Genomic DNA, 140,418 nt, shown 5'->3' on the forward strand with positions numbered 1-140,418 from the left:
TCATGTGTTCAAAAATTACCCGTAATACGAGGTAATCACTACGTGTTGTTACGATGATCGGTAATTTAAAAATCGGTGTGGGTAAAACTCAGTAATTTATTCCTCAGTAGTACTAATTTACACGACTAACTATACAGCGATTATGTACAGAATAATTCCGACTCGATTAGAATGGATTTGACTAGACCCAAATTCTCTCAACATTGACAGGGTTCAACTAACTTGTTTCTGATAGTGGTTTCTACTTAAATAATTTTGCGTTCCTCCTGATGATTCGCGAACGCCGCTTCGAGGTTTTTCTGGAGGCCGCCATCGAGACTACCGCCAACCCGCTCCATGCTTTTCTTTATGTGAACGCCGTCACCGATAATGAGGCACCTATCATCGCCGTACATAGTAAAAAGCCCTCGAGAAAACCATTTAGGCGTCGTACCAGTACAGTGTATGGGTTTATTACATAACAGTATTATTATGTATAATATAGGGACGATTTTAAGTATACAAGTGTCGCGTTTCAAACATATTTATTAACAACACTACCTAGATACAAAGATTTGAGGTAAATAATAGCCATCCTCAATATACTTATAGTAATTCTGGCAGTGGAAGTATTTCACACATATTTCTCTCTGTGGCTGAAAGGTCATCAAATTTATAGTAAAAATAGAAAATTACTACACAAAATAGTTACCTTCTACATATTGCTTAGTATATATATCTATTAAGTATATACAAGATTTTGTACTTGTCACATTTGAGCAAACAGTTCTACAGAATATACATTGAGAATTTTCAACTTTACCATAAAAACGACGTAATCTGTGCCGAAATGAGAGCGGATGGTGCTAACAAAAGAAAGAAATATGCATGAAAAATACAAAACAAAACATGTCGTACAAAATCGAGATATTTACAAAAATTCACTTCTGAGTACCTCATAAATTAATTCAGAACTTAATAGAAAAAAGCTAAATGCTAACTATATCTTATCAACAATATTAAACATGAAAGTTGATTTTACAAAATGTACAACGTCATCTGTATATAAAAATTTCTTAGAAAACTATTAGTAGAATACACTTTAAAATGTATCGTCAAAATTTCAAATATTTAACATGGATCGAGACAATGTTGGGAGGAAAATGCCACAACAGGTACACTGTTAGAAGTTACATCTGCCACTGAAATAGTTTAATCTTATTTTATGACACGTCATCAGATCAAAATCTAAGTACTCGATGACCAGATTATCTCATCAAATATCTTATGGCACATAGCTTTTGTCATGAATTTGGACAGTACCAAAGTGAGAATTTGTTCTATTTTGCACATATCAGTTATCACAGAACGTGTTGATGCTACCCTGATTCAAGCAAAATTTTAATGAGATAATCCGCGCTCTAAAAAGTCAGAAGAAAAACAACCAAAATTTCCAATAATGGTATTACAAAAATTTCGTTACATCAAGTAAACACCACATAATATCACTCTTTTGAAAAAATGAAAAACTCATTAAAATGTCACTCCAAAGACGCTAAAAACTAGAAAAAATAAACAACTACATTAGACAAGTTCTAAGTAAAATATGAAATCTTATAACAAAAAGTTTCACCACAAACCTCTGCCAATACTTTTAGCACAACTGTAGGACGACCACCGCGTTTTTGGCAAACCGTTTAAAATTACAAATATCACACTTGTACAAAAATCTTCAACAGTCTTTCGTTGTAGTGTTTAAACTTTTTGCCATAAAACTGACTGATCAGATTCTGCGCGAACTAAACTAAGCAAGGCACAAGTGAAACGAGCGATGCCCCAGATTTGCGGCTATACTTGAACGTTTCCTTGCTCTTTTTCGCGCTGTCGGACCGCCACGGCCGTCTCAACCAACAGATACAAACACTTGAACTTATCTTTGTCCTCCTCCTCGTTGGTACTGAGCGGATCCGTTTCCGTGTGGAGGGGGTTTATCTGGTGGGCCGGCATCACCTGCACCTTGGGAGTGGAGAGGGGGTGAGGGAGCTGCGGCAAGTGAGACAACTGGGGGTGGGAGGCGTTCCAATACTGGTTCGTTGTGATCTGGGCTTCCTCTGGAGGACTAAAACAAAAAATACATCTTTAATTTCCGCTTCACAGTTACCGTAACAAGTACCAACTAGCACACACTACTTTTTTTCTTCTAACTCTTTGAATTTTAACTACTTACAGTTAATTACAATTAATTATGCTTAGTTATATTTAATTACCAACAATCAATAACACATAACTTCAAATGATTGCTTTTTATTTTAATTATATACTCGCACATTAGGACTCGTCCTTACAGTCATTAAAATTTACCGAAATATGGCAAAACGCCACTTCCAATATCCTTACAAAAGCATTTGAAGACTTGTGCGACATATCTACTTGTCTGCAATGCAAAAATCTTCATGGAAACAGTTTTTATATAGCATTACAGGCTTTCGTTTTTTTTTTTTTATAAAAAATGAAAACGGAAAAACGTTGTTTACTTTTTAAGCCAAAACTATAACGTACATATTTTGGCTTGTAGATAGATAATATTATTGCTCATCCGGCTATTGAATTTATTTTTTCATTAAGCTGTCAATTTTGTAAATGTAGGCAACCAAACGTCTTCTTTCGTCAAGAACGAGTCAAGAAGGTGTCTGATTTACGATAGGGTTGGCCACTATTGAGAGATTGGACGGATTTAAAACCCTTGTTGAGAAAGTATGCAAATGAGGTGACTGAGTGTATTCTACCTGGAGGTTGTGGAATCGTAAAATTATGTAGGAATATTATATGAACCCAATATCAGAATAAAAAATAAAAAAATGGATTTTTTACAAAACTGCCTTCAACAGCTATAATAATTACTGCTGATCCCAAGTTAGCCAAACTTCAAAATCATCATCAATCACTGAAAAAGAAAAGAATAGAATAAACTTATCCAAAGGACATTATGAACATTAGATAAATATTTGGCACTTATCGTCCGTATGTATTGAATTACTTATATATCTTTACATTATAAGGTCCTCTAAATTTAAAAATATATAGACTCTTAGCTTACCAGGTAGGCAGAAACAACAGAAGCAGATGGAGTAATTAGTCATGATTCAATTGTTATAGAAATTAAGTGTGCTTTTTCCGCCCTGGAAACTTAATTAGATTTTTTTTTTAAAAGCCAAGCTCCCAGAAATTATTGATTCATGGTGGAATCCAAATCGGCAACTTCGTCTTATAATAAAAAAAAAAAAAGATTTATGATTTACATGATCATGTCATTTGAATTTTTATATTTTTCTATTTATTTTTATATTATTATACTTATTATTATATTCTATCTCAGTTTAAAATCTTCAAATATAAAAAAATGGTAAATTCTTCATCGGGATACCGTTCGATAAGAGTCCTGATTGTTTCATCTAGGTCTGTACGGCATTTTCCGTAGGTTAAAATGATTTCTGTTTTAAAAATTAAAGAAAACCGAACTATTTTCAATAACTTGTCAGATTTTGATAAAAATGTCAGGGGTGTACAAAACTGAACTCGCCTATGCAGGCAATTGTTTTGCACCCACAGCACTATTAGATTTAAAAACACAAATTAATTAATTTTTGCCTTTTTATTAACGTAATTCTTTTAAACAAAAACAGTGATTTAATTAATTTTTAGCACACAGGCGTTATTTTAGTTCACTAACATCATGTATTTTGAAAAATCTATGCATCATTTCCATAAATTTAATAGCAGAACCAGCGTTAGAAAACTCATAATTACTAGTTTTAAGTTTCCGCAGGTAAATTAAAATATTGGAAATCACTGGCGAGAATATTTGAACAGTCCTTAAAACATTCATCTTTTCGAATGTGTTAGGCTCAATGTGCTTTTTCGTTAAAAATTTTACTGGCTTTGTGATATATCTTTTTGAATGTTGTATATATTTTTAAGATAAATTGATGAAATTACCCTATTGTTATCAGCCATTTTACGGCTTAAAAATATATTCCGGCCATTTTTAATCGCACGACAATAATCAAACGACATAAAAAATTGCAATCCATCCACAACTGGATGAAGAATGCTTGTTTTTAAAGACCCATTTACAAAATGACGAAACAAGGCAACATTAGACTTGTGATTGTCCCTAATTAATCGAATAATGTTGAAACCGCAATTTGTGACCTCATGTAAAATGCACATTGTCATCTCATACAACTGTTTTCCAGATGTGCCTCTGCTGAAAAAATAGGCAACAGGAATAGTAAATTTTCTGCAAAAGCCGTGGATCACAAAGCATAGTAATTTATTTGCTATCTGGGTCCTTGTGCCAATGAAACTTTGATTGTCAGTGTTTTCTACCCCATAAAATTTGTCTTCTGATCTGCTATAGTACATTCGCTCTTTTATAGCTATCTCATCTACTATAAGAGCTACAAGACGTTCTTTTGGATCCTAATATTTGGCTGCCTCCACTGAAAGTCTCTATCGTATGAGCTGTGTAATACCAATGCTTGGGCAAGCTACATATTTTACAATGGTAGAACGGCAGGGAGCTCGAATAAAAAGCCGTCGACCCAGATCATAGCCCTTTGGTGAAGCAAAGCGCCAAGCAACCCAATATCTTAGTGTAGTTTCTCACCACCTAGGACGTTTTAAATTATAGTTTGCTATTTGTTCTAAAATAAATATAGCTGTGATGTCATTTTTGCTGGCATTCTTTTCAATTTGTTCAATTTTTTTCGATGTGTTTTCAAAGTGGTCCAAAAATTCTTGCAAATATTGTTTTTCAAGTTCAAGCGTAGCAACGTTTTTTTGCAAGTCTTTATTTTGTTTTCGTAATGCACTAATTTCAAAGTCTTGTACATCGACTTGAACTGCAACATTGTCTGAAATTAAATTACATACTCTAATACTTTATTATTTATTATATGTACATATAAGCAGAAAAGTACTATACCGATTTGTCCAATTGTTTTCTTAAAATTTGATTTTCTTTTTCATAAAATGAACACAATTTTTCTAGTTCAGAAATTTTGTCCGTCCAGCGGTGATGTTTGATCGTGCTATTATGAATTTGGTAAGAATAGTTAAGGGTGGTAGTTTTTACACTTTACAGGTTGGTTGTCGGGATTAGGTAATGGCATTGATTAAATACATATAGATAGACCCATGCTATTGTTTAGAGCGAACAGGCCAACGGCCGGCGAACAAGAGATGGCGCACCAACAGTCGGCCGTCAAACGCCGGCGAAAAGCTTGGACACCAATCGCGCGCGTAGATAACCCAAATCACAGCAACAATACATTTAATAAAGCTACCACTCGACAGAGGGCGACGAAAACAATGTGTAAAAATCTCTTAGTAACCATTTATACAATTTGCAACGTTGCCAGATGAGCCTAGCACAACTTTGCCGTTATTTCTAGTCGATTAGATTTTATTTCGTTTAAAAGTTTCTGGTGAATAAATGGAATTATTATAATGAATAAACAATACAAACAAATTATTACTTGTTATTTTAAATACTTGTTAGTGTTGATGAAAACATAAATGGTAATTAAAGTTATTCTAAATACGGTCCGGTCCGGTAGCTCAAATTTTACAGTACGAGTGATATGTTTCAGGACGAGTAGGTAGCCGAGTCTTTAATTTCGAAACGAGTACTGCGAAAAGAGTTACCGGACGTATGTTGTTATGTATTTTATTTCATACTGTCAACATACTTTTTTATTCGATAAAATTATTATTATTTTGAGAAAAAATCCAAATCGAGTCACTTTTTCTGACATCGTTAGCAACCGCTCTTTGGTAAATGTTTTAATTTGTTTATTCGTGCAAATCAGCATCATATGTTTAAACACATAGTACTTATAACACTTTACAGGACTTATTGTTTTGTATAATCCGACTCGATGGACGAATGTTTTGTGCAATCCGTCTCGAAGGACCAATGTTTGTGCAACTCGGCTCGTCCTACCAGTATTTTTTGTAATCTGGTTGATACGACAATGTGATACCGAATTGCACTTTGATATTGCTCCAAGGACCTTTGTTTTCTTGCGTGCGAGATAATAGACAGCGTTCGGTTTCGATGTTTAATACAGGACGGTTACAGAAGTACTAAATTTACATTTGTATTTACAATAACAGGTAAAGCAAAAGAGACCCAAAAGGGTCAGTGGCCGCTTCCGGAAATGGAAAACTTGTCCTTTTTGGTCACGGAGGTAGAAGAGTGTCTCTTCTACCTCCGTGTTTTTGGCTCAATTTTATCGGACTTGTCCGTTTTTTTGATTTTACCGGAATAGTTCGATCCAGTAAAACGTCAAACTTGACATAGTATGAAGTAAAATAAATAAATTTTATGATGTAAATACAATTAAGTGTATCGATAATTCGCTACTGAAAATTTATTGAAATATAATTTGTGTTAAAAAAAGATTTTTGTGGTTTTATGGTTTATTAAATGTAATTAAAATAAATAATATCAAGAACTTGTATTATATATCAAAAACATTCATTGTAAATAAGAAAATTATGTAAATAAACCATAAAACCATACAAAATTTTCCTGCGACCTCTATTCAAAATCCCAGTTTACCAATAGGAATTAAGGCACAAAGATGTTTCACTGAATTTAATACCGATTTTTCAAGAAAAGTATACTTATAAGCCTATAAGCGTCTAATGGATTAAAACAACAAATAATAATCACAATTTATTTGTTTTATGTGTTCATTACAATAATCCCATTTATTTACCAGAAACTTCTAAATGAAATAATATCTGGTTGACGAGAAATATCCGCAAATTTGTGTTAGGCTCGTCTGGCAACGTTTTCGGTAGGTAGGTATCAATGGAACTAAAAGATTTGGTAATTTTCTTGGAAGAGTTTGTTTCTTCAATGAAAATTTATGGTTTTTAATTCTTCGGCCGCTTGAAAGTCTCGCCATGTGAAAATAGATTATTTGATAACCTGTTTCGTAATAATTGTAAATACGAACAAAAGCATATTTGCATATTCTAAACAACTGGCCATATCGATTCCAAACTTGTACAGATATGTTTTTTATTGTTTCTGTTTTCAATGAAATAAATTTTATTTGCAAAATACTTAATGTCTAACGACATATCACGCATACATACTACCCCATTTACTATATTTTCAATCTGTGCATTTTTCGCTTCATTCGTAGGAGCCAAGTAAGAAGTATCAGTGAGACCGGCGGTCTTTCAAAAGCTCGTAAATGAAAAGATTTAGTAAAGTTTCCTAGAACAGTCTGTCTCTTCATAAAAAAATTTAGACATTTTTACTATGAAATATTGGTACAATACGCTATATTCCACTGTTTGTTTTCTTTGAGATACGACTAGTTCTTGTGCCGAAGTGAAACACCAAAAAGTGTAAAGTCCGGAAATCAGAGTGAATTTTAAAACACATAAAACGACTTCTTTATTTATTTAAATATTGTCCTGTAACGTCCTGTGACGTGGAATGGAGTTTCTTAATGTACAAAAGTATGTTAGATAATAACCGAAAAATTTTCTTGATTAAAACTAAAGGAAACACAATTATTACTTGGAATAAAAATAAAGAATATCAAGAACTTGTGCTATGTATTAAAAATATTTAATTTCAAATAAGTAAATTATGTTAATAAACCATAGAACCACAAAAATCTTTTTTTAACACAAATTATATTTCAATAAATTTTCAGTAGTGAATTATCGATATACTTAATTGTATTTACATCATAATAGTTATTTATTATATAAGCGGTTAAAGTGAATGTTTAATGAGCGGCCAGTTTAAGGCGAGAGCGGCGTATGCCGCGAGCGCCTTAAGACCACGAGTTACACATTCATTTTAACCGCGAGTGTAATACAAACTTTTATTCAATTTTGACAACCCCAAGTCCCAAATTGTGAAAAAATTGGTGATTCAAAGTTCACATTCGAGAAACGTCAGAATTGACAGCGACCAAATAAAAGTTTTATATGCGTAGAATTTAGGTTACAATATCAGGTGTGTGTGTGTAGTATGTGACTCTGGCGACGGTGTTTGTTTATTTTAAACAAACTAAAATTATCGAAAAATTGCAAAATCATGCAAGATTCCAACGGCAAAACTTGCTCCCAAAAAAGAGCAAATCAGAAAGTGTATCAAAAGTTCCTTAGATGGAAAGAGCAGCAAGACATTGGAGAAATTACAGAAATGGTAACCATGGTTTTAAAACAGCAAAATAAAAATTTTATTTCGCTAGCGGTTTAAAAATTTTATGGTGCTACCGGATAAACCAAAGCTTTAGTGGCCTACTGACGGCAAAATAAACGTTTGTTTACATGTCAAAATTGAATAAAATTTATTTATTTTACTTTATACTATGTCAAGTTTGACGTTTTACTGGATCGAACGATTCCGGTAAAATCAAAAAAACGGACAAGTCCGATAAAATTGAGCCAAAAAGGACAAGTGTTCCATTTCCGGAAGCGGCCACTGACCCTTTTGGGTCTCTTTTGCTTTACCTGTTATTGTAAATACAAATGTAAATTTAGTATTTTTGTAACCTCCTGTATTAAACATCGAAACCGAACGCTGTCTATTATCTCGCACGCAATAAAACAAAAGTCATTGGAGCAATATCAAAGTACAATTCGGTATCACTTTGTCGTATCAACCAGATTACAAAAAATACTGGTAGGACGAGCCGAGTTGCACAAACATTGGTCCTTCGAGACGGATTGCACAAAACATTCGTCCATCGAGTCGGATTATACAAAACAATAAGTCCTGTAAAGTGTTATAAGTACTATGTGTTTAAACATATGATGCTGATTTGCACGAATAAACAAATTAAAACATTTACCCGTCGTCTTCGTTGATTCACTATTAAAGTCTCTCCAATCCCTTAAATGTGACATGTGAGGGCGCATACGTCGGGAGGGAAAGGAATCTGTAATGTCAGCTAAATGTCTGTCATGGTCTGACTTTTTGACACAATTTGACATCATGTATTTCGGTTTTTACTTGAAAAAGAGGCAAAATTTCGGTACCGGTGCCAAAGTCACAACGCCATGTGCGTGGATGGTCTTCAAAGGGATATGCAGTAGGAAAATTTTTCTTTGAGGTGTTTACATTGTTACCGGAATGTGTCTCAGGAATTATGAAGCTGCATTCTGGATCACGTTTAGTGCTTGCTGGGTAGCTTGAAGAAGTAGGAACAGGTAGCGGTGACTTGGAACCATGGAGGAACAAAGTAGGAACAGAGCCGAGTTTATTAGTCTTTTATTTGAATAATAACAACTTCTCTCAAAAGTGTTTACCACAAGTGTATAAATTATTGGCAATATTATCACCTGAAATGGTTTTAATGACTATATATTCCCTTAGGTAAAAGATTCATGTTGGGGTACCTACTTGTAGCATTAAAAACCTTTTTACACCACAACCATTTGTTCACAGTGTTTGAAGGGAATCTGTACATTATTTTGTGATCTCTAGGATCCTTGATTACCCCACAAGCAGGCACAGAGCAATATTTTTTGGACATTTTGATAATATCAATTCAAGCACAAACTGTTTTGGCGCGTGGCAAAACGGACTAATTACAGGTTCCTGTAACTCCCGAAGGGGGTGACATCTTTTGATATTTTCCCTTTTGACAAGTCGGACGATTGTAACCAATTGGAGAGACTTTAATAGTGAATCAACGAAGACGACGCATTTACCAAAGAGCGGTTGCTAACGATGTCAGAAAAAGTGACTCGATTTGGATTTTTTCTCAAAATAATAATAATTTTATCGAATAAAAAAGTATGTTGACAGTATGAAATAAAATACATAACAACATACGTCCGGTAACTCTTTTCGCAGTACTCGTTTCGAAATTAAAGACTCGGCTACCTACTCGTCCTGAAACATATCACTCGTACTGTAAAATTTGAGCTACCGGACCGGACCGTATTTAGAATAACTTTAATTACCATTTATGTTTTCATCAACACTAACAAGTATTTAAAATAACAAGTAATAATTTGTTTGTATTGTTTATTCATTATAATAATTCCATTTATTCACCAGAAACTTTTAAACGAAATAAAATCTAATCGACTAGAAATAACGGCAAAGTTGTGCTAGGCTCATCTGGCAACGTTGCAAATTATATAAATGGTTACTAAGAGATTTTTACACATTGTTTTCGTCGCCCCCTGTCGAGTGGTAGCTTTATTAAATGTATTGTTGCTGTGATTTGGGTTATCTACGCGCGCGATTGGTGTCCAAGCTTTTCGCCGGCGTTTGACGGCCGACTGTTGGTGCGCCATCTCTTGTTCGCCGGCCGTTGGCCTGTTCGCTCCAAACAATAGCATGGGTCTATCTATATGTATTTAATCAATGGTAATGGTAATTCACATTGCTCTTGCAGGAGAGGATTTGGTTTTCAGAGGGTTTCAATATTTTGGGGAGTGAGATCTAAATACCAGTAAAATCTATTGAATAGTAATGTCTTTGCACATACTTACCTTTGTTAAACTGGGCAACTGCATGGCTTTTTAGCCTGCATCTACCCAAAGAATCGTAGAAAAAATCATTTTTAGTAAAATGAAGAATACAGACTTTTGCCCTCTCCAAAGCAGGTTCAAAGTTTTTTTTAAATGAAATTAACGTTCACTATTACGTTATATCAAGAATTTGATTTATTTTTTAATAGATAAAGAATGCAAACCTTCCAGATTTTCCCCAAGAGTGATACTTTTTATCCACACAGAAAACCTCTGCTTCTGCGTTGGGAACTCGTAGTAGCTAAAATTTGGATCACTGTTTAAAAAGGATGGTATACAACAATGCATTTTTAATCGTATTCTATTAGTTCAAAATTACGAAAATTTAATTACATATACAAACAAGTGCGTCAAATTCAAATTTGAACTATCATTCAAAGATAACTAGCGCCCTCAGAAGCAAAATGGCGTCGAAACTAACTACTGGATTATCTGTCAAAGGTGGCTATTCGGCAGGATTTATCAACCCAACTATCAGCGCAGGCGACGTATAAAATAGTCAAAAATAATCGAATCTTCATAGTGTGCTTTGGATAAAGTTATTCATCTGTTTTATTCGTTTTGAGTGATTCATTAGTTTTAGTTTTCATATTAATATTATTTATTTCAATTGCAGGATTTGAATATTTGTGTTAGAATAAGTTATTATTATACTTTGAAATAGTCTTTTGTTGAATAATTTTAGAATATTTTAGAATAAGTTATTGTCATAGAGTAGAATTCTTTATTGTTGAATGATTTTGTCCTATTATTGGAAAATATTTTCTGTTGGGCAAATAAACCATATTATTATTAAGACCCACCACTGACCCGGAAATGACCGGCATTCAGGCAAGACTTCTATCATTACGGGTACTAAGACCAAGTAATGATATGCATTGATTAGATTAACAGAACAACTTTCGAGATTCTAGAACTACAGCATACAAATTAGTCTGCTATTATTCTCTAATCTCACCCCATCCCCAAAAGTCTAGCGTAACTACCGACCATTTATCCGCGCATCACTTGGAAAGTGACCTACACTACTCTGCCCTACTGGTGCTAATCTAATCTGACTGACATGATCAGACTGTTCAAGAAACTTACGAACAATATGACATGTTCCTAACAAAACAGCTTTTTGAATTTTGACAATTATTGAATCATTCAAATTCAAAGACTTTAAATTCTCAACTAAGCTATTTGGAACTACACCTACATTAGAGATAACTAGGGGTAGAATTGAATTTTTTTTAAGATTCAACATGGATTTCATTTCTATCGATAATTGTAGATATTTTGAAATCTTGGTGTGGTATGTTTGAATAATGTTGTTTGTGTTAGGAATAGCAATGTCAATGAGAATGGCTTCGTTCGTGTGTTTTTTGATAAGTATGATGTCTGGTCTGTTAGTTGTAATGTTTAAGTCTGTAAGTATTGTGCGATCCCAGTATAATTTGTATTTGTTATTTTCAAGGAACGGAGATGGAATGTAAGTGTAATAGGGTGTCGTATCTTCGATTAAGTTCATAAGTGTTGCTAATTCTTTGTGGATGATTTTGGCGACGTTGTCGTGTCTAGCTTTGTAGTCAGTTTGTGCTAGGATGCTGCAGGAAGAGATTATGTGCTGGATCGTTTCAGGTTTTGCTTTGCAGAGGCGACAGCAGTCGTTTCTTATGTTCGGATCTTTGATGATGTATTTTCTGTAATTCTTGGTATTGATTACTTGGTCTTGAATAGCAAACACAAATCCTTCTGTTTCGGCATAAAGACTTGATTTTTTTAACCAAATCAATGACATCTTATTGACATGAGTTTCTTCTAAGTCTTTGTAGAATTTTCCATGTAGTTGTTTTTGTTTTAGTCCACTTATTATTTTGTCTATTGTGTGGGGGGTGTGGATTTCTTCGCTGTTCGACAGATTTAAGGGTGTGTGGTTCAAATCTGCTCTTGCGATGGTGCGAAACATTTCATTTTTTTCCGCTCGTTTCAAGAAATACTTCTTCAAATTTGAGATTTGTCTCTGATATAAGTTTTCTAGGTTCTGGAAACCCCTTCCTCCATTCTGTCTTGGTAATGAGAATCTTTCAATCGATGATTTTGGATGATGTCTTCTATACTGTGTGAAGATTTTCCTTGTTGCGATGTTTAAATTTTCAAGATTATTATTATTATTATTGATGATTTTGAAATTTGTCTAACTTATCTCAAATTTGGGAGCAGCAGTAATTATAGCTGTTGAAGTTAGGAAGTTTTGAAAAAAAAATCATAACTCCGTTCTTTGTTATTTTGAAATTGGATTAATATAATACTCCTACATAATTTTAGGATTCCACAACCTTCAGGTAGAACACATTATGGTCACTTCGTTTGCATACTTTCTCAACAAGGGTTTTATTAGGCCCGGTTTTACAAATGTCCGGTTCAACACGAGTTCAACTGAACTTGAGTTCAACTGAACTGAGGTTCAATTCATGCGTCCGTTTTACAAACACCGCTATCGTCCGGTTCAGCTGAGCCACAAATTTCCTTAGGTTGGTAGCGCGCACCCGAGAATCTGACAGTTGAGACCACGTTGGGTCTGTTTTGTTGTCATTATTTGTGTACGCCGATTCGAAGTTGTTTACATTATTATAAATTATTTGTGGTAAATTCTGCAAAGTAATTAGTTTTCTGCGTTTGTGGGGTACGTATATTTGTATATATAACATTTGCTCCTTAAAAGTAGATGATTATGATGGTTTTAACATTTCGTTTCAGATGAGTAATACACGTGCTCCGAATTTTACAAAATCCGAAGAAAACCTGCTCCTATCTTTAGTGAGCAAGTATAAAAATATTCTGGAGTGTAAATTGTCCAACACTGATGCAAATCAAAAAAAAAATCAGTGTTGGAAGAAAATTGAAGTAGAGTTCAATTCTTTATCTGGCCAGACCTTCCGGGACCACAAAGTTTTGAAAAAAAAGTACGATAACATTAAGAAGAGGACAACGAAAAAATTTGCTGACGAGAAAGCCTATGTCGGTGGTACTGGGGGAGGGTCACAACAAAGTATTGAGGTCACCGATGTTGATGTGGCTGTAAAAGAAATTCTCGGGGCCAGACTAATGGGGCATAGCAGCGAATTTGATGGCGATTCCGAAACAACCTGTAAGAAGTATTTTTATGAATAATATGTATTGTAAAATTAAAATGTTGATGCTTTTCAGTATTCCAAAGTAACGGCGGGATAAATGTTGGTTGTCTCATCACCACGCCTGCCCATTTGGAAGAACAATGTACATCAATGTATAATCTCTCTGATGACGAAAATGATGGTAAATACTTTTTATCCTTACATACACTTTATTCAGAAATCTTTTACTATTTTTTCTTTATTATTATTTATTTCAGATTGTTTTATGCCAAAAGATCAAACCGGAGCAATGTCGAGAGAAGTGCCTGTTATGGATAAAATAAGTTGTCCCAATAAAGAAAGTGGTAAACATTAATAATAATCAAATAATTCGTTTTGACTTGTACCTATGGTTATTTTTGTAGAAAATGGTCAAACGGGGAATTGGGCTAAATACACCCCCAAAATGTTGAAGCAAAAAAAATCTTCAGCACTCACTCCATATCATAGAGGTATTATATGTATATATATTTATATTAAAACATGTTTGCCACTTGTCTTAAAACTTTATTAATGTATTGTTTGTATAGGTAAAGGAAACCAGACAAGTTATAAGTTAGAGCAATGGGCCGCTGCCAAAGAACTTGTCGAACTAAGTCGAAAGGAATACATCCAAAAGGAGCAAGAGTTTAAATTAAAAGCCATGAGAGAGAAACATGAATTAGAAATGCAAATTATGAGAGACAAAGCTGCAGTTGAATTAGAAGTAATCAAGAAAGAACACCAAATGAAGATTGAAATATTAATTGCCCAAAAATTTAATATTTTAAATAATAAAACTTAAATAAATAATTACATTACATTTTATTATTTACTGCAACTAAAAACAAAATCAAAAAAATGCAAATTAGTAAAATATTCTCTGATGAACTGGTTCCGTACAAAATTGTTCTGATTATAATTGCCACTATATTCTCCAATGTTTTCAATTAGAACATCGTTCACAAAATTCACTGCTGCTTCTTCTTCTGCGTCCACTGGCGGTTATTTTTCATTTAAAATAATTGCAATGTTGTGTAAAACTGCTGTTGCCACAACCACTGCCTCTACTTTACACATTTTTAAACGAATTCCAAAAGCCAATGCTGGAAAGCGTCTTTTCCACACCCCAAAACATTAATTATTTGAGAAGCTGTTGCTTTACTAAGGCCCGGTTTTACAATGCAAGCTTAAGCGAGGTTCAAAGATAAGCCTTGGTTCAACTGCAGTTGTCCGTTTTACAATACATGGTTCAATGTTAAACCGCGCTCAAACGAAGGCTCAGCTGAGCGCTGATGTCAGGCTGGTTTAAGCTTCGCTCAACTGTCCATAACCTCAAATGTCTGTGCTTTATCGTTTTGGTGGTGTGACAGCATTATAATTGAAGATGGAAAATTTATTAGGAGTATTAACTGACGATGAAGACGTTTTAGAAATGATAAACATATTAGAACCGGCACATATGCGACGACCAAAAGTTTTTCAGTTGAGAGAAAATCACTTTGAAAAGTGAAATGCTGGGGAATTTTTGAAACGATTTCGTTTTTCCAAGACTGGCGTACGGTTTATTTTGCAACAAATACTGGAGCAAATTACATCGCGAACAGAAAGAAATCATGCAGTATCACTGGAGCAAATGCTACTTGTGACTTCACGTTTCCTTGCCACTGGATCTTTTCTGCAAGTTGCTGGTGACTTTATAGGGATTAGTAAAGCAACAGCTTCTCAAATAATTAATGTTTTGGGGTGTGGAAAAGACGCTTTCCAGCATTGGCTTTTGGAATTCGTTTAAAAATGTGTAAATTAGAGGCAGTGGTTGTGGCAACAGCAGTTTTACACAACATTGCAATTATTTTAAATGAAGAAGAACCGCCAGTGGACGCAGAAGAAGAAGCAGCAGTGAATTTTGTGAACGATGTTCTAATTGAAAACATTGGAGAATATAGTGGCAATTATAATCAGAACAATTTTGTGCGGAACCAGTTCATCAGAGAATATTTTACTCATTTGCTTTTTTTGATTTCGTTTTTAGTTGCAGTAAATAATAAAATGTAATGTAATTATTTATTTAAGTTTTATTATTTAAAATATTAAATTTTTGGGCAATTAATATTTCAATCTTCATTTGGTGTTCTGCTTTATTACTTCTAATTCAAGTGCAGCTTTGTCTCTCATAATTTGCATTTCTAGTTCATGTTTCTCTTTCATGGCTTTTAATTTAAACTCTTGCTCCTTTTGGATGTATTCCTTTCGACTTAGTTCGACAAGTTCTTTGGCAGCGGCACATTGCTCTAAATTATCACTTGTCTGGTTTCCTTTACCTATACAAACAATACATTAATAAAGTTTTAAGACAAGTGTCAAACATTTTTTAATATAAATATATATACATATAATACCTCTACGATATGGCGTGAGTGCTGAAAATTTTTTTTGCTTCAAGATTTTGGGGGAGTATTTAGCCCAATTCCCAGTTTGACCATTTTCTACAAAAATAACCATATTTGATTATTATTAATGTTTACCACTTTCTTTATTGGGACCACTTATTTTATCCATAACAGGCACTTCTCTCGAAATTGCTCCGGTTTGATCTTTTGGCATAAAACAATCTGAAATAAAGAAAAAATAGTAAAAAATTTCTGAATAAAGTGTATGTAAGGATAAAAAGTATTTACCATCATTTTCGTCATCAGACAGATTATACCGCTGTTACTTTGGAATGCTGAAAAGCATCAACATTTTAATTTTACAATACATATTATTCATAAAAATACTTATTACAGGTTGTTTCGGAATCGCCATCAAATTCGCTGCTATGCCCCATTGGTTTGGCCCCGAGAATTTCTTTTACAGCCACATCAACATCGGTGGCCTCAATACTTTGTTGTGACCCTCTCCCAGTACCACCGACATAGGCTTTCTCGTCAGCAAATTTTTTCGTTGTCCTCTTCTTAATGTTGTCGTACTTTTTGTTCAAAACTTTGTGATCCCGGAAGGTCTGGCCAGATAAAGAATTGAACTCTACTTCAATTTTCTTCCAACACTGATTTTTTTTTTTTTTGATTTGCATCAGTGTTGGACAATTTACACTCCAGAATATTTCTATACTTGCTTACTAAAGATAGGAGCAAGTTTTCTTCGGATTTTGTAAAATTCGGAGCACGTGTATTACTCATCTGAAACGAAATGTTAAAAACCATCATAATCATCTACTATTAACGAGCAAATGTTACATATACACATATACGTACCCCAGTAACGCAAAAAACTAATTACTTTGCAGAATTTGTCACAAATAATTTATAATAATGTGACATGATGACATAGATGACAACAACAACACACTTCCAACGTGCTCCCAACGTGGTCTCAACTGTCAGATTCTCGGGTGCGCGCTACCAACCTAAGGAAATTTGTGGTTCAGCTGAACCGGACGATAGCGGTGTTTGTAAAACGGACGCATGAATTGAACCTCAGTTCAGTTGAACTCAAGTTCAGTTGAACTCGTGTTGAACCGGACATTTGTAAAACCGGGCCTAATCCCTATAAAGTCACCAGCAACTTGCAGAAAAAATCCAGTGGCAAGGAAACGTAAAGTCACAAGGAGCATTTGCTCCGGTGATACTGCATGATTTCTTTCCGTTCGCGATGTAATTTGCTCCTGTATTTGTTGCAAAATAAACCGTATGCCAGTCTTGGAAAAACGAAATCGTTTCAAAAATTCCCCAGCATTTCACTTTTCAAAGTGATTTTCTCTCAACTGAAAAACTTTTGGTCGTCGCATACGTGCCGGTTCTAATATGTTTATCACTTCTAAAACGTCTTCATCGTCAGTTAAATACTCCTAATAAATTTTGCATCTTCAATTATAGTGCTGTCACACCACCCAAACGATAAAGCACAGACGTTTGAGGTTATGGACAGTTGAGCGAAGCTTAAACCACCCTGACATCAGCGCTCAGCTGAGCCTTCGTTTGAGCGCGGTTTAACATTGAACTATGTATTGTAAAACGGACAACTGCAGTTGAACCAAGGCTTATCTTTGAACCTCGCTTAAGCTTGCATTGTAAAACCGGGCCTTAAAGTTTGGCTACTGATATTTGACGGTGACTTCACTGCGGGTAATGCGCTTATGAGGTTTTATTGTTTAACCCCGCTGTAAATGTGTCCATCATGACTGTGTTTAACGAAGTTTACAAATTTTTCGAGTCCTCGCAAGTAAAAAAGTACAGTGGGTAGAATTGCAGTGGGCGCTTATCCTGCTAGTAAAAACCCTTAAGACGATTAGAGATTAGTGAAGTCACCTCCAAATACCAGTAGTCAAGCTACAAATCCGTCTAATCTCTCAATAGTGCGTAAATCATACACTTTCTTGACGAAAGAAGATGTTTGGTTGCCTACACTTACAAAAAAATGCCCTCTTTATGTTTAATCAACAATAACTAAAAAATGGATAGTTTAACGAAAAATAGATATTTATTTTATTAGGAGTTTAAATGATACTTTATGTGGCGAGTATGGACGATTAAACGCCGAGCGATAGCGAGGCGAATTAAGTCCATACGAGTCACATGAAGTCACTTAAACTCCGAATGAAATACAATATTTTATTTTCAAACGATTAATCTTCTTTTGAAATTATTATTTCCTATCTTCTTGCTTCATTAACGAATTGCCTTGGTTTCACTTACCATGGTTACTATGGTTGACAACCACTATGATTTTCACATATTTATACTCCGGCGGAGTATAAATAGTACTTATACGCCGCTCAAACACGGTGTCATAGAGATGACACTTAAACCCCGGTAAGAGCGTCATATAAGTGTCAGTTATATGACGTTTAAAAAATAAAACATTTATACTCCACCGGAGTATAAATATGTGAAAATCATAGTGGTCGTCAACCATAGTAACCATGGTAAGTGAAATCAAGGCAATTCCTTAATGAAGCAAGAAGATAGGAAATAATCATTTCAAAAGAAGATTAATCGTTTGAAAATAAAATATTGTATTTCATTCGGAGTTTAAGTGACTTCATGTGACTCGTATGGACTTAATTCGCCTCGCTATCGCTCGGCGTTTAATCGTCCATACTCGACACATAAAGTATCACTTAAACTCCTAATAAAATAAATATCTATTAATAGCCGGGTGAGCAACAATATTATCTACACTTTCAGATTTTTACAAGACAAAATACGTTATAGTTTTGGTTCAAAAAGTAAACAACGTTTTTCCGTTTTTATTTTTTATGAAAAAACGAAAGCCTCTAATGCAATATAAAAACTATTTCCATAAAGATTTTTGTATTGCGAACAAGTATCTACAGTATGTCCTCGGATTGAGTTCGCAAGAGGAAAAAAAACTGTATTTTCTATTTTACAAAAAAATGACATAGGAATAACATTTTTTGCTTAATTCAAAACGAATAAAATTATAGTTGCAGCCTTCAATATTCCTGGTCTGTACTCTTAAAATTAATTTTTTCTTTTTTAATTTCTTCGTTACTTTTAGTTTTTTTCGATTTTAAGGACACAGCCTGATAATATTAAAATTTTAATTGCAGATTTATTCGTTTTGAATTAAGCAAAAAATGTTATTCCTATCATTTTTTTGTAATAGAAAATACAGTTTTTTTCCTCTTGTGAACTCAATCCGGGGATATACTGTAGATATGTGCTACCGTAATGATATTGGAAGTGGCGTTTTACCGTATTTCGGCAGATTCTAATGACTGTAAGGAGGAGCCTACCGATATTTGTGGCTGTAGTAAACTGAATTTAACTACCCGTTTATTAGCTCTAATTAATATATCACACTTGATTACCAATTATTATTATTTCTTACACTTTTTGCTATTATATACAGCTACCTCAATTTTCCAATCCAGCTCTTAAAATTTTGCTTTCTCTTAAAATTTTGCTTTAATTTCAATTTTTTTTTTTTTTTACATTGAAAACATTATCAGAATGCCTTTAAAAAATTTAGCTTGTTTATAAACCCGAAAATTTTTAATTTAAATGGTCACGGAGGTTATTTGCGCCACTGGTTTTTACTTTACAGAAGTTATCAGAAAACAAAAATCGTAAACAATTTTTATAATTTTTCAAAGAAGCGAGGTTTGTTGGGTTACACTTCAGAGGCGAACAAAGTTCTGTCGAAATAACCTTAGCCCAATTTTTTTTATCATGAATTTGTTTCCTATGCTTACACGAAGCAGTTTTGCAGTAATTTTGACAAATCAGTCGAAATGAATGTTTATAAATGATTGCCACAAGCTTAGAGCATGCGTACTATTAACACATCGTTTCACAGTCGTAACGAAGTGGCAAAATTTCAACATATTCCACAGCCCATTTGATAAACGGAAATTTAACCACCACCCAGTATACAACGAACATTGCAATTTATGTGCTAACAGACTACAGAAGTAGTGGTTGCAAAAACTAAAATAACTGTCCTACAAATAAACGAACTTACCCCCTCTTCACCGGATAGGCCGATTCTTTCGAAACCCCATATCTAATAACAGTCTGCCATGGGTTGAACTTTTCTTCCTCGCTGGGACTTGAACTTTCATACTCGTTCGGACTGTCCTCTTCAGAGCGGTACATGAGATTCATGGAATCGTCGTAGTCATGATCTAAACGGATGCGTTTCCCTCCGACCGTTGCAATTTCTTCGTCCCACTGAGCACGGGCTTGATCTACACCCATCGTACCAGAGTTGGTCAGTTTTTTGCCTCTTCGAGAGATGGTGTAGTGGAGCGGATCGTGGCCCTCTCGTCTTATCATTTCCGGAAGAATTCGACGACGAGCGTTAATGAACCAATTGCACACTTGGAGAACCGTTAAGTTGGCTTCTTGGGAGAGAGTCATTTTTTCGGCATCGCTAGGATAAGCGTTGTACCTAGAATAAAAAAAGCAAAATTAATGTATTGAAGCATTCATGAATTCTGTTTTCTTTCAAGTGATTTTCCTGTTTTCGTTACTAGTTAGACAAAAACGGAGACTGGTAAAGAGTTCGTTACAAGTGTAAATTGTTTGCTAATTCCACATTGGATACTAAATTTAAAGATAATTGCGTTGAACATTTACTACTACACTTTGTGAAAAAAAAAGTACAAATATTTAAAGAAAGTCAAAAATAAACTTTGTCATGGCCACTGTAAACGAGGAAGTGTTCAAGATGTCACTGTCAACTTTCATGTGATAAATAAAATTAGTAAATAAACTAGATTTTTTAAAATTTTAGAACTGTGTTGAAAGGTTTGCTGTTTACTAATTTTCTTTTTAAGGAATCTGCTGGTCGTTCCAGGCAAATATTGGACACACTGGTTTTACATTATAGTCATCGCATACAGGTCGCAAGTCAGTAGTTTTTTGTATCCAACTGGGTTGCAAAATTTTGATAAGCTTTTTCTTATCTTTAACCCCCGACCCAAACAGAGGGGTGTTATAAGTTTCAAGTCTTAGTCTGTTTGTCTGTGGCATCGTAACTCCCAAACTGATGAATCGAGTTTGATGTTTTTTTTTGTTGTTGTTTTGCTTGAAAGCTGATTTAATCGGGATGGTTCTTAGCTATGTTCGATGATAACACAGTAGAACAGTATTTTTGTTACATATATTTTCTAAATATGGTCGGAAAGGTAATTTTGTGCTGAACAACTCTTAAAAGAGATAATATACCCATGTCGTCAAAAATATTCAAATTTTTATTATCGTCCGGTGAATAATTAGAAAAATGAAGTGAACTCTAATTTTACACAGAAAAACGCGCAAAAAGCACTAAAAAATTGTTCCACAGATTTAGGTCGACAGATATTTAATTACGTCTACAATTAGATAACCTGCCTAGAATATGTAGAAGGACCTAACTCTTTATAAAAGCCTCAGGTATTCGGGAAGAATGGATACTTGGGTCTTTCTCTTAAATCTTTCTTCGACTTTCTTGATTTCTCGATGAAAAGATTATCAGCAAAGAAATTTAAATGAGACATAATTTGTGAAACGTTTGTTTCCTAAAAATTCACTGATCACTAAGCTAATTGATTCCCAAGTAAATTTTTCCGTATCATTCAAATAGGCGTAGAACATTTGATCCTTCATTCGAATTTCAGGCCCAATGAAAATTCCTAAATACAGAAAACGTACATAATATGAAAACTGAAATTCACTGTAATATTTTAGTTTTTACCTTGGTTTATGTTAGCAGCAGAAAGCTTAGGAAATATTGTTTTCAGATGTTGAAATGCTTTCTCTCTTGTATTTCACTTGCATAAGAAGCACATATGCTTGGTATATCCAGATTGGAAGCCAGTTACTAAAGCTACAATTTTTAAATCGTCTATCAAATTGCACGCAAACTTTTTGTCGTTAATACAGTTTAACAAGTGTTGAATATTCTCATATGTTTCTGCAGTTTGTATGGAGTATGCAATCGGCAGTACTAGATATTTATTCCCATTATGCAATAGTACACCTTTAACTAGAACTATCTATGAACAATGTCCAAAAATTTTTTTTTGACGACATAGGGATAATGTCTTATTATATAGTTATTCAGCACAAAATAACCTTTCAGAATACTTGTAACAAGAAATTTGTCTAAAATTGTTCGACTGTGAATCAGTTCAGCCACTGCAGGATCATCAGCTCATAATTATAAGACAGTTGTAGGAATCTGCTCGGTGGAAATAGCGCGTCGATTGTTGCAGGGAATCTTAACCAATTTCCGACTTTAGGATTTTTTATTGTCGGAGAATTTTAAGCACAAATCAAACAGAATAAACTTGTCAATTTTCAAACTAATGTCTTACAGTTTATGTAGCAATTAAACACTTGGTAACCATTAAACAGCCCTAAAGAGACTCCACTCCACTTTTTATTCAATCTCTAAACAAAGTTGTCAATTTTAATATGTGAACGCGTTGACGACTTAACTAAGCAGCAGTCGTACCATCTGAAGCTATAAAAACGTAACCGAGTCGAAACAACCCCATGCGTTCAAAGCCTTTCAACTGTGAAATATTTCCGTTTAGAGCACTTCCGGTTCATATTTTATTCATAGCTTTTCCGCTTTTTAGTAATGCTTGAAACGCCGGATCGACTACTGTAAGATTTCAATGTTTTACAAAACAAATACGTTTAAAAAAATATATATTAGGGTAATAAGATGCGTCAAATTATCCGTTATACAGAGAAAGCAATAAAAAACACGATCAAAGACAATCATGGAATTTTAACGATTTGTCTTTGACAGAATTTTCGTCAATTTCTGGGTTTGGCTTGAAAATGCAACGATCAAAAACAAATCTTCAAAAATCCACGGCTGTCCTTGATTATGTCTTTTACTGTTCTTTTGGTAGTTCGTGTATAAAGATACAGATATGCGTTATATAATAAACATACTACACACTTACATAGTACCGTATGATTAAACCTCGTCTACTACGCCATTAAAGTTATTTTTAAAATAATGATGTTGACATTCCAGTTATTTGACCGTAAATGTCAAACTGGTTACCACAAACAAGGGAGGCGTTGGTATAACATAATTTTTTAGCATTAAATCTCAAAGGCTTCTAGATGACTTTTTTCTTGGTGATACCATATTCACAACGCCAACAAAAAATATAAATATCAGAAAAGTTTTGGTTACATGAGAGTATCAATATTTATTTTCTATAATCTTAAAACAGCAGGAACACTAATTTTTTTGTAGCAAAACTTTTTTTTATTGTATGTCAATTTCTCCACTAACAAGAAAAATATTTTCTAATAAATGGACCGTGAGATATCCATTATACTACAATTTCTTTGTGAACACAAAATTTACATTTATACAACAAAACTTCAAACAATTTACAAATCTGAAGCATTTTCTCTTTATTCCACGCAAATTAGCTTACGTGTTTACTTAAAAAACGGAATTTTGGTTGTGGTGTTTTCAGATTTTGTCACTGCAATTATATACCATTGTCTGTACTCTGATGAACTACTTTTTTTTTAAAAGTAGGTACCCGTAAATTGAATAGGAGTCTAAACACAGACTATTGCATATAAATATTAAAAAAAAAAATACAGAACCATTTGCTTGTCAAATCGTTTTTTTCTTCAGCGTGGTACACCTCAAGTTCTGACGATACTAGCTAATGTAATGTTTTTTTTTAAGGGAAGAAGGTTTCTAGAGTTTTAGCAGATCTAAATGATTGTAAAACAAGATTTAATCTCGTACTAACCGTCACAAACGACAAATTATCAGTTTAGTTGATTATCAATAAATTATCGCCTATCTAAAAATGTTTTGAGGAGAACAACAATTACTTTTTTCGCTTTACTAAAATTTAATTGAATACAATAGTTCTCTAATAACTTGACCAATCGAGAAACATAGTTTGCTATTTTGTTCAAAAAACATTGTACTTTTAGTATTTATACATTTGCTGCAAAAAAATAATTCATGTTGAGCGTGTATTTTGGGTTGCCTAATTAAGACATAAAGGCCGTGTTATCAGGTTATGTAACTTATTTGTAAACTTTATTATGTAAACAGGTGCTGTTAATCCTTAATAGCAATCCCACCTTGTTAGAAAATTGTAAAACACAAACCTCAAACACTTTTTTTTATATAAAATCTCTCCATATTCTACTGTATCACGAAGCCAGAAAATGCTTTAACAAATCAACGCTTACTACAATTTTTTGTATTTAATAACCCTATCTTAATCTACTCAAACAAGAACAAGCCTTTACCCACCTGTGCTCATATAGCCACCTCTTCAAAATCTTCACCGAATGCTTAGGCAAATTCCCCCTTCTCTTCCTTGTAGGCTCCACCGAAAGGTTGGTGAGATTGGCAATCTGCATAAGCTGATGGTGATCCTCCTGTTCCGAACCAGATTCATTCTCATCAGTGCTGCTGCTCGACTGAAATCTTTCACGATCTGCAACAAATTCCGTCATGGCTCAAAATGCGGAAAACCAAAAGGTCGCTACAAAAAAAAATCCCACAAAGTGCACTTTCGTCTCGGTGTGCAAATTTAAAACGTAAACAAAATAACAAGTGAACAAGCTGACAGTTGAATTTCCAAGTCAACTTTTGGCATTTGCCGCGCTAGGAACACGTTTCGGAATTGAGGCGAATTTGTGAATGTACTTACAACTTTCAGATAGCAATGTTTCAGTCATGGTTTTGTTCAAACTTTGATGCACTATTTGACGTCGAGTTTTATGCAAAAAGTGCAAAAATACACCGATATTTGTCAAGTTTTGAAACCAACATCCAAGCACGTTTGAGTGACAACTGAAATTGACAATTGACAGAAGCGAAACAAATGCTGTAAACAACAGGACGTAATCGGCTAGTGCGCAAGTTTTTTGTTATTTTGAAAAATCGCACATTGTTTTTTCGGTCGCGTTGACACGATGGTGTGACAAAAGCGGGTTTAATGACTATTGGGTGCTCAAAAAAACCGTCGAATGCACTCCCGCTGCCTTTAACGCTGAAATTTATTCGAAAGAAATAAACAAATCGCAACGTGACACTTGACATTTGGTGCCAACTTAGAATCGGTTGCTTGAAGAAATTAAACTTTCCGCCAAAATAGTCAATAAAAGCTATTTATAAATGACATTCGCAATCGTCTTCCTCCCAATTTTAAAAATAGCATCATTTTCGCCCATTTGATCCCCTTTGCCTCTGCTCGCGATTGTGCAATTCAACATTCTTGACTGATCGCGTTCTGGGTTTAGCGCCGCATGACAGAAATGGCTACCTCGTGGTCCCGAGAAATTATGCCGCTAATTAAAATTAACTAATTACCATATCACATCCGTGCCATTCGAAACAATGAAACTGTTTAAAATTAAACACTCAAAAAACACCACATTCATTCAGTAAAACATCGATTTTGCCTACTTACGGACTTTCATTTTCAAAGTTGACAGCACGTCAAATCAAAACATGAATTTACGTAACACTTCTATTTATCTTCTTCGCCTTTGCGGCTGACGAGTCTTTGAATATTTTCAATGCTGCGGCAAGTAAACACTTTTAGATGCCTGCCTGTGGTGCCTTTTTATGCAACCAAGTGACATTCAAAAATTAACACCGTAAATAAATGAATGACAGCGCTGGCAGGTGGTTTCACACAATTACACGTGCACTGGAATTGCGCATTTTCGCCAAAAACGGATTGTTTGGAGAAAAATGTGCGCAATTTATGCCGATTTACACAAAAATGTCACAATTTTGATGTCACGCGTGCTTCGAGATGACAGTTTATATGGCGGTCAAATTGATGGTTGTGTGACAGTCGCAGACAGCGGAGACGTTCGGCGGGAAATTTGAATAGGTACGAGGATGCGTTGAAAAATGAAAGGGAAACTAGTTTTTGTAGATCTATTAGCATTGATACAAGGTCTTGGCCTTCGTCGTCTGGGTCATTAAACTGAATTTTGTTTGTGTCGTAAACAAGATATTTCCCGTGATCGTGATCTTGGTCCGTCTATATTTTTTGGAAAGTTGCTTTTCGGCTTTCAGTAATCAGTACGTAACAAGATTTCATAATTTACGTTTCCAATGGACCAGTGGAAGTCTATCTGCATAAATACACTGCTCGAAGACTATTTGACCCGTGCATTTATGATTGCCGACCCAAGATTGTTATAAAATTTATTTGTTTTAATGTAAATACTTTATTTTTACTGACCTCGTCCAACTTATTTAATGTTATTTCACTTGTGAACTTTATAAACATTGGATTCAAGAACATAAAATAAAAACAAAGATCTGTAAGTCCACATAAATGGGTGATATACCGACCCATAGCACTGTACGTTAGGTTGCATACTCCAGGGTATAAATATGGCGCCTATTTTTAGATAGAAAAATATAGCACTACAATAATTCCAATTATTTTATTTACAAATCTATCATCTGCGCTTATTTTTTGTTTCAAAAATCTTCATATGAATCTCCACCTTTTAGGGTACCCAGCGTTCCAGTTTATCCTAATTTCTAGTGTTAATAATAAAACGGGAAATGAACTGCAGCACAGTCATATTAAAAAATGTAAGTTCATTGCTCTGTGTAATGACACACAGAAATTACAGTGTTGGTGGCATTTTAATTCAAGTTTCTTTCGTTCATTGAATATAGCAGATACATACACTAAAAAATTCATCTAAATCTACTTCATTTCTCTTAACACAAGTAGACGAGTTGACTTTGCCAGATAAGTTATTTTGACAGAACTTTCCTCGTCTCTGAAGTATCAAATATAAATAAATCATGCAATTTGGTTCTCCGAATTTTATTATTTTTTATGATAACCCCTATAAGTTAAAATAAAGACAATGTTTTTACCATTTCTACTGAAACACCACCTGTTGATTTTGATTAAAATTTAACAAATGGTAAGAGCTTTCGCTTATGAACGGTTTATAGTAAGAAAATTCTCTGAAAATGAACGTTGCCAAATTTACGATCATACAAGTGGTGTTTCAATAGAAATGGCAAAGACTGCTATGTGTGAATTGTTAAAACTATACAGGTAAAGAGTTTTTCACAATAACATTTGAAGATGACATTGTTAACTTTTAAACAAGGATCGTAACTTGAAAAGGTATAATAGTGTAATAATGGGTGTTCAATTGAAAAATCACTCAGAGTACGCGTTGGAACATCATTTGACACAAACGTCATGTCTGTTCTTATAACATCTAGCATATAACAGGTTATGTTTCTGCCAAATGGATGTTATAAGATAAGAACAGACATGCCATTTATGTCAAATGAAATTACAACGCCTTCTCTAATGAGTAGAGAGCGGATTTCTGTCGGGCTAGACAAGGCCAAACTCGGTACGGCTCGTACGGGATGGGAATTCATTGCAGTTACCGGCTGCACTTCGTTTATTTGAGATTAGAATAACGCTGCTTCGTTGCACTCTGCTGTTAATTCCAGTTCTCATTTAGTTAGCCGTTTGATTAATAAATCGTTAATTGTATTTATGGAATCAAGTGACAATTAAATTCAGTGATTACCTATCACCCGCTACTGAGTCCCGGCGATGCAGCGCGTCCCCACCTATAATCGTGACGTAGCCCGACAGAAATCCGCTGTCTACTAATGAGTGATTTTTCAATTGAACACCCATATTAGTAGCAACAGTTCTCTAGTTTATTCACAAAATTTCGGTAAAATCAAATTAGCCGTTTTTCATTTAACCAATAAAACAATCTGCTTCATTAATTAATTTTTTGAGTCAACCTGTGTAAGCAATTCTAAAAAATATGCATGCGTTGTTAAACCACAAAACTCATTAATAATATTTTGAATAATTTGGACACGACTTATCATGCAAAATTTTGAGATGGCGTCATCAAATTTTCAAGGAGATAGATAATTTTGATTAACAATTTACCATACACCTTATAACGGTTACAAGATTTGTAAAATGTTATATACTAAGATCACTTTAAATACCTACATACTAATAATATTTTACAACTTTGGTCAAAGAACCCAATCGGTAAAATTCTAAAACCATAAATTATACAGGTATGACCGCCAAACACTATCTGTTTGGGGCAACACAGGGCCGTATTTGTAACGAACGGAAATTCTGTAGGCACGCGACACGGCTTACAAGTTTACAAAGACCCTACTGCGACAAGCCGACTCGGCATTGTCAACCAAATAATCCTAGTTATGTCATAAAATTTTATTAGTATGCATTTAAAGTGATCGTACAATACAATTTTTTTCATCATAGAACACATGCGGTCAGAAACTAGAGATCTTCTTTTTGGTACTTTAGAGGCCACGAAATGTCGAAAAATTATGAAATTAACCGTTCGCCGGATAGACCTTACTACATTACGTCCTTAGTCTACGTTAAATTGTGATAGCAATTTATCATATTTATGATAACCTTAAAGCACGGTGGCTTAAAGTGTCTGGAAGGTTTCAGAGCACTTGCCTAAGATACATTTTAAAATTTTCTTGTAGTTTTGAATTTTTAAACATATCATTAATTTATACATAATTTAAATCGGATTGCACCGAGGCAACAAATCTTGAAATAAAAGTACTTTTTCTTGAAGAATAAATAAAAAATTAGTGAAAACTGATTTCTTCAGATAACTTGTGCAATTTGAGTTCACAAATTTTATGTTTATGATAACCCCCCCCCCCTACAAATGAAAATTTAAACAAGGACTGGCTGACTATTAAAGTATGGGCATAGTGCGGGTAAAGAAACACGTCACACTGACAATTACTCTATAAAATTCTGAGAGAATATGATGAAATTTTTGCAAAGAAAGGGTTTCTCTTTTGATTTGTACACTGTAACATTGTAAGTTAATCAAAATTATTGACTTAAAAGACTCTGGAGCTTGTCAAGTTCTGAGTCACATACACATTCTTCAAATCAATAATAAAAAAATGTCACTTACTTGCTTCATTGATTATTGGCAACTTTATTTTTGTTGTATTTTTTTGTACATTTATCCGTCCAGAGTACAACAAACTCCAACCCAGTAAAGTGCTTCTTCTACTTTTCCCAGTGGAATGGCCTTTGCTTTTCACAATTTTAACCAGATGCTTCAGTAGGACGTGGTTTTAAAGCACACCATATCCTGTTTGTGCCTGTGACTAATGTGATGGGTGAAATTGATACTAGCTCCTATTCACTAAAGAAACTTTTTAAAAATTGTATGTCACTCCTTAATGTTAAGCTGCTGCAGTTAATGATGTGACGTTCACTATACTTACTATACTTGTTTTTTTAGCGACGGTACAATGACGTTCATTTTTAAACAATTGGTGCTTTCTGACAATTATTGCCACAATTAATTGTAGTCAAATTAATTTGACTGAAAGTGGCAATTTGGACTACAAAAACAGTCACATCTGTGAAGGACTAGTCTTCAAATCAGTTTAAACTCACTCTTCGAACTTCCCTTTGTTCGCCGCTTGTCAAATATGTTGTTAACTATTGTAACTAAATTAAAAATCCGCTGGTGTGAAGCACTGAAGAAGATTGGAAGCATAAACTCGGTATCACCTTTGAAGTATTTTATTTCAAATATAAAGACGTTTATCAAAATAATTACAATTTCGGAACGTTCTTTCATGAAACGAAAACACAATATCGTTCAATGCAATAAAAAATAAATAAATATTCTTACAAGAACGAGTTACATGACCTAAACAGAAGAATTTAGTTGGACGTGATAAGATTGCACCTCCCTTACGTACGGCAGGATGGACAGGCATCTCTCGTCAGAAGGAACTGGTAGACAAAACGAAAAATATCATAAAACCTTTAGTTTTAAAATCCACTTTACATTAAAAAAAACCAATGGTTATAATAATTCCCTTACGTCTACAGGAAAAACAGATAGGAAACAGTTTGAATATAAATAAGAACATCCGTTTAACAATAGGGTCCAGAAAACAGACAATTTCATAACGTATATATAAAATACAACAAATAAAAACATCGTCGCCAACACTACTTCCTGTAATCGTTCTCCTGACAATCCCGCTTCAGGTGGCCGGGCTTGTGGCATAAGTAGCAAATTTTAGTGTTCTCCGGGCAGTTCCTCGAGATGTGTCCGGGCCGCTGGCAGTTGTGGCACGTTTCGTTCGCGATGCCGCCACCCTCCGGACAGCTACGGGCGATATGGCCCGGCTTTCTGCAGTTGTAGCAGGACGGCATGTCGGGACTTTGAAGGCAGTCTTTTGCGAAGTGGCCTTCGCCGTAGCAGCGGTAGCAGCGCGCGGAATCCTCCTTGCAGTCGCGAGCATAGTGCCCGGTCTTGTTGCACTTGTGGCACTTCTCCCTGTTCCTGTTGAAGGCGCGCCCTCCGTCGCGGCCCCCCGGCTGGGAACACTCGCGCGCGAAGTGACCTGGTTGGTTGCATTTGTAACATATACTCCCGGAACTCATTGCTGACTGAAAGAAGAAACACGATTTTACAAAAAGAACCTTAAAAAATAACACGCAATATTTTTCCTAGTGCGCGTCTGATGCGTATTCGTCAAACGAAGTGATTGGGTACAAGTTTCGGTGACTGGGGCATTGTTCAGGAATTAAGATATATATTTTGTATAATAATACATATTAGGTATATATATATACTGGCCTGTGTCCTATTAACGAATGGTTCAATTAAGTTGTTAGTCTCTAAACCTTTTATTGTCACAATTGGTAGCCATGTTAGACTTATTTTGTTTCGTTCTTTACAAATTATCTGTTATTCCGTATTTTTTTTTGTGATTTGTTGATGATTTAAAATTTTTCGTACCATCAACATTGTTAATTAGTTTTCTCTAATTTCAAAATGACTTAATATCATATCGCGCTTAGTGGTCTTTTAAGAATAATATGTTAAGAATCACGACAAATGTAAATTAATTCGTTTTCTAGGAAAGCTGCAATACTAAAATACTCTTGTAGCTTATAGGCTAAATAATTTGCTGCCAAAAAGTATCAGAACTCAATGACCTGGATGTTATTATAGATTCAGAACTTTGTTTTGATAAATATGTACATAAAATTATATGTGAAGTACTTTATAAAACAACAGACTAAGAATTTTTATAATTTACGTGCTATTCGTATGTTGTACTAACATTCATAAGAGCCACACTCGAATATGCAATTGTAATCTGGTCTATTATGGAATTAATGTAGAAACACCAGAGATGTCCAAAAGAAAATCGTTCACTATTTGATATTTAAATCTGGTATTTATTGCAAAGGTACATACTTTTATAACAAGGGTTATGTCTGATAAACTTAAGAATCATTATTTTAAAGGAAAAACTAAAAGTGAAATTCGATTTGGTTTTAAATTACTGAAAAATTAATTTAATTTTGGTCCAAACTTTAATGAAATCAATTATGAAATTCAATATTCGGTTGAAAATGTGGTCAACGCGATTAAGAAGATACCTTGCCATTTGATGTTTTTCGCACTTCTTAATAGGTTTCTTTACAATGTTAATAAACTGCAATAACGGGTGTTCAATTGAAAAATCACTCAAGAGTAGGCCTTGGAATTTCATTTGACACAAACGGCATGTCTAGTCTTATAACATCCATTTGGCAGAAACAGATCCTGTTATATGTTGTTGTATGTTATAAGACAGACATTTCGCTTGTGTCAAATGATATTCCCACGCCTACTCTGAGTGATTTTTCAATTGAACACCCGTTATAATTTTTGTGTTTAATTACATTTACGTTTAGTTAAATATTGTATCTTTTGTTTGACACTAAATATCATTATTATTACATAAATGCTGAAATTATCAGGAGCTCCCAAAATTGTCAGAACTACCAGAATTGCCAAATTCAAAAAATTTGTATGTTAAATTATCTTATTTTTAAACCTCACTTGATGTATTTTTCACAAATTTCGGAGTACTGACAAAAATGCACCTATTTTTAAAGCCACTATTTGCGAAGCTTTCGCTATTTCGAAAATAAAGCTATATACTAGTATTTCTGAGCTGAAGTCACCAACTCCCTTGAGAGGATGAAATAAATTTTGAAGTATTGTGAATACTAAATCAATGTTAAAGTCTTGCCAAAATTTCAAAGACAATTATGCAGATTCTTCAACAAATTGTTAAGATTTGATCGCTCCGACAGTACAGTAAATTAAAAAATGTACCAAGGAGAGGATTAATTAATTAAGATACAATGAAGCAAAACCGTCCAAATATTATTTTGGATGAGTAGCTGTTATTACGATAATAGCTATTTTTATTATTATTAAATATAGGCCGGTGCGACATTACTGGCATGAAGGTTGATAAAACATGATAGTAAGCAGTCGCCCGATTGACCATATTACAAATGACGTCATTAATTTTTTGGAAGATACTTAAATGAAGAATTTTTTTATCTTATTCAATTTCTAGACATTCGATTATCAAGAGATCTGCCACACAAACTGCTCAAAAACTACTAAAAATAGACATCAAAATCCAAATTTTTTTACAGTTGTCAAAAATTGACTGTCAAGCTGTTTTATTTTCAATGCATTTACAGATACGCCAAAAGGAGATGCAAATGATGTGTCTGTTTGAAGTTGCAGATTTTTTATAAAGGTTTCTTTATATCTAGGGAGCATGCAATTTTTTTTAATCAACCACTAAGACAATAAAAAATATTTATATTTAATAGCAAACACAACATGTAGTATGTTTTTAAATATCCTTAGAGGATCATATCAATGTTAATTCATAGCTCTTTGCTCAAATTTATTACCAATAGAACACCCCCGCTGGATAAAAATATTGTTTTGAACATAAGGAGTTTTTTTTTTCTAAGTTGTGTTTATCGAAAATCAAGTCGAAGCACAATTTTACTTTTTTATTATATTAATACTAACATAATAACGAAATGTTCAAGTGTGTTGTCACAAAAACACAGTATTATATATAAAAAGGTTCAAAATATTTGCAACGTAATGTTGTCGACTTTTAGAATTTGCTGTGATGAAGCAGCAATAAATAAATAAATGGGGGACTATTTTTAATAATATTTGTGTTAGTGTCGTCGATTTATACAAAGTGGTCATAAATAAAACAATGTCGTGAATCAAGTTGACTTTGAAACTTCATGAATTTTGCCGCCTCGTTGTGATGAATGATTATTAATGAAATGATTACTCATCGCTTGTTACCAAAGACTTCCAATATATTTGCCTGTTACAAATGTGAATCATAACCTAACTTTCTAAAGCGTGAAAATGTGTTTGTAGCAAGACAGGTTATTTTTAGACTAAGAAAATATTTGGTTTTGTGTTAAAATAACAAAAAAGAGTTCAACTCTTTGGCTTTAGATCTTTCTTGTTTTTCGCTACTTTTATATAGCAAGACCGTTCTAGAAAACTCCTTACTGTTCTCAAAACTAGCCAAGATTTTTTATATAGACTGATTTGTCTTAATAAACCAAGTGGTTCTAAAAGGGTTAATTTCTTTTCCAACTATCGCTACTGAAATGCATTCATTTTGTAAAATTCTGTGTCAATAATCGTAAAATAAAAGCATGACTTGAACACATTAATCTAGCATTTTAAGGCATTTTGTTTGACAAAATTTAATAAGCAATTTTAAAGTTTTTCTGACATGACGCAATTGATCTTCTGGACGCATTATGAAGTAAAATTTATTTAATCTATAATATAACTTTAAAGAATTCGGTTGTGCAATTTCATAGTAAAATGGTTGAATTTGATTTTTCAAAATTTTGTGGATAATTCGCATGTACCAATACATATAAAAAAAAAAAAAATGCATCAAGCCTGGTATCAAGAGATTAACACTCAAGCAGTCTTATAGTTTGTACTCTGACAAAATTTTTGAACACCTCTATATGAAAATTAAATTATAAACAAAGCGGACTCTGACGAAAGCACAACAAAATTTCTTGATGCTACGTTCTGTAGAGGCTAGTGTGTTATTAACATAGAAGCTCTCCCACCATCTCGGTAAAGCGTATACTTTTGTATCTTCAACACAAAAACACACGTATTAGAAGTCATTCGCCCAACGTTCATGATTTCCAAACTGGAACGAAATATGTACATCAAAAACTGACAAACCATGTATGTGTTGAACAAAATGTCAAAAACTATTTAATGTAAGTGCTGTGGGTGAATTGTTCATTTCAAACTTTGCATGTATGCTCCAAATACAAGTATTACGGATTACAGGTATTGTTTATGTGTATAATTTATTTTGAGTAACAACGATGACAGCGCGCGTTGACAGTTGTGATATTACGTCACAACAGTTACTAATAAAACATAGTAAAACGTAAGATGATGGATGATCGACATTCATTGGTTGCTTTAACAATACTTAATTACAATAACCAAATTTCGCAAGATAACCTTCAAGGTGAACATTTGTAATTTCAACCCACTGTGACATCATCTGGTTCTTTCGTTTGTAAAGCCCAAGAAATCTTGCTCGTATTTAAGTTTATATTTAAATTTATTTCTTGTAAGTTATAACAAATCAATTTTTAATAAAAAAAATTCGATAAAAAACAAAATTATAAAGTATTTTTTAGTCGGCAAAAAATGTCACAACTTGGGGAAATTTATAACATAAATATCGTCTTAAAAAAGTTATGTATGTGTGGGTTTTTACGGGAATTACAGAAGGACTATTCGTGCAATGGCGAGGCGAGAATTGAATAGCGTCATTTATTAATTTGACGTCATTCCGTACTCCGATAAATATCTCGTTTGATTATTTCCGAAAAAATCTGATTTATAAATCACCTTTACCACAGCAAGATTGCGTCAATTTATTCACACAGCAATCACGTCGTTCAAGGCACTGTATTTATTATTAGAGATATACACGACAAGGTTTGGACGTAAAAAAGCAACTGTACGTAACAAGAAAAATTAAATTAAATTAATTAATTAATTAAAAGATTGGTTGTGCATTTTTAACGGATCACTTAGTGAAATGCTCGCAGCTAGAAAGACTTTTTTCACTTAAAACGAATAAGTGTGCACAAGGCGCCCATCTAACAAAGTAATTTTATAAGAGCGCGAAATTTCAAGAAAGTTAAGTTAAAACTACAACTTCAAACGAAAACGCCCATCAAATTAATTGCGCGAAATGCCCCCGAGAGCTAGTATCGGACGAATTAATGCATAAACTAAAATTTGCAGTTGGGACTTCTAATTAATTTATTTTTCCTTACCATAAATTACCACAAGAGTATGGTCCAGTGGATCGATTCTAATACGTCAAGCTTCATCGGTTTTAAAGTTCGTGATGATTAAAAGCGTAAATAGTAGAGAAAAAATATGTATACGGTATTTATTACACGTTACCATAAGGTATGACAAACAATGGGCAATAATTCTTCGTTGTAACCATTTGTAATTTTTTAAAACAATAACTTTTAACTTTCTCCTTCACTCGCTTCAATTATTGTAACCGTAAATAAATCTACATCTTAATTAGAAAATTTTCATATTTTGTAAATAAATACAGATTTAATGATCTCTTTACGACGACTATTTACTATTGAATATGTTAATAGATTTTTATAATTCTGTTGTTGGTTAAACAGACATAGCAAACCCTGAAAACTATGGTTCTGTCACCAACTACTATTTGAATCGCAACCTTTTTAATCAGTTAAGTTAAACGCGGTCAATTTTATCAAAAAATACGATTCAGGTAATCCTCAGTTACATCATTTTTGTACAAAAATTTCAACACGGTTTTTATTATCTTTGCAACTCTTGGGTAATAATTTTAGAGATTTCGCAAAGATAAAGGGAACCAACGTACGCAATGCAAACACGATAAATCGGGTAAAGCACAAGCTGGTAACTACATTCCTAAAATAAATCCCAATAAAACTAACAACGTATTAATAAAAAATTGTCTGAGACAAATCTTCGGTTATATTAATTTTATTTCTAGCTAGCATTCGTTTCGCTTTCGTTGCTCTCTTAGATTCTCACGTTCTGCTCGCATCGTCAAATTTCAATCTTGTAGTACACACAAAAAATAAATTGAAACGGACATATCAATTTAAACACCATTCTTACTAAATCACAACGTTTTTATTATTTATCAGAGAGGATATCGTTCTTATCTCGGCAACTATTTGAAAAATTCAGAAAAACTTCTTATCTTCGGTAAAAATACTTATTAATTAAAACATCACATTTGTAACGAATTGTTTTGGAAAAATGCCTCTAGCAAATAATTTGGCTGCTAACCTTTGTTAAAAATAGCTCGTTTAAAGAGTGTTCTGCGTCGTACTTGACAAAATTTTTCGACGAAATGTAATTAATGTAACTTACACTTGTATTTTGCTTTCCGACTACGAAGCTTCAGGCTATTCTAGTAGGAACCATTTTTCACAGGCCGAAATTTCACTAATTATTTTAACGTTCACTCGGCATACTGTGCAGTTCTTGAGTTCAACCAACTGTTGAACCAGACAATGTTTGAAATAATGAATGGCTCAACTTTCATTTAGATAATCTTTAAGTAAAAGTGTGGCCTTGGCTAACAAATGGACTATTAATGAATATGCAATTCCACTTTTATATCTTTGTTGTTATTGTTTAAAACAAACGGTACGATAAGCGAGGACGAAGCATCGTAATGAACGAAAAAAGTAATAATAAAAACTAGCAATGAGAAAAATTACTTACATTAACAAATCACCAACACTAGGTACGTTACAGAACGGTGAACCGAGAACTAAATGTATAAATAATTTGTCAAATATTTATTTAATAGGGAAAGGAAATTGTACGCCTCTAGTCCATATCTCGTATCACGTCAGTCACACTGATAGACACGATTCGGTAAAGTACCCAAGCTTTTTAAAAATATGGCTACTGTAAAAATTAGTAATCGAGTTCCCTGACGAGTAGACCCAAAGGTGGGTGATCAAACAAATAAGGTGAAAAATTATCCAAGATGAATTCTAGAAAGTACGTTTAAAGTTGTGTATTACTATTGATCTAACTCATCTGGGATTCAAGCTAAATGAATGTCTAGAAATGTGGAAGCAATCAATTGATTTTAGATTGCAAGACAAGACCTGTTTTTGTAGCCTCTAATTACCGTTTACTCACTTGACCCGCGAGCATGACCTGCGTTAAACCCAAAAATCACAAATGTATTATTTACGATATCACGTTCTTTATTTATCCTGCGTTTTCGTGCTTGAAAATAGTTTTGTTTGCGAGGACGTTACCGAAAAATATTTATTGACCTACTAATGACGCCTGGAATTTTTAAGCAAACATCTAATATACAACGAAAATACGAACCGATCATGTAGAAACCGCCGATCTTGTGTAGAAACCGATTTTTCTAACCTCGTTGTTCCTAACTGTGAATTTTTTATGTAACCCCACGATATCAACTCGCTAATCAAATCTTAACCTCACAGTTGCAAACTCGCATTATCGACTCGAGGAAACGTTAAAACCGCACAAGGGCCCGAAATTACACCCGAGAGCAACGGTAAAACTAAAATAATGTTTAGTCCACGTGTATGCTTAGTTTCATTTGCGGGACAATAAACATTCCTGCAACAAAGAAGAAAAGTTCTCACCTTTTTGGCAAATGTTCAAGTCGTCAGATACGTGAAGATGTTTGTATGAAGAATTAATAGATTGATTTCACTCAAGCTTTGCCACATTCGAGTCAAATATGTTGTATATAAGCAAAACACTTGGAAAATATGTAAGACGACGAGAACCGGTACTGCGCGCATTAAATGCCAGATGAATGATCTGAGCATTTTTCTGCGCAGCAGTACAGGGTGTTTCCGGTGGTACTCACGCGCCAAATTAAAAAAAATTTGAAATTCAGGAAAATAAGCACGGATTTAGAAAATTCTCAAACGAAATGACAATTTTGACGTTAATTGTCATCCTGACAAGTCATCTGTCACTGATGCTCATTTATTGTACTTCGATTTCGTAGGTAACTTGATTTCGCCAAAAATAGCGGTATCCGGTTCAAGGTTGTTGTGTAATCAGACTGAAATGCGCGAAATTTAAACAAAAAGTAACTTTCGAACACCTACGAGATTTCCAAAAGTGGAAAAAAGTTAGAGTGGTACCGAAAAATAAAATATTTTCAACTCGTATCAGTATCCTCTGAATCTGTTTTTTTACCGGATTTTTTTCAGCATCCCACATAACCTTACTTCGTGACAGCCCAAACGCCCCAACTTCTAGTCACCAAAATGAAACAACTTACAATAATTTTGTGCTTTTCCGTGATTTTCCTAAGTAGTTTACACCAAAATAGAGCACAGGTATAGACGCTAGTTGTTTTTGCGTGTTACTTACAATGATTTTTAGTTGGAGTTCGAACTGCCAAAAAATGGACACACGAACAACTGGGCTGTCTTAGTCGACACGAGTCGTTTCTGGTTCAATTACCGGCATGTAGCCAACGTACTTTCGATATATAGAAGCGTCAAGCGCCTTGGTATACCCGATAGCCAGATAATTTTGATGATTGCCGATGACATGGCTTGTAATCCTAGAAATCCGCGTCCAGCGACAGTTTTCAATAACGCTAATCAACATATTAACGTATATGGGGATGACGTTGAGGTGGATTATCGAGGATATGAAGTAATTATATCCTTAACGCGTTATATTTCATAATTAATTTAATTGTTGCAGGTTACTGTTGAAAATTTTGTGCGTCTTCTAACAGGAAGATTACCACCAGGTACTCCCAGATCGAAACAGCTGATTACTGATGAGGGTAGCAACGTGCTTATTTATTTAACAGGGCATGGTGGAGATGGGTTTTTGAAGTTTCAGGATTCTGAGGAGATCACAAGTCAGGAGATGGCAGATGCTTTGGAGCAAATGTGGCAGAAGCAAAGGTGAAGTGGAAAAATTGCAGAGATATAGAACTTGGATTGTTGTTTTAGGTATCATGAATTGTTTTTTATGATTGATACCTGCCAAGCGGCTTCAATGTATGAGCGGTTTTATTCACCTAATATTCTAGCTGTTGGTAGCAGCTTGGTAGGAGAAGATTCACTGTCAGTAAGTATCTTTTTGTAAATTCCATGAGTTCAGTGTGCTGTTTCTGGAAGTGCTTGCACCAGATTATAATTAACTTGCAATTTGCAAAAAATATAGTAATCTTAAAAACCATAAAAGTAGTGGAATTTAATTATAAATTGCAAATTATTGCATATGAAATATTGGCAAGTCTCGTCAATATTGTGAAATACTAAACCCTAAGCGCATTTATTATTTTTAAACGTTTCAGTTTTATGCTTCATGTTGACATAAATTAGTATTTTTGTTTCTTATAGAAACTACTTGCTGTCTTAAAGTATTAACAAATGTAAAATTTCACATTTCTGTACCCTGTTGTCAAAATTATTAAGTATTCAAAAAAGGAAACTTTAGGAATACATTTTACAGGGCTTCCATAAATCATTTGTATATCAACATGGACACTTATTTGTTGAGTCTCTTTCAGAGTGTGTAACTATAATGGCAACGAAACTTCAAATGTTGTAATGATTCTGACATATAACACATTAATTAAAACTTGAAAATGTCTACCATTCTAAGAAGTAACAAATGTATAAAAACTCTGTATTATATATGTATATTTTATATACAATATAGATCTAACTAAGTACGGCACTTGCTATAAGGTTTGATATTCCCAAATTGCCACCATTGGGAAAAGCGCCATGTAATAATGATAAAAAATAACTTCAAAATATAACCAAAAGTATGTTTTTAATAGAAGAGGTATTGCCTTCATAAGAAAATTGATATAAATTCTTTGGTCATTAAATGAGTTGTGTTCCGTTGCCTGTGGCTTAATAATCCACTCCTCTTTTCACCGTTACGTACAGGTGTATTGTAAAAAAAAATAATAATCATGGTCTTATTTGATGAGACACCAGAGATCGAAACAGTTACTTGTTAAATTTATTACAGTTAGTCATCACTTTGCAAAACTGTTTATTATTCTAAACATTTTTCTCTTATCATCAGAATAAAAATGTTTTTATATATCTTCGTAATTGTATCTTCTAGAACTATGTTCGCAACTAAGATTTAATAACTGCTGACACTCAAATTGTTGTAGTTTGTTTGATGTATAACATTCATTCTACACTGGTTGAAAGAGTAGAGAGTAATTTTTTATTTTACAGATATTGGCTTGATGCATAAAAATTTAATTGCGTATTTTAATTTATCAATTAACATTTTTAAAGAATTTGTGTATTAAGATGATTTATAGAAATTTGGAAGTGCTGCACTTCCTGATTCAACTCCGTTTCTGTAGTATGTTTTGTAATGTTTTTACCCAATTTCTTCACAAAGTCAGCGAAAGAAATAATTAAATATACATTTTTCTAAAAGTATTTGATTAGTACATTACATATATTTAGTTTGCCGTTCGTTATATTTATAACATTCCAAAACATTATTAAACAAGTCCTAGCATGTAAATAATATTTATTTAGTTTATGCCTTCAAAGCCACTTATTTCGAATCCAGCCTATCTTGTATTGCTCATTTTTTTTTTTTTTTGAGAAGACAAAATATACATAGCGGTGAATTGTAAAATACAAGATTAGTTGAGTACTGACTTTGCCAAAATTTTTTACAAGTGAAAGAAAAAGGTTTTTTAAGCTTTTTTTCTTCTGAGTGTCCTTGACGTCAGGTCAAAATTTTGCTACGTAAATCTCGTTTGAACTGTGCAAAACAGCATGCTTCCTTGCATATCGCGCTGTGAGAGCAATACTCACGTAAGTCAAAATTTGCCGAATTCTTAAATTTATCATTAATGCATAAAAAAGTTAATGTAGTTTTAGTATATAAACGTATAAACGGTTTTTAATAGTTGCGTAATGCTCAAATTCATCAAAATGTTTGTATTGCATTTCCGAACAATACGTGTGCACTTAATGCAAGACTGCCGTATCTCAAAACTAAGTGAAATGCACGTAAGCTATGAAGCTATGAGATTTCAGTCGATGTTGAAAATCTGATACTCCTACTAATTTAGGTACAAATTGAACACAACAAATGCACAATGTCTTCTGATATAGTTAAGAACTGACCGAAAACATGGAAATCAATTTTTCTTTGAATAGGAAAAGTATGAAAGTTAATTACAGCGAAATACAAAATTTAAGATTTGTCAAAAATTCCGATGGAATTTTGTAACTTCGTATAGAAAGAAAGTATATCAGGAAATAATAGTCAATCAATTCCCGAACATCACGACAACGGCGGCATCAGACTTAAATGAAAATGATTAAACAATATTTATGAAGGTCTTTTAGCAATACGTAAAAAATACGATGGACTGAATCAATTATGTATAAAAAAATGAATGAAATAAAATTATAACAATTTAGCCATAGTACACTGACCGGCAAAAAAAAACCGGCCACCCTGAAAAATTTCGCAAAACGAAGCTTTAAAAATTATTAATTTAACTAGTGATCGTTATTTTATTAAAGAACCATTCACTATTGACATATAAGGTATAAATTAGCAAAAAAAAGAACCCAATTAAACGCAGAATTAAATTTAATTTAACAAAATAACAGAAACAGAGCGACACTTTGAAAGACGTCTGTAAGAGTTAACGGAATTATTTTCGCGTGAAAACGTTTATTAATTGCCAAATTTATAATCAAACGATGAAAAACACTATTTACAACAACAGCCTCCTTTGTTGTTGTTTTTTTTTTTTTAAGAAAAGATCGTACTTGGTCTGTTTCTGTTACCTATTTTGTTAAATTAAATTTAATTCTGCGTTTAATTGTCTTCTTTTTTGTGCTAATTTGTACATCATGTGTCAATAGTGAATGATTCTTTAATAAAATAACGATCACTAGTTAAATTAAGTTTTAAAGTGGTTTTGCAAAATTTTTCAGGGTGGCCGGTTTTTTTTGCAGGTCAGTGTAGATGTTGAATGAATTAATACTGTGATTGTTTTGTGTTTTGTTATATTTTTTTCATTACAATGTGTTGCTAGTTTGCTCTTGTCTTAAATTTATTAACACGCAAGGCAAAATATTTGATATGGTGTAGCAGTGCAATAGTCACGTAAGTCAAAATTTCTTGTTTTCTATAACGAGTAGAGGGGTCTACTCTAAAGGAATAAAAACACGCTTAATAATAGATTGACAATACGACTATAATGTATTTCGAAGCCTTTAGTATTTAAGATACAAATAATATATGAAAACTTGGGAATTTTAAATCATCATTACTCAAAACACGCTAGTTTTGAGTTACGTGAGTATTGCTCTCACAGTGCGATATATTTTCTTCACATGACCCTCTTTTTGAAGCTGTTTATACAGGCTGTCTCAAAATATTTTCAATAAAAATAAAATAAATTTGCTGAACTAAATTGGTTCACTGTACTTCAGAGGTAAGGGAAGTTCAGTCTAGATCTAGACCAATTTTTTTCTAATACATTTCTAATTTAAAAACGCATGTCAGAGATATTACTGCTAATGATCCAAGTACAGTTTCTATGGTACCTAAACTACAAAAAACAGACGGTTTTCGACGGTTTTCACTAACGGATTCTACTCCTCATTCTAGGGCGCAATGGTCTAATATAAAACATTGTCTCAGATTTACCTTTAATTAACCTTGGTTAACTGAAACAGTCTATGTGTGGAATCAGTGGCGGCTCGTGACTGTCTGATGTGGTGAGGCGATGATAGAAGTTTGACAATAATAATATTAATAATCAAATTAATTAAATTAATGTGATTAATGCATATTACTTGGTCTTACTAATTAGTAATGATAGAAGTCTTGCCCGAATACCGGTCATTTCCGGGTCAGTGGCAGGTCCTAATAATAATAATAATAATATTAATAGTAACACCCATAACACATTTAATCAACAATATTTTTACAAGTCAAAATTTTGTTCAAACTAGCAGTTTCTTGGAGGGATTCGGGAATAGTTGTTGTGTTCCTTTGTAAAGGTTTTAGGCCCATGAAATTTTTAATATGTACTTTGGAACTTTCATGTAACTTTGCATTTTGGATGGAATAATTTAGGTCGTTATTATATCCCGGGACGTCAAATATTACGGCAGAGCCATTTATGTGTTTCGTACCAAGTTGATTTAAAAGACTTGGAGTACTGACGATTCTGTCGCTTATCAATGGAAGTTAAATAAATTAATGGTTTTGATTGCTCGATATTTAGCAAAATTTGCTGACGTTTTAGCTCGGTTCGCCGTGAAAACGGCGTTTCAAGAAGGAACATGACGATATGGTACTCGGGATTCATTTTTCACTCACCTGTACCTATGAAAGAGACAAAAGTACGAAACATCAACACGTGGGCTTTTACTCACGTTCATGCTAATTACCCACGCACCCCGCAGCCCTTCCGTTCTGTAAAATAAATGGGAAAATGGTTTAATGAATACGCCGAAAATGGCCGAGAAGCACCGAAGATATCGCCTCAGTTCCGAGCGAACGCATGTATAGGAGTATAGGAGCTGAGCCATGGAAATCCGTGTCTATGATTGGGCTTCGTTGCTTCAAGTGAGCCGACGTTCTGGCCGCTTCAGTTAAAGAATTAGGAGCATAAATCGTACGGTATTCAACCAAAAATGTCAGCAGAAAGCGTAAAAAATAAAAAATCATCTACAGAGTTGCCATTTCAACATATTTTTGTAACTAAAAATGCATTGAAGGCTCCTTTTCAATTACAAATTAAGTCAATCTATTCTTAAGATATATGCTGTGAGGCGCCGCCTCACTTGCCTCATCTGACGAGCCGCCACTGTGTGGAATATAAAGTACTAGAAAAGATTATTTTTAAGTTTATTTTTAGGTTTTTTATTTTAACAATACGTAAGTAATATGTGTATATTTATTTCCACATAAATAATAATTTAAAACACAAATTGTGTCAAATAGGTATTAGTTTTATGTAACTTTGCTCTTTTAAATTGAGGTATACGAGCCCTAACAACTAAATATTGGGACACCAAAAAATTTTTATAAAAAAATCACCAAACTTTTTAACAAAAATGTAATTTATTTTAGATAATTAAAATTTTAAAATTAATTCGTTTTGCAAAACTGTTAATGTTTACAGCACAACAAAAACTGATTTCTAACTCAAACAGTGACATAAAACTCTAAAACAACGTAACATTTTGTGACACATAAATATTGGGACACAGCAAATTCAGTAACTGGTCATATCTCCTTTTGCCTTAATAACTGCAGGAATTCTTGCCATCATACTTTCAACTAATTTTCTACAATACACAGGAGTTGTTACCGTATGCTACACTCGCTAAATTTCCCGTTGAAGATTGACAATCGTTTGTGATGGATGATTTCCTAAATATTTTTTTATTTCACGCCATACCGTCTCTACTAGATTAGGATCTGGGCTATTCGATGATCAGGGCAAACATTTATATTATTATTCTTTGTAATAAGTGTTGTAGGTGTGTAACTTGAAGCATCATCCTGTTGAAAAATATAAATATCAACAGGATAGACTGCTTTCAGTAGTTGTTAATATTTTTTTACAAAGTCTCTTGATATTTGTTTGAATTTGTAATTACCCTTCCATCAACGTTGTTAACTGGTCTTTAAATTCTGTTAATAGACATGCACCCCCAAACCATTTTTCTGCTTGCAAACATGACTCTTTGTTTGAGATAATCCATATTAAAATTCCTTTTTTATTTCAATAACTCTTTTTCGACTATTATTTCACCCAGACATCAAATTTGGACTCAGCGTTATATATTACTTTTCTCCAATTTTCATTTTGCTCATATTAACCGATTTTTGTTGTGGGCAGTTTTTAATTGTGGTTTTACTTTAGCCTAAAATAATATAAATAAATAATAAAGTCCATCAAAGATAGCTTTATTTAAGATTTACAATGTAAAAACCAAGGCCTGATTTGTGTATGCATTCGCGACAATATTGTCTTGAAAAATTTAGTTGGTTATCGCTATTCCAGCAAGTAGTAATTTCTCTTGAAGTAGTCCGTCGTCCACTTTTATAAATTTTCATCAGTTGTCGTTGATTACGCGGCTTCACAAGTGGTGGCCTAACGGGAATTTTACCTTTTATTCCGATGGTACCTCTGTCTGCGTAATATTTTACGACATTTACCATCGACGACTAAGCTATTTGGAACAAATCTTCACTTTTTCTTAGCGATTTTCCCTTGAGGTACTGAGAAATTATTATTTTCAGAACTTTTACTAAAACTAGCCCGCCGATAACTATTTTTTTCTAAATAAAACCAACACTAGCTTGAAATGCTACGATCCCTATAATAATGGCAGCATTTACCAGCTACTACGTTTGTATTTCGATGGTATACTTAGCAAATTTTCTCGGGTGTCCCAACATTTAAATGTCAGCAAAAATTGCACATTTTTTAGTTAGGTGACAATTTTTGCGCTCTAAGAAAATTTATTAATTTGCAAAATACCTCACTCTCTGCCAAAATAGATGCCCATGCAAAATTTGCATTTAGTCCAAACGAATTGAATGATATCAAAAATATCTACCGGATTTTTTTGAGAAATTGTCTGTGGCCCAATATTTAGTTGTTAGGGCTCGTAGTAGGTATAGATTTTTATGTAACCGTCAAAAAATATCTGTTAAGCAACTTGCACAGAATTTTTCTCGTATGAAATACGCGCTGATCACTAAACAATAATTTAATAATTTTTGAAGATGACGTTATACATTTTTTTGATAAAAATAAGCATACATAAATTATCCTTCTTTAGTGTAACACTAAACACAGAGTTATTGTGTTGTCAGAGTGTTACGCATATTAGACGAGGGATGAAGTGTAAGAGATGAAACCGAAAAGCACAAATGATGCAGTGTTTCGTAGCATAGTTACTATTTCTAATTTAATTATTGCGAGTGCAACTATGAATGCTTCTATTTTAAGACTTTTAGTTAGACTGAAAATGGGTCAGAACGGAAATTAATAATATTCAGTAGTTAAATATGGGATAATTTAATTTCAGTTTTAATGAGGTTCTATATTTAGGGAACTGGTCCAAAAAACAATTTTTTTTCTTAAAGCTCATTTTTAACTTATTTGTTGGAGACGTGGTGTTCCCTTAATTTAATTTCGATCAAAATATTTTTCCAGCATCACGTGGATCCAGCAATTGGAGTTTACATCATCGACCGATACACATACCACGCTCTAGATTTTCTTGAAAGTATTGACGAGCACACGAATAAGACAATGGGGGAATTTGTAAGTTTCAATTTAAGTGAATCTCAAAAGTAACATCACCCTTTCTAGCTTAGCGTGTGTCCGAAGAGAGTTTGTATCTCCACAGTCGGTGTCAGGAGAGATCTATTCAGAAGGAATCCCTTTGAAGTCCCCATCACAGACTTCTTTGGATCTGTAAGACCTGTGGAAGTCATAACTCAAGTGGCTCCTCAGCCAGAGGTCTTAAATAAAACCAGATATCAAGTGACGTCGACACCAAAGAAGCACCGATACGTTCCACCTCTAGTTAATTTTAATTCCCTAGTTTAGTTTTTTATGTTGCAATAAATCATTCCATGTGTACTGAATTTAAATTACTGGCGCGCTCACGGATGATGAATGAGCATTTAGTGTCAAATTAAAAATCCCTAGCGACTACCAATGACAAATGCCAAGTTGTCAACAAGTCAGCCAATGGGAAATGGCCGTCTGAAAGCAAAGTAACCTCTGCGAGTGTGTATGCGTGTCATGTTTTTGGTTGTCAAAAATGGTTCAAGCCGGTTCGAAAAAGTCACAAATTACAAGAATAAATAGTAAAACAGGAATAAACAGTCTGATCATTTTCGTAGTTCTGTTACTAGCATGGATAGCCGGCTTCTCATCCCGCCTGTTCGCGGTTATAAGATTTGAAAGTATAATTCACGAATTCGATCCATGGTGAGGAAACCCGCGATTTCTGCCACTTTCTGAATGACGACTACGGTTCACGTTACAGGTTCAACTACAGAGCAACCGCCTATATGGTAAAACATGGTTTTTACAACTTTTTGAATTGGTTCGATGAGCGAGCATGGTACCCTTTGGGGCGCATTGTGGGAGGCACGGTGTACCCAGGCCTCATGATCACTTCCGGAAGCATACACTACGTTTTGCATTTGCTGAACATAAATGTACATATACGTGACATTTGTGTGTTCTTGGCACCAATATTCAGGTTTGTGTGGACTTTGGTTTGACTTTCGTTGTTTTGGTAATGCAGGGCTTTATAGCGGTCTGACGGCCATTTCGACTTACTTCCTGACCAAAGAATTGTGGTCAGCAGGTGCTGGCCTTTTTGCAGCGTGTTTTATTGCCATTGTGCCTGGTTACATCAGTCGTTCTGTCGCTGGAAGTTATGACAACGAAGGAATCGCCATTTTTGCCCTACAGTTTACTTATTTCCTTTGGATTAAGTCTGTTAAGACTGGATCCGTGTTTTGGGCCGTCGCTGCGGCGTTATCTTATTTCTACATGGTAAGTTATTGATTTGTTTATCTGTTTGTGTTAAGTGGAGTGGTTTTGAAAAAATATAGTAGAACTTGATAGTACTACCTGTGTAATGGTATTTTTATGGACAAATGTTGAATATCTAGAGTGTTGGATAAATTTATTGCTAGAAAGTTTCACCTACATAATCAACTGTTAGACCTTCTACTTTTGAAGCTATGACTGATAATGAATGTACACTGTATGTGTGCTTATCAAATAACATATCAGCGTTACTTTTTTGCAAAAATGTAATGTGTTTATATTTTAAGTTGTGTTGTTTTTAGATTCGCTCATTTTATTGTTGAACATTTTTTCTGAGAAGAAAGCTTAGATTTTTTTTTCAAGGTATGTTTAATTTAACTCAAATTATTCATATTCTAAATTTAACAGGATAAATTCCAATAAGTTACGTATTTACGTTATAAAACTACTTCATATTTATTTTTCTTTCTAGTGAATTTCAGTGTTTATTTTATTAAACTCCTAATCCTATTAGTAAGGTAGCAATGAGGACAACCACAAAAATTCCCTCACTTTATTAATAGCATATAGGCGAAGGAGTTATGTTTATTCATTTTGATTTTTGTTAGCAAACAATGCAAATAAATTGATATTTTGTTGAAAGAAATGATTGGTGATTGTTTCAGCAGTTTGTAAGTTTTTTGTTTCATGCAAAAAATGTTTATAAACATTACATAACATAAAGTTTATTGCATATTTCTATAACATTACAATATTGATAAGGTAAAACAATCGTTAATCTGTACAATATACGATATATCGACAGTTCTTTAGATTTTCATTAATTACCGCGGATCTCATGATTTTCACTGCTTTATGATATATTTCTAATAATAAAATGTGTAAAAGAAACGGTTTAAATTTATTACACTTTTTTGCGTAATCACGACATAACAGAGCCGATAGTAATTGCAATAAAAATTGTAAACGGAAACCACTAATGGAGTTCGAGAATATTTAGGCGCAACATAATATAAATTATTTTAATTCACGCCTGTTATTTTTTACGCTGTTAAATGATGTAATATTAACGAGAGAATATAAGTCATGAATCACATGACCCCATTTCTTCCAATAGAATTTATTCATGCCCTTAGTTACATGGCTATCACAGCGACTATTCCATGCATATCGGTTAAGAACCAATCTGATTGGTATGTAGCGTGGGCTTTTCGCGGCAAGCCACAGTAGCTCGGCATCCCCATTGGGTCAAAAAACGGTGTTTTCAACCTAGCAAACCATAGTTACGATCATCTAAACAAATTAATTTTTTGACATTATTAAAAAATGGGTCCATTTGCCAACAATTCTTTCGTAGAAAGTGAATTAAAACTACAGAAGAAAATTGTTTATAATTATTGTGCTTTAGTAGTAGCTGCATGGAATAGTCTTGCAAAATACAATTCGTAGGATGAATATTTTTATAACTCAGACTTTATTAGCAAACTCATTTTGTGTTGCGCTCAGGAAATTCGTTTAGCTGATAAATCGTCTGAATTATCACAAATATTCATCCTACTCATGGTATTACTATTGATAATATAATTTTATTACCTTATTGTGGTCTGTTGCTATCTAAATTTAAAAACTGTCAAATTTGACGAATTTTAGAATTTCATCAATTTTTTGTCTATTGTGGCTTGCCAACGTTGGGGGCAAGCTCAAAACGACGAAATCAATTCTATTATCAAAAAATGTGTTCATTGATTATATTCTCATATTGAATATAATTCGTGATATGATTAATAATCGAAGATATGGCTCGTGAAACCGAAGCAGCACATTCTACTGGTGCCTCGCACTCGTTGAATCTACAGCTCGGTTTCACTCGAAATATTATCGATAATAATCATGTCACTTGTTATATTATAACTGAGAATATAATTCATGTATCACATGGCCTCATTTCTTCGAATAGAATTCATTCATTATCACAGCGATAATTATTACCTTATTGTGGTATGTTGCTACCTAAATTTAAAAACTGTCATATTTGACAAATTTTAGAATTTTATAAATTTGTTTGTCTATTATGGCTTGCCAACGTTGGGGGCAAGCTCAAAACGACGAAATCAATTCTGTGATCAAAAAATGTATTCATTCATTATATTCTCATGTAGAATATAAGTCGTGATATGATTAATAATCGAAGATATGGCTCGTGAAACCGAAGCAGCACATTCTACTGGTGCTTCGCACTCGTTGAATCTGCAGCTCGGTTTCACTCGAAATATCATCGATAATAATCATATCACTTGTTATATTATAACTGATAATAAAATTCATGGCGATGTCGTTAATACGCACACTCCTAACCGTGGCCAAACAATAATTACTTTTTCTCATTTACTGGTTGAGACAACACTTCATACATTGGCTTCAAAAAATTTTTCAAGTACCTACATACTTTCCAGTGTTTTTGTTTTCTGAACAATACTTGAAGGTCAACAGTTATTTTGACGAATGTTTAATTTTTTGACGTTTTATAACTTGCAGGTGTTTCCCGTTACTTTCCGTCAGTTTCCCGTCTATCGGCAGTTTTGTTAAATAGTCACTGTAACGAGGAAACTGATTGCTTTGAAATTTAGAAATATGTACTTTAAGAAATTTTTAAGCACATTTTTCAAGCGCGACATGATTTCCCCTTTACCTATGGTCTAATAATGCAACCTTATTTTTAACTTAACATAAGTTGCTTATCATAAACAAACGTTTGTGTAGTCAAATTTTTATAATTTATCGAACAAACTACCTAACATAATAATAAACGTTAACTAAATTTGACTTATTGATCGCCTCCAGAAGGTTGATCACGTCGTTTGAAAAATAATATTTAAAAAATATGCGCAGAAAGGCGTTGTTTATCGTTTATGCTTCTAGTCTTGCAGAGAATGCATCAGAAAATGTAGAATCCTCAGTAATAGTCAGGTTATAAACTTTATCTATTAAAAAAAAAAATCAAGGAAGGGTTTAATGGAGATTAATTTTTGTTTCTGTTATTAAAAAATTGTTAGAAAAAAAAAACGTGATATATATACCAAAATTTCATAGTATGCCAGTAGCGATAAAATAAAACCAAAATAATACAATCAAGAAAAGCAAATGAGGAAATTATAGTTCCAACAGTCGTAAGATATTTGTGCTTAAATCCTCTGAATGAAATTCCAAAAGCATTTGGTTCATCTAACAGTTATAATAAGTGACAGAGGCGAGACAAATCATAATTACTTCAATGAATTTATGGAATTTTGCACGCTACTCAAGGTTACCTAAAGAAACGTAACTTTAAGTAAGATTTACATCAGAAAATTTACCTTCATATATAAAAGTGTTTGAATTGATTTAATGCATATAATTTCAATAGCAAAAATTGGTCGAAAGTTGTTTCGACAGAACTTCCCTCGCTCCTGAAATACAATGAAACATATCCAGCATTTTCAACGGACTCGATTACAATATTTCTTTCGCTTACACTCAGGAAGTAAAAATAAAGTTCTTTTTTTTACTACAAAAGCTTCAAGAAAACATGCGATTTGCACGTTTTGGTATAAAGGGTTTTATAGTAACTATAAGCGAAAAACTGACCTCAACCAGGTTTTGATTACAATTAAATTTCAGTGCCACAAGGCGCAAACTTAAATTTCGTGATTTAGTAACGTTTTAAACATTATTTAGATTTTACACATTTTAGACCGACATTTTTGAGCATGCAACGATGTTTCAGAATAAATAACACTTTATCAAAAACTAGAATTTGTTCTAGTAAAGATTAGTAAATTATTTCTGGAATTGAATATTTTAAACAATACACCTTTTGCATGATCAAGGTGGCCGCCGATGCAGTGGTATCAATCAAATGAAAAAACTAATATTTGCCCTCAATCAAATTTAAGCTGGCAACAGTGAATCTTTTAAATGAAACACGACGTTCAATTGGTGGGTTTCGTGGCACCAAATTTAAAGTGTGGGAAAGTCAAGTTTTGTTGTGCCAGATGTGACACAGATAACATTTAACATTCACAGTGCCATTCCAATAACTTATACTTTTTAGATTAATTAATTATATATTTTTGTTATTTTTTACTTCCTGAGTGGAAGCAAAGGAAGTGTTGTAATCGAGTCTGTCGACCGACTCTTTACTTTTCCGTTTTCGCAACCTTTCATGAATGACACCTACAGTACGAAGAAATAGGTCCCCCGTTTCCGTTTGTCTATGTCCGTCCGTCTGCCGTCCCGGATTTTTATTAGACAGATAATCTCCGAAAGTACTAGGCCAGTTAATGTCAAATTTTGTATTTATATTAGGAATATCATGTAGATAGTAAAACGCTAAACAAAATTTGTTTAATCATCCCCACCAATAATGTGATGACGTCACCTCAGAATTGCGCATAGTAAATGGGTTTTAAATTGTATAAAATAACATAGTCCTACACATGTAGTTTATGATTCTGTGTTGAATTTTTACCGGAAACGTCCAGATTTTTGAAAAAAGCAACCAGAATTATAAAACATTTTGCAAGTTGTGATAAGCATGATAAATTTTTAATCAAAATATATTTGCTTATTTCCTCCAAAAATTGATGACGTCAACTCAAAATTTTGCCGAATAAGCCCTATCTAAAATGTCCAAAATATGGTGAGTTCATACTAGTGATTTATCATTCATTCACATTTTTTGGGTTTGCTTATACAGGGTGACTTAAAAAAATTAATCAATGCGTGAATTTATTTATCGATTTACAAGAACTGCAAAACCGAACGCTTGGAGATAGTTTAAAGTTATCATAAGCATGGTAAATTTTTTACAAAAATGTATTTGCTCATCCCTCCCCCCCTAAAAAACTGATGACGTCCCTCAAAATATTGCTGAGTAAATCTTATCTTAAATGTGCAAAATATGATGAGTCTATACTAGTGATTTATCACTGCATTAATATTTTTTAGATTTGCTTATACAGGGTGCTTCAAGATAATTAATGACTTAGTTAATTTATTTTCTTGATTAAATCAAGAACTGCAAAACTGTATACTTTGGAATCTTGCAGACGTTTTAAAGTTATTGTGAGCATAATAAATTGTTAATAAAAGTATATCTATTTATTCTACTCAAAATGTGCAAAATATGATGAGTTTTTTTACTCGTGATTTATCATTGTATTCAGATTTTTTAGATTTGGTTTAACAAGTGGCTCAAAAAAATTAATGAATGAGTCAATTTATTTTATTGATTAAATCAAGAACGGCTCACTCCATTTTCTCAGAAAATTTTGGGAATACAATAATGTTATTTTTAGTATTACACTGCACCAACCCAAGTTGATATAAGTGTCCTTGTTTGTTCTTGCACTGGTAATACGCTGTGGCTACTTTTCTTTTGTGCTGTGACTAACATTATCCATGTTGATGACGTCGTCACAAATTTTTTATTGGTCAAATTAAGAACGAGTCACCCAGTTTCTCAAAAATGTGAAGAATACGCACGTCTTTATGTAATAATGATAAAATAAGAATTATAATATTCAGAACTGTTCGATTGTGGCTTAATTAATAATTTTAGTCCTGTCTTTTGAGAAGACAAACTCATTCAAATCAAACTAGTTTCTACATGACATTCTTTCGATTTATAAACATAAATAAACACTTGAACGTCAGATTGCTATTACCTAGTGTTGAAGGACAAGGATTGTTAGAGATGGATTATTTTTAAGTTCAACATGGTGAGTCATCAGAATCTGACAACGGACTGCCAGTCAATAACGTAACATGCACACTTCAGAAGGGGATGGTTTTTAAATGTATTTTTTTAAATCGCAAACAATAACACACGGAAACATAAACTTAAGTGAACTCGTCAACACGCTAGCAGGAATGCGAATGAATCTATTAGGCATTAATCTAAACAGGCATAGGTACCCATCGCTGACAGACAAACGATGACGGACGTTTCTGAGTCATTTGAAAATGCTGAATATGTTTCATTGTACTTCAGGAGCGAGGGAAGTTCTGTCGAAACAACTTTCAACCAATTTTTGTGAGTTTTTAAAGTTCGATAATGACGGCATTAAGACTAGACGAAAACAAATGTACTGTATAGGACTCAGATAATTAAAAATGTTATCGTTAATAAGTAGGTTTTTCCACTCCCATTATTGGTCGTCAGTGGCAGATAATTAACAATAAACAAGTAATTAATTTTTATTTTTTGCGGTGGCGAAATCTATTGTTAGGAAATAAAATCACATGGATATTTAAGTTTTCTTTGTATTGTACATATTTAGGTATTCTATATTAATGGAAATATTGTAAACGTCGTTGCTGTCCTAATTTTTTTACGAAATGGCGTCTTCAGATTTCTGGAGACAATGAATAAATAAATAAATATTTTATAATTGTTAAATTAACGTTAATGTTGTACGAAAATGAAGAAGTTCGTAATGTAAATTGTAAGACATATTGTCAAATTGTGTTGTACATTCTTAGAATAACCCCTATGCAAGTTCAAAAGTGTCGATAGATTAAACCACCACTTTTGAAATGGCATCTGTTTTTTGAATTAGGTAAAATTTGAATGTAACTCGTTTTGTGAATTCAGACAATAATCAAATAAAATTATCAAGAATTTTAATTTTAGTGTCGTCAAAATACGTCGTAAACAATTAAAATATTTGTGTTTTTAATTCAGGTGTCCGCTTGGGGAGGTTACGTATTCATAATCAACTTGATCCCCCTTCACGTGTTTGTATTACTATTGATGGGACGCTTTTCAAACAGACTTTTCACTAGTTATACGACTTTCTATATTCTTGGATTAATTTGCTCGATGCAAATTCCGTTCGTTGGTTTTCAACCCATCCGTACCAGTGAACACATGGCTGCATCTGGTACTATTTTTCACGTTTTGAAATATATATACAAAACTAATAAAAAAATTTCGCAGGCGTTTTCGCTCTATTATTTGCCGTAGCAACCCTCAAGTACCTGCAATCGATTCTGTCCAAATCAGAATTTAAATCTTTAGTTATATTCGGAGGCTTAGTCTCTGCTGGTATAGTTTTCCTGACGGTTGTTGGGTTGACGTACGCTGGATACGTCGCACCATGGAGTGGAAGGTATCCACCTTTGTTTATTTATTTAGTTTTTCTCTCTTTTATAATGCTATTAATTTCCAGATTTTACTCTCTGTGGGACACTGGGTATGCTAAAATTCACATACCCATCATAGCATCCGTGTCTGAGCATCAACCCACCACATGGTTTTCGTTTTTCTTCGATTTACACATCCTAGTGGCGACTTTCCCCGCCGGTTTGTGGTACTGCATCAAGAACGTAAATGACGAGAGAGTTTTTGGTATGTTTTTATGAAAACGGAAAAAACTAACCCTCATTTTCGCAATTTCAGTGATTCTGTATGCTTTGAGTGCTGTGTATTTCGCCGGAGTGATGGTACGACTAATGCTAACCTTGACACCTGTAGTATGTATACTGAGTGGTGTCGCGTTTTCCGGTTTACTTGAGCTGTTTTTGCGCGAAGACGACACCCCTAGAAACGAAGATAGTGAAGACGAGGACCAATCACCTCCTAATAGTAGACGATTATACGATAAGGTAACTCGAAGTTGTATTTCGGTTAGTATTACCAACTTTGATTGTAGGCTGTTGCTGGACGTGTGCCAAAAATGAAACATGAACAAAACAAGGAATCTGATGGAATCGGTCCTAATATACGTAGCATTGTTACTGTAGTAATTATGTTGTTACTGATGTTGTTCGCAGTACATTGTACATGGGTTACAAGCAACGCGTACTCAAGCCCTAGCATTGTTCTGGCTTCTTATAGTAGCGACGGATCCAGGCAGATCTTGGACGACTTCAGGGAGGCGTACTTTTGGTTGTCGCAGAATACCGCAGATGACGCGAGGGTTATGAGTTGGTAAGATCGTTATTTCTACACGTTCTAACACTTTTAGAAATATGTAGTGTGTTATTTGTTAGTGTAGTCGTTTAAATGGGGTGTTTTAGGTGGGATTATGGATATCAGATAGCTGGGATGGCTAACCGGACTACACTGGTTGACAATAATACGTGGAATAATAGTCACATAGCACTGGTAGGCAAAGCTATGTCGTCCAATGAAACTGCCGCTTACGAGATTATGACTGCTTTGGATGTTGATTATGTGCTTGTTATTTTCGGTGGTGTGATTGGGTACTCGGGGGATGACATCAACAAGTTTTTGTGGATGGTGAGAATCGCAGAAGGCGAGCATCCAAAAGACATCCGGGTAAGTTTTTTTACGAGAGAAATTAATCGACAATTGAACTAAATTTCAAAATTGTCACTTGTTATCAATTTTCTTGAATCACTTTACACTACTACTTTATTATTTAAGAAAATGCTGCATAGAATAAAGCACTGAACTATACTTTTTTACATATCCATAACATCACAAAGGTGACTGCAAATGCAACAAAAATTGCAAAAAATGGTTTGTTAACTACGACTTTAACCAACAACTGAAATACCGGGCCTTACAGAGGTTAACTAAGCTTGAACAATTTTATGAAAACATTTCAGACTTTTCTATATTATTATATTATTGTGGTTTCGAGATAGATTAAATTAGAAAATAATTGCTCTTTTTTTGTTTTTACCAGTAAAGCATCGAGAACACGGGTACAATTTGTCCGAAAAACCTATGTTAACCAAATTCTAATTCTGGTTAAATTCTAGGACTACCACAAGGGTCAAACCTCGATCACTTGATGGTTCTTATTTTATAAAATGACCTTGCTCCACAACTTAATCGAAAACTAAAATCTGCCCTATCAAAAATTAGTAAAGAATTTTTTATTAATAAAAGACTGTACAGCAATATAAAATTATGTCAGTACAAAATAGTGAAAAGGTTTTGCTCGGAAGATGAATAAAATACAAAATTTTTGGAAATTCAGATTTTAAACTTCACGAATTCCGTAAATTATTTAAAAACAGAAAAGAAGTAAAATTTTGCATTAATATAGCCATCTGAAAATGTATGAAACATTTTTTTAAGTTTCACGTAAAAATAACGAAGGTTGTAAGGCATAATTTCGTATATTAGAGTGAGTATATTGCAGGTCTGTTAGAAATTTTTTCAAAACTTGATGATTTTAGCTGTTATAGTTTTTTAGAAAGTAAGTCAATATTAGGCTCCCAGGTTTTCTGTGAAAAGGATATTACAGATCTGATGCTAAGATGGCACAAATAATCATTGAACGGATCAAAAGCAACAACAGCATTCATTCTAGAACTAAAATGTGTATATTTTGCAAGTTGTTTGTAAAATACTAAGAATTCGTCTACATAATGACGAGAAAAAAGACTTTCAAGTATAAAGTCGCTAAGAAGGAATTTTTTATTTCTAGAAATTTGCTGTCTACATTTGAGTATGTTATTTGGGAATTAATTGTTGTTTACTGATTGCATACAAATAAAATATCTTTAAATAACAATTGAAAACATATTACACACAGCACTGTTTTGTTAATGCACCTCTGTGAAGTTGGGTATTTCGTCGCAGTCACCAAACTCTACGGTAATAATAAAGAACCAACAATTTAATGAAAGAATGCTATGTCATATAACAAATTTTATTAAAAAAGATTGCAACCAATACAAAATTAAATTCAACCAGTTTCAGAAAAATCCCAAAATGTCCATTACAGACAGGGTTTAGGCTTCTATTCATATTTTTAAAAGAATTCTGCAACATTCTTTGGTGTTACGCCCTAGTGATATACAAATTTAGTAGGATAACCTTATCAAAGATGTGTGTGGATTTTGTTTCGTTTATTCTTAAAAAAAAAAAAGAAAAAATTGGGCAGTATTGTACAGTTGAGGTATAACTTGAATTCTGGGTAATGTTCAAAATAATTAATTTGTTTTGGCAATAGCAGAATTAAATTTGAATTAGCCTTTTGAATTATAGTGTTGCCTTAGATTCGTACATGTGGTGGTGATATCTTAACTAATACAAATTTCAATAAATGTACAATTTCGATTACAATAATTTAAGACAGTTGTTTGAGTACCTGATGAGGTTTTGTTTTTACAGGAAAGTGACTATTTCACCGAACATGGCGAATTTCGAGTAGATGCAGAGGGCGCTCCTACCCTTCTAAACTCATTAATGTACAAATTGAGTTACTATCGTTTCGGAGAATTGAAACTGGATTACCGTACACCGGCTGGGTTTGATCGAACACGCAATGCTGTTATCGGCAATAAAGACTTCCAACTCACTTACCTGGAAGAAGCATATACGACTGAGCATTGGCTGGTGCGGATATACAGGTACGTAAACATTTCAAAAAAAAGCCAAACTTTTTAAAAATTGTGTGAATCTAAAGGGTGAAAAAGCCTGATGAATTTAATCGACCTCGAATCCCGGTAGCAAACAGGGTGGTCAAGTCTCAGAATTTCGTCTCGAAGAAGGTAAGTTGAGGTCTCGAAGTTCCCGAGTTACCGATTTGTTTTTCAGAGCTCCAAACGTAAAAAGGGTACGATAAAAAATAAACCTGTAATCGTAAAAGGTAAGAGACTGTCTACAAAGCAGGTGTAAAATAGTGTGCAGAAGATTAACGAATCAGTTTAATTGTTGTTAGTTATTGTTTAATATCACGTTTGGTTGAACATACATTTTTGTTACTGTGTATGAAATATTTTAGTTGACGTTCAGGAAGTTCTTCTGCTGTAAATTGAGAGGTTATCTTTTCACTATGTGATAATTGATAATTGTGTAAAATAAAGGTAATAAATCTTTTTGCACTGTACTATATTGTTTCGTGTGATTTTAAACTACATTAAACATCACTTTGTAAATTGTTGTATTTTTTTTATTAACATGTTTATCCTAAGAATATGTACAGCTGAAATGTTACATGTAAACAACTTAAGAAACTATCTAATCTTCAGTTACACGTACACTTAGTAAATGTTTAACAATGAAGTTACAAACTCTTTGTTGATATCATGAAGTCAATATGATCATTACAAAAGGCCATTTTCACAATACAAACTTCTTAAAGCATTTTGTTCATTTAAATTTATTTTATTGCGGTGTGTCTGACGTGGAAGATTTGCGATATAAAATATAATTCCAAATTCACTTTTTACAAGATCAATTTTTATTCACAACATTGTCTACAAAATACTATCTAAAATTATTGTACAAAATCCATAATTACAGTTCCAATGAAAACATTGAAGTAAATGATAGAGCAACACGTTTTTAAGTTTCACAAAATACTATTTTACATTTTCTTCCAATCACAATAGAATTAAAACTAATACAGGAATTTTTCAAATAAAAATCAAACCTATCGAGAATGACTACATCGCACTTTCTAGTTAACGTTAACGTTAACAAAAATACAAATAATGTATAAAAATAATATAAATAGTACCAAATGTAGAATGAAGGACTGTTTGGAAATAAATAAAAAATAAATAACGGTTTAACTGAATATAAACAAATCAGTATATGTGTACCATTGAAAATAATGGAATTACATACACTACTATACAATTATTATTAGGAAAAATCCAATTTAAACGTACATCACTCCTAGATATTTTCGATCGTGTGTATTATTAAAAAAGAGCCTGTAATTGCACAAGTAATAACTGGTATATTCACAATATCAACAATGCGATAAACTAGAAACGAAGCTTAATTAATTATAAGTGATGTTTTACAAACAGTTGTTTTCATGAACAATTTAGAATGTTTGCGTTTGTTAAACTAACGAGCTAAAAATACTATTCAGTCTTCAACTATAGATCAAAATCAATGGTTAATATAAATAAATTTGATTGTTCACACTTCTTTACAGTTTTGGTAGAATCAATAGGGTCGTAAGGTACATATTAAGCGTTTCATTTCCAATCAAACAAAAAAGCGAGAATGATAACGATATCGAAATGTGGGGAATCACTGGTCATTTTCTGCCATGAGCGTTCCTACGAGCTACTATGTACAAAATACGGACTTATACCAGTTATTATACTTAATTATATTACTGTAGATTGTACTGTCAAGGTGAAAATTCTTCATACTCAAATTATCTATTAAGAATGAGATTGTGGTTCAACAGGCAAGAGAAAGGACGACGTTTGTGCTACCATACTATCACCACATGGAGTATAACCATTGTGAAACACATCCGGAATCTGAACTAACGATTCCGCCAATGTATGTTCGTCTAATAAAGAGTCTAGTAAACCCTGGGACTGGCTTAATTTTTCTAGAGATTTCACGTCGTTATCGACCGCAGCTAACGCTTTTTCTAATTCCTCAGCTTCCTCCCTTGACGGTTCGTATTCGCCGTTTCGGTTAACTGGAACAGATTATTTATCAGATAAAAATTGCTTACAAATAGAGATGTTATAAAACGATTTTCAGCGGTCCTTGACAATGGAAGCTGCTCTGAATTTGGTTTATCTCTAGAAGCAGAAACAAACGGTTTACACGAACATATTCTCCTCGTCAATTTAGGATACAACGGCCTATTTCAAAATTTCCGGTCAAACAGGACGTAGTTAAAACATGGACGTATCCCAGTATATAAAACATTGAACGACATTCACGAACTGTTTTCATTAACAGCTTTACTCAGTTCAAATAAGTCACATTAAAACTTTGGACAAAAAAGAACCTAAAATTCGGGAAATCTGAAAACAATATTATTTTTTCCGAAATCGCACAATAATGTGCCCTTTCTATGCTCAAAAGTCGGCACAGAAATTCGTTTCTATGCCTAGACATAGAAGTAAATGCAGTGTTGTCATATTAGTTACATCTACCTCCATGATTACATTTTACATTGATTAAATACATATAGATAGACCCATGCTATTGTTTAGAGCGAACAGGCCAACGGCCGGCGAACAAGAGATGGCGCACCAACAGTCGGCCGTCAAACGCCGGCGAAAAGCTTGGACACCAATCGCGCGCGTAGATAACCCAAATCACAGCAACAATACATTTAATAAAGCTACCACTCGACAGAGGGCGACGAAAACAATGTGTAAAAATCTCTTAGTAACCATTTATACAATTTGCAACGTTGCCAGATGAGCCTAGCACAACTTTGCCGTTATTTCTAGTCGATTAGATTTTATTTCGTTTAAAAGTTTCTGGTGAATAAATGGAATTATTATAATGAATAAACAATACAAACAAATTATTACTTGTTATTTTAAATACTTGTTAGTGTTGATGAAAACATAAATGGTAATTAAAGTTATTCTAAATACGGTCCGGTCCGGTAGCTCAAATTTTACAGTACGAGTGATATGTTTCAGGACGAGTAGGTAGCCGAGTCTTTAATTTCGAAACGAGTACTGCGAAAAGAGTTACCGGACGTATGTTGTTATGTATTTTATTTCATACTGTCAACATACTTTTTTATTCGATAAAATTATTATTATTTTGAGAAAAAATCCAAATCGAGTCACTTTTTCTGACATCGTTAGCAACCGCTCTTTGGTAAATGTTTTAATTTGTTTATTCGTGCAAATCAGCATCATATGTTTAAACACATAGTACTTATAACACTTTACAGGACTTATTGTTTTGTATAATCCGACTCGATGGACGAATGTTTTGTGCAATCCGTCTCGAAGGACCAATGTTTGTGCAACTCGGCTCGTCCTACCAGTATTTTTTGTAATCTGGTTGATACGACAATGTGATACCGAATTGCACTTTGATATTGCTCCAAGGACCTTTGTTTTCTTGCGTGCGAGATAATAGACAGCGTTCGGTTTCGATGTTTAATACAGGACGGTTACAGAAGTACTAAATTTACATTTGTATTTACAATAACAGGTAAAGCAAAAGAGACCCAAAAGGGTCAGTGGCCGCTTCCGGAAATGGAAAACTTGTCCTTTTTGGTCACGGAGGTAGAAGAGTGTCTCTTCTACCTCCGTGTTTTTGGCTCAATTTTATCGGACTTGTCCGTTTTTTTGATTTTACCGGAATAGTTCGATCCAGTAAAACGTCAAACTTGACATAGTATGAAGTAAAATAAATAAATTTTATGATGTAAATACAATTAAGTGTATCGATAATTCGCTACTGAAAATTTATTGAAATATAATTTGTGTTAAAAAAAGATTTTTGTGGTTTTATGGTTTATTAAATGTAATTAAAATAAATAATATCAAGAACTTGTATTATATATCAAAAACATTCATTGTAAATAAGAAAATTATGTAAATAAACCATAAAACCATACAAAATTTTCCTGCGACCTCTATTCAAAATCCCAGTTTACCAATAGGAATTAAGGCACAAAGATGTTTCACTGAATTTAATACCGATTTTTCAAGAAAAGTATACTTATAAGCCTATAAGCGTCTAATGGATTAAAACAACAAATAATAATCACAATTTATTTGTTTTATGTGTTCATTACAATAATCCCATTTATTTACCAGAAACTTCTAAATGAAATAATATCTGGTTGACGAGAAATATCCGCAAATTTGTGTTAGGCTCGTCTGGCAACGTTTTCGGTAGGTAGGTATCAATGGAACTAAAAGATTTGGTAATTTTCTTGGAAGAGTTTGTTTCTTCAATGAAAATTTATGGTTTTTAATTCTTCGGCCGCTTGAAAGTCTCGCCATGTGAAAATAGATTATTTGATAACCTGTTTCGTAATAATTGTAAATACGAACAAAAGCATATTTGCATATTCTAAACAACTGGCCATATCGATTCCAAACTTGTACAGATATGTTTTTTATTGTTTCTGTTTTCAATGAAATAAATTTTATTTGCAAAATACTTAATGTCTAACGACATATCACGCATACATACTACCCCATTTACTATATTTTCAATCTGTGCATTTTTCGCTTCATTCGTAGGAGCCAAGTAAGAAGTATCAGTGAGACCGGCGGTCTTTCAAAAGCTCGTAAATGAAAAGATTTAGTAAAGTTTCCTAGAACAGTCTGTCTCTTCATAAAAAAATTTAGACATTTTTACTATGAAATATTGGTACAATACGCTATATTCCACTGTTTGTTTTCTTTGAGATACGACTAGTTCTTGTGCCGAAGTGAAACACCAAAAAGTGTAAAGTCCGGAAATCAGAGTGAATTTTAAAACACATAAAACGACTTCTTTATTTATTTAAATATTGTCCTGTAACGTCCTGTGACGTGGAATGGAGTTTCTTAATGTACAAAAGTATGTTAGATAATAACCGAAAAATTTTCTTGATTAAAACTAAAGGAAACACAATTATTACTTGGAATAAAAATAAAGAATATCAAGAACTTGTGCTATGTATTAAAAATATTTAATTTCAAATAAGTAAATTATGTTAATAAACCATAGAACCACAAAAATCTTTTTTTAACACAAATTATATTTCAATAAATTTTCAGTAGTGAATTATCGATATACTTAATTGTATTTACATCATAATAGTTATTTATTATATAAGCGGTTAAAGTGAATGTTTAATGAGCGGCCAGTTTAAGGCGAGAGCGGCGTATGCCGCGAGCGCCTTAAGACCACGAGTTACACATTCATTTTAACCGCGAGTGTAATACAAACTTTTATTCAATTTTGACAACCCCAAGTCCCAAATTGTGAAAAAATTGGTGATTCAAAGTTCACATTCGAGAAACGTCAGAATTGACAGCGACCAAATAAAAGTTTTATATGCGTAGAATTTAGGTTACAATATCAGGTGTGTGTGTGTAGTATGTGACTCTGGCGACGGTGTTTGTTTATTTTAAACAAACTAAAATTATCGAAAAATTGCAAAATCATGCAAGATTCCAACGGCAAAACTTGCTCCCAAAAAAGAGCAAATCAGAAAGTGTATCAAAAGTTCCTTAGATGGAAAGAGCAGCAAGACATTGGAGAAATTACAGAAATGGTAACCATGGTTTTAAAACAGCAAAATAAAAATTTTATTTCGCTAGCGGTTTAAAAATTTTATGGTGCTACCGGATAAACCAAAGCTTTAGTGGCCTACTGACGGCAAAATAAACGTTTGTTTACATGTCAAAATTGAATAAAATTTATTTATTTTACTTTATACTATGTCAAGTTTGACGTTTTACTGGATCGAACGATTCCGGTAAAATCAAAAAAACGGACAAGTCCGATAAAATTGAGCCAAAAAGGACAAGTGTTCCATTTCCGGAAGCGGCCACTGACCCTTTTGGGTCTCTTTTGCTTTACCTGTTATTGTAAATACAAATGTAAATTTAGTATTTTTGTAACCTCCTGTATTAAACATCGAAACCGAACGCTGTCTATTATCTCGCACGCAATAAAACAAAAGTCATTGGAGCAATATCAAAGTACAATTCGGTATCACTTTGTCGTATCAACCAGATTACAAAAAATACTGGTAGGACGAGCCGAGTTGCACAAACATTGGTCCTTCGAGACGGATTGCACAAAACATTCGTCCATCGAGTCGGATTATACAAAACAATAAGTCCTGTAAAGTGTTATAAGTACTATGTGTTTAAACATATGATGCTGATTTGCACGAATAAACAAATTAAAACATTTACCCGTCGTCTTCGTTGATTCACTATTAAAGTCTCTCCAATCCCTTAAATGTGACATGTGAGGGCGCATACGTCGGGAGGGAAAGGAATCTGTAATGTCAGCTAAATGTCTGTCATGGTCTGACTTTTTGACACAATTTGACATCATGTATTTCGGTTTTTACTTGAAAAAGAGGCAAAATTTCGGTACCGGTGCCAAAGTCACAACGCCATGTGCGTGGATGGTCTTCAAAGGGATATGCAGTAGGAAAATTTTTCTTTGAGGTGTTTACATTGTTACCGGAATGTGTCTCAGGAATTATGAAGCTGCATTCTGGATCACGTTTAGTGCTTGCTGGGTAGCTTGAAGAAGTAGGAACAGGTAGCGGTGACTTGGAACCATGGAGGAACAAAGTAGGAACAGAGCCGAGTTTATTAGTCTTTTATTTGAATAATAACAACTTCTCTCAAAAGTGTTTACCACAAGTGTATAAATTATTGGCAATATTATCACCTGAAATGGTTTTAATGACTATATATTCCCTTAGGTAAAAGATTCATGTTGGGGTACCTACTTGTAGCATTAAAAACCTTTTTACACCACAACCATTTGTTCACAGTGTTTGAAGGGAATCTGTACATTATTTTGTGATCTCTAGGATCCTTGATTACCCCACAAGCAGGCACAGAGCAATATTTTTTGGACATTTTGATAATATCAATTCAAGCACAAACTGTTTTGGCGCGTGGCAAAACGGACTAATTACAGGTTCCTGTAACTCCCGAAGGGGGTGACATCTTTTGATATTTTCCCTTTTGACAAGTCGGACGATTGTAACCAATTGGAGAGACTTTAATAGTGAATCAACGAAGACGACGCATTTACCAAAGAGCGGTTGCTAACGATGTCAGAAAAAGTGACTCGATTTGGATTTTTTCTCAAAATAATAATAATTTTATCGAATAAAAAAGTATGTTGACAGTATGAAATAAAATACATAACAACATACGTCCGGTAACTCTTTTCGCAGTACTCGTTTCGAAATTAAAGACTCGGCTACCTACTCGTCCTGAAACATATCACTCGTACTGTAAAATTTGAGCTACCGGACCGGACCGTATTTAGAATAACTTTAATTACCATTTATGTTTTCATCAACACTAACAAGTATTTAAAATAACAAGTAATAATTTGTTTGTATTGTTTATTCATTATAATAATTCCATTTATTCACCAGAAACTTTTAAACGAAATAAAATCTAATCGACTAGAAATAACGGCAAAGTTGTGCTAGGCTCATCTGGCAACGTTGCAAATTATATAAATGGTTACTAAGAGATTTTTACACATTGTTTTCGTCGCCCCCTGTCGAGTGGTAGCTTTATTAAATGTATTGTTGCTGTGATTTGGGTTATCTACGCGCGCGATTGGTGTCCAAGCTTTTCGCCGGCGTTTGACGGCCGACTGTTGGTGCGCCATCTCTTGTTCGCCGGCCGTTGGCCTGTTCGCTCCAAACAATAGCATGGGTCTATCTATATGTATTTAATCAATGCATTTTATAAGGCAGTAAATTTTTCGTTTTAGCAATAACTGTATACGCTTTATTAACCCTTTTTCTCAGTTATTAGAAATACATCCGATTTATTATTTTTATAAATATAATTTGTTAATTTAATTTGCGCGTGATCTTGCAACGTCGCATCCCAACCAATGCCAATGCGTACCCACATAACCTCCAATAAGTTACTCATTTAATTGGCCGTTTTAAACGTAAGTATAAAATATACCTTTTTTTGCACCCTTAATTATTTTTGCTTGCAGAAAAATCTGCAACAGTTGCAAAGTAGATATTGCGATTTCGGAAAAAAATTAATATTTATTGCGGCATAAAGTTCTTTTTTATACCTCATATGATTATTATTATTAGCCTCGGCTAATACACTTCATATTCGATATAAAAAAAAAGAGTAACTTCTATGCCTTGATAAATAACTATTATTATAATTGTATCGTTATATGTGTTATACACTAACGGAATTATGTAATAAATAATATAATGGCATTGGTAAATATATATATGTATATTTATTATTTTGGAGCTAAATTGTTATGGCTTATTTGCTATATGGCATATTCTGGCACGAGTTTTGAATTTTTCTGGGTCATTTAAACGTCATTGTTTCTAAACCTTGTTTGAATTTTTTAGCTCGTTTATAAAATCAATTAGTTTATTGTTCTAAAACAGGTTTTTATTTTTGGATTACGTTTGATTAAAAGTCTGATGATGGATGCTGTACATGTAACTGCAGACATACTTTGTTACAAAAAAAAAAACTGGATTTTATGTGTTGAAATTAAAAAAAAAACCTGTTTTAAAGCAATGTTTCTACTTAGAAATACTACATACCTGTAAAGAAGTCACTAAATTCGTCCACTTGTATCGTACTAAGTACCGTACTGATATCAGTTTCTTCTAATAAATGAGACGCTTGCGTTTCTAATACTTGTTCTAAAGCATCAGATTCATTTAGCCCCAGTACTTGATCAACCATATGCATATCTTCTTCCAATTCAGGAGAATCTTCGTGCACAATTTCACCAACTTCTGGAAAGAAATAAATAGTGATAAGCACCTTTCGTCACACGAGAGGATATTAATTAATATTAGTTACATAAGAATAAAAAATCTGTAACAACATATTACAGACCGAGTAATTGGCACATTTCACACGAATGGAAATTTCTCAATTTCTCACTCCTCGTTTAAAGTTTCTCACAATGTGCAGTCATTTAAAAAGTTAAAAAAAAATATTTTCAATTCATTGTGTACTGATTCGATACTCATAGTTTTATTGTAAGAAATTTTGTCGTGACGGGAATTTTTCTTTTGAATTATGTAATGATTTTTAAGATGACGTCACCAAATTTCGGGACAGGATGAATAAAAAATCTTAGTTAATAGGTCGATTCTGTAACAATCAGTTAACATTATGTTATTTTAAATTTCTGTTATTAAAATTGCTATGTTATCACGACGTTAACATAAAACAAGAAATGTCGTATTCTCTAAACCGTTATGTTAGTATTTAAATAACAGATGTGTCATTTGTCCGAAAATGTTATTTTTCGAAGTAATGATACCATTTTCATCATCTGTCACTGTCAAACAAATAATTACATCACGAAAATTTGTTTTTTCGTAAAAGAGAGGCATTAAAATTTCACTAATTAGGCGACAAATTTGAGTCATGGTCCTGCTCATGGTAGAAGGAGACATGGTATAGGCATCCGATGTACCAATTTAAAAATGGTCTGCGCATCCATTTGTGACGTTAGGTGGCATCAACGACCTTGTGACTCTTGTGAGCTTCGCTAGGGAAGTCTAGGGAATTTCAGCTTGAGTTGTCATTGCTCTGTCCAATACGTCAATTAGTTGTCGGATGGCGAATTGTATTTTAAATTTCGCGCTAATTTCACCCCAGTTGACGTCACACCAGATGCGTATGCCTATACCATGTCTCCTTCTACCATGGTCCTGCTAACCGATGGCTGACTCATGGCAGTAGAAGAAGACATTCCTTTCCTAAGCAGTGTTGGTATGAGCCATGGTCTAAGAAGTTCAATGTGGCTAAAATTTTTAAGTATCCAGGAATACCATTGGCACGTAGATTTCCCAAATGAGGTTGCAACCTCTGCAGTAAGAAACGGGTCAGATTTTTGCTGAAACGAAAGGACTTTCTAAATTCCGTCTCTGTTAAACTTTCAAAGGGTTTTTGATTGTCGCGAAGTTCCCTCCGCCGCATTCTCATCCTGTTCCTATAATACATGCATTGTTATATTTTTAGTAATACTATGATATGAAAGACTTATCGTTGAATTTCGTCTTCTAATAATAAATAACCGAAGACGGGTAGAAAATCATCCACTTCTGCCATTTTAACTTCTTTTGCCACCGCAGTCAAATTTGCGATATTATTAATTAATAAACGTTAAAATAAGCGTATTATGTTAATAACATTGACTCAAATGTCTCTGTTATTTTACAGAGTATTTTAATAACATAATGTTATTAACATAACAGAAACAAGCTTAACGAATTGCAATTTATGTTAAATATGTTATTACATAGCAACAACATAATGTTAGCTGTGTTTACATAGTGATAGCAGAATGTTATTAACATAACAAGTTACAGAATCGATCTATAAGTCTTGCAGTCTCTAAATTAATGTTAGTTGCTATAGTTTCGGCGACTACCTGACATACGACAAAAGACACGCAGAAGTAAAAAGGAAACCTGCATTTTCTACGAGCTGTAAAGCGCCAAGTAAATAAGGAATCGTGAAAACTGTTTGTTCATAAGTTTCAATGCTTTGTATTTTGTAAAATCAATATAACGTTTTACTTCGGCGAACCCTATAACTTATACTTTCCTATTTTAGTAATTTTTAATCAAATAAATAGTCGGCCACGCCACTGATTGTTAAAAACTTGAAAAATAAAATCGTTATAAAATTTTCCAACCACAATAATTCGATTATCATCGAACCAGTAAACGTCGTCGCTGGATGGTACTTATTACTCTTATTAGCGCTGAAGCTAATGTGATTTTTTTGTTTAAATACCATTTATGCGCATTTAATCATATGGAGTAATTAACTTAACATCAAGGATTTTCAATTAATGTACAGGAACTGTTGCATAATGGAATAGCTATGTACTAATTCCGTTTTTGTAGTGATAATAAAATCAGTTAACAAACAATTTTACCCATGAGACATTAGACACCTTCAAAGACATGTTTATCGAAATTCTCTTATTTATTTACTTTTCAGGATATTTTTAGAACAGTCTGCCTAAACTCAATTATTACTTATACGTTTGTACACTGATAATTATATGAATTTCATAAAATTAATAATGTTTCTCGACAAGTATAAAACCAAAAAGGAATTTACGTTCACATATTCAAGGGATTTTTTTTAATAAAAAAATACGGTTAAAGTACTGCTTTAATTGACTGATGCATTTAGTCCAAAGGTTAATTTAGCGTTACATGTGAATACAATGATTTTCAATTTTTTTACTTCCCGCGCGTAAGCGAAGGAAGTATTGTAATCGAGTCCGTCAGCCGACCCTCTCTTTTTTTTTTCTCAACATTTCATGTCCCTTAGAGTACGAAGAAATAAGTCTCTCGTTTCCGTCTATCTGTCTGTCTTCTGTCTGTCTGCCGTCCAGATTTTTGTTGGACAGATAATCTCCGAAAGTACTGGACCGATGGTTGTCAAATTTTGTATTTATATTAGGAATATCATGTAGATGGTAAAACGCTAATCAAAATTGGTCTAATGATTCCCACTAATAAAGTGATGACGTCACTTCAAATTTGTACATAGTAAATGGGTTTTAAATTGCATGAAATAACACAGTCCTACATATGTATGTAGTTTATGATTCCGTATTGAGTTTTTATCTGAAACGTCCAGATTAAAAAAAAAAAAAAAAATCAAAATTATAAAACATTTTGCAATTATGTACTTTTGGATCTGCACAACCGAATGCTTTGAAATCTTGCAAATGTTTTACATTTATGATAAGCATGATAAATGTTTCATCAAAATATATTTACTTATCCCCTCCAAAAAATTGATGACGTCAGCTCAAGATTTTGCCAAATAAATTCTATTTAAATTGTACAAAATATGATGAGTCTGTCCTTGGAATTTATCATTCCTTTCATATTTTTTGGATTTGAATATACAGCGTGACTCAAAAAATTAATGAATGCGTGAATTTATTTGATCAGGAACTACGAGGGAAGTTCTGTCGAAATAACCTTCGACCAATTTTTATTAATAAATTTCAAGCATGTACTCCTAGCAACGATAATGATAATGTACAACGTTGATAAGGTTCAACGTTTACGTAATATGTATTTATATAAATACATACAACACGGAAAGTGTCTACTTTCATAAGCATAAGCAGAAGTAACACCAAAATAATTGATAAATTACATTTAAAATTATGATTTACTGATTCAAGTTAAGCCTGAGTATTGTGGGCCTAATTTAAAATTTACAACCATCTTCTACTTTGACACTGAAACAGTATAAATATGTACATATAAACATAATTACAAAAATATTTGGACGAAATGTTGCGTTCTGGTTTTAGCCAATCACTAAACTTCGACTATGCAACTACGAATTACTTGAAAATTTTAAATTATATCGGCTTTAGCAGTGATACACGGGTGATTGATACACGAGTCGCTATGATTAATACCCCATAATACATTAGTAGCTTTCACTACGCTGTTGCAACTTCCCATTGAAAAAATACGAGAAAAATAAATAGGACGAGAGTCGCGGTTACTACATCAGGTATAACTGTGTCAATTCGATGGTTGAAAAGTTTAATTCAATATCATAAAAAAAATAGTTCACTTTATCTATTGGTACTTTTGTGATTTCAGCAAGTACTTGTGTTTCACACTTTGAAATTATTTAAGTTTTCCTCGCTCGGGTAATTATATATAAAAATCCTACTACCTTAATAATACTGTCATCTTTGTAACTCACAAAAATTGCATCGAGACGTCTGTATTCCTTACACGAGCTTTTTAGCAGTTTGGGTTCACTGCTACATGTTCTTTATTGTTACTTGCTAATACGTTGGTATTAATTAAATTTAAAAGGATTAGAGAGAGATGGAGATTATTTTGGACGTTGCGTAGCTTTAAAATCCCATCATAATGAGGATAAATAAATATTTTGTAATTACGAGTATTAGATAAGAAATAATGTTTATTTGATATGCCAGGAGACGCGATGATGCAAAATTTTTTATACCTCCGTCGACACCTAAGATAAGTATTTTCTGCTCTGCGTATACCGTCTGTTCGGAAAAAAAACGTCCAGGTTCATAGGTGCCTTAGTTTTTCAAGTACATCATTAGGTGATATGTAAAACTGTTTATGACATTCAACTTTTAGTGTTTTCTCGACGTTTCATTGTGCCTTGAGTATGAACAAGTACCCGTTTCTGCCTATCTGTCGTTTGTTCATGATTTTATTAAAACAAGTAATTTTAGGAACATCGTGTAGATAGTAAATGCTAAATAAAAGTTGTCTGATCGCCCCCATTAATAGTTTGATGACGGATACTTAAAAATTTGTTGAATAAATCATATCCTATAACAATTCCCTAGTTTCCTATCGGGTAATAATAACAAAATAAGCTAAAATTCACTTTCAAAAATATTATCAGCACATTCTGCATAGTTAAGACAATGTTACTACTAATTTTATAACATAAACGTATTTTTCTTGTGCTTTTATTTACCAAACTATCATAACCCTATGTCACAACGTAATTTTATGAGACGTTTACAAAAATGGTTACATTTATTTTAAATTAATTAACAACTGGAAATTTTGTATTATATCTAAATTACGTACATACAAACATTTACAAATTCTACTGTGTATAAGTATAGACTTTTTAAGCAGATTTTGTTTGCTTTTTCGAAAATAGCAAACATTACAATACGTTACGCACACCATTGACATGGGAAAACTTAATTAATTAATTTGAGATGAATAGGGGAGTAGCATCTGCATGGAACACCCTATTTATATTCTTAAATATTTATTGTTCTTAAAAACATTTAAAATTTTCACACTGTTACTAACTTAAATAATTTTAAAAATTTTTGGCTCAATCGTGATTTCAAAAACTTTTTGCACATTACACAATTTTTTTATTTGAAAATTTTGGTTTGTTTGGAGTTTGGCCAATATATCTTTGGTTACAATGTTTACAATCGTTAATTTTCTAAATCCCCTATTCTGATTTTGAAATTATCAAGAACACTTAATTGTTTTGACGTGTAATCAACATTCGAACTAAAACTTTTATCTTTTTATCAAGGAGAAGTCTAAGAGATCAATTTTTTGAATTTAATCTTATTAATAATCTTACTTGTATCTAATATTTTCGTTGTACATTTTTGAGAATCTTCTTGTTTTTGTAGAAAACGAATGTGAATGTTGATACTCGTGTCATATTGTTCGTTGTCGCGAGTATACGAAAGGTATCGTTTTGGAGGACTGAATGTAAAATATAGAAAAAATAGATTCAAATTAAAACATAGTAAAAATTAACCCCTGATTTTTCATAATTATTACAATTAAACTAAATATTTACGTAAAGTTTAATTTATAATTTTAGAGGAAAAAAAAAGACAGAAATCGGATTAAGTAAGGAACAGTTTTTATCAACAGAGTCGTAAGTGACTTGAAAAAGTAACCTAGAAACTTAGAAACACGTTATTACATTTAACTGATTTTGTAAAAATCACATTGAATTTAAATAGTCGGATGCCCTAATTGAGGGTATTACAAAAAAATATGGAACTGTAATTGACGGAATTTTGTTAGATTTTTTTTAGACAGTTTTCGAACAAAACTATTTTTCTTTTATTTTTTTCGTCCCAAATTTTAGCTAGAGTTAATAATCATTTTGACGAATGTGTTAAATTCAGGTTTTCGTGGAGTTTCACAGTTTGCAGAATATGAAAATGTCGGTTTTCCATTTCTGTATTTTATTATTATGATTACGATAGTTTATGCACGCCCTGCAATATATGCGTTGCGTCACTTAAATATATTGTTAAATATAATTTTTTTACAAGTACATACAAGATTGTTCAAAACATTTACTGAATCTGTTTGATCGTTCTATTCAGAAAATTCATCAAGTTTAAAGCGTTGTGTCACAATATTGTTAAATACATATTTAATGAATGATACGTGCTGAGATGCGGTATTGCTCAAACGACTACTTTTTGAAATGACATCACAGCTATTCATATAAAGCTATTTTTAGATCTATATTTGATATTATCAAAATCTTTCCCCACAACAAAATTGATAACGTTTTTTAATTTTAGAATTATTATGAACACACCTTGGGATTTTCTGAAAACTGGCATAACGATAATATAGGATGTTTCACTGTATCACATCACACACTAATTATTGAACTAAAATAAAACACGGTCATACAATTTGTTTAATATTTTCTTCATTTGACATTATAACTAACGACCTGTCACTTTGGGTTCTGCTGATTGCAATTTTATTTTATTAAACAGCATGAATATATTTAGACAGATCTATTCACAATAACAGGTAAAATTCTTTGGTGCCAAAATTTTATTTTTTTGAACATGACTTTTCTAATTTACTGGGTCAAAATATGCCAGTTAAACTTTTAGTAACGTACAGTATGTCCCACTTCAAATAGCAACGCCACTTCATTCATTATTTGTTGACAAGCAGCGTTGAAATTTGTATAACTGTAAAGTTCTCCCAGATTCATTTTCAAATCAATGATTTTTCATACAGTTCGATATTTGGGGGTATTTTTTAATAAACAACTGTTACTAATGCGAAAAATTAGTTAGATCTAAAAAACGTTTACACGTAATAAACATTTCAAAGATGAATTGAGACACATTGTATATTAAAAAAAAAGAACTAAAAAATGCTCAAAAAATTATAACCCACTACAGTTCTCCACTAAAACTCTTCAATTAAAAAAATAAATAATACATACATAAAAAATATCACCAAATTTTATTTTATCTCTGAGTCTGAACTGTATATTATTCTTTCAAAAAATCTAAAACCAGAGGAGTTTGATCCATATTTCGTTTAGGTACAGATTTTTTGGAAAAAACAGCGGCAAAGTGAACTTTACTGCAGGATTTACTTGTTAATTAACACTGCACCGCCACAAGTTGGTAAAGAGCGATTACGGTACAAATAAATAAAAACAGTGAAGAAAGTTAGCATACGAGTGATTAAACTCGCGATCAAATATAATCTCCATAATGCGTGCCTATAAAACGTTTTCTAATACCAACATCTAAGTCCTTTTTAAATAAAAATTTGTGGATCGTGTATTTTGGGTTTAGTGTAAATAAAAATTATTACATTAAAAATGAATTTGTAGTGCGATTCTGTTTTTCTTGGTTTTGATTTGAAAATAAAGCAATCAGGCAATAAAAATTAATTCTTGTGGTAACGCTGTTCTAGAATAAAGTATCTTGGACGAGGTTGTGGTAATAACAATAATAAATTTTAATAGCGTTTCCATTAGCAGCGTGATTAACGATTTATTAGAAACTGTACTTTAAAAGAGCACACCTGATACATAATTTAAACCCTTTGATCTACTTGACTGAATCTCGGGCATTGTAACAATTGAAGATACGCCTATTTATTGATGTCCATAATTTATAAAAAAAGAAGTCCTACGGTGTGTCAACGACGTGAAAATAAAGTCGAACGTTCATGCGCAAAACCACCACTGGAAAGTCGTCGGTTTTCAAAACAACGTCACTGTCATATATACCCAAAATTAGGGATTTCGTCTTCAGTTTATTACATTATTTGTCAAATTAAAACATAATCATTGTGTAATTAAAAAAGTTGTTATTCTAAACACTGAGTTTGCAGAAGCCCTGTAAATGTTGAATATTTTGTATATCTGAAATTATTTGATTAAAACGTGTGCATTCTGTTGCAATACTTTTATTTTTTCAATAATAAAAAAAAATTAAACGTCACTTTCCACTGAACGAAATTTCTCTGTAGAAAGAAGTTTATCTGCAACAGACCTCAATGAACGCTTGTTGAGCGAAAATTAGTTAATAATATTGCACTTTCAACACAATTAAGACCGGCACAATGAGTAAGGTCATGCGCTATTGTTATGTGCTGTAAATTAATAAAAATTACTTGGTTTATATTTTACTTCCTTTCATATTACATACACACACCTACTAAAAAGCTAAAATATATTTTTGTAAACAGTTTTATCTCCAAGCTGGGGTCATTATAAAACAATAGAAATCAGTTATTGCCACATGAAACGGAATATCTAAATTGCTTCTCATGTACTGCATTATGAACAATGACTGCTTTGAATTTATTAGATAAAATACAAAATACTTATATAAACAAAAATAGTGCACTTACCAGATGTAACAGGGATATTTATTATTGCACTTGGTGTCGTTGTTTCTGGTGTTTTGATCGTTTTCCTTTTCTTTTTATTGCGTTTTTGCGGCCTAATCATAGCAGAAGGTTTTACTTTCTTCCGTAACTTCTTTGGTTTAGCTTCTTGGTATAATTTATAGTTATCCTGCACAAAACAGATAATAGTAATAGTACACAAATGGTGATTCACCTTACCCTTTTTCGGGCATGTTCAGGACATAGGGGTAATTCGTGTGTTATATCAAAAACAGGTACTGAACATTGAGTGTTATCAGCAAATTTGGCTGTACAATAACCAAACAACACTTGGTCTGTATTTAACATAATATGTAACGTACAATGCCTGGTGCAAGGCAGTGCTGGTAGGAGACAGTTTTCCACTTGACACACGATCGGAGCAACCAGTCTATCATAACCGGCCTGATGCACATTTTTACTACTAGCTTTTAAAGCGTCACTACTTTGCGACGATGCTTCTGGTAACTTGTTACGTTTACCCACGTTACTTCGCATGATTTGTTGTAAATGCCTCGTGAACTCATGTCTGGTGATCTCTATTCGTTCCTCCCTTGATCTGTCTTCCAGTTTGAACCTCTGAAAATGCGAAATTTAGATTTTTGGGGGTTTGATATCGGGGAGTTTACTTCAAGACTGGCACTAAACCAGTAGTGTTGATAATGGTTATAAAAGTCGTCTATGTTATCTATCCGTTGCAGGGTTTCATGGTGGGTCGCCCTGATAGTTCCCCACTTTAAACGAGGCCTCACAGCTGGAGATTTGTGCGTTTTTACATTTTCTTCACTTAAACCTAAAACTTTCAATGTATCCTCACTCAAAGGCTTGTTTAACAACTAACCTATAATACTGGGACTAATAATTTTTGTTTCGATATCTTCCTCATCAAATTCAATTTTCACCTTGCTATCCAGATCACTGTTACAATGAATGGGTGAATTCGTATAACCAATTGAGTTCTTAATAAACGTCGGTTCCAATTTTCTATCAGCATTATTGTATGTGTCCTTAGTCCCTAATGATTTTACTGTCTTAGAATAATTTGTTTGTCCTACAGTTCTAGATTTAACTATGGATGATGGTGGAACTAACCCGTTACACCTGAAACAAGGTAAATTCATCACAATTATGACTTACATGTATGATATACAGTGAGTGAATCACTACGAATTTGACTTAAAGCGGAAGTTTCCATTTCTTCTACAGCACACATAAAAGTTTATCGATATGTGAAATTTTCTTTGTTGCTGTTCAGTGACTTTACCTTTGATTTCCTTTAATCCCTGAATTGAACATCTTACGGTTTTTAAGTGAAATAACAACTGTTTATGTACATTTTACTACCATTACAAATTACATTAATGTTTTGCCATCAAACTTCCTGTAGTTATCATGAACGAATTTGAAACGCCTATCAATCTAAAAAATAAGCATTTATTAATATTATTTATTGTTGATATCAAGGGTTAATTCAATTTACCACAACATAATCAGCTTATTTAGTAAGAGTTTACTTGACAGGTCATATAAGGTTATGACTTGAAAAAAAAATGTGACATAAATGCACATACAAAGCACCTAGTAAATTAAAATATATAAAATAAAAAAATATTAGTTGATTTCTTACGAAATAAAAAATTAATTAGAGAGGATTATGGTAAAAATTGTAATAAACTTTAATATGTTTTGTTTGACAAATGACAAAAACTATAAAAACCATTAGTGCCAATTACAGTACCAACCCAAGACTACAGTATAACAAAATTCCCTAGCTCGTCTAGATAGTATTATTTGATTTTTTTTGTAATAATTGTATTGCAATCTTTTAGCAACTACCTAGTATTTCAGTTTTTGTTAAAAATAATAATAATTATACATATTCAAACAGCCAACAATTATAAAAATCTGCAATAAATATATTAGTTTCCTAAAAGCTGAATAGATGCCACCACTAACGAAACTTGACAATGTCCACTATAATATACTGATATAACCAGTGATAACTACATATAATAGCTAGATTTTAATTGCATGAAGTTACCGCTAATTTTTTTTTAGTAAATTAATATCATTCCATGTTCTATATTAAAGACCGATTTTTTTTTTGCTTTTATCACTGAAGTAACTATAAAATTTAACCAAACAATAAACATTTATCCTTGATTTAAATTTAATGCACTACCAGACGACCACAGTATGGCACTACTTATTGTATTTCTTTAACAAATTTTTATACAATAAGTTGATTTGTGGTTTACATTCTACTGGAAAACCGCCTGTTAATTTGAATTAATTATTGCATAAATAGATATTAACAATTGCAAACTTTTTCTCAAATTTAATTAAGGGATGGACAATTTGTCAGTTCTTTTTATCCAGGCCAGCACTTTGGATGGAATGGGATGGGATTTTGCCTACTTTTCTCATTCCTTATTGAGGGCAGCAAACGAAGAAAAAGGCAACTCATTCGTCCAGCATCAACTTGAGAACGTTTTTCATGATAGCACTTTATATTAAATCATTTTAAGAACTAGTATTGAAAACAAAGAACTGGTAACTTAATTGGATTGATATCAAAGAATATTATAGAATCTCTAAAGAAATCTTTTGATACTTAAATGAGGATAGAATTTTTGAGGACTGTAAAGGATCTAAGAATATGAAGAAGAAATGCAATGTACATATAGAGACAGTCTTTTGTTTTTGCTTCAGCAAGATAAGATTTTTTAGTAGGTGCAATAATACATGTTATATACTTCTAACGAATTTTATAATTACTTAGTTTTGTAGTAGCGTCTGTTATATACAGCCTGTTATTGAAAGGTACGTACAAAATAAAATGGGCAATTGGTCTCGAAGTATGGGTGCATAAAGTTAAAAAAAGTTCAGGTAAAAGTGTTCTCCTTTTAGAGATAAAAATTATTAAAATTTATGTCCAAATTCGTTGTACGCCTCTGATAAAAAGATCATCTTTCGTTTCTATAGCAACATTTAGTCTTGACAAAAGTTTTATTGTTACAGTTGCTAGGGTTTACTAAAATTAATTAATTTTACCTAATAATCCTTCAGTAGCGTCTAAAAAGATTGGATAAGGGTTAATTTTCCCCTTAAAATTTTGATAAGATAAAATAAGTTTTTCCGACTTCTTAGACTTCGCGAAGAACTGTCCATTTTGTTGTACGTACCTTTCAATAACACACTGTATATATATATCTACAGTAGCTCTAATAACAAGTATCTCATTGGTAAATCAGTTCTTTCAGCTTGTAAAGCTGCCGCAGCTTCTGCGTTGCCAACCTCCCAGACTTTTTTTGAGACGTCTTTGACACTGTCTTGAACTTCTTGTTCACGTCATGAATACGTAAAACGCAACACTTGCGGAATATTCATGTTGATGAATAATTTGAACCGTTATGTAAATCTTATGCCAATATTATATACACTTGTTATTGTTGTTTTAATGAAATTACATTCTCCACACTGTGTACAAAATTAGTCACTCCACATAGTCGTCTTGCCCTCACAATACAAACGTTATTTGTTTTAATGAATGTAATTTTCAGAAAAATGTTATACCTGTTGGCCGACTTCCTTGATTCCATACTTTTGTGAAGACATTTTTTTCCGTATTTTTTTTTGCTTTCGGGCCATTGAAAATAAATTTCAGTTATTTCTTTACCATCACTAATTAAATTCGAAATAAATATGAAAAAGCACTAATAGCAACGGGTTAAAGTAATGAATTTTCAAACATATACATTAGATAAGTTACACAACATATATCTACCTAAATTTAAATTATACTTGTTACCTTTAACTAAAAGTAAATGTAAGTGTTTTATGTGTAAATATAATTTTAGGCCCATTTCTGTTGTTTTTAGTATCAATTTCACAAATCTGAAATGTATAACATTACAAAATGCTCTTACTAACTAATAAGAAAACATTTTCATAATTTATTTACGAATACGTGTTCTTTATAAGAATTGTTCGCATATCGCTGAAAACCAATCACATTTAAAACATAATCAAGATGTTTAAAGATAGGTATGTCTCTGTTAAGGTGATGTTATCGGTTTAGTTTTCAGTGAATTTACAGTAGATTTTGTTTCACAAATACTAGACACCTAGTTGGAATCTGAACCCAATTTTTTTTTTTACAATATCTTTGATATGCTATTAGTGTCCGGAACTTATAAAATTGGAGAAAAAATGACCTGTTTTGCTCTAATAAAATCGCAAATATGCTCAAAATCACGCCAATATTAGGTCCGACTGTGCCGGCTATAGTTATAAAATTCACATTAAAGTAAGTCATGGACATTCTTTGAAGTGTTTACTATGATATTTAAAAAAGAAAAAAAAAATGCCCGATTTGTAAAACTTCATAATTTTGATTTAAAACTGATCATGTTTGAAGCTTTATTTTATTCGTTCCATTTGCTGTCTCTTACTGCGGTCTCTCTCGGATCGGGGTATAACACCCACCGAACGTTCTTTGACCGATGGGATAATTTATTACTTCCGACATCTTTTCGGTGACAAATTTAATCTTTGCATAAATTTACTTCAGTGTAGTTAGTGAACTCGTTGTGACCATTGAAATATATAAAGAGTAAATTTTGAAATGGGACGACAGTCGAAGATTCCACTTTCAAAGCCACGAAAAAGTCGAAAAAACTTTTATCAGAATTATTATGTCAAAAACCCACTAAAACTACAGACAAAAAATGCAGTTTAATCATCATTTGATTAGTTTTACTATTATTATGCTTTTATTTCCTAATTTCTGTACAAATAAATTTATAAATATGATTGTTTTTTAGACCCGCCGCTGTTTTTATACACTACATTTGACTACATAAAGTGTAAGTCAATGTTACTAATAGAAATTTTATTATTGTTACTTTATATAATCACCAATCCTATTGTTTCTCGGCTTTTTGTCAAAGATCAAAGTGTATTACCTGAAAGAATTTTATTTTGTTGAATAAAAGATTACCATAAACCTTATAATTAGCCGGATAACCATTCAGTATACACAGGTAGTTTCTATACCTCTTTAGTTTGAACTTAGCCGATACCAACCAGCTAGGGAACCAGTTATAATTGAAATATGTAAACCAAATAATTGAAGTACTTAGTTTTAAGTAAAACAATTGGGTATATTTATAAATACGCATAAATAAAAACGAAACAAATTATTGGTCTCTAGTTTATTTTATAATTTGCATTACATCATGACATATAGTAGGGGAAAGTCCCCCTTATTGGACCAGTGCCTGAATTGAACCACCCTATTTTTTTAAAATCTAGAATAGTTGCCGACATCTAGTGCATATTATTCGCAAGTATTTGGCGCCAAAGCAGTGTTGTGCAAAATTCCATTCTGTAGCGGTAAGTGTCTGCTTGTTAAATTGCAAAGAAATTTTGCTACCATTGTGATACAACTTTTCGCATGTTTTTGTAAGGATATATAGCCTAAATTATTTCATAAATACAGTGCACAAAGACTACATTGGTCAAAGCGTAATAAAATTAAGAACCTAACCTAGAAATAAGTATGTTTTATTTCGTTATAGCGTTTTAACACAAGAAAATAGTAAATTTTGTACCAGCGCGTAAATTGGACCACTTTAGATTCTCCTTATTTGGACCGGTCTAATTGAAGAAGCTCCCGATTTGACCAATCACGTCACACTATCTAGGCGCGTAATTTTAGAACTTCGTATTACAATGCCCAATAATAAATTTTCTTGTTATAATCTATTAACTATGATTTTATACTAGATGGGTCCGGAAAAACAAGCAAAAAAGAAGTAGGTATAAATGGAGCGAAGAGGACATGGATAACGCACTAACTGCTTTTCGTAAAAATCAACTAGGGTTGAACGAATGTTATCGGCAATTTAATGTGCCAAAAGCCACATTTAAAAGACGTTTGTCAGATAGTAACAGCTTACCACTACTTCTCGTCTTTATTTTTCTACACGCAAACTTCTTGTGAAGACAATAACACGGCAAAATTAAAAATCCGATAGTTTTCTTTTAGCAAACATCCCCTTAACTTTAAAACATAATCACTTCAAGAAAGAGCGGGTCAAAAAGTAGTTAAAGATTGAAGTAAATGTCGATATGACTACATTTAGCGTTAGTTATCGTACCACAACCAAAAACTTCAAATCTCTAAATTACAAAAATGAACAAAATCGATTATCAGCATTTGTACTTATTTACTAATTTTTTTTATCACGCTCCATTTGTATAAAATGTATCAAAATTTACATCTAAAGATGTTGTGTCTTGGATATTGTCACGTGCCCCCAAAAATCTTCAAAAAAAAACCCACACTCCAAAAAGATAAAAAAATGAAACTTCAAAATTAAAAAAAAAAACTTAAAAGAAAATCTATTTACCCCCAAAAAGATCCAAAAAAATTTTCAAAAAAAACCTACTAAAATTACTTACCTAGCTTATTACGCCGTGGGCCACGGCACAGACTCTATCTTCCGAAGCTCCGGCACGAGTTCAGGAGGACTCTCTAGTGCTGAGCTTGCAAAATCACAGTTCATCAATCTATGGCAAGCTCAGCATTACGGCTTCCCGTCTCCCGCCGCAACTCGCGGCTGGGCGATTTCCCGAAGAGAGGAATGTCGAAATTTTAAAACTCAAAAAGTCTAATGTGACAATACGTTGCTGAAGTGCTGACAACAATGTCTCATTTATTAGACGTTTTGTTTACACCATTACCATGGAAACCCTGCGTTTAGTCGCTGTATTCAGCTAGAATCGGGTCCTGATCGAACAGTGATCACTACCAGTAACTCAGTTGCGGGATTACATTTTCATTCTGCGCGAGTGAAATTATTTGATTTTAAATAAAAATAATTAATTCAGTTGAATATTTAATAAAAAATCGTCTTCTGTTTTACGACAGTAAACAGTTAGTGAAATATGTATTAATAAAAAAAGTGTTCATGACAAAACGAAAGACTTTCATAGATATTTTAATAGACATAACAAGCATGGTGAATTTTTGTGAATGTGCGCTTGTAAAAAAATAATAAATTGTTTTGTTTTCTGCGTCTCCTCAGTAGTGATTTAAAACCAAAGATATGTGGACAAGTAATTTTTTACTTTTTTTTAATGTATTTTTGTATTTATTTCCGTCACACAATTTCGTCTATTAATTAGTAATAATAGGCTGTTTTATATCTTCATATTTAACTTATCAATTAAATTGTGTCCTTCGCATTTCAAAAGATCACGAGCCGCCACTGGTATATTTTATCGTTGATAAAGGATACTTCAGAACTGCAGAATTTTGATTCTGTCAGCACATTTTCGAACAGATTCGGAAGATAGTGTCTTGACAGTAATAATATTAAAACGTGTCAAAAAGCTATTCCAGTTGTGAATCAAGTAAAATTTCTCAAAGTATTGCTAAAATATTAATTTGTCATATACAGGGCGAGTCACTAATAACTTGTTCCTCGATATTTCATTAATTTTGAGAAATTGAAAAAGTCCAAGACTAAAGTTGGACTGTTCTTTAAGGACCATATAATAAAATTATTTTCAACTACTTATACAAGAGTGTTTTATTTTTAAGGCGCAACACACAATTTTATTTTTTCAAGTGGAATGTCCTATATATTTTTATCTTATCTGATTGACTTTTTCTTACGCCTTTGTAACTAAAATTTATTTTTGAAATTTCAATACGATGTTGCAACGTTGGTGCAATTTTCTTAAATGTTTAATAATGAAATAAAAATCGCAATAGGGTTAGCTTTAAAATATATGTTGCAATATTTTGTGGACTGATAAACAAAGGTATTCTCTTTGTTATGATCTTAATAAAATTGAGTCTTATTATATATATTGTGTTTGTACATATTTTTATATTATTACAATTTTCAAATATCGATATCTCAGGTTTTTTTTCAAATAGAACACCCTATTTTTTATTGTTTTATTTCTCTTTTGTTAAGAATTTTCTGTATTTAAAGTTGATAGTAATTGCGATTAATAAATTTTTTGAGAGATATATCTGTTCAGTTTACCTGAACAGGGGTTTGGGAGTAGCCAATTTGTCCACCCTACTCCCACCCGTTTTAGGGTAGTTTAACTATTTGTATTTTTCATTCTCATGAGAGAGTCGTCCAGAAGTAACGAGAGGGTACGAGAGGGTGCCGACCCGAGAGACCGGCAATTGTAATATTTGTGCGTTATGAATAAACCGTGAAACGTAAAAGGTGATTTTTATTTCGCGCAAAACAATATCGATATAATGAACAAACTGTACACTACTTATTAAAGAACTTTTTTTTCTCTTTCTAATAACTAGCGACTCATTCTGTATATGTAAACAATATGTATAAAAAAATATAATTTTTGATCTTTAATAAATCGCGTACTTTAATTCGAGAATTTTTCTGGTGTAAACTCCAGAATGAATATATTTTATCTGGAGGAGTAAACTGTTTGCATTAACTGCAGAAGTGTTGGAATTTCTATACATGCTCTTATTAAAATATTTTCACTCGTACAAGTGTCAATAAGTAAATGATCCACGGAGCAAGGAGTTCCAAGCTTCTAATGGGGGACGCAGGGCGTGAAACGCCCTGTGTTTATTAACAACCCGACTACCCAACATTTCGTTAAAAACACTTACAAAAGACTACAGAATTAAAGCACATAAAGGTAAACCAGTACTATTTTTTGATTACTAGCATGCATTATAAATTATAATTGAAGAGTTCAGTAAATAGGTAATTCCTTATCTTCTCGGTAATTATAACCTCCAAAATCAACGTGTTTGTTATGATGATTATGTATGTTATAAGAGTAAAATGTGTATGAAATATATGACAACAAACTGTCTGTATTATGCTTGTCCAAAAGGTATAAGGTTATATCATTGAACACAGAGATGCGTCATAGTTTAAATCAAATGACGGTTGCGGACTCCTCAATTTATGTTGGTAGCAGTCTTTGTTTCTAACTAAGGAGAAAAGTAACTAGAAAAAATGTCATAATATTGTTAACGACGCGTTTTATTTCCGACAAATTGACACTAAATTTACCAGAATATTACAAGCTGCTTACTGTTTCCTTCACTTTCATTCTGGTCGCACAAATTACAATTATAGTGAAATAAGGCTTTTATGGGCGTCGACTATTTAAGTTTGGCGCTTGCCTTTTGCGGTTGAGAACTCCAATGTCAATAAGGGTGGTTTCGCAAAATCGGCCTCTATGTCGCATCTTATTAATCTATGGTTATATGACCATCATAAAAGTAGTTGACCGCAAATAAATACCCCCTTTGTGTGGTTCGCACTAAGCTTACCGGTTGGCAATAAATCGTCTTCTAAACATTTTTTGCTCATATTTAACAGGGCCGGCTTTCAAAGCGAGTGGTTATTTCGGAACCCTCAGCGGCTGTAAGTAGTAAATAAATAGTGGAGTGGTGGATTTTCATATTTAGTGAAAGCCGCTCGTGAACGAAATCACAACAGCCGGTCGAGCTGCAGTGGACACGTAATTTACGACCCTAAAACCTTTTCTATTGTAAACAACTTAACTTCGACACAATGGGATGATTTTATGATGGCCATACAACCTTATAGCTCTTGGTCCACTATACAACTGCGATGTCCGCTTACAATAAACAAAGAGAGAATAGTATGATATATTAGCTTTACTATACTAGACATGGGACAAAAACATCGATTTTGGCATATATCTATACTACTATATTGCGAACTGGCCTCAAAAGAGTCCGAAAACATAACGGCAGAGCAATATATCGGACCTCTCATCTCAAAAACATCAATTAATTTTTTAGTTCCCGAGCGTAAGTGAAGCAAGTATTGTAATTGAGTCCGTCGACCGACTTTCTTCTTTTACGTTTTCTTGACCTTTCATGACCCCTACAGTACGAAGAAATAGGTCTCCCGTTTCCGTTTGTCTGTCTGTCTGTCTGTCCGTCTGTCTGCCGTCACGGATTTTTATTAGACAGATAATGTCCGAAAGTACTGGGCTGATTATTGTCAAATTTTGTATATATTAGGAATATCATGTAGATGGTAATGCGCCAATCAAAATTTGTCTAATCATTCCCACCGATAATGTGATGACGTCACTTCAAAATTGTACATAGTAAATGGGTTTTAAATTGTATAAAATAACATAGTCCTATACATGCAATTTATGACTCCGTGTGGAGCTTTTACCTGAAAATTTTGCAATTTAATTTTGAATTTGCAAAACCGAATGCTTTAAAATCTTGCAGATCTTTTCAAGTTATCATAGGCATGGTAAATTTTTAGTCAAAATGTATTTGCTCATCCCCCCTAAAAAACTGATGACGTCAGCTGAAAATTTTCCTGAATAAATCCTATCTTAAATGCGCAAAGTATGATGAGACAATACTTGTGATTTATCACTGCATTAATATTTTTCAGATTTGCTTATAAGGGGTGTCTTAAAAAAATAAATGACTGAGTCAATTTATTTTATTGATTACATCAAGAATTGCAAAACTGGATATTTGAAATGTTGTTTAAATTTGCTTATACACGGTGACTGAAAAAAATTAATGAATCAGTCAATTTATTTTGTTCTTGTACTACCTTGCTATTATCTAGGTATCCTTTTTGGGCAAAAAAAACGAGTATGGTTACTTAATTAATTAGTTCTCTCTTCTGTTTTGAAGAGACAAATCAATCAAATGTCAGTTTTTTTTAATAGATATGCATGCATTTAATGCCACCGTTACGTAGTTCAATGCCGGCGCTGATACGATATGACGCGCTAATGGTCGAATTCTTGCAAATCTATATTAATAAAAATGAATCGCCGAAATGTATGTACGCCCATAACTTCAGAACGGCCGCACCGAATTGGACGATTCTTTTTTTTACGTGTTCTTTATCGTCAGGAGAAGGTTTATATGTAAGAATATTTATAAAAAATGAGACGGCTAAAAGATACAAAAAAATTTAAAAATTTTGCACGGGAATCACCACTTCGAATGAATTTGAATAGTTGGCCATTCCTAACGGACCTGTCGCCTGACTGACGTGTCACACAAAACTATTTCTTCCGTGCGATTGTGAAAAGTATTATTGCATTTTAAGTCGTTGTTTGTTTTTTCGTAACAAAAAACGTCGTTTATTTCAAGAACAGTGTTCGTTAAAGTGAATTCAGTTACGCATTGCGAAAGTGTCTTATTAATTTTGATCTGCCATTCTATTTACCTATGTTCACTTTGTTGGTTTCGACAAAACTTCAAACTTTACCGTTATTCGAGGATTTAATTTGAAGTTTTCAATATTTTAAAATTCTCAAGACAAAATTTACAGATTTGATTGAAAATGTGAAAATAATTCTGTGTCGTTTATTGAAGTTCATTACAATGCCGAGAAGACGACAAGCTGACATAGGTCCACGAAGTCAATCAAATGTGCGACGAACTACCTCAGGTGCAAACCGCAATGATTTATTTCATGGGTAATTCGGATATGGAAGTTGATCAGCGTTGTGCTCATAATCAACATAATCAAACATTGAAGCGAGACATTGGGTGGTATGAATAAAACTGAGTAGATACTCATATTCGAAGTACGAAGTACCTACTGCATTATTACTCTTATATACCTGAGCATCTACTCTATGTACTGAGTACCTACTTGGAAACATTGTATCTTCCCGGACACAAATTGAACATCTACGCGTTTTGTGAGCATTTAATCTAGAAATGAGCATCGGCGTGGCAAATAACAGCTTAGAAAACCAGTAGGATCGTTGTAAGAGTGAATTTTGACTAAACATGGCAACTTTCATGAACGTGGAGCGTCGTCAAAAGGTGCATTCAGTTTGAAAAACACATTAGGAGCGGGAATATCGAAAACTTTTCAGGTAATTAACTTTTATTTATTGTGCAGTGCGTTCTTTCTACAACTGGCCATAGAGATTCACATCTCAAGGTGTCTACCCCATACTAACTTATATTTTGGTGACTCGATTTTTGTTTTAATGGTTGAAGACTGGCACTGTTTTCCGTTTTTGTTGTATCGAGATGCTACTTGAGCATCAACTGTTACCTACTGAAGTATTAGCATCATCTAGAAAAACTAGAAATATTTTGATTTGATATTCGAGTAGATATTTCGTATTTCGAGTATGAGCATCCACTGAGTTTTATTTATATCAACCATTGTCAAAAAATTGATCGAACGTTGTTTCGACAGAACTTCCTTCCCACCAAAAGTATAATGAAACATATTCAGCATTTTCGAGTTGAGTCTTTTCTTCACACAATTTTGTGATGACCTAATCAACATTTACGATCAACACGTATACCATCTTGGATTGGTGCAGTGTGATACTAAAAATAACTGTACTGTATTCCCAAAATTATCTGCGAAAATCGAGTAAGCCATTCGATCAAGTTTTTGGGGGGAATAAATAAATATTCTTAACAATTTACCATGCTTACAATAACTTTAAAACGTCTGCAAGATCTCAAAGTATTCATTTCTGCAACTCTTGAGTTATTCTCTAAAATAAATTGACTGATCCATACATTTTTTTGAGTCACTGTAAAAGCAAATCTAAAAAATATTAATGCAATGATAAATTACGAAAATATACTGATGATATTTTGCACATTTTGGATAGGATTTATTCGGCAAAATCTTGGGATGATGTCATCAAATTTTTGGGCTTGATAAACAGATATATTTTGATTAAAAATCTACCATGTCAAACAGTAACTTCCAAACGTCTGCAATATTTCAAAATTCAGTTTTGCAATTCTTGATTCAATCAATAAAATAAATTGACTCAATGATTAATTTTTTTGAGACACTCCCTATAAGCAAAACTAAAAAATTGGTCTAAAGAGTTTAGACAGTACTTCCCTCGCTGTCGGAAACGTGACGACTGCATGTCTATTATGTTTTTTTTTCGCAGTAGATCTCATTTTTTTTTGAGTCACCCGGTATATGCAGATTCTAAAAATATGAATGGAATGATAATTTACAAGTACAAACTCATCATATTTTGTATATCCTAGATAGGATTTGATTTATTCGGCAAACTTTTGAGCTGACGTCATCAGTTTTTTGTAGAAGATAACCAAATATATTTTGACTAAAAATAGTAATAAACCCATTCATTAATTTTTTTGGGTCACCCTGTATATGCAAATCCAAAAACTATGAATGGAATGATAAATCACAAGAAAAGACTCATCATATTTTGTACATTTTAGATAGGATTTATTTAGCAAAATTTTGTGGTGACGTCATAAATTTTTTAGGGGGGATGAGCAAATACATTTTGATATAAAACTTCCCATGCTTATGATAACTTTAAAACACCTTCAAGATTTCAAAGCATTCGGTTTTGTAGTTCCTGAGTAAATCAATAAAATAAATTTACTCATTCATTAATTTTTTTGAGTCACCCTGTATATGCAAATCCAAAAAATATGGTGATAAATTACAAGTACAGACTCATCATATGTATGTAACTGTTTATTTCTTTCCCATTCGGGACTTGAAAGAAGTCCGGTTTACATTTTTCCCTTAATATATCTATATATGTACAAATATATATCAATTAAACATATTTTAACTTAAACTAATATTCTTTCTCAAAATGCTTCCTTATTTTCGTTTCTTTTCTAGTATCATTTTCATCCATTCCAGACCATCACCTGTTTCGTTTAATAGCTCATTCCTATCTTTCTCGACTTCCCGTAACTCTTCACAATCCTTTAGCCAGTGTTCAATCGTCTCCGGAAATTCCCTACATAATCCGCATCTTCTATCCTCTTCCTCTTTCCAGTAACAGTTTTCTCCTTCTTCATTTCCCACCCTAAATCTGGCTATTGTCTTTCTGTCTTCATTCTTTCTCCCTCTTATTAGATACTCCGGTAATTTTAGACCTCCTATTATTTCTCCATATTTTGGATTATATCTGGACTCTGCTATTTTTTTCCTTTGCTCTTTTCTTTGTAACTCTTCATCTAGATTTAAAATTTCCTTCCTGGGCTCTGCTCCCTCTATCCTTTTTCTCTCTACTTCTTCTGCCGTTAGACCTCTTACTTCGTAAAATTCTCTTCTTTCTTCCGCTGTCTTCTTATAGTTTACCCTTATCTCTTCCCACATTTCTTTCATTATTTTGCATTCAACGTTCTGCCTGATCTTCTCTTCAAATTTCATTGCCCTTCGTGCTGCTTCTATTCTTAGTTTTTCTCTCTTCGTTTCCTCTAATACAATGTACTCTGGTGTCTCTTTTTCCAACCCTAACGTCCATTTCAAATACTTTGCCTGTACTCGTTCTAGACTCTCCCTTTCCTTCCATCCCCAGATTTCAGCACCGTACATAATAACACTTTTTATTAAGCTGTCGAAGAGCCATATTCTTCTAACGAAATCGTTCTTCAACCTTCTCTCTGCCAGTCCCCATACCGCCTTCAACAATCTATTTGCCTTCTTTACTGTATTTTCCAAATGTTGGGTTCTTCTTCCATTTCTTTGAAATGTATACCCTAAATATTTAAACGTCGCTACTTCTTCTATCGTCTTTTCTTCCCATTGCCAAACCTCTTTCTTACTTCTCCCTACCGCCTTTCTGAAAACCATCATTTTCGTTTTTTCTACATTCATTTGCAGTTCTCTCCTTCTTACAAATGTTTGTAGGGTTTTCATCATCTCTCTTATTTCTTTACCCGTTTTTGCCAGTAGGACGATATCGTCTGCATACTGTAGTGACCAGATTTTTGTTTTCCCTAAAGTGACCCCTCCCATCTGTGCCTTCCTAAGATTTTCTTCTAATTTTGCTATATACAAGGAAAAGAGCGTTGGACTTAATGGACATCCTTGCCTAACTCCTTTCTTCGTCCAGAAATTCATCGACGTTTCTCCATTAACTCTGATTCTATTTTCTGTCTCTCTGTAGATTTCTCTAATTCTCTCTATTAGTGTTTTACTGATGCCCATGTCTTTCATTATCTGCCATAGTCTTTCCCTATTAACCATATCAAAAGCCGCTTTCAAATCTACAAAGAGAGCGTATACCTTTCCTCCTTTTTCGTTTAATTCCCTCCTTACTATGTGATCCAGGGTCGCTATGCATTCGATTGTTCCTCTTCCCTTTCTAAATCCCATTTGCACCTCTGGTAGCAGTTGTTTTTCCTCTATATCCCTTTCCAACTTATGTTGTAAAATGGAACTGTAGATCTTGTAAGTTGTATTCAACAACGTAATTCCTCTATAGTTTTCTACTTTTTCTCTGTTTCCTTTCTTGTGCAGGGGACTGATTAACCCCACTCTCCATTCTTCTGGTAACCCTTCTCCTTTCCAGATCTTATCTAACATTTTCGTGAGTCCCTCAACTATATTCTCTGTTGCGTAAATCCAGTGTTCGTTCTGAATGCCGTCTATTCCTGCAGCTTTTCCTTTCTTCATTTTCCCTATTACTCTTATCACCTCTTCCTTCCCTATTTCTTCCCTTTCTTCTATTGTGCCTGTTTCCTGTCTATTTACTTCTGTCTTCTGTTCTTCGTTAGTTTCTGCGCCTTCTAAAATTCTTATAAAATATTCCCGCCATTCTTCTATCTTGATGTTCTTACTTGGTCCCGTTTTTATCTTCCTTTCTTGGTTTATATATTTCCATGCTTCCGCTTCCGTTCTTATATCCTTTAATTTCTGGTCTTCTTCATCCTGTTTCTTTGCTTTCTTCTCTTTTATTAATTTCTTATAGTCCTTAATTTCTTTTCTATATTCCTTTTCATTACCTCTGTTCTTTAGCCATCGTCTCAATTTCCTTCTTACTTCTATTTTCTTCTGCCAGCATTCTTCGTCCCACCATGAAATTCCCCTCTTTTCTATTCCTCCCATTTTGATAACCTTCTTACGAGATGCCTTCCCCATCTCTACTTTTAGTTTTCTGGCCATCTCTTCCACTGTTCCTCCTCCTGTATTGTACTCTCTCAGTTTTCTTCTATATTCTTCAATCGACTTCTCATTCCATTCGTATATCTCTTTTTCTCTTCTGTTCTCTAACTCTTCCTTCTTAGTCTTTTCCACCTGTGTAATTGTTGGTAGGTGATCTGAGTCGCTCCTTATTCCAACCTCCATATCTCTGATGCCATGGTCCGCTATTTCATTACAGATAACATAATCTATAACTGATCTCCCTTGCCCCCCTATATATGTGTATTCACCCTCTTTGTCACCTTCTGTATTCCCATTCAGTATTTTCCATCCCTTTTCCTCTACCAACTCCAACAGTTTCTTTCCTTCTTTGTTCTCTGTTCGGTCTTTTGATTTCCTTTTTCCCTCATCCTTTTCCTTGTCCCACTTCCATTCAGCTCCCTTGTTTCCAATTCTAGCATTGAAATCCCCGCCTACCACCAAGCAATATTTTTCATCTATTTCATAATTTATTTCATCTAAATCTCTACTGGTCTTTTTTACGTTCTGACTGTATACTGTCATTATCCTCCAACTATTGTCCCCTATTTTAATTCTTCTCTCTTGTATTCCTTCAACTGATTTAATTCTCTCTTCCTCTATTTCTTCTACATCTTCCTTAATGCCTGTTATTATTCCACCCTTTGCTCTTCCCCTCTTCTTGCTTCTTTTCGCATGTTCGGATTTCCATCTATATTCTTTTGGCAATTTATTTCTAGTATTTTCCCAGTTTTTTTCTTCTACCCAAGTCTCAACCAAGCCCACCACCTCGAATTTCCTTATATAATCCCAAAAGTCTTTATCTTTATTCTTCAACCCACATATGTTCCAAAAAATAATACTTATTCTATCCTTTTCTTCGTCCAAGATTTCTTTTGTATTTTCAGTTTCTCCTGATTTCTTTCTTTGTTCGATTTTCTTTTTTCTTCCCTTTTCTTTTTCTTGTTCATATTCCTTTTCCGTAGCAAATGTCATCATCGTTCCTTCCTTTTCAATTTCTGCTAGTTTTTTGAGTCTTCTCTTATCTTATCTTCTATAAGTTTATCGTCTTTTTTGCTCCACTTCCATAATTTCCCTTCTACTTCAACTTTTTGAAATTTAACTTTCACAGAGATTCCGTGTTCTCTCTCCTTCTTTGCAAACTCTCGTATTTTCTTTTGAATTATCCTTTCTTTCACAGTGTAATCTGGGTTAATATATATTTCCTGTCCTTTGGGTCTATTCTTTAACACACTTTTCTTTTTTAGAATTTCCATTTTGTCATTCCAGTTTTTTGTTTCAATAATGCATATCTTTTCGCCTACTTTATATGCCTTTGTCACCTCTATTTGTAGTCCGATTTCCTTTTCAATCATATTTTGTATTGCTTCTTTTAATATTTCTTCATTATCTGTATTTATTTTTATTCCAGTTATTACTAGATTATTCCTTCTTTTGTCTCTTTCTAAGGTTTCCAGTCTTTCTTCCATTTCAGCTAGTTTGTCCCTTAATTCGTTTTTCTCCTTTATCCAACTTTCTTCCTTCTTCTCTATTTCTTGTCTCAGGTTTTGTATTTCTTCCTTGTTTTCTCGGGTTTCTGTTCTTAGATCTGTTAAGTCTTTCTTTAAATCATAAATACCATCCCTTATTTCTTTCTTATTTTCTTCCATCTCCTTTTTTAGGTCTCTCTTCATTTCCGCTAACAACTTTTTTATGTCTTCCATTTCTTGCTTTTTGAGTGGGGTGATTTTTGTTGGTGACCTGCTTGTTACCTTACTTTTTTGGAAAGCTTTATCTTCCAGTGACGTATCGTGGTCTGGTTGGCTCCTTTTACGGCTTCTACTTTCTTTCCTATACTTTCCTTCCTCTGTCATTTGATAATAATTTACTGTATATGGACATTTACTTGTGCCTATCTGAATTTCCTTAAGCCGTCCCTGTCGTAACAGTGTATCTTATCTTCAGTGCCGGCGATAAGGTCGTCCTCCCAATCGACTTGTCGGAGAGGATGACCTTCTCCGGCGACAACACAACGTCTCTTGTTTCTTTTCGTGCACTTCTTACCTCGTTTTTGCTTCAAACTCTGCAACTGCCCGGGTGTGCCACACTATTATCACACCTCGGCTCAACTATTGTTCATACACCAAACCGACAATATTCTTGTTGTCAACAAACGTGCAATTCTGCTTTTCCAAGCGGAGCGCCTCTCACACGCACGTTTCTGTTGCTATGCCAGGACCGGACTCCTTTGTGGTGACGTCATAAATTTTTAAGGGGTTATGAGCAAATACATTTTGATCAAAAACTTACCATGCTTATGATAACTTTAAAACACCTTCAAGATTTCAAAGCATTCGGTTTTGTAGTTCCTGAGTAAATCAGTAAAATAAATTTACGCATTCATTAATTTTTTTGAGTCACCCTGTATATGCAAATCCAAAAAATATGAATGGAGTGATATAGCACAAGCACAGACTCATCATATTTTGTACATTTTACATAGGATTTATTTGGCAAACTTTTGAGCTGACGTCATCAAGTTTTTGGAGGGGATAACCAAATATATTTTGAGTAAAGATTTATGATGCTCTTTATAGCCTTAAAACATCTGCAACATTTCAAAACATTCGGATTAGCAGATTCAATTAAATTGCAAAAATGTTGTTTTATAATTTTGATTTTTTTTCCAAAAATCTGGACGTTTCGGGTAAAAACTCAATTCGGAGTCGTAAACTACATGTTTAGGACTATATTATTTTATACAATTTAAAACCCATTTACTATGTACAATTTTGAAGTGACGTCATCACATTAGTGGTGGTGATGATTAGACAAATTTTGGTTAGCGTTTTACTACCATCTACATGATATTCCTAATATAACTACAAAATTTCACAACAATCGGTCCAGTACTTTCAGAGATTATCTGTCTAATAAAAATCCGGGACGGCAGACAGACGGACAGACGGACGGACAGACGGACAGACAGACGGAAATGGGAGACCTATTTCTTCGTCTTCTAGGGGTCATGAAAGATCGAGAAAACGTAAAAGTAGAGAGTCGGCCGACGGTCTCGATTACAATACTTCCTTTGCTTACGCTCGGGAAGTAAAAACATGAATGGAATGCTAAATCACAAGTATAGTCTCATCCTATTTTGGACATTTTAGATAGGATTCATTTGGCAAAATTTTGGGCTGACTTCATCAATTTTTTGGAGGGGATAAGTAAATATATTTTGAATAAAAATTTATTATGCTTATCATATGTTTAAAACATCTGCAAGTTTTCAAAGCATTCGGTTTTGCAGATTCAAAATTAAATTGTAGGTGAAACGAAGTTCACCGGGTCAGCTAGTAATAAACATAAATAAAACAGTTAAGTTAAACACGTACTTCGTTGTTTGCCATTGATTATCTGCTTTAAATATACTTCATAGTGTCCGCATTTGTTCGGACGGTGCCCTCTTGGAATTTACACCCTCGAGGCGCAGGGATTGAGGGGGTGTTATTTATCCTTCTCGAGCCAGGGAAGTTCTGTCGAAATAACCTTCGACCAATTTTTTATTTGTTGAATTTCTGATTATTATAAGAAAGAACACAACGAAAACTCCCTAGGGAAATTATTTGAGTATTATATCTCTGTGCAGTAATACTTAATTTTTTCCGATTTTGCTATCCGAAAAAAACGTCTCCACTCTCCTAACCGAGGAAAATTTTTATTTTAATCTTACGTAAATAAGAGAAAATGTGAAATGCCAACTGCTATCGCTGATTAAATACACCAATACATCAAATGGGATTAAACTTGTTTTAGTTATTTTGCTTATCGCTGTAATTTTACACATGGCACTGCGAATTCAGCTTAGCTCCTTAGATCATATAATAAATAGATACCACCATGCCGTGTTCTTTCCCTAGGACAGCCTGTGACGACATCCTTTTGTCACACATCTCTCTCGTGCATGGAGGGATTAGAATGAAGCTATCCTTGCCTGATCACTATTTGAATTTTGCGCGCCTAAATTTTAGGAAGTATGTCTGAACTAACTTCGGAAGAAAGATGTTGACAGCTTGATTTTATAAATAATTCACAGTAGATAACGAAAGGAATAGTAAATTATTGGGCAGTAATTGTGATCCTTTATGACTACATCACTTAAAATAGGATCTTTGTTCTAAATTCTAAAATTGTTTTTTGTACAACAACTCGAAAGAGAGGTTAGAAGAAACATCTGTCAAAAGCGATTTGTTGCGCTGGTGCGGTACAAGGACGGAAGTGAAATAGACATATACAGATGAAATGCATATAACAAAGATGAAGATGTGGTGATCACACAAGGATAGCATTATACTACTCCCCTTGACGTAGAAAACGACAACAGATAGCTTCATGTCTAGTCACAGCTTTCAGTTTGAGTATTGGTATCTATTTATTATATGATCTAAGCTTAGCTCTCGGTTTTATTTGTTTAAATATTTTTTCTGTAATTTTGTGCAACATCGGGTCCAGCAACCAGCATTTCTCTTTGCTACGAAAGTTATGTTACCAATGGTATAATCACTCAATCACTCATTACGTAATGAATAAACAAACAAAATAGAAAGGTGGGTACCGAGTACACAACCGAGTACTACCGACTGGAACACATTCAGTTGGTTGTTTACCATTTACCTGCGTACGTTGCACGGTTGAGTAACGAGCATGTGAGACGCTGCATTAAAAGAAAACAATTCATACCTGCTCTAATTTCACGTGACAGAATGTGTTAGTTGAAAAGTTCTTTTTTTGTGTTTATTGCGACTTTAATGGAACAAATATGGATGAAGATTGGTTGCTCTACTCAGTAACATCCTTCACGTTTGCTGTAATTTTTTTCTTTTGTTACATTCGACATGTTTTCACATTTTTCGAAAGAAATAAAATACCAAGGCCAGTACATCCCACATTTCCATTCGGTAACGTTTACAATGTAATTCGTAAAAGAACGAGCATGTTTATGCAGTTGTGGGCTTTCTATAGTAGATTCAAACGGAAGAAATGCACATTCGGTGGATTTTACATTTTTTTAAAACCTGCAGTGCTAGTAGTGGATGTACAACTTATTGGAAGAATTTTCCGTGATAATGAAAATAGTTGTTTTAAAGATGTGTGCGGCGATGCACGCAGTGTTTATAATTTTAACAACTTTAACACTGAATTAAGTACAAGGTTATTAAATAAAATTTCAGACAGCATTGAACAAATTTGGTTAAGATTACTTCCAAATTTTTCCGATGAAGAAGAAGTCAATTTTAGTGATATAATTAAAAATAAGTTTACTATATTGGTATTAAAAGATTTTTTCAATGTAAAGTACGACTTTTATGATTTAGAAAGCAAAAACGCGTTTTCAATTTTTCAAAAACTCTTTACAATCAGCTACCCACATTTTGGTTCATTTCTTAAAACCGATGATATCGACACAAAAATGTCTACCTTGGATGCTAGAAAAGAAGAAATAAAAAATAAATACATCTGGCAAACGTTGGAGAAGGAAGGTTTTTCTGATGAAGAAATTAAACTTTGTATTTTTTGTCTGGTCAAAGCCCTGAGAAAAATTAATAACACGTTACTGTTTACGTTGTATGAATTGAGTATCGATGAAGAAGTACAAACAGATTTAAGAGCAGAAGTCGCCAGATTTAAAAAAAGTAATTCCACTGTTACCTACCAGGACCTGAGCGAACTGGAATATTTGGAAACAGTCGTCTGTGGTAAATATACATAATACTGCATTAATTCAAACCTTTTTATTTTTTTTTCCTTTTAGAAATTTTGAGGAAGTACCCCACAGAACCATTTGTGTACAAAATTTGTGAGAGAGATTATTCGAAAAATGATGTACAATTTCCAAAAAATATGCTAATTTTTGCATCTATATTTGGTATACATCATGATGATCGGGCTTATATTAATCCCGAACTGTTCGATCCTGACAGATTTTGTAAAGAAAATTTAAAATTTGTTGATTCAACAAAGTATTTACCTTTTGGATTCAAGGATGAAAATGACTTCGGTATGTACTTATTATGAATGCAGCAGTTAAAGTTGTTTTAACCAACTCTTATTATCTGTTATTATTATTTCTTTCGGTTTAGTTTAATTGTCACCGCAGTCGTAAATTATATTATATTGAAACGAACACATGTAAAGTTTTTGACAGTGTGAATGTCGCAGAAACATAGTAATTATGTGTATACATATACACGGTTAGTCATCAACCTCGATATCTCATTACTTATTAGAAAATACGACAAAAAGTCAAACACCAAAGTTGTACAGTTCTTTAAGGACTATACTTTAAAATCATTTGTAACTACGCAGAGTGTTCTCTCTCTTCCTAGGTTTTATAAATACAATTAATTTTTGAAATTTCGATACGACGTTGCCACGTTATTCCAATTTGCTTGCATTTTTTCGCAATACAGTGTTTATAAAAAAAATCAAAAATTTTATAATTTTCAATTATTGATATTTTAGTTTTTTCAAATAGAACGCTCTGTATTTTATTGCTGTACCTTACTCTATTTTTACTTCCCGAGAGTAAGAAATAGGTCCCCTGTTTCCGTCTGTCCGTCCATCCCTCTGTCTGTTCGTCTGTCCGTCTGTCTGTCTGTTCGTCTGTCCGTCTGTTCGTCTGTTCGTCTGTCCGTCTGTTCGTCTGTCCGTCTGTCTGTCCGTTTGTTCGTCTGTACGTCTGTCTTCCGTGCCGGATTTTTTCGCTAACCACACCTCAGATAATATTCCAAGGGACTAGGCCGATCAAATTTTGTATTTATATTAGGAATATCATGTAGATGGTAAAACGCAAATCAAAATTTTTTTAATCATCCCCACCAATAATGTAATGAGGTCGCTTCAAAATTGTACATAGTAAATGGGTTCTAAATTATATAAATCAACATAGTCCTACACATGTAGTTTATGACTCTGAATTAAGTTTCCCAAAACGTCCAGATTTTTTGGAAAAAAAAAATCAAAATTATGAAACAACATTTTGCAATTTAATTTTGAATCTGCAAAACCGAACCCTTTGAAATCTTGCAGATGGTTTACAGTTATGCTAAGTATGATAAATGTTTAATCAAAATATATTTACCTATCCTCTCCAAAAAATTGATGACGTCAGCTCATTTATTTTATTGATTTAATCAGGAACTACAAACCCGAATGCTTTGAAATCTTGGGTATGTTTTAAAGGTATCGTAAGCATGGTAAATTTTTAATCAAAATGCATTTGCTCATCCCCCCTAAAAAATTGATGACATCACCTCAAAATTTTCCTGAACAAATCCTATCTAAAATGTGTAAAATATGATCAGTCTATACTTGTAATTTATCATTGCATTCATATTTTTTAGATTTGCTTATACACGGTGACTGAAAAAAAAAGAAATCAGTCAATTTATTTTGTTCTTTTACTATCTTGCTATTATCCAGCTATACTTTTTTGGACAAAAAACCGAGTATGATTACTTCATTAATTGGTCCTCTCTTCTGTGCTGAAGAGACAAAATCAATCAAATGTTAGTTTCTTTTAATACCTATGCATACATTTAATGCCACCGTTACGTGTTTCAATGCTGGCGCTGATACCATATGGCGTGCTAATGGTCGAATTCTTTCGAAGCATGGACATAAACAAAACAGTTAAAGTGAAACAAGTACTAGGAATTAAGAATGCATTGTTTCTCACTAATTATTATCTGCTTTAAATATATTTCATATTGTCTGCATTTGTTTAAACCGTGCCCCCTTGGAATTTGTACCCCCGAGGCGCAGGGATTGCGGATGTGTTATTTACCCTTCCGTAGTGAGGGAAGTTCTCTCGAAATGACCTTCGATCAATTTTTGTTCTTCTTTCAACTTTAAATATAAAAATACTTACAGCACAGAGAGAGAACAAAATTAGAATAAGATACAGTAATGAAATCTAGGTGTTCTACTTGAAAAAAACTGAAATATCGATATCTGAAAATTGTAATAATTAAAAGAAAAAATTATAAACACCCTGTATATGAAAATTTTATTTCAATTATACCACAACAAAGCGCGTACCTTTATGTATTTTTCCACAAAATATTGGAACGCAGATGGTTACAATAACCCTATTTTGATTTTTTGTGAACGCTTCCATTGCTAAAAATTTCAGTGAAATTGGATTAACGTTGTAACGTCGCATCGGTGGTTCAAAAATGAAGTGTAGTTGTAAAGTCTAGGAAGAGGTCAGTCAAAATATGTGAAAACATATAGGATGTTTCATTATAAATAAAAAGATGTTTTGTGTTACGCCCTAAACTTAGAACATTCTGTATACTTAAAAAATAATATTAGAATATAGTCCTTTGAGTTTTTCTTCTATTTCTAAAAATTTAATGAGATATCGAACAACGCGCGTTTAGTGACTCATCCTGTATATTACCACATATGGACGTATATAAAAGACTATACGCATTTTGTTTTAGGTATACTTTATTTGAAGCTCATAGTGAAGGCAACCCTTGTAGAACTTCTATCAAGGTTCAAATTTTCTCTGTCAAAGAAATCGCCAAAAACAATACAGTTTAATGAAGCTAATTTTACGAATCTAGAACTGGCTGAAGACGTATGGCTAAATTTGTGTGTTTAGAGTATAATTTATTGTCTTTCTATAAAAAGAATAATATTCTGTCAAAAATATTGGATAGGTATGTATGTGTAGTGATTGATTACTATTAGATTACGTTTGTCATTTTAAATTCCTGTACGTGTCTAAGTAACTAAATCCAAGACTAAACAGTACATATTTTTCTGTATTCACATTGATAGAGCAATAAAGTTAAATGTGTGCCATGCAATAATTTATTATTTCATATTTTCAGGTTACCAGTGGTACGTTACAGTATCATCTTTTCATTATTATTTGATCGTTTTCATTCTTAAAAGAAATACCACGTACGAGTTTCTTGGCTCAGATTTAGTTTGTAATTAATTAATTAATTCTATTTTATGACAGAAAATATAATTTTGAGAATCGATCTTGTTTCGTAGCAGACTTGGAGATTAACTGTATTTCATTTTAGAAGTAAAATATTCAGAATAAAGAATCTCCAGAATTTATTGCGTTTCGCTTTTACAACAACAATGTTACAGATTTATAAATAGTATCAAACAGAATAAAGACACTAGAGATTCAGATTCTGCATTGTTTTTAGAAATAGCAATTTTGGAGGCTAATTGTGTTTTAATTTTAGAAATAGTACTGTGATAACCCAAACTTCCCGCCTTAAAATTGACCTTGAAACAGTTTGAAAGGCCCGCGAAAAATTTAAAAATTCAAAGTTTGGCCTTGGCTATGATCGTCTAACAAATAGGAACCTACGTTGTGTTTTTTTTTTTGTTTTTGAAAAATGGCGGGAAGACGTTCTTTCATACAAGTGCATACACTGTCGAGAGCGCAAGAAATAATAGACAAAAATTGTTTTGGAGGGGGGGAAACGGCACCACCCTCACAGGGGGAAAGACGCTGCGAAGAATTACCCCTCAGCGCAAAAACCCCCTTTGGTTTTATTCCCGGACGACATATTATTACATTTCAAACACCTTAAGATATGTGAAAGAAACACACTCGCGAATTGACTGAAAGAAAAACACTCGCGAATTGACTGAAAGAAAAGCACTCGCGAATTGACCGACATACACGTATGGAAAACGAACAAACGAAAATTCTATACATCTGTTTGGAATCAATGCAAATATTGGAATATCACAAGTTTAATAAAACAAAGCAAAAACTGAATCAAGTAACTGGATGCAAATACACAAGTTATTACAGGCGTGTGGCGGCCGATCTCCTTTCCCTTTTTTTTTTGTTACGGCAGTTAACAGGAGCACAAGAAAAGTACCCCTGGAGCGTTGTAGCATAAGCGGAGTCTGAGCTACCGGTCTGGAACTGTTCTCCCCCCGCGACGATGATTCTATCTATCGCAAAGCCTACCCCACACGCATATCCCATGACGAACTTTGCCCTGCGGAACTAGGCCATTACGGTCGTCCAACCCGCAAAGATCTCGACTATTGGGCCAAATCGAGAAATTCACAACGTCGGCGGCCGCCCCCTGAATCTATCCAAACCTGTGGACTTGTACAGGTGGCGCGATAAATCTCGCCAGCTCGACTAGGAACCAAACCTCGCTTCTGCCACGTTTTCTGTGTCATTTAACCTCAATTCCATTTTAAAACATTCAATCTCTTATAACTCTGATGTTAACAACAACTGAACAAGTGTTAAAGTTTCAAAGAGCAATAAACAACATTTAAATTCGCCATACAATCTTGTGAAATCTTAAACAACAAATAATTCTTATGTGGGATTAAAGTTGGACATCAAATAATTTATATGATAGAAAACATTCATCAACAAAGTATTTACAAAACAAAACTTAGCAAGGATTTATGAGACGAAAGATCTGGTGTGAAATAAACTTGTACAAATAGAAATGTTATGTGAGGTTAGAACTGTAGAACATGAAATTTACGTTCAATTAAATTTATACAACAAATAAAATTACTGAGGTTAAGATTGTGAGATTAAGAAATATAGTATGATGTGAAAAATTGCAGAGTTAACATAATTTACAGGAGATTAATATTTGCCACACTTTATCAACAGTTCAAACAAAGAGTTTACATTATGCCAAATTATATCATTAAGTGATTGGTTACTTCAGAAATAATTTACTTTGAGAGTTTAAAATACTACGAACTGGTTACCCCAACAAAACACATAAACAAACAAACACAAAAATATCCAATCATCGCTCCGAGGAAAAAGCGTCTCGGGGATATAAATTCCAAAATCGTTGCGAGGAAAAAGCGTCTCGGTGATGTAAATTTCAAAATCGTTGCGAGGAATTGCCTCGATCATTATGATAACGATGATAACCACCTAAGGGAAGGAATTATCATAACCCCCCCGCCAGTCCGCAGTATAATGAACTTGTTTAACTGCCGTAAATGAACTATTAGCAATATTGTGTGAAGAATTTAGAAGTGTTCTAATGTAACACTCACGTATATGCATCCAGAGACCTATTCGTAATTAAACATAAGGTGTTTTTCCTGACTAAGTGAATTTCATGAAATCTTCTAGCAAATGGTTAATTTAAATAATCCTGATTGTTAAATTGTGTTTGCTCTAGCTGAGTATTAAGAAAAAGTAGCTTGATTTGTGAATTTTCAAACAAAGAACAGATTCACAACACGTGTTCGCGTCCGACCGGAAGTCTGCAATTTTCGATTAAAAGGGCGCAAGAATTTACCGCGCGGGTTGGGGACAACTGTATCATTATGAAAAATACGTTTGATCGTCGTTAAACAAAGGCTTCCTCCCGTTTTATTAACTACCAAACCAACTAATTTAAACCTAGTTCTTACCACGTGGTCACACACACACAGCCACATTCGTAATGCCCTACCATGCCGTTTTTCTACCAACCCTCTAACTGAAATTACCCTAGCGCTACGTGCTGCCATCTAACCCAAAGATCATGCAAACTAACTCCTAAGCGCTACGTGCATTAGACCATCCATGCATATTTGGTTGCCTATGTTTAAGGAGTTCCTTTTCGTGATTGAACTTTTTTTTTTCTTTTTAAATTCAAATTATTCAAATGCGATTTCGCGCCGCTGTCAATTAATTTCAGCGCGAAAATTTTGATTTAAATTCGGTCACCACAGTACACAACAAATTAAAAATTTTCTTTCGTTTTTAGAAGTAGGCGTCTGAGGGGTAATTGTGTTTCGCTTTTAGAGTTACTAATCGCAGTTGTGTTTCGATTTTAAAAATAACATAATTCAAAATAAAAACGCTTGGAGATCGCTTGTGTTTCGTTTTTAGAAGTAGCAATCTCGAGATTTTAGAAATAGTACTCTGGCGGGCTAACTATGTTTTTATTTAAAAAATAGCATACAACAAAATAAAGAACCTCGAGATCCCAATTTTGTTTCGTTTTTAGAAGTAGAATTGGAGGGGTATTTTTGCTTCACTTTTAGAATTAGCAATATAGCAGAGTACAGAATAAAGACTTTCTGGAAATCGAGTGTGACGATTCATTTTTAGAAGTAGCAATCTCAGGGAGTAATTGTGTTTCGATTTTAAAAAAGCCTAATACAGAATAAACAATTTCTAGAGGTCGCTCGTGTTTGGTTTAGAAATAGCAATCTTGGCGGTTAATCAAGTATTCAAAATTTCCATAACATCTAGTTTCCTTTATTTTGTTTGTACAATAGCGATGCGTAAACCAAATAATAAACAACTGTAATCTGCAGCGGCTGTTATCCCCTACAACATCGAAAATGTAAAATTACAAAAATTGTCGACGCGTTTCGCTAACCACCTTGGCATCATCTAGAAAATGCTAACTAGTTAGTTATCTCTACATAATGGAAACGTGGTTGGCGAAACATGTCGACATCGTTTGTAAGTTCTTATTTTGTAATAAACGCTATTGTGTTATCGTCCAGGGGCGGTTGGTGCCGGGGGGCACAAGGGTACGTGCCCCCGTAAAATTACAACGTCTACAAACACACTGGACATAGTAAAATAGTAAGTTTCAATATTTAAAAAATTATACGGGAATTTGTGTCATAATTATCAAAACTATTTTTTTTATGTCGCTGCACTTGTATAAAATGTATCAAAACTTACATCCACTTACATCTAAAGATGTGTGTCTTGGATATATGCTATGTTTAAGATATGCTATTGCTGATAAAAACCCGGCACAGAGACCGAATCATGGCTGATTTAGATGTTTTGTTTACACCGTTGCCATGGAAACCACACGACGTAGCCGTCTGATATGCGCCTGATACAACGGGACTGGGGTCCCGTTCCGACCGTGCTCGGGAGGATTGAGTTACTATCGCGGTTTTTAATTTTCATGCTGCGCGAACACACATGATAAATTTTCTTGGATAATCTTCTCGGTAATACAGATATTCGGGAACAACTACACAGCGCCTATATTAATAATATTCGGGCAAGGGTCGACAAAAATCGCCATATATTGGCCGATTGATAATGTACATAAAATTTTGTGGAGTGTTTGAACTTGCTTTACGTGGACATGACGAAAGTAGGGAATCACAAAATCCAGGTATATTTCGAGGTCTGATTGATTTTACGACTGAATTGGACTCAGCTTTATCAAATCATTTGAAAGAAGCAACGATTTTTAAAGGAACGCCTAAAATTGTTCAAAATAAACTTTTAGATGCCATGAACGTAAAATTTTTACCGAAGGCAAAAAGGTATGTGGAGAAATCCTTTTTTACTTTTACTGAATGTATTTTTGTATTTATTTTCGTCACACAATTTCGTCTATTAATTGGTAATAACAACCTGTTTTACATCTTTCTCTATTTAACTCATCAATCAAATTGTGTCCCCCCATTTCAAAAGGTCACGAGCCGCCACTGTTATCATGGACTAAGAGATCCAAGAAGATTAACTGTAAAAATGTTTTATTGCAACATTCAGAATACAATCCACCTTCAAAAAAAAAGTGCAGATAAATTAACAAAAATAGTTAACCACAGTTAACTATTTTTGTTAATTTATAAATAGTTAAGCCGTAAGGTCATATTAGCTTTCCTGTTAACATCAAATATACTTACCTTAAAAAGTGAAGCTGTAGGTATATGGTGTGAAGGCAAAATGAATGGAAACATTAATAAAGAATATCAATCAACTAATGAAACAATTCTCAGAAAGGTAATTCGATTTAATTAACTTTGAAGGGTAACGTGACTCGGCGCCAAATATTTATATTGATTTTAAATCAATCTTGCTTGTTTTTCAAAAATAATTACGCTAAATAGCTACCATTTGCGCCTACGTTTTTGCGCCTGGAAAGTTATAATTATATAAATTGTTTAATAAAGTTCCGAAAATTAATAAACCTAATCACGACTTTTATAAATAATTTTGGAGTTAAAGTGATTACTGATTCTAATACAAGGAAACAATTCTATATGGATTCAAATTTTTTTACGTAGTTTTTACGTACAAATGGGATAAAAGTAGATCAGCAATGTAATCGTAATCGATTACCTTATTCAAATGGGTAGGACACAATTTGACTTTTATTTCTTTCTTTGTATTTTAACCAATATATTTTGACAATAGCAGAACTAAGAACTTCAGTTTCACGTATTTCATTATACCTAAAGGTTTGACACGATGAAACATAGGAACAGGTGTTGAAACGAGTTAAATTAAAAATTGAGCGCTGCAAACAAACTGGGGATGGAAAGTTGTCGGAAATTCTCGGTCGTTATCTTCATAGAACTGATATCCTTTACACACCACACGCATATCCTTTGGATGCTCAGCATGAACTTTGGAGTTGTGAAAATAACCTTCTAAAAAAATACAGTTTCAATATGAAATTATTATTTATCAATACAGTCACGCAAGGTTTTCAGATTAATAATTTGGTTTTTCTACCGCCCACGTTTTTTGGTTTTCTAATAGAGTTATTAACGCACGCAAATGACGTCACAGCAGTTCGTTAATAGCGGAAAGGCGTTCTTTAATAGATCTGGTGTAATTTAGATCGGTAAGATTGGTAGCAATGACGAGAAATGTCAGGTGAATGTCAGTGGCAGATCTAAACTTAAAATTTCCCATGTTTCCGGACGCGTAACTTCTTCGCAAGACATTTTAACCAATTTTAAATTACAAAAACTCGAATTGGTTCGAATTACAATTGTTGTTGTGAAAATTCGAACCTCAAATATTTCGTGGTTAGTGTCAGACCGACCCACCACCAACCACGACAAAAGTCCCCAGATTAAAAAAAATGCAAATTTCAATTAAATTTTGGGAAAAAACGTGTGCGATAGAAAAAATAGTATAAATAACTCGTTCATAAGGCCATTGAGGCACTCATCCTTTATATAACTCGCGGCTTCGCCGCTCGTTCTATAAACTTGGATTCGTGCCTCAATATTTGCCTTATGAAACTCGTTCTTTAATATACTATTGTAATTGTTTAGGAGTTTGTATGATAAAAATGCCGTAATTTATCTCGTTTGAGAAACTAAATATATGCAATTTTTATTTTAATTATAGTAACTTAAACTCTTATTACTATTAGATACTTATTTTCGACAATATGTGCAACTTTGACGTGCTTAAGTAAGTTTATTGTTTTTCTTATACCTAGTCTCAATATTTTCCTTTAGTTAGTTTATAATTACGAAAGAATTATGCCTATTACAAGTACCTAACAAATTTTAAGCTCATTCTTGTAGTTTCTTTAATTAATATATTTGAGGTCATTTCAAAGGCACGTCTTGTTAGTTTGAAGAAGTGTTTTCTGCATAAGTGGACAAAATAAAATTAACGATGACGGCAACGTCGGTGTGATCTTATTGAATTTATTCAGACGTGAAATCTGAGTGACAGTTATTCTAAGAAGTAGCATCGAAAATAAGAGCAGGTTAGAATTTTTTTCAGTATGGTTTCACAGAAATTCAAAGATGAACAAATTCGAGCGAATATTGCGTTGGTAGAAAAGTTCTACTTATGTACGGTGTTTAATTTTTACAAAGCTAGCGTAAACAAACAAATAGCATATTTTTTGCCCTTTTTAATGGTAATATTGTTTTTTTATCGGTTATATTTATTTTATGTGCAACATTTTGACGTTTAATTAATAGTTTATTTCAAATGAAATAACGCCGAAATAAGTTATTATTATAGCCTTCACACACGCCTTCGTAATTCTTCCCGTGCTTCCTTTTAACCCCACCTTCCCCTAAATATATTAAGAGTATTTTTTTTTAATTTACGCATTATGCATCCATAAAAGAAAAACAGAAATATATTTAGCTTAAATAAATAAGATCCATAGCAATCAGCATTTTTGTAGATGAGGTTGTTTCCTTTTTTAATACTTCAGTGGCCTTTTCATTACAGTGATGTCTCATGCTACTTTCCTGGAACGACAAGAATTACGTGTTCACTGACCTGATTTTTACATCCAACCTAAGCCCGACGTTAATGCCGCAATGATAAGAAAAACCCTTGAACAAAAAGAGTTAAAGTCTCTGTGATCGATGTTCGACACGGCTAGTCCGTTAAAAGTAGAGATTGTGTAGCGATTACGGCAAATACAACCTTTCTGATGTTAATTACAACACAGTATGATTCTAAAATATGGGATTCATTCTGTAAATAATTCAGAAGTACATACTTTGATTATTTCTTATTTTATTTATTTTAGAAAAAAAGTAATGCCATTCGTGAAGGCATTGTAGACATTTTGCTTTTTAAAATATTTCTACACTGTTGCCAAAAAGTAAGGAAATGGTTAAATATTTTGAAAATGGTTAAATAACAAATTTAATAAAAGTAGATTTTCTGGTGTAATTTTTGGAGTCATCCTGTATAAGTAATTCTTTTATTATTATAGAAAATTTTAACAATTTTATTCGACAAAACTGTAAAATGACGTCCTCAGTTTTTTGGGGAAACGGATAAATTTTGATTAACGATTTACCAAGCTTCCGGTACTTTTAAAACGTTTGCAAGATTTTAAAACATTTGGTTTTGCAATTTCAAAGCAGTTAGATTGAATTTTTTTCCAACAATGTCGATGTAAACGGGTAAAAACTCAACACGGATTCATAAGGAGGAGGATGATCAAAAACATTTTGGTTAACGTTTCATCATCTATCCGATATTCCATACATACATACATACATACAAAATTTGATAACAAAAATTGACACAGTCGACATTAAAGCAGACGGCAGGCAGACAGACAGAAACAGGTGACCTATTGTTTCATACTCTAGGGTCTAGGGGTCATGAAACATCGAGAACACGTGGAAGTAGACATTCACCCAGTGGATCTTATTACAATACGCCATTTCTTAGCTTATAATAATATAATTAATAATAATAATAATAATAATATATATTTTCCAACAGACATTGGAAACACAAGGCAGTAATATATAACAAAATAAAATAAAATAAAATAAAATAAATACAAATGAAAGAAAACATAAATTAAAGAAAATTTGTATCCTAATTAGGAATAATATGCCAGAATTGTTTGTTTTACACTTTTGTTAGTAAGCTTGACATGAAATATATCTAAGTTAACATCAAGACAATTGTATAGCCTAAAACATGTTAAGAGCGGACAGTTATAGTGATGGAAAGGTACATTATAATAAAAAGTTATTGGTACTCTACAACTTAGTCGTGGAACATAAAATTGTACCTCATTTAATAAATTAGCACACGATATTTCTCCTTTTACAATTTTTTATAAAAATATCAAGCAACTTAAGTTACTTCTTGACAACATAGAGTATTCATTAACAATACTGAGAAGAGCACGCTGCTCACAGTGTCTAACCGGGTACGAACCAAACATCTTATAATAGGAGTATTTGCAAAATTTGCGTAAAACAATCTCTAAGAGATTTATGTAGATTTGCTGATAAGGTTTCCAAATTACTCTACAGTACTCCATTTTTGATCTTTGATCTTACTAGCATATAAAATAGTAACTTAATGCAGTAAATGTCAGTGAAATTATGTGTTGCCCTTATAATGAATCCCAAAGTTTTTAAAGCAGCATTGGTGATATATTCAATGTGCGAACTGAAAGTTAATTTTTGATCCATTATAACACCAAGATCACGGAATTGACAACATAGTTCAAGAACTTTACCACTGATGTTACAATAGAATTTTATAGAACGTTTCTTTCTCGTAAAACACATAGCTTTGCATTTAGAATTATTCAAAATTAGTTTGTTTCTTGTACACCATAATAGAAAATATTCAACATCTTGCTGCAATATTAAACAGTCATAATAATTCTCTATCACATTTGCTATTTTCAGGTCATCAGCATAAATAAATGTACGACATTTAAGACTACTTACTGCATCATTAAAAAATAGTATAAATAACAATGGGCCTAAGTTACTACCCTGCGCAACTCCACTACCAACATTAAATATTGAGGACTTATGACCACCAAATTCAACATATTGTTGTCTACCTACTATAACCGATTTTAACAACAATAATCATTGGTCACTAATACCAAACGATTTTAATTTATACAAAAGAATACAATGATGTACTGTATCAAATGCTCTAGACAGATCAGTATAAATAGTATCAACTTGCAAACGCCTGTCTAAAGCATTGGACACATACTGAGTAAATTCACAAAGGTTCGTCATTGTTGACCGACCTTTCACAAAACCATGCTGTTCTGGAATAATATCTCTACAAACATGAGAATATATAATACCCAAAGTAATTGACTCAAATATTTTTGCAAAATTTGGTAATAATGTTATAGGTCTATAGTTTTTTATATCACACTTTTCTCCGGACTTATAAACAGGACTTATTTTAGATACTTTCCACAGAACAGGGTATTCAGATTTTGTTAAGATTAAGTTAAATATGTACAATAAAGGCTCTATTAAACTATTAATGCAATCAACAACTAGGAAAGCAGGTATGTTGTCAGGTCCAGTTACAAAGTTGCTCTTAAGTTTTTTAACAGAATTCAGTATATCACAACGATCGATGACAAATTTTGACAATATAGGATGAGAATATAGGATGAGAATCACAGGAGTTAAAAAAATCTTTACAGCACAACAACTTTTATCGCAGAACTCACAGACACGTGAAAATAAGGAAGCATTTCTTTGACGCAGTTCAAATGAGCTTTCCAATCTCCCATACGCTCAGCTCTTAGGAACTCTTTAGCAATGGAAACCATATAAAAATATTGAATCCAAAGTTTTGCAATTGGTCCTCGTTCCTCATATTCTTTTAGTTTTTGATTTAATCTGTTAAGTAAAGCTCCAGAAACTTCATCATCATTTTGTATATCATTGTATGAAAAAGTGTTTTCTAATATACGCTCGATATTTATGATTAGATCTGCATTCAAGATGTCATCAATTTCAACCTCTTTTAATATTGTAATTGCTAAAGCAAGCTGAAGTAATGTATGTAGTATTTTACCCTATACTATATAATATTACAACTCTAGAGATGAATATACGTGGCGTACTCATGCATGTTACGACGATTACAACTGTTACAAATTTTTGCACCGCTATATCTCGGAAACGGTGGCTCGTAGGAAAAAAAGTATAAATACATTTTTTATAGATAATTTTATGATCTATAATTTTAGTCTGAAGTATTTTTATGATAAAACTTACCGTTTTGCTGAAAATCGCGAAACTCATTTTTTTGACATTTGACCTTGAATAAAATTTTTTCCATACACGGGAATGATGGGGAACTTTCAGGTTTTGTTTATAATTGTATTTTGAACAATTGTACCAAAATTCAGCTTGTTGCGAATTTATGTAGCACCGAATGTCTAATTTGACCGGACTATAGAGATTTTTATTGCTTCGACTTCCGCTTATTATATAAAACATTGGGTTTTATTTTAACTTTTGACGGTGGAATTCACAATTGGTTGATTATAAACATGTCTATACTACATTCGCGGAACCTAGTCAGCGCACAAAACAAATGCACGTCTGTAATGTTAAAGTAAATATAAATAAGCGTGCTACCCTTATGTTTCAAACGAGTTTTTACTTCACAAAATTTTGTGTCTACCAAATTGGGTTGGTCCAATGTAATACTAATAATAAGTGTTGCCTTTAATTTAATCAATAAAATAAATTGACTTCATTAATTTTTTTGAGCCACCTCTTAAGCAAATCTAAAAAATATGAATGGAATGATAAATCACAAGTACAAACTCATCATATTTTTTGCATTTTAGATAGGATTTATTCAGCAAAATTTAGGGGTAACGTCATCAATTTTTTTAGGGGGGATGAACAAATACATTTTGAACAAAAGTTTACCATGCTCATGATAACTTTAAAATATCTCCAAGATTTCAAAGCATTCGGTTTTGTAATTCCTGATTAAATCCATAAAATAAATTCACGCATTCATTAATTTTTTTGTCATCCTGTATATGCAAATCCAAAAATATGAATAGAATGATAAATCACAAGTACAGACTCATCATATTTTCTACATTTTAGATAGGATTTATTCAGCAACATTTTGGGGTGACGTCATCAATTTTTTAGGGGGATGAACAAATACATACAAAACAAAATGTATTTGCTCTTCCCCCCTAAAAAATTGATGACGTCACTCCAAAATTTTGCTGAATAAATCCTATCTAAAATGTACAAAATATGATGAGTCTTTTCTTGTGATTTATCATTCCATTAATAGTTTTTGGATTTGCATATACAGGGTGACCCAAAAAAATTAATGAATGGGTAAATGTATTTTATTGATTTAATCAGGAACTCCAGAACCGAATGTTTTGAAATCTTGCAAATGTTTTAAGGTTATAAAGAGCATAATAAATTTTTAGTCAAAATGTATTTGGTTATCTTCTACAAAAAACTGATGACGTCAGCTCAAAAGTTTGCCGAATAAATCCTATCTAGAATATACAAAATATGATGAGTCTGTACTTGTAATTTATCATTCCATTCATATTTTTTGAATTTGCATATACCGGGTGATTAAAAAAAAAAAATGAAATCTAGTGCGAAAAAAAAACATAATAGACATGCAGTCGTCACGTTTCCGACAGCGAGGGAAGTACTGTCTAAACTCTTTAGACCAATTTTTTTTTACTTCCCGAGCGTAAGCAAAGGAAGTATTGTAATCGAGTCCGTCGGCCGACTCTTTACTTTTACGTTTTCTCGATCTTTCATGACCCCTAGAAAACGAAGAAATAGGTCTCCCATTTCCGTCTGTCTGTCCGTCTGTCCATCTGTCTGCCGTTCCGGATTTTTATTAGACAGATAATCTCCGAAAGTACTGGACCGATTATTGTGAAATTTTGTGCTTATATTAGTAATATCATGTAGATGGTAAAACGCTAACCAAAATTTGTCTAATCATCCCCACCACCAATGCGATGACGTCACGTCAAAATTGTACATAGTAAATGGGTTTTAAATTGTACAAAATAACATAGTCCTACACATGTAGTTTACGACTCCGAATTGAGTTTTTACCTGGAACGTCCAGATTTTTCTAAAAAAAATCAAAATTATACAACAACATTTTGCAATTTAATTTTGAATCTGCTAATGCGAATGTTTTGAAATGTTGCAGATGTTTTAAGGCTATAAAGAGCATCATAAATCTTTAGTCAAAATATATTTGGTTATCCCCTCCAAAAACTTGATGACGTTAGCTCAAAAGTTTGCTGAATAAATCCTATCTAAAATGTATGATTAGTTTGTATTTGTGATATATTACTCCATTCATATTTTCTGGATTTGGCTCAAAAAAATTAATGAATGCATAAATTTATTTTACTGATTTACTCAGGAACTACAAAACCGAATGCTTTGAAATCTTGAAGATGTTTTAAAGTTATCATAAGCATAAGGTTTTGATTAAAATGTATTTACTCATCCCCCCTAAAAAATTTATGGCGTCACCACAAAATTTTGCTGAATAAATACTATCTAAAATGTACAAAATATGATGAGCCTGTACTTGTGATCTACCACTTCATTCATATTTTTTAGATTTGCATATACAGGATGACTCAAAAAAATTAATGAATGCGTAAATTTATTTTACTGATTTACTCAGGAATTACAAAACCGAATGCTTTGAAATCTTGAAGATGTTTTAAAATGATCATAAGCATGGTAAATTTTTGATCAAAATGTATTTGGCCGTCCCCACTAAAAAATGTATGACGTCACCACAAAATTGTGCTGAATAAATCCTATCTAAAATGTACAAAATATGATGAGCCTCTTCTTGTGATTTATCATTCCGCTCATATTTTTTCGATTTGCATATACAGGGTGACCCAAAAAAAAAATTAATGCGAAAATTTATTTTATTGATTTACTCAGGAACTACAAAACCGAATGCTTTGAAATCTACTGCGAAAAAAAAACGTTTCCGACAGCGAGGGAAGTACTGTCTAAACTCTTTAGACCAATTTTTTTCTTTAGATTTCTTTTCCTTTAATTGACGTAATTTATGTATTATTGTCTATTTATTTATGTGTGAAATTATCTGTAACTAGGACTGTAATGTCAAACAATATTTGTATTTAGAATTATATTCTCTCAGGTACATATTATTCTGTAAATGGACCAGCGTCTGTCGGATAATAAATATTTATTATTATTATTATCATCTTTATTATATACAATTTTGAGGTGACGTGATGACATTGTTGGTGGGGATGATGAAATAAAATTTGGTTAGCGTTTCACCATTTACACGATATACATAACGCACATTAAAATTTAGCAGCACTCGGTCCAGGGGTTTTGGAGATTATTTGTCTAATAAAAGTCGACACAGACAGTATAGAAATCATGAAATGTTGTCAAAACATGGAAACAGTCATTCATCCGATGGACCCTATTATACAATACTTTCTTAAATTACGCGCAGGAAGAAAAAAAATTGTCGAATTTGTAAAGAGAAGCTTAAAACAAATCAGTGTGCTATCTTCTGACACCTATTGAATATGAATCTCAATCTCAATAAAACACAAAGATATCAAATAAAAATTTCAAAATATTTACAGTTGTCCATAGAAACAAAGGTAATGTAAGATTTTAACAGATTGCCAATTTTATCTTTACAATATTTAAATTTAAAATATCCAATAAACATCAAATTTTTAAGAGTCATTTTGTTAAGAACGTGTTATATTGTTCGTTAGTTTCTTGGAAAGTTTCATCATGTAGATCATTACGGGTTTTAACATTAAGAAATTAGATCAGAGCAGTGGTGCGTACTTTTTAGGTGATTGTAAAACAGAAAAACTACTCTAAGTTTCTCAAAGTTTTATGACCTCAAGAGTACGAAAAAGTAGTTCTCCCTTTTCCATCTATCTGCCGTCTGTCTCTCGTCTGTCTGTCGTCTGTCTGTCTCTGTCTGTCTGTCTGTCTGTGTCTATTTTATTACACAGATATTCTCCGAAATTACTGGATCAATTATTATTGTTGTCAAATTTTATATGTACCTATGTTACCAATATCGTGTAGTGATCACGTCATCTCCAAAATTTACAATAGTAAATATTATTTAAATTTTATAAAATAACATACTTTTTCATGTGTAATTTATGAATTTCTGTTGATGTATTACATGCAGATTTTTTGAAAAAATAGCAACAATTTACAATTTAACTTTGAAATTGAAAGCTCTGAAATCTTGCACACATGTTGCAATTACATAGTGAATCCGTAATAAAAATTTATCTATTTACCACCTAAAAAAATTGATGGCGTCATCTCAAAATTTTACCGAATAATCCTATCCAAAATACGCAAAATATTATGACTCTTTCGTGTGCTTTTTCGAGTTCATCGATTTTAATATTATTTATACAGGGTGACACAAAACAATTAATGAATTAGGAAATCTTTTTTTTTTAATCAAATCAAGAACGGCTCACCTTATTTTCAAGTGACAGCGCTGTTGTTATTATAGTGCTACACTTCATTTATTCAAATTGATATACGTGTCCTTGTTAAAATGTTGTTGACGTCATCGTAAAATCTTGTTACGGAACAACTTATTAGAAACATACACATAAAATGCATCTATCTGTACTTTAACAGTCCACATATATATTTATTTTAACTTACAGGGTGTATCATTAAAGAATTAAATTGTCATAACTAAACTTATAATTTTTTGGAGAAGCCGTATTTGTTCGACTGTACTTTATAGATGAGGACAGTTCTGTGTTAGACTTTTTTTGAGATATTCTGTACATAAACAATCTCAGACGTAACGCATGTGCAAAATTTTAGAATAATCGGGTTTGTTGTTTTTAAGGTAAACTATAAAATTGTATTGTAAAATTTTGAATGATTACAAAAAATTAACATATTATATAGGGTTAGTCACGAGAGAATTACTTCTGAAAATTATTTTTACGCAACCCAAAATACGAATACCATGTACCATTTGATACTAACTGAATTTAAAATGAAATGCTTAATCCATGATTGCTTTGAGTTTGGCAATCTCATTTTGACAATTGTGGAAAAGGAGGTTACGTGAGTGTCCATGGTGGTACCGCAGCCAGTCGGAAATCTCCTCCGGCGCCGCTAATAAATTTGTCAGTGTGCCTCTTGATCTTTTGCAACCGATTAATCACGAGAAAATTATTTCTAAAAATTCCTTTTACGGCATTTTATTAAAAGGTTACAACACAAACTCAAACAAGTAAGTAAATAATTTAAATACTAATCTGTTGAAAATTTTGGGCATTTTGGGTGGATGCTACGGCTTTTTTGTAAATGGATGGCCGAAGAAGTCCAGAGGTGGTAGATTTGCACTTCGAAGAGGCTCTGGGTGACGCAGAGATGGCGAATTAACACATGCACATTAGCGGCGAACAACATTGGTAGAACACTTACGGCCTCAGTATAGCCCAGATTGATCTGACTGTATGTCGTCGATCCAATGGGGCTCTAGAGACGAGTCAACGATGAAAAAAAATGTTAAAAATTAATTAACGCCAAAGTGACACTGCCAAAGTCAACGCAATCATGGATTAGGCATTTCATTTTAAATTTAGATAATATCAAGTGGTACAGGGTATTAGTGTTTTGGGTTGCGTAAAAATAATTTTCAGAAGTAATTCTCTCGTGACTAACCCTGTATAAGATTAAAAATAAGGGTAGACTATACCGGGTGTCTGGGAAATGGCGGATTAACTCTTCAGTACGTTATGTACGGGGTTTCGGGAGTGCCAAAAAAATAATAAAAAAATTCTTTATGATGTTGAAAATGATGTATGTAGATTACGAAAAAAAAAACCGTAATTTTATAAAAGTAAAATTGGCAACAATTCATGCACCTAATGTGTGAACAGTTTCTGATTTCTTAGTAACGATGGTGACTGAATACCACCTTTTATTTTTTTAGGACAATAACCATAACAACCAGTAGTCATACTACTCCTATATTTTAAAATTAACTGCTGTTCGTGTCTCGCTAAAACTGAAAAACGGCTTGACTGATTTGAATATATTTTTTTATTTTGTTCACTTTAATACGGGGATGATTTATAAATAAAAAAATTGGTCTAAAGAGTTTAGACAGTACTTCCCTCGCTGTCGGAAATGTGACGACTGATTGTCTATTATGTTTTTGTTTCGCAGTAGATTTCAAAGCATTCGGTTTTGTAGTTCCTGAGTAAACCAATAAAATAAATTTACGCATTCATTATCTTTGTTGAGTCACCCGGTATATGCAAATTCAAAAAATTGGTCTAAAGAGTTTAGACAGTACTTCCCTCGCTGCCGGAAACTTGACGACTGCATGCCTATTGTGTTTTTTTTCTCATTACATTTTTGTAGTGGGAATTTAAAAAAAAATTGCGATGACGTCATCAACATCTTTGCAAGGACACGTATATCAGTTGGGATAGATGTAGTGTAATACTAAGAATAAAATTATTGTATTCCCAAATTTTCGGGAAAATGAATTGGGTCGTTTTGAATATTGATTTGTTATAATTAAGGCCAGGCGGTTGAAATTTAAATGCTCCGTATTGCTTCCCACTACCGTCGACCAGTGGCTTGTAGCCGAAGTTACGTATCGCGAAGAAAATTATGAGAAAACTAATGTGAAGTGAACATCAGTTGATGATTTCGAAATCCATATCCACGAAATAGTAATAATAATAGTTTTAATAATTTTCAAGTGTCGGTCTCGTTGAAAATAAAACTATTTGTGTACATTATCAAAAATAATGCACAATTGGAAATCGAGAAGAGAGTAAGGCAAGGCTGTAGCCTCCTGCACTGTGGATGGGTAGCGGGGATAAATAAATTTCGACCGCACAGCTCTAGTTATAATCAATAAAATAACGAAACAATTTACTCACGTATACGGCGCCGGTGTGTAATATGAGAGGCAACTGAAAATCGTTTATGTATAAACATTCTTAATTTAAGATGACAAGCGTAACAGCATACGTGAGAGTCAAACAGAAAAACTGTAAACAAAACCGATGGTCGTCTAGAAATTTTTACTGCTTCGACTTCCGCTTATTATATAAAACATTGCGTTTTATTTTAGTTTTTGACGGTGGAATTCACAATTGGTTGATTATAAACATGTCTATTCCACATTCGCGGAACCTAGTCAGCGCACAAAACAAATGCACGTTTGTAATGTTAAAGTCGATGTAAATAAGCGTGCTACCCTTATGTTTCAACCGAGTTTTTATTTTAAAAAATTTTGTGTCTACCAAATTGGGTTGGTCCAATGTAATACTAATAATAAGTGTTGCCTTTAATCTATATTAATAAAAATGAATCGCCGAAATATATGTACGCTAATAACTTCAGAACGGCTGCACCGAATTGGACGATTCTTTTTTTTAAGTGTTCCTTATTGTCAGGACAAGGTTTATATGTAAGAAAATTTATAAAAAATAAGACGGCTAAAAGATTAAAAAAAAATAAAAATTTTGCATGGGAAACGCCACTTCGAATGAATTTGAATAGTTGGCGTTTCTGACGGACCTGTCGCCTAACCGACGTGTCATACAAAACTATTTCTTCCGTGCGATTGTGAAAAGTATTATTGCATTTCAAGTCGTTGTTTGTTTTTTCGTAACAAGAAACGTCGTTTATTTTAAGAAAAGTGTTCGTTAAAGTGAATTTAGTTACGCATTGCGAAAGTTTCTTATTAATTTTGATCTGCCATTCTATTTACGTATATTCACTTTGTTGGTTTCGACAAAACCTCAAACTTTACCGTTATTCGAGGATTTAATTTGAAATTTTCAATATTTTAAAATTCTCAAGACAAAATTTACAGATTTGATTGACGGTGAAAATAATTCTGTGTCGTTTTATGCCGAGAAGACGACAAGCTGACATACGTCCATGAAGTCAATCAAATGTGCGACGAACTACCTCAGGTGCAAATCGCAATGATTTATTTCATGGGTAATTCGGATACGGAAGTTGATCAGCGTTGTGCTCATAATCAACATAATAGTCAAACATTGAAGCAAGACATTGGGTGGTATGAATAAAACTGAGTAGATACTCATATTCGAAGTACGAAGTACCTACTTGCAAACATTGTATCTCCCCGGACACAAATTGAACATCTACGCGTTTTGTGAGCATTTAATCTAAAAATGAGCATCGGTGTGGCAAATGACTATTTGTCCTTATAAATAATAAATTAAATGTAATATATTTTTGTTTCCTTAAGAATACAAAGTTAACAAAGTTAGTTGAGTTACAAAGGTCTCTTTTGCTCCACGTTGGCCACCAACGAGCGATTTTCAAGATTTTTGTGAAACTTTGCTGGTTTTGAATTTGAATTTTCTGTCCTCGATAGTTGATGCTCAGCAAGAACCACGGGAAGGTTAGGAAAGGAGAGGGCTAGGATTTGTTAATGAGGGATAGAACGTTATACAGTACAATACAATGGAAATACAATACAGGTACCTACAATCTAACTACAATACAGAATACACTACAGATACAGATACAATTCAGATACAATACAAATGCAAAGTTAGTTGCCAATACACCACCGGAAGAAATTGCACCAAAAATTGAGAATGTTGCAAAATGAAAACCCAAGCAAGCACACCCATGGAACTCGGAACGAAATCTATTGGTCGCAGCGCTCACACGCCCAAGGGAGAACGCAGCCGCATAAATCCAAGGCCGACTGACCTCATCCTTATAGGAGATGCGACCCAGCGTCTAAGGGCCAACAGAACCCCCCCAGGCCAAAGAGTCTGACGACATGGAGAATTCAGACTCTGAACCAAAGAATGCACTGTTGCAAAATGAAAACCCAAGCAAATGCACCATGAAAACAAAGCATTTGCACCACTGGAGCTAAATTGGCAAGACCCAAGTTAAGTTAGTAACACATACAATATACAGTACAAAATGCTTCAATTACAAAAGTTACAATATACAAATTTCTCCACGTTTGCCACCAAAGAGCGATGACTTTGCTCGCTCGTTGCTGTTGCCCAGCAAGAACCAAACAATACGAGGAGGTCTGGAGTGCGTCTTGCCATTAAAAGAGAGGACTAAGGTTTGATAGCATGGGTGAAGGACACCGTATTTTGTAAATTTGGACGCCGTACTTTAAAAATGATGAATACGGTATTTTGTGAATTATGAACGCAGTACTTTGTATATTCTAAAGGCGTACTTTATCAGTCCTGATTGCATGTTATTAACAACATATTTAAAAAAAAATCGGGCATTTTTGGAAAAATATCCACTTTCTTTCGTGTTCACAGCACTTAACACAAAACATTTTCGCTAATATTTATTAACAATAAATTAGAAATTCGCGAACACGTGCTACTTTTAACCCAAAACGAAGCTCCAATGTTGCTGCTACCAGACCGGAATCAAAACAACAGAAAGGATCGAAAATGTGACCTTTTATCTGGTAGCTCACGTGACAGTGACATCATCGTACGTCACGATGAGATTGCAAAAATTATTTTTCATATTTTAGATCAGAAATTGTACATTTTCGGGGTTCATTTAACAACGTTTAAACAAACTAATTTGTTTTTACTAACCTCGTGTTCTTAGGAAAACGGATTTCGGTTTAATTATCATATATTGATAGTTATCATATTTGAACATTATGAATTGTATTAATTATGTTTAAATTTTATTTAATTATATCGCGAAAATGTATAGCTTTGACCCACCAACTTCAATCGTTTCGAAAATTTATCCAAAATGTAAACATTGTCGACCTAACGAATCACGGAATCCGATAAATTAAAACTGAAGTCGTACTTACCCTGTTTTCGGTCCTTTTCGGAAAAATATCCATTTTCGTTCGTGTTCACAGCACTAACACAACATATTTTCCGTAATATGTATTAATAATAAAGTAGAAATTCGCTAAAACGCTCCACTTTTACGCCAAAATGAAGCGACGATCTTGCCGCCATCAAACAGAAATTAAAACTGAACACAAAGGACCGAAACACGTGACCTTTATACAAGTAGCTCAGGTGACATTGACGTCATCGTACGTCACGATGAGATTGCAAAATTTATTTTTCATATTTTGGCCGGGAAAATGCACATTTTCGGGGATAATTTAACATTGTTTAAACAAATTGATTTGTTTTTAATAATTTCGGGCTTGTAGGACAACGGGTTTCCTTTTTAATTATCATACATTGATGTTTATCATATTTAAACATTATAAATGATATTAATTATGTTTAAAATTTATTTATTTATGTCGTGAAAATGTATAGCTTTGATCAACCGATTTCAATCGTTTCGAAAATTTTCCCAAAATTTAAATATTGTCAAGTGAATGAATCACGGAATCCGATAAATTAAAACTGAACTCGAACTTACCCTGTTTTCGGTCCTTTTCGAAAAAATATCCATTTTCGTTCGTGTTCACAGTACTAATACAACACATTTTCACTAATATTTAAATATATAAATTAGAAATTCGTGAAAAGAGCCCTACTTTTAAGCCAAAACGGACTCTGATGTTGCTGCCACTAAACCGAAATCAAAACTAAACGCAGAGGACCGAAAAATGTGACCTTTTATCAGGTGGCTCACGTGACAGTGGCGTCATCGTACGTCACGATGAGATTGCAAAAATTATTTTTCATATTTTCGCTCAGAAATTGTACATGTTCAGGGTTAATGAATAAACAATGTTTAAACAAACTAATTTGTTTTTGCTAACCTCGTGTTCTTAGAAAAATGCTTTTCGGTTTAATTATCACATATTAATAGTTATCATATTTAAACATTATGAATTATATTAATTATGTCATTTCTGCAACTCTTGAGTTATTTTCTAAAATAAATTGACTGATCCATACATTTTTTGTTACTGTAAAAGCAAATCTAAAAAATATGAATGCAATGATAAATTTACGAAAATATACTGATGAGATTTTGCACATTTTAGATAGGATTTATTCGGCAAAATCTTAAGATGACGTCATCAAGTTTTTGGGCTTGATAAACAGATATATTGTAATTAAAAACGTACCATGTCAAACAGTAACTTCAAAACGTCTGCAATAAATCTAAAAATTTAGTTTTGCAATTCTTGATTCAATCAATAAAATAAACTGACTCAGTGATTAATTTTTTTTGAGACACCCCCTATAAGCAAAACTAAAAATATGAATGGAATGATAAATCACAAGTATAGTCTCATCCTATTTTGGATATTTTAAAAAGGATTCATTTGGCAAAATTTTGGGCTGACGTCATCAATTTTTTAGGGCGGATGAGCAAATACATTTTGATAAAAAATTTACCATGCTTATAATAACTTTAAAACATCTCCAAGATTTCAAAGCATTCGGTTCTGTAAACCCTGATTAAACCAATAAAATAAATTCATGCATTCATTAATTTTTTTGAGTCACCCTGTATATGCAAATCCAAAAAATATGATTGGAATGATAAATCACAAGTACAGACTCATCATATTTTGTACATTTTACATAGGATTTATTCAGCAAAATTTTGGAGTGACGTCATCAATTTTTTAGGGGCGAAGAGCAAACACATTTTGATAAAAAATTTACCATGCTTATGATAACTTTAAAACATCTCCAAGATTTTAAAACATTCGGTTCTGTAATTCCTGATTAAATCAATAAAATAAATTGACGGATTCATTAATTTTTTTCAGTCACCCTGTATATGCAAATCGAAAAAATTTGAATGGAATGATAAATCACAACAAGAGACTCACCATATTTTGTATATTTTAGATAGGATTTATTTAGCAAAATTTTGTGGTGACATCATAATTTTTTTAGGAGGGACGACCAAATACATTTTGATCAAAAATTTACCATGCTTATGATAATTTTAAAACATCTTCAAGATTTCAAAGCATTCGGTTTTGTAGTTCCTGAGTAAATCAGTAAAATAAATTTTGCCCATTCATTAGTTTTTTTGAGTCACCCTGTATATGCAAATCCAAAAAATATGAATGGAGTGATATATCACAAGTACAGACGCATCATATTTTGTACATTTTAGATAGGATTTATTCGGCAAACTTTTGAGCTGACGTCATCAAGTTTTTGGAGGGGATAACCAAATATATTTTGACTAAAGATTTATGATGCTCTTTATAGCCTTAAAACATCTGCAACATTTCAAAACATTTGGGTTAGCAAATTAAAATTAAATTGCAAAATGTTGTTTTATAATTTTGATTTTTTTTCCAAAAATCTGGACGTTTCAGGTAAAAACTGAATTCGGAGTCGTAAACTACATGTGTAGGACGTTATTTTATACAATTTAAGACCCATTTACTATGTGTAATTTTGAAGTGACGTCATCGCATTAGTGGTGGGGATGATTAGACAAATTTTGGTTAGCGTTTTACCATCTACATGATATTCCTAATATAACTACAAAATTTCACAATAATCGGTCCGGTACTTTCGAAGATTATCTGTCTAATAAAAATCCGGGACGGCAGACAGACGGACAGACGGACAGACGGACAGACGGACAGACGGACAGACAGACGGAAATGGGAGATCTATTTCTTCGTATTCTAGGGGTCATGAAAGATCGAGAAAACGTAAAAGTAGAGAGTCGGCCGACGGACTCGATTACAATACTTCCTTTGCTTACGCTCGGGAAGTAAAAATAGGGAAAACTTAAAAGGACAGCTAAAAATTAAAAACATTCTATGTTTGTATTGATGAGGCTGATACGTGTTTAAACTCCATATTAATTTTAATTGAAGACAGGCAGACGGTACTGTGTACCGAAACACGTGTAGCAGTGACTACGAATATATTATTTAAACTCTTTGTGATTGCTAAGATTGCTTATTAAAAAAAATTAATTGGAGGAAGTCGTGTCTGGGGTGCATAATATGTTGCCTATGCAAAAATTGTCAGGCGTAAACTGATAAAAGGAACGCCCTGTATAGTACTTGTAATTTAAGACAAATACGTCTGCAAGATTTCAAAGTATTCAGTTTTGCAATTCTTGATTTATCAATAAAATTAATTGATTCAGTCATTAATTTTTTCAGACACCCCGCATAAGCAAATCTAAAAAATATTAATGTAGTGATAAATCACAAGCGTAGACTCATAATTTTTTACAGATTTAGGATAGCATTTTTTCAGCAAAATTTTGCGGCGGCGTCATCAAATTTTTAGGGGGGAGTCACCCTGTATATGCAAATCCAAAAAATATGAATGGAATGATAAATCACAATTACAGACTAATCACATTTTGCACATTTAAGATAGGATCGGTCCAGTAATTTCGGATATTATCTGTCTAATAAAAGTCCGGGACGGCAGACAGACGGACAGACGGACAGACGGACAGACGGACAGACAGACGGAAACGGGAGACTTATTTCTTCGTCCTCTAGGGGTCATGAAAGGTCGAGAAAACGTAAAAATAGAGAGTCGGCCGATGGATTCGATTACAATACTTCATTTGCTTACGGTCGGGAAGTAAAAATGGTCTAAAATTGGTTCGACAGAACTTACAACGTAAAAACAAATACAGAAGAATACAGAGGCAAGAACCTTTTGAAAAAAGTTCAGAAGGCAAGACATTTATTTAATCTTTTTAATACTGGCTGCTTGTAAAATCTCATAAGATTTAATACAATTATTTTTACGTCAACAGAGCAAATAGGTCGGTAAGCAGGTAGATAAGGTAACAGACACGATCGTTAGGCGCACCTACCTACTAATTTATTCGTTCACCGTTTCCAACAGCTGTCATTTAGTTTGGTTTTATCCGGCGCATTACATTTCCTACAAACTCACTACAGCCAATTACATCAGAACTATTTACCATTTTGACTAAAATAAAACTACTCACAGTAATTCCTGGAATCAATTACCGATAACTGAACGATTTGCGAGACAAGTTTCCAACTTTAGTATCGTGTTGGCGACACCCGTTGTGTGGACCTCCAACTACTTTTACCGAAGTTTCTACAATTAAAAGCAGTTTCATGCAGTTTAAAAGAGTGTTAGGGTGAAACTTAATATGTTCATGTCCATTGTATAACCCAAACTGATCCGAACTTACCTGTTCCATTAACGTCAATTACTTCTGATTGCTTTAAAAGTTTTCCGAGAGATTCGAGAAAATGGGACAATGTTTGTAATTCCGGCACGAAATTAATAATTCATTTTGGGCTTGAAAATAAATTCGGTTATTTGTGGAGTAAAAAAGAATTTTATTTGCGTCATAAACGGGTGGAAATAAAGAGGATGACGTTTTCCTCTTTTAGATCAATTTTTAATAGAGTGCGTCTGACATGTTCAATTTGGGGATGATATCTTGTGAAACGAAATCGAAAGTAAAAATGCTGAAAATACTATATTGCCACTTGAATTGCGGTTTCTGTCGGGCATTTCGTATCCTAATAAATCACGTCAATGAAGTGAATAAATCCTGGTTTATGTGAATGTGCGGGCTAGACGTTGCTATCTTCGAATGCAATTTGGTAAATAGAGATATACGCATCGCTTAGCGCAAGTCTTGGGAAATGTGCATAATTTACTTTAAAGAATGTATCTACTTAGTGAACTTTGAGACAGGAACTTCATTAATTTTTTTTACACTTGAAAACTTCTTTAGGAAAGTTTACTGTGGAAAAGATGGTGAGAAAGGGGAGCGTACTATCTGATTGAAGTAGCAAGCCGCTAAAGAAGTCATATCTGGTAACTTACTGTTCGTCTAAGATATTTTTTGTTAAACCGTATTTACTTTAGAGAAATAAATTATCTTTTTCCTGTACTAATTTGTAGCTACCGGAGGCGGAGGTTTTTTTTTATGAGCACAGACTTGGCATTTGTCAGGTGGTAATACCTACTTTGTTTTCTCACTGAGTGCAACCCTCGCTGAATAATGGGGTACTGCTATCTTGATCCAAGCAGTCTTTTCGGATATTGTGAAATGTTCATAAAATTATAACTTAATACATGGAGCACCAAAAATCCATAAGTTCATGGTGGGACTTCCCTTCATCTTCAAAAAATTGGTGTTTGGGCTGCAATTAGTCAATCAAGTGATTAACTAGATTATTCAAAGTAATCCTGTCCAAGGTAACCTAACCGCTGCTATCACAAGTTTACGACGATGAAATGGAAGGAAAAGGTTACTTTCAACAAGATGGGGCTACATCTGGTCGCGTGATCTTACTCCTACAGACTGTTTTTATAGCCCTATTTAAAGAACAATATTTATCGACAACAACTTGATGAATTAAAGTTGAGAATAACAAAAGAAATTAACGATATAAACAATAATGCAGAGATGTTGAGGCATGTGATCGATGGAGTTAAACGAAGAGTTCATTTACGCTTACTACAAAATGGGCATCATTTTCAGCATTTTCATAAACTAATATTATTTCTTTAATAAAATGAATTAATCTTGTATTAATTTTCCTTTTAACTTAATATTTATTTCATTAATAAAGATCTTATTAAAAAATGTCTCCCACTTTTGCTTCTAAGTACATTTGCCATTTTTTGCCATTTATCAAAGTGGTTTAATAACCGACACTCGATATTCTTTTCAAGGATAACTCTATTGCAATTCATGTTGCTTGTTCAATAGTAGACATGCATCGCATACGTTCACCTTGCAACCTAACTTCTAAAATTTCTTTAGTGTGAAGGTGACTGCTGCAAAAATAAGAGGCCGCCGATCTTCTGTATTTGTTCGTTCTACCGCGTTAATCTGGTTTCTAGTAATGGTTGCGAAGTCATTGACACTATAGCAACAAAAAAATTGGTCGAAAATTGTTTCGACAGAACTTCCCTCGCTCCTGGGGTGCGATTTTGTTTCTCAATAGAAAAAACCCGTTAGCGATAAAATCTCGTTTGCTGATTGATCGAGATGCTACATTTCTGTCACATTTCTCGATTCTGTCACGAAATCAAGTCTTCATGGAGTGATCTTCTCTCGATAGCTCTGAGTAAAGTGATAAATTTTGGAGACATAACCTCGAAATTTATGTCAAAATAGAAGTTCAAAATCGTAATTCTGAGTTATACGTTCTTAAAATTAAGGTAATTGTAAACTTTTGAGCATTTAATAAGCTTATATGCAAAGAATAAATGCAAACTTTTGCATTTAAAAGCTACGTAATGACATTTAATTTATCACTTCGATCGAGAAACAAAATCGCATCCCTGAATCCAGCATTTTCGAAAAATTATAAAATGCGGTTTTGCGGATTTTATATTTTTTAAAAACTCTATAAATTGAAATAAACATATGTAAATATGTAATGCTAAAGTAAATTTAAAGAAGCATGCTACGCATATGTTTCAAATAAGTTTTTACGTTACAAAATTTTGTGATGACGTCAATTATCATTTTTGCATAAACCGTATTTCAACTTAGGTTGGTATAGTAATACTAATAATAATTATTGTAATGATGATTTATTTAACGGTTATACCAGTTACAAAAATGAAAAATATGCAAATAAATAACATAGACTAAACTAAAAAAATTATTAAAAACTAATTGACAGTGTAGTCCGAATATTGCCCTTGAAAGAAGTGAGACACACACCAACTATATCAATAAATATCAATTATGTTAACGATAAACGCGACATACGATCGACAGGGCAATAAAATCTATAGCAGGTACATGAAGAAAACGGGGCAAGCAGGTGAGTATGTCTGCCCCTTCTCTCACGCACATGCAACATAAATAATCTCAAAATATCAAGACAAACAATTAAGGAAGATAATATTTATTTTAAACAGAAATATAAAGTCAAACATCTTTAATCAATAAAATAAATTAATCTATTCATGTAAATCATAAATCATCATATTTTAAATGAAATAGATCTAAACACTACTCATAATCAGAATAATACACAAAAAAAAATTGGAGAACATGGTCCAAATCTAAACTTACACTTTTTTAGCACCTATTTGTGAATCTGAGTTTATTGAAGTTGTTGGTAAGTTGGTAATTAAAAAAAATGTAATTCAAATGATCATTACGATATAAACGTAAAAATTGTAAAAGAAACTTTGAACACTATACCAGCACCATTCATAATAGATCTCCCAGAAAAAAAACTTTGTCAAAGGCAATTGAAATGATGTACTTGATTTTTCTCTCTCAGAGCAGTAATCCATTAACAAAACACAACAAATTAGATTCCGAGGGACGTTTCTTAATGTTGTTTACAACAAAGTTAAATTTAAATTAGCGTTGTACCCTACAGTGTAATCCCAATTTCAGAATTTCTGAATCTCAAAGTGCCAAAAAATTAGGTGAGCTGTTGTTAAAACTATTCTTAAAAATAAATTATTATTTAATTAACAAAATGTGAGATGAACTCATTAATTTTGCATAGAGTCTTATTAACTAATTTTATTTATATATTGTTTTACACCATGTTTTACAACCATTGCTACGAAACGGGCTGCCTATTTTCTAGAATTATAGTTTGCTGTTTGGTTATATTTTGTGTAGTTATAATTTAAATAGTTTTACTATTATGACTGATTTTTTAAGATAATTGGTGGGTACTTAGAGTAATTACTAATTAGTGTATAACTAGAATTTTAATTGCAACCGTTCAACACTTTCAGATCAAAAGACTCATATACAAAGTGGTGTATTTGCTTCGAATTAAATTTTTGAGCTAAACGATATCGTTTAATTGAACTCATTCAACAATAAACAGTTTTTTGTGTTCACTTTGTCGGATTATTGGTGCTGTATTTGACATATTTTTCAGCCGATTTGTTTAAGTATTGAATATTCAGTATTCAACCATTAAATATGAAATGTTAAATGTTATTTGGTTTTAATTCCCTAAATACAAAGATAAATATATATCTGTTACTATATTAAATTAGATACATAACGGGTGTTCAATCGTAAAATCACTCATCAGAGTAGGCGTTGGAATTTCATTTGACATAAACGGCATGTCTGTTCTTATAACATCCAATTGGCAGAAACATAATCTGTTATATGTTATATGAACAGGACATGGCGTTTGTGTCAAATCATATTCTAATGCCTACTCTGAGTAATTTTTCAATTGAACGTCCGTTATTAGCTGTAATGTTACTGATTATAATAATAACCTTAAAGTACGTACAAAATTAGACGACTGATTTTGTAGTTTCTAATATAAGAAGTTTCCTTTGAATTACATTTACGTACGAATGTTTTGCGAATATCTCATCAGTATTTTGAGGGAATGAAGAGACAGATTTTATTAAAGTTTTGCCATCTACATCGTAATACTAATTTATAATTAGACAGAAGGAGATGGGAGAAACACTTTTTCTTACTCTAAAAATGTGAACCAGAACTTGATTATAGACCTTCCATGACAATAAATAAACTCAAATTTTTTTAAAATCCATTCTAAAAACAAAAAACGGATTCGATGTCGTTAAAACAGTAGCCGTTTTAGAAACATGGGTGTTCAATTCCATTGTTGAATATTTTAGAAACCATATTTCATATTTTGCGGACGCTTTATATTATTAAATATATGGAGCGCTACAAAAAAAGGGAAAATATGTATTAACCCAGTTCGGTTTATTATCAGTCAATCCCTTACTCCGTAGGACTAAATAAAAAAACCAATTCAATAAAAAACTTCCCCCTCCCACGCCCTCTATTCTTTGCTTCTCTCTAAATTTAAGTAGCACGGGGTGTTAACAATTTAGACAGTAAAATGAACCCAACCCTTTCAGCATCTGTTATTTATTTTAGGAGCAATATCGCTTTCATTAATCATTGCGTTGGAGTCGACAGGGTGTCTAACGCATTTTACGAACATCAGACGTGTGCCAACTATGTGACAATGTGTTTAATAACTCCGGTATTGGAGTTTGAAGAGTTTATAGTTGTTTGTTCACGTGAGTGGAGTTTCAATTTCTTCCCAAATAAAACCGAAGTTTGGGAAAACGACAGCGTGGCATTCTAAAGACGGGAAAATGTCCTCCAAATAAATGAGAGAATCCACTCGTTTCAAAATAGATAAATGTAGGTATAGTGACAACCGTTGGTAATTTTCAGGGAAAATGTAGATTCACGCTGAATGTTTTATGCGTTAATTTGTTCATTCGTTTATTTATTTATTTATTTTTTACGACATACGTAGTGAGGTTGTAGAAGTTCAATCAGTAGCAGGAAGCCATCTACACAATCTAAGGTAGGTACTTGATAAAAAATCCTTTGATGTCCTTCCGCAATTTTTTTCTCTAATAGGATTGCGATTTTGTTGGGATTTGTCCATTAAGAGTTGTCCTCAATAACAAAATCAGTAAATATCGATGTCTTTTATTGTTGGGAGAAGTTATCGAGAAAATAATGAGGCTTTATTGAATGAACTTTTTTGTTTTGTAGAAATACTATTTTTAGATTTGGAGGAGTACATAGTTGAAATGATAAAAGTAAATGTACATTTACTGAACGAAATAGATTTTTGAAATATTAGTTGGACATCTCTTGTTAGCTATTTATTTTTATTTTAAATTAAAGTATTCAACTATCTCATGTTTCAAGGCGGCATGTTTACAGCAGATAAAACAGTGACGAACAGAGACCGGACCCGTGAGGGTAACTTCAACTCGTTTATAAATAGGTTCAAGTCCTCGCTGCATTTAGTGAGGCCTAAGTTGCAACTTAACTACGCTTGAATTAACACTATGTTGTTCACAATTATTGTTCTCTCAATATTTTCGTCCATAAAACTGAGTTTGCAATGGGATGATTTTTGCTTTTATATTTAATGTGTAAAGTGACACTTTTTTGTGTCGTGAAAATTAATCTCTCCAACGCGAGGATCGGGTAATCATTGAACTGGTTGTTTGCCGCGTCAATATACTTGCAATTGCTTATAGGTTTCCTAGGATAAATGCTAAAAAGTGTGTTTTATCAACAAGACTTTTACTAAGTACATGAAATCATTTATTATTGTTTCATTAATTTTCAGCTAATTCAAGTGTAACGATTTTTAAATCTAAGCGCGCTCGGTAAGCAAGATCGCGGAAGAGTGGGGTCGGTTTTTATGGGCGCCGAGAAAAAGAGGAGGTGAAGAGCGTTTTTTTGAGCGAATTTAATTGCGGTGAAAAGCGAGATTTTGACAAAATAAGGAACCAATAACAGCTAGGTGAGTGCTTATTTGGCCTAGAATATTTAAATAGCAGGAGGAACTAGGTTCTATGTACGGGTGCCGTCGATACGTGGTTGGTTGCCGTCTCCGCCGTCACTGTCCCATACCCATCGATTCGTGCTTGGTTGCCGTCTCCGTCGTCGCTGTCCCATGCCCCCATACCATGGTAACCTCTTCTAGGGGAACTTTGAACACAAGAGGATCGCCCCGAAGTGCTTCACCAAAAAAGAGCTTATGTAAATTTGCGGAAAGTAGCATGAAAGATCGTAGAGGTGCTACCATTTCGCGAAGGGGGCTTATTAATATAGAGTTATCGAAAATTTGTCTGTTGTCCGTTCGTCAATTCCCCTTTCTTGTTGGGTTAACTACCCAGCTGGCGCCCAAAGGACCCCCCAATATAAAAAAGGCCGGAGAACGTCAAAATCGCCACAGAATATTGCTTAATTATGACGATTATTTAATACAACGATTCAGTTGATTATTTCTACCATCTTGCCATCAATTTCCGGGTGTTCGCTGCACCGGTAAACGCAAGCAGCCATAAAACAGGACGTACGCTTATACATATATGTACGAGTATATGGCCATTTATAATTGAAATTAATAATGTGCAGAGAACTTGCAATTTACCTCAAATTTAATGTTTCTCACAGGGATGATTCAATCCCCAGTAACATTTTATATGTAATAAATATTGAAGTTCTAACATTTAAATAATATGGGTAACGACAATTTTTTTTAGAAAATCAATATTGGTTTTAAATATTGAATATATATTTATTTTCAATGTTCAATACTTATTTAGTTCAGAACATTTAATAAATGTTCTTCATATGAAAGGGGGTATGGATATAAAAAAAAACTTGTATTGAATACAATATTAAATTTATTAAACACAAAAATACATTGTCACTGGAAATAACAGTGTATTTGAAACGTTGCTGCAATATTTATACATTTAAAAATCATTTGTCCTAGAACCAATTCGTTGAAAATTTGTACCAGGTGATTTTTTTTTAATTTCTGCTGTAGTTACCCATGACACTTATGTCAGCAGTGAAACTGAAACTGCTGACATAAGCTTCATGGGCAACCAGAGCATAAATTTAAAAAATCACCTGATGTGAAATACAATATAAATTTTTTAAACATAAAAATACACTGCCAACTTACAATGAAATAAAAATACATTGTCAATGGAATTAACAATGTTCTGCTACATTTCAATCGTTATACAGAAATATTTATTTAATAATTATTTGCTCTATAACCAATTCATTGAAAAGCGGTATAATTAATTAAAATAAAAAAAATCATAGGTACCTCATGTTTTTTTCGATGAGAAGTCATTCTTGCTTTTGTCTGCGCTTAATGAGGTCCTACCATTTTTTAAATTTCAGTAGTTGTGGCGTTTTTGTGACGTTTCCGTGTGGTACCTACAATTAAATTAACTTAACAAAGTTTGTAATTTTTAAGAAATCACATAACTTTACATATTGTAGCCTTGTTAATTGTGAGTTCACTAAAAGAGAGCTTATTTTTTTCCTTGCCCTGAAAACTTGAAAGCAATTTGGCTCATTATTAATAATTTCTTCAAAATTGCATACACGTTTTTTTACGTCTTCTCTTCCTGACAAATAAACATTATTATCAGTCTGAAACTGGTTTATATTTAAATTCTAGAAGTTAAATAATAATAATAATAATAAATGCTTACCAATTCATCCAATTTCTGCGTATCTCCCGCAATTTTTAACTCGATTTCTTCTTTTATTTTTTTTTTTGGTTGCGTCCGGACATTCATCATTTTGTCTCTACATTCATAATATGTTTATATTCAGAAATATTAAACCTCTTAAATATACTTACGTGTTGAGAAATTGCATTTTCTGCATTGCGTGTAGAAGTGAGGTTATGTAGGTTTAGTACTGTTTTCTTGACAAAACGGTATTTACTACACTATTCTGAATTTATCGCAGTACCGATAACCACAATTCACAATAGGACAAACACCATGACTTACACAAAATACTTTTTGAACCACCAACAGAAAATATGTATATGTTGCACATTGCGCAAACGCGTTCCAGCAGAGCAAGCGCATCTGTAGCTTAGATCATATAATAAATAGATACCAATACTCAAACTCAAAGGTGTGACTAGACATGAAGCTATCTGTTGTCGTTTTCTGCGTCAAGGGGAGTAGTATAATGCTATCCTTGTGTGATCACTACATCTTCATCTTTGTTATATGCATTTCATCTGTATATGTCTATTTCACTTCCATCCTTGTACTGCACCAGCGCAACAAATCGCTTTTGACAGATGTTTCTTCTAACCTCTCTTTCGAGTTGTTGTACAAAAAACAATTTTAGAATTTAGAACAAAGATCCTATTTTAAGTGATGTAATCATAAAGGATCACAATTGTTGCCCAATAATTTACTATTCCTTTCGTTATCTACTGTGAATTATTTATAAAATCAAGCTGTCAACATCTTTCTTCCGAAGTTAGTTCAGACATACTTCCTAAAATTTAGGCGCGCAAAATTCAAATAGTGATCAGGCAAGGATAGCTTCATTATAATCCCTCCATGCATGAGAGAGATGTGTGACAGGAGGATGTCGTCACAGGCTGTCCTAGGGAAAGAACACGGCATGGTGGTATCTATTTATTATATGATCTAAGATCTGTAGGTGAAACGCAAATTTAAGTAAGTTTTATAAAAATAATGAATAAAATTGTTATTTTTTGTTCGCAAAAATAAAAAAAAACATTACTTTTTAATGAGGAATTAATAGTGTGCAAAGCGAGATTTCGAATAGTGTCAATTTCACAATAGATGGTATTTTTTCAAATCAATTATTAATATTGCTCCAATAAAAACCCTATGAAATAAATTACCTACAAGTTGTCCCAACATGGTACTTTTTTTTTCATTTTTGTTGTTCGGTATCTTGATAAAAAGACATTTCATAAATATGTAAAATATGTTGAAATTCATATATAAATTTATAAATATAAAATGAATATTATATAAATATTTGTAATATCTAGGCAACATTTAATATTATATCAATCTATACATATAAAATTGTTTGTCCTGACTGACTGATTCATCAACGCAGAGCCTAAACTACTGCAGCTAGAAACATGAAATTTGGACAATAGTTTGCTTTTGTGATGTAAACACCCACTAAGAAAGGAACTTGGGAAATTCCACCCCTAAAAGGGTGAAAAGGGGTGGTAAAGTTTGTACAGGAAGACTATTTCCTAACCATTTCTGTTGTAAATATTTACGTGAAACTTGGTATTAATGCTTTTCAACACAAATAACGAAAACGTATTTCACCATTTTCCGAAATTCAATCCCTAAGGGGGTAAAAAGTGGTGGATAAGTTTGTACGGGAAAACTACTTCTGTTGCACATTTTCACGTGTAACTTGGTATTAGTGCTCTTCAACACATATAATGACACACGTATTTCAGCATTTTCCGAGATTCAACCCCTAAGGGGGTAAAAAGTGGTAACTAATTGTGTATGGGAAAAATATTTCTATTGCAAATTTTTGCTTGGAACTTAATATTAATGCTTTTCAACACAAACAATGTAACGCGTATTTCAGCTGTTTTTGAGATTCTACCCCTAAGAAGATCAAATGAGGTGACAAAGTTTATATGAGAAAAAATATTTGTATGGCGATGTTTACTTGAAATGTTGTATTAATACCCTCCAACACATTTGTTACTTGAAATTTGGTAATCATGTAAAATTGTTTGTCTTGACTGTCTTTAAATTTTTTTTTTGATATTCATCCCCAACGGAATATAATTTGGGTGGAAATGTGAGAAACAGGAGAAGTTAAGTATTAATCCAAAAGTGGTTAAAAATCAAAGTTTAAAATAGTTAAATATGTTTTTCGCATATTAGAGGTAGTAAGATTATTGGAAAAATCAGTCCTAAGCGTTTGAAATTGAAGAAGTTGTATGGAAATAGGGAGGGCGCGACGTCATCGAGTAAGCGACTGCGAAGCGAACGCGGTCTGCGGTCGGACGCGTGAGGCCAAAACGGCGTTGACGGTTGTGTTTTATGTCACGAATTGTCAGAGTATTTCTCCCGTAAGTATTCTAATTTTGTGTTTCCGTGTATAAAATGAGGTAACTATACCAAAAAATATCCTTGAATTCTCCTCAAAGAAAAAATCTATTAAATATATATGCAAATGTGTTAATAAAGGATCCAACCAGGATTATTTGGTCTTGAAAATCACAATGATGAGGTCAAATTATATGAAAGTGGTCGATATATTAGCAGCTGGAGAATCTTGGCCTTTCCTATACATGAACAATTTCCAGTGGTTTTTCATCTCGCAGTGCACTTGGAAAATGGCCTGCTGTCTATTTTAATCCTAACGACTTTAATAATGTAACTGAAAAGGTAAATAATTCACAGAAAACTATTCCTCTATCATTTTTTGAGCTTTGCAAAGCGGATACTTTTGCAAAAATCTTTCTTTATGTTGAAGTACCTTAATACTATGTGTGGAAAAGTACCAAATTTGAGAGATGAAAAAGTGGAAACAATGTAGATGGTTCGTCGGGAGTCAAAAGAGATCAAGCTTTGAGCAGAGTGTACACCGTTCACCCTAATAACGCGGTATGTTTCTACCTTGATCCTCTTCTTCATGCGCTGAGAGGGCCAACATAATTCTCGGATTTAAAAACTGTTGGTAGTGTCGTTTATTTCACATATCAGTCATTATGCAAAGCTTTGGGTTTGTCAAGTTAAGTCAGAGTGTCAAGAGAGTGTTCAGATTATAAATGAAGTGTACAACAAGTGTCTGATTTCCATTAAAGACACGGTGCTGTCTTTAGGAAGACAATGTTGAGAGTACTATGGTTTGCCTGTAAGACGTGAAGAAGTCATACAAAACAGAGACTATCTCAGAGAGATTAGCTATGACATACTTTTATAGGCACAACGAAACTTTATTAAATACAGAATAATATCAAATTTACAACCAAGTTAGATAGGTCAGGTAAATGTTTGTTTTTACATAGCTGCCTACAGCTATTAGCGACAAAAATATCCAAATATTTTAAATCTTTACTCAAACATATGTTAACATGGGGTATAAAATTTAACATGGGAATCCTTATGGTCACTTATAAAAAAAAGATGTACTGTATTATACTCCTATGTTATAGAATAACTTTGTTTCACCCCCCCCCCTCCGTCGTATTTAAAAATTCACGGGACTCTAACTCAAACTTTCAGTTTTTATTTCATACACCTAAGGGTAATGGATGCTTACATTACGAAAGGAACCTTCTGTCCAAATTTCGTGTTTCTATAGCTCCAGTAGTTATGTTGATTTGTCAGGCGGAGGACAAACACTTTTATATATTGTTATTAATGAAGACTGCACAAACTTAAAAAGTAATAAAATTGAAATAAAAAAATAAATCAGGGGATGAAAAATAATGTGTCCTAATTGCGAAATCCACGCAAGCGGAGCTGCGGGTAACAGCTAGTCTTGTATAAATATTAGAAAAATATTGCTTGCTACTGGGGATGGTTGCTATTAAGATAGGTAAATGTTTTCCAGTAGAGTTTTTAAAACTTCACTTCTTTCGTGTCTAGATTTTTATCAGGGGCGTCTCGTGATATGCGGTATAGAAACATGTGCCTGCCACAAACATTTCGTTATATGACTGTCTCATTGGTGTCGTTAAGGGTTTAATTGGTTGCCTACATTAGATTATATTTATTATTATTTCTTTAATTTGGAAATAAAGAATTTGTAAACTGTGATGTCCAAATTTGAATTAAAATTTCGCGCTGAAAAAAAAAACAAGGGCTTACCCAAAATCATCATCGCAGATTTTTCGATGCCTTTGCTTTCGGGTTTTTGCATTAATGAAAACATTGTAAGACTTGCAGATTTTTCCGAAGTTCCAGAATTTATCAATTAGTTACTTACTTTAATTCATCAAAAAAAAAAAAAAAAACTAAAACAATATTGATTTTAATCTGTGTTAATGCAGTATTAATAAATTTCTCAATTTCTATGATTTTTCTCCAAAATTATGATTCATTTTGCACTCTTCGAGAAACTTAAATGATGTTCTGACATTTAATTTAGAACCTAATTTGTTGCCAAAAATTGCCTCGAGTCTCTTAATAAGAATATTAGAGGCGTTCTTGAGTTATTTTTTTTCTGTAACAAGACGCCGCCTCCGCCGCAAACTCTATGCAAGATTTTTCATGAAATGTAGACATTGGATCAAATGACACGTTGAAGTGATGTTTTTAGCATTTTTGGTAAGAAATTTCACTGAATAAGCATCGCAATATTTCAGAATGGGAGGAGCAAAAATGTTTAACTTCCCTTGGTGGATGCTTTTTGCTCTTGACGTTATAGAAATATTGGACTGAACGGAATTTTCATATTAGAAATCTGGCGGACGTGTTAGGGTACCTGAGTATCTAATTTTATGTACTTACTTTACCCACATATTCCCGAATCATATCTATTATATTTAGAGTACTTTATTTCAGCGGAGAAGAAAAAGGAAAGCTAACGAAATAATGTCGACAACGAGTGTAATAACATTTGTCAGATTCAGGATAACAATAGCCGTATGCTTAAACAACATTTATTTTTCATGATAAGAACAGACGACAATCTTAGTAAATAACCTATATTAAGTTTATATTCAGGAATCCCTAAAATACGAGCTGAAGTTCATCTAAAACTGGGGTTCCTTTCATTGATTTACTTTTACTTACGTAGTCAGTTCTCCGAGATCTATTCTGTAATGTTCCATTACAATAATCAGACGTTACAATAAATGTCACTTGTTCCAAAGAGAACACAACTCGAGCAGGTTGGAAAGTTTTAATTCCAAACACACAAATTACTCTTTGAATTAACCAAACCTACCGAATTTAATTTTGTCTTGATAATGTCAAGTAACTAGTGACTTGATATTCATTTTGGAAATTTTGATTTACTTTAATAATTTTTTTCCAGAGAAATAAAAAACATGTACATGAGTTTAATGCTAGAGATAAACAAAAACCTTCGTGTGCTCGCCGCGTGCTCAATTTCTCAAGGATCATGAAAATTAATTGGTGATTTCAGTTTACCGAACATTAAGTGGAAAAGTGAGGATATTGAATCGATAACTATCACTCGGCTTCTAAATTGGAATTTCTAGACAACTTAGAATATTTAGGTGTTCAATAAATGAACAACGTTGTAGACTGTATCTGTTTCTTTCAAACCACGAGAAGGTTTGTGTAAATAAAATCTAATTTCACTTAACCACACTCGATATCCATTTCCAACGTACTTATATATTTACAAAACCAGAGTGATATTCATTATTGACAGTTTTATAACTTAGGAATCTTCAACTGGGAACTACTGTTTTCACTATTTAATTCAATCATTGCTTATACGAATTTCTTTTGCACACTTTCAATTTTGATTTTTTTTTCAAAAAATCTGTGTGTCTAGGGTAAAGAATTAAGACAGATTGATAAACCACACGTGCGGGGATATGTCGTTTTATAAAATTTAAATAACATTTACTTTGTACAATTTTTGGTGACGTTATCACATTGACAGAGAGATTTTTTTACCATCTACACGATATTCCTAGCATACTATAAAATTTGACAATCGCTGCGGTAGTTTCTGCTTAATAAAAATCTAAACAAACATACAACAAACGATAGATAGACAGCGCCAGATAGACTGCAGACAGATGGAAACAGGAAACCTACTCTTTCGTATTCCCGGGAATGAGACGGCGAGAATATATGAAAGTATAGCCATTCGCTAGAATGCTAGATGAACTCTATTTACGCCCAGGAAGTAAAAATAATAGCACTTCAGATTTTCACGTTTTCAACAGGTGATACGAGCCTCCTTCGTTTAAATTCAATTTCCTCAGTGTGTATATCACAGAAAAATCCCAAAAGGTCTAACCGTGTCTCGTCCAGATGACCATCACTTAACTTTTCCGGTGTACACACACTATTTGAAGATCTCGTTTTGGTTCTATTCATTTTTCTTTACGTTTCTACAAAACTTCCAACCTTGTTATAGCAGTTGCAAGAAAAGTTAAACATTCACTTGCTTTCTTTTGAACTCAATTCTCGCATAATTTAATAATCCGGTTTGTGTTTCTGACATTATTGCACATATTTTCTTATTTAAAGACGAGTAGATAAAAATTCTCGTGGACAATAAAGAGAAATAGGAGATTTTATTACCAGGCTATCAGTGCCAATACCAGATAAACAGAGAGAAAAAGCAGTTCGCTCGAAATCCCATAAACTGAAATGTGTTTGATTCGTATCAGGCTGCGTTTCAGATGGCTATTAGCCGGTGAAGCAGTGCTGCCGAGCGTTAATTATTTAGACACAGAAACAAATCGCGTGGTAAATTTTACTGGAGTGCTTTGTTAAATTTTAACACAGGATTTGGCTTTCACTGTTACGTGCGCAAGTAAGGGAAAATAACGAATTCTCGTATAATTTGCTTTGAAAAGTGCAACTGCATGTAATGGCATTCAGCCACTGTGAGCAATTGAATCAGGATAATTTAGAAGAAATCTGTTTTTGGTGAACGCTGTTTTGGGTTTCGCGGAATGTATGTATGTGCATTTTTGGTCCGAGAAATATATTAAAATATGTTTAAAATGATACTGCTCTAAATTAAAACGTCACCAAGTTTTTACTCGGCACGTTGTAGATTTGAATTATATGAAAGTTAGCAGGGTTTGAAAAGTGTCTTTAGATGTCGAATAGAAAATAACTCTTTTTACAATTTAAATTGACAAGATGAATAGTCGCACAACATAACATTTCATTACCTTGTAACTAGATTTTATCTTGGATCCTAATACAGGCAAACACATTTCTCCTAGCGCTCTGCAGAGATAAATTCAAGAGAAGACCTTCATTAAGTCGTGAAATAAAATGGCGGAAATTGTTCTAATATTAGTGAACTCACTAGGGAAAGAGACCGTAAATAACAACTAGAAGAAATTGCAAGGAGCATTTATTTAAATAAATGCTTATATTCAGTAGTTCTAGGAACAAAAATATTATAAACAACATAAAAAATACTGTTTCGCGTAAAAGTTGTAATAAATTAAACGAAAATTTAAACAACTTTAAAGATTTTCACAGTTTTAGTCAATTCAGTTCTATAACAAACAACTACAATCGTAATTTACATCTGATCTCGGATTTCCAGGTCTGAGTGGACAAATTCAAAAACCCATTTTTAACTGAAGATACACATTGACTTGCAGTCTATAAAAGCTAGTTATGAGAAACTCAAAAATATGTAAAACAACGATACAATTTTATTCCACTACAAAAATATCAAAAACGAAATGTCGTAATTATTCTGACATATTCTTATCACGAAAAGTGGCAAATCGGCAATATTTGTAAATGTCATAGGCCACTGTATCTATGACACATTTATGAAAGTCCTATTACTGGTACCAACCGCTCACACCGAGAAAAATTTTCTAACTCAGCCTAAGTGTTTTGAATAATTGAAATGAGTGATTGATCCCGCTAGTAGAAC

At 33.1% G+C, this 140,418-nt stretch overlaps 8 protein-coding genes and 2 long non-coding RNA genes across 20 annotated transcripts; 5 read left to right on the plus strand and 5 right to left on the minus strand.

Annotated features, from left to right (window-relative positions):
* Window positions 1-507: 507 nt before the first annotated feature.
* Window positions 508-26,003, minus strand: LOC135133891 (uncharacterized). 2 transcript variants are annotated; one of them, XM_064062425.1, is made up of 4 exons: window positions 25,633-26,003; window positions 24,468-24,654; window positions 20,190-20,618; window positions 508-2,098 (listed from the first exon to the last, which is right to left on the minus strand). In XM_064062425.1, the coding sequence occupies exons 1-4, from the start codon at window positions 25,640-25,642 to the stop codon at window positions 1,828-1,830; spliced, it is 897 nt and encodes a 298-aa protein (XP_063918495.1). In that variant the 5' UTR covers window positions 25,643-26,003; the 3' UTR covers window positions 508-1,827. The 2 variants fall into 2 exon arrangements, with proteins under 2 accessions (XP_063918495.1, XP_063918494.1); XM_064062424.1 differs by lacking the exon at window positions 25,633-26,003 and adding an exon at window positions 24,871-25,013.
* LOC135134608 (uncharacterized) lies at window positions 12,949-14,508 on the plus strand. The gene is made up of 6 exons (XM_064063331.1): window positions 12,949-13,234; window positions 13,309-13,699; window positions 13,759-13,866; window positions 13,943-14,029; window positions 14,090-14,176; window positions 14,255-14,508. The coding sequence occupies exons 2-6, from the start codon at window positions 13,309-13,311 to the stop codon at window positions 14,506-14,508; spliced, it is 927 nt and encodes a 308-aa protein (XP_063919401.1). The 5' UTR covers window positions 12,949-13,234.
* Window positions 15,754-17,256, minus strand: LOC135133892 (uncharacterized). Of its 4 annotated transcripts, none has more exons than XR_010281216.1 (5): window positions 16,958-17,256; window positions 16,488-16,882; window positions 16,382-16,428; window positions 16,103-16,297; window positions 15,754-16,024 (listed from the first exon to the last, which is right to left on the minus strand). XR_010281216.1 is itself a non-coding variant. In XM_064062426.1 (5 exons), the coding sequence occupies exons 2-4, from the start codon at window positions 16,774-16,776 to the stop codon at window positions 16,142-16,144; spliced, it is 384 nt and encodes a 127-aa protein (XP_063918496.1). In that variant the 5' UTR covers window positions 16,777-16,882; window positions 16,958-17,256; the 3' UTR covers window positions 15,754-16,024; window positions 16,103-16,141. The 4 variants fall into 4 exon arrangements, 2 of the variants coding, with proteins under 2 accessions (XP_063918496.1, XP_063918497.1); XR_010281215.1 differs by having other exon boundaries at window positions 16,103-16,315; window positions 16,958-17,255; XM_064062426.1 differs by having other exon boundaries at window positions 16,103-16,189.
* A 3,777-nt stretch (window positions 26,004-29,780) lies between the features above and the next one.
* LOC135134498 (CCHC-type zinc finger nucleic acid binding protein) lies at window positions 29,781-38,037 on the minus strand. Of its 4 annotated transcripts, none has more exons than XM_064063197.1 (2): window positions 37,855-38,037; window positions 29,781-30,678 (listed from the first exon to the last, which is right to left on the minus strand). In XM_064063197.1, the coding sequence occupies exon 2, from the start codon at window positions 30,670-30,672 to the stop codon at window positions 30,235-30,237; it is 438 nt and encodes a 145-aa protein (XP_063919267.1). In that variant the 5' UTR covers window positions 30,673-30,678; window positions 37,855-38,037; the 3' UTR covers window positions 29,781-30,234. The 4 variants fall into 4 exon arrangements, with proteins under 4 accessions (XP_063919267.1, XP_063919270.1, XP_063919268.1 ...); XM_064063200.1 differs by lacking the exon at window positions 37,855-38,037 and adding an exon at window positions 37,568-37,730; XM_064063198.1 differs by lacking the exon at window positions 37,855-38,037 and adding an exon at window positions 36,941-37,048.
* A 234-nt stretch (window positions 38,038-38,271) lies between these two features.
* On the plus strand, window positions 38,272-46,877 carry LOC135134497 (putative GPI-anchor transamidase). Of its 2 annotated transcripts, XM_064063196.1 has the most exons (7): window positions 38,272-38,354; window positions 38,437-38,565; window positions 38,612-38,890; window positions 38,942-39,150; window positions 39,199-39,316; window positions 46,446-46,556; window positions 46,605-46,877. In XM_064063196.1, exons 2-7 carry the CDS (start codon window positions 38,494-38,496, stop codon window positions 46,842-46,844), a joined length of 1,029 nt encoding a protein of 342 aa, XP_063919266.1. In that variant the 5' UTR covers window positions 38,272-38,354; window positions 38,437-38,493; the 3' UTR covers window positions 46,845-46,877. The 2 variants fall into 2 exon arrangements, with proteins under 2 accessions (XP_063919266.1, XP_063919265.1); XM_064063195.1 differs by having other exon boundaries at window positions 38,274-38,565.
* Window positions 46,878-46,979: 102 nt separating this feature from the next.
* On the plus strand, window positions 46,980-58,657 carry LOC135134495 (dolichyl-diphosphooligosaccharide--protein glycosyltransferase subunit STT3B). Its single transcript, XM_064063192.1, has 12 exons — window positions 46,980-47,231; window positions 47,290-47,508; window positions 47,564-47,807; window positions 54,529-54,727; window positions 54,784-54,955; window positions 55,016-55,194; window positions 55,246-55,451; window positions 55,499-55,776; window positions 55,866-56,127; window positions 57,940-58,178; window positions 58,235-58,319; window positions 58,366-58,657. The coding sequence occupies exons 1-12, from the start codon at window positions 47,062-47,064 to the stop codon at window positions 58,444-58,446; spliced, it is 2,334 nt and encodes a 777-aa protein (XP_063919262.1). The 5' UTR covers window positions 46,980-47,061; the 3' UTR covers window positions 58,447-58,657.
* Window positions 58,658-58,901: 244 nt separating this feature from the next.
* Window positions 58,902-77,205, minus strand: LOC135134496 (INO80 complex subunit D-like). Of its 2 annotated transcripts, XM_064063193.1 has the most exons (9): window positions 77,121-77,205; window positions 76,974-77,071; window positions 76,758-76,912; window positions 76,335-76,594; window positions 76,123-76,286; window positions 75,674-76,072; window positions 75,458-75,623; window positions 66,815-67,012; window positions 58,902-60,223 (listed from the first exon to the last, which is right to left on the minus strand). In XM_064063193.1, exons 3-9 carry the CDS (start codon window positions 76,787-76,789, stop codon window positions 59,955-59,957), a joined length of 1,488 nt encoding a protein of 495 aa, XP_063919263.1. In that variant the 5' UTR covers window positions 76,790-76,912; window positions 76,974-77,071; window positions 77,121-77,205; the 3' UTR covers window positions 58,902-59,954. The 2 variants fall into 2 exon arrangements, with proteins under 2 accessions (XP_063919263.1, XP_063919264.1); XM_064063194.1 differs by having other exon boundaries at window positions 60,130-60,329; window positions 76,974-77,187.
* Window positions 71,267-71,553, plus strand: LOC135134069 (uncharacterized). The gene is made up of 2 exons (XR_010281226.1): window positions 71,267-71,355; window positions 71,405-71,553. It is a non-coding gene; the product is annotated as an uncharacterized LOC135134069 (long non-coding RNA).
* An 18,776-nt stretch (window positions 77,206-95,981) lies between the features above and the next one.
* LOC135134451 (cytochrome P450 6k1-like) lies at window positions 95,982-100,464 on the plus strand. Its single transcript, XM_064063132.1, has 3 exons — window positions 95,982-97,220; window positions 97,277-97,522; window positions 99,972-100,464. The coding sequence occupies exons 1-3, from the start codon at window positions 96,284-96,286 to the stop codon at window positions 100,133-100,135; spliced, it is 1,347 nt and encodes a 448-aa protein (XP_063919202.1). The 5' UTR covers window positions 95,982-96,283; the 3' UTR covers window positions 100,136-100,464.
* Window positions 100,465-132,152: 31,688 nt separating this feature from the next.
* LOC135134763 (uncharacterized) lies at window positions 132,153-132,861 on the minus strand. Of its 2 annotated transcripts, none has more exons than XR_010281375.1 (4): window positions 132,671-132,861; window positions 132,519-132,615; window positions 132,295-132,462; window positions 132,153-132,237 (listed from the first exon to the last, which is right to left on the minus strand). It is a non-coding gene; the product is annotated as an uncharacterized LOC135134763 (long non-coding RNA). The 2 variants fall into 2 exon arrangements; XR_010281376.1 differs by having other exon boundaries at window positions 132,155-132,237; window positions 132,290-132,462.
* Window positions 132,862-140,418: the final 7,557 nt, after the last annotated feature.

This window comes from Zophobas morio, unplaced genomic scaffold, assembly GCF_036711695.1.
Source record: "Zophobas morio isolate AGI-343-1 ecotype UQ-CSIRO unplaced genomic scaffold, CSIRO_AGI_Zmor_V1 ptg000023l, whole genome shotgun sequence".
In the NCBI taxonomy this organism is placed as follows: domain Eukaryota; kingdom Metazoa; phylum Arthropoda; class Insecta; order Coleoptera; family Tenebrionidae; genus Zophobas; species Zophobas morio.

Coding starts and splice junctions, on each gene's coding strand:
- LOC135134608 (XM_064063331.1), top strand. CDS start 13,309: ATGAGTAATACACGTGCTCCGAATTTTACAAAATCCGAAGAAAACCTG. Junction 13,700..13,758: donor TGGCGATTCCGAAACAACCT/GTAAGAAGTATT, acceptor GATGCTTTTCAG/TATTCCAAAGTAACGGCGGG. Junction 13,867..13,942: donor CTCTGATGACGAAAATGATG/GTAAATACTTTT, acceptor TATTTATTTCAG/ATTGTTTTATGCCAAAAGAT.
- LOC135133892 (XM_064062426.1), bottom strand. CDS start 16,776: ATGCAAATCAAAAAAAAAAAAAATCAGTGTTGGAAGAAAATTGAAGTA. Junction 16,429..16,487: donor TGGCGATTCCGAAACAACCT/GTAATAAGTATT, acceptor GATGCTTTTCAG/CATTCCAAAGTAACAGCGGT. Junction 16,190..16,381: donor GTCTGATGACGAAAATGATG/GTAAATACTTTT, acceptor TTATTTTTGTAG/AAAATGGTCAAACTGGGAAT.
- LOC135133891 (XM_064062424.1), bottom strand. CDS start 24,898: ATGACTGAAACATTGCTATCTGAAAGTT. Junction 24,655..24,870: donor AACATTGCTATCTGAAAGTT/GTAAGTACATTC, acceptor AATTTGTTGCAG/ATCGTGAAAGATTTCAGTCG. Junction 20,619..24,467: donor AGGTGGCTATATGAGCACAG/GTGGGTAAAGGC, acceptor TTTTTATTCTAG/GTACAACGCTTATCCTAGCG.
- LOC135134498 (XM_064063197.1), bottom strand. CDS start 30,672: ATGAGTTCCGGGAGTATATGTTACAAATGCAACCAACCAGGTCACTTC.
- LOC135134497 (XM_064063196.1), top strand. CDS start 38,494: ATGAAACAACTTACAATAATTTTGTGCTTTTCCGTGATTTTCCTAAGT. Junction 38,566..38,611: donor TACACCAAAATAGAGCACAG/GTATAGACGCTA, acceptor AATGATTTTTAG/TTGGAGTTCGAACTGCCAAA. Junction 39,317..46,445: donor TAGGAGAAGATTCACTGTCA/GTAAGTATCTTT, acceptor ATATTTTTCCAG/CATCACGTGGATCCAGCAAT.
- LOC135134495 (XM_064063192.1), top strand. CDS start 47,062: ATGGTTCAAGCCGGTTCGAAAAAGTCACAAATTACAAGAATAAATAGT. Junction 55,195..55,245: donor AAATGACGAGAGAGTTTTTG/GTATGTTTTTAT, acceptor TCGCAATTTCAG/TGATTCTGTATGCTTTGAGT. Junction 58,320..58,365: donor AGAATTTCGTCTCGAAGAAG/GTAAGTTGAGGT, acceptor TTTGTTTTTCAG/AGCTCCAAACGTAAAAAGGG.
- LOC135134496 (XM_064063193.1), bottom strand. CDS start 76,789: ATGTTCAATTCAGGGATTAAAGGAAATCAAAG. Junction 75,624..75,673: donor CTGAACATGCCCGAAAAAGG/GTAAGGTGAATC, acceptor TGTTTTGTGCAG/GATAACTATAAATTATACCA. Junction 60,224..66,814: donor ATTTAGTGACTTCTTTACAG/GTATGTAGTATT, acceptor AATCTGTTCCAG/TTAACCGAAACGGCGAATAC.
- LOC135134451 (XM_064063132.1), top strand. CDS start 96,284: ATGGATGAAGATTGGTTGCTCTACTCAGTAACATCCTTCACGTTTGCT. Junction 97,221..97,276: donor TTTGGAAACAGTCGTCTGTG/GTAAATATACAT, acceptor TTTTCCTTTTAG/AAATTTTGAGGAAGTACCCC. Junction 97,523..99,971: donor CAAGGATGAAAATGACTTCG/GTATGTACTTAT, acceptor ATTTTGTTTTAG/GTATACTTTATTTGAAGCTC.